Raw genomic sequence first — 140,714 nt, forward strand, 5'->3', positions numbered from 1 at the left:
CCAGAGGGTGCTCGCAGGCTGAGGACACCTCCCTCTCCTCGCCCAGCAGAAGGCGGTCCTCCCCTGACCAGCTCCAGGGGGAAACCGAGGCCCTGCAGGAGGGGCCAGCGCCGAGGGCCTGCAGCAGGCAGTGGGGGAGGCGGGGCCAGCCGCGGGCTCCGAGGGTCTCCGGACTCTCCCTTGGGGCTGCCTCTGGAGGGGTGGGGAGGGAAAGCCGGCTGGGGGAGCGGGAGGGGCTCTGGGAGCCCCCGCCTGTCCTGAGGGGCCCTTTCTCCTGGAGAGAAAGCCCCGCCCGGGCTGGCGCAGCCCCCGACCCGGGGGTCCAGCCGCGACTCTCCTGGCTTGGAGGCGGAGCTGTGGGGACCCAACTGCTCAGCGCCCCCCGGGCCAGGGCCAGGCGCTGACAGGGCCGCGGTGCCACGCCGCGGTTCAAGCCGGCAGGGAGGGGGGCCAGGGTCCCTCTGAGTCCCCCGGCCTGGAGCTGGCTCTGGGCTGGGGGTGCAGTGACGGGGCACGGGCTCTTCTTTCACATCCGCCCGCTCAGCACTGCGACCACCGCCTGCTCTGGCTGCGGGCGGCGGGGAAGTGCCCTGTGCGCGGAGGAGGGGAGCCCCGCGCTCAGCCCTTATCAGACCAGGAGCCTCGGGCCCGGGACCAGCCGTGACCACACCGTGGAGTCGGATGCCAGCGGCGCTGGGGTCGGTGGTGGGGCCGCCCCGCGGGGCCGGCTGGTCCTTTGGGGCCTTTCTCCTCCACGCAGCTTCCCGGGGGGACGTGGGGTTAGTCCAGGGCTGAAGTGTTTGCTGAGGGAGGGAGCGCAAAGCCGGCGTGCAGGGGCTCCGGGTGCGAGCACGTGTTTTTGAAGGGAGGGCCTAGGATCCCAGCTGCTGGGGGAGAAGGGGCAGGCAGAGGGTGCCTGAAGCCCCTGGGAGAAGGCGTCACTCCATAATTTCACATTATATATTCAGTTCATAATAGCACAATCAAACAGTATTTGTTCTTTTGTATCAGGCTTGCTTCACTCAACATAATGTCCTCCAGGTTCATCCATGTTGTCATGTTTCCACATTTCTTCTTATGGTTGCATACTATTCCATTGGGAGAATACACCACAATTGGTTTACCCATTCATCAGTTGATGGATACCTGGGTTGTTTCCAGCTTTTAACAATCGTGAATAATGATGGGTGTGCAGAAGTCTGTTCGTTACACTGCTCTCAGTTCTTCTGGGTATATACCTAGTAATGGTATATCCAGGTCACATGGTAAGTCTATATTCGGCATCCTTAGAAACTGCCCAACTGCCCTCCACAGTGGCTGTACCATTCTACATTCTAACCAACAGTGAATAAGTGTTCCTACCTCCAACACTTACACTTTTCCAACTTTTACTAGTGGCCAGTCTAGCAGGTGTGAAATAATATCTCGTAGTTTTGATTTGCATTTCCCTAATTGCTAGTGATGTTGAACATTTTTCATGTGTTTCTTCACCATTTGTATTTCTTCTTTGGACAATTGTCTTTTGAACTCTTTTGCCCATTTTTTAATCAGGCAGTTTGACTTTTTATTGTTGAGTTGTATGTCCTCTATATATCATGGATATTAAACCCTTATCAGATATGTGATTGCCAAATATTTACCCCCATTGATTCAGCTGCCTTTTCACCCTTTTGACAAAGTCCTATAAGGACAAAGTGTTTAATTTTGAGGAGGTCCCATTTATCAATTTTCTCTTTCATTGCTTGTGATATCGTTATAAGATTAAGAAAATATTACCTACCACAAGATCTTTTTTTTTTTTTAAAGATTTATTTATTTATTTGATTCCCCCCCCTCCCCTGGTTGTCTGTTCTTGGTGTCTATTCGCTGCGTCTTGTTTCTTTGTCCGCTTCTGTTGTCGTCCGCAGCACGGGAAGTGTGGGCGGCGCCATTCCTGGGCAGGCTGCTCTTTCTTTTCACGCTGGGCGGCTTTCCTCACGGGCGCACTCCTTGCGCGTGGGGCTCCTCCACGCGGGGGACACCCTTGCGTGGCAGGACACTCCTTGCGCGCATCAGCACTGCGTGTGGCCAGCTCCACACGGGTCAAGGAGGCCCAGGGTTTGAACTGCGGACCTCCCATGTGGTAGATGGACGCCCTAACCACTGGGCCAAAGTCCGTTTCCCTACCACAAGATCTTAAAGATGTTTCTCAACATTTTCTTCTAAGAGCTTTATAGTTGTCTCTTTTATATTTACGTCCTTGATCCATTTTGTTTTATTTATTTTAACACTTTTTTAATTAAAGTTAATAGATTACAAAGAACACTACAGTAAAAAATATTTTAAAAAACATGAGGTTCCCATATACCCCACTCCCCACCCCCACCCCATCATTTTTGTAAATTATATATTTTTGAAGATATATACATCACACAAAATAAAGTTACATTAAAAAATATAAGAGGTTCCCGTATACCCCCGACTCCTGCACCCCACTCCTCCCACACCAACAACCTCCTCCATCATTGTGGCACACTCATCGCACTTTGCTGAACACATTTTGGAGCACTGCTGCACCACATACATAATAGTTTACGTGTAGTTCACACTCTCCTCCCATACATTCAGAAGGTTATGGCAGGATATATAAAGTTCAGCATCTGATCCTGCAGTATCATTTAGGACAACTCAAAGTCCCCAAAATGCCCCCACATCACTTCCCTTCTTCCCTCTCCCTGCCCTCAGTAACTACCGTGGTCTCATTCTCCACCTCAATGCTACAATTTCTTCTATTACTAGTCACAATAGTTTTATAGTAAAATGTCAGTAAGCCCACTCTAATCCATATTTTATTCCTCCATCCTGTGGACCCTGGGATGGTGATGTCCATTCCACCTCTAGATCAAAAGGGGGCTTAGGTTCCATGAATGATGAATGCAATTCCTCTGGTTGCAGTTGTTGGCACTTTTGATTCCCTGGTGTGGTGTTTACCATCTTCATCTCTCTGTTAGCTGGCCTGGGTAAGTCCAAAGAAACAAAGAGTAGGAGTCCCAACTCTACTGAGGCTCAAGGCCCAGCTGGCACATGGGCAGTCCAGACCCCTAAGCATGCACCATCCCTAGCACCAACCACAGTTTCAGTAAAAGTGACAGAAGAGGCATGTGTAGGAAGGTCACATCTGAGTCCAGCTCTATCACACTCAGGAGCACAAAGTCCAAAGTAGGGCCCTCTGACATGGCACAGAACTCCAAATCAATATGCCATGACCATATACCCTGTGGATCTCCAAAGCCTTCAGGAGAACCAGCACCTAGGGTTGCATCTACTTTGGCTCTCTCTGGGGTCCTGCTGAGGTGTGCATAAGTGTGACCCCTCTGATGACCTCCCAACTCGTTTTTGAAGACTCTTAGCCATATAAACTCATTTGTGTTTGCCAATTCCTCCTTTTATTCAAGGTCAAAAAGTCATTTTGAACACTGGATCATACATTTGGGCTGAGATATTCTGCTGGTCTGAGTTGACCCTTTTATTCAAGGTCTCTTTCTAGTTGCATCAGCAGTTAGTGATTGGTTGTAATCCCTCGGGGCCAGGGAGGCTCATCCCCAGGAGTCATGTCCCATGCTGGGGGGAAGGCAATGCATTTACATGCTGAGTTTGGCTTAGAGAGTGGCCACATTTATGCAGCATCGAGGCTTTCATGAGGTAACTCTTAGGTACCCTGCAGCTCTAAGCCAGTTCATATTTCAGGCACACAGGTTCATAAGCATAGTCATCAGTATAAAGGGCTCATTATTGGACCATCCTTCCTTGTTGGTCTTTGCTGTTACACTTGGGGGATTGTTGCTGTTCCATTGGGGAATGTGACAGAGCTCCCCTGGGTAGGAACTCAGTACTCCCTCTGTTGATGTTTGTAACTGTAACTTCTATAAAAATATCCAACATGTATCAGAACATTTTTATGTCCCCTATATACATGCCCTGGAGAACGCCCCCTCACTCATGTGCCACCCATCAATAACATCCCACACCAGTGTTCCTCCACTGCGATAGTTGAACCTCTCTGCGGTCCAAATTTTCTTCAGCAATGAAACCTAATATATTGCCAAATTCAATTAATAGGAAATTGAAATACAGTGATGGGTTTAAAGCTTAGAAATAGAATACATAATAATTGAGAAATACTAAAGTAAAAATGAATTGGTGTATTAATAAAATGTAAAATATTATAAAACTTTGTTTCAAACATTTTGCCTTTTATCATTGTAATAGGTGTTGCTCTGTATGTACAGTGGCAAGGCACTTTCTTTCATTTCTTCCTCAGTGTCTATATCCTTTCTTTATTTTTCTAATTTTTAGAAAAAGTTTTAGATCACAGTAACTCTCATACACAAGATAGGGAACTCCCATATACCCAACATCAAACCCTTTCCCCAGCAATGATCTTTTTACATGTTCATGTTATATTTGCTGCAGCTGATGTACAGATATTGAAATATAGCTTTCAAACATTATGGTTTACATTATGGTTTACATTTTGGTTTATATTCTTAGACTGTACAAATTTCTAAATTTTTAGCTTCCTTATGTTTTACATTATGGCTTACATTTTAGTTTATAAACTTTTATACACTTTTGGTGTAAGTTAACATGTCCTATCTCCATCATTGTATGATCTTGTGGAGCACTTCCATTGCCCCCTAGTTGCCCTGCTTCCTTCTATTCTATACCTCTCTCCCCCTCCCCTCAGGACCCACAGTGACAATTAATCTTCACTACTTGAGGGACAAGATTTATAGATACTGCAACAATGCTGAGGGCTTGGCATAGTAGACTGCTCTAACTAATTGGGAGCCACCAATTCTCTCAAGAGACACAATTCCCTCTATTTGGGAACATCAGGTCTCCCCAGGATGTGGGTACACTTATACACTCATTGTATGTGTCTCCACCCAATGATATAGCACACTGTTCTTTTGTATGTTCACTTTCAGAGGCCATTTCTTCAAGCTCACCAATGCTTCTTCTGCCTCTTCAAATATGCTGTTATATGATTCCAGTTTTTTAAAAATTTCATTTATTGTGCCTTTCATTCCCATAAGATCTGCTATTTTTCTATGTATGCTTTCAAATTCTTCTTTGTGCTCATCCAATGTCTTCTTAATATCCTTAATCTCTTTTGCCATCTCATTGAATTTATTAAGGAGATTTGTTTGAACATCTATGATTAGTTGTCTCAACTCCTTTATGTCATCTGGAGGCTTAACTTATTCCTTTAACTGTGCAATAGCTTCCTTTTTCTTGGTGTGGATGTAATTTTTTTGTTGATGTCTTTGCACCTGGCTTACTAGAGTAATTATTCTCGATGCAGTTTTTCTCTTTAGTTTAGGGCTTCCTGTCCTTTCTCCCTTGCTGATTGTGCAGTAGAAACCAAGGATGTAGTTGGTGTTATAAGCTGTGGAGGCTCAAGCTGCCCTCATTACTCCAGGGACTGATGAAGCTTCTCCCAATTTTCTCCTTTTCCAGGGGTAGGGATGGAGTCACAGCTGTGTGGAATAATTCAAGTTGTTTAAGCCTATACTCTAGTTGCCCAGAGAGACTGAAGTCCCTTCATGTCCTTTTCTCCCCTACCTGGGGCTGTGGTGGAGCTGCAGCTGTGGGCAGCAATCTAAGCAGTGTGGGTCCAAGACGACTGCAGTTGCCCTGATTGATTTCTGATTATTCAGTCTGTGCCAATCAAATGTACCTGCAGTTTCCTGCATAGGCTGGTGCAGGGCCTGCCAGCCTTCTCCCTGCTAGGGGTGGGGCTGATGCCTAGGCTAGGGCTGTAGGCTGATCTGGGTGAAAGAAACTGGTTCCTACCCTCACTGTGATTTTCTGTCAGCCCAGCTTTCCCTCATGCTGGGGTCGGAGTCAAAATGGCAAGTACCAGCCTCTTTTTGACCTGGACAAGTTCAAACTTTATCTATTCTTAGGGTTATACGTTAGCCAGTCAAATCTGCCAATCAGTAGCTGAAATCAGTGTCCAACCATCTCCTCCTCCCCTGTTTTAGGGAAATGGAGCTTCAAATTCCAGACACAGAATAGCTCCTGGGACAGTTTGTGCTGCCAAAGTAGGATGATCACTGGCCTCTGTGGCTTGACCGGTAATTTCCTGGAGAGGCTGGCACAGGTCCCCCTGGATTCCAGGTGGGGTTTGGTCTTATGCTAGAGCTGCAAACTGATCTAGATGGAAAGAAGCCAGTCCCTACCAGCACTGTGATTTTCATTCTGCCCCACTTCTCCTAATGCCAGGCATGGAGTTAAGATGGTGGCTACTGGCCTCTTTCTGACTTGGACAGATTCAAACTTTAGCTTTCTCAGGATTATACTTTAGCCTGGTGAATTTACTCATAAGTAGCTGAAGTTGTTGAAAAACCGTCTCTTGTTCCCCTGTTTTTGGGAAATGGAGCTTTCAATTCCAGTCCCAGAACAGATCCCAAGGCGGCTTGAGCCTCCAGTAGAGGATGGGCACTGCCCTCCTTGGCATTGAGGTCTCTACTTATGAGTCTTCTCTGCAGATGGGCAGTCTCCTCTTTCCATTCTTTCCAGGATGTTGCAGAATGCTCTTCTGGTCTCCTGGAAGCCCCAGATAGGTGTTTCAGCTAGCTCCACATAGCTCTGGGTGTTTACTAACTCTCCTGTAGCAGAAGCTGTCTCTAGGAGTGCCTTACTCTGCCACCATCTTGCCTATTGATGGATGGGACTCTCTTGGTTACAACTGTAGACTCTCTCATTTCCTTGGCATGGTGGTTATTCATCCTCACCTTCTCGTTAGTTGTCCTGAGTGAGTCCAATAAACTGGAGAGTAAGCGTTGAAACTCCGCTGAGGCTCAGGTCCTAGCTGGTACATGGGCAGCCCAAAGATTCAAATCTCTTGGACATACACCTAAGAACTCTAGCACCAAATATAGATTCAAATAAAATGGGATGGTGGAGGTATGTGTAGAGAAGTCACACCTGAGTCAATCTCTGTCACACTGGGGAGCACAAACTCCAAAATAGGGCTCACTGGCAAGGGACCAAACTTTGGAGCTATCTGCTGTGACAGTAGGCCGGCCCGGGGTGTCTCCGTAGCACTCAGGAGCCCCACTATTTGGGGCAGTATCTACTTTGTCAATCTATGAGCTCCTACTGAGACTTATGTAAGCATTACCTCTGGAATGACTTCCCGACTCACATCGAAGTTTCCTAGTCATATAAACTCATTTGTCTTTACTACCCCCCCCTTTTTTTTTGTTTAAAGAAAACATTTATTTATGGTTTTTATTCAAACACACACAGAACAGGTTTTCATATTTTGAACCTTGAATGCATAGACAGGGATGTCATGCATGGAATAAATGCTTTTCCAGCAGAGCTATTCCCTGATGCATTTAAGTATTAGGATGATTAGGCAGAAAAGAAAAAGACTTACTTGATAGAAATCTGCTCATAAATCTGCTTGAAAAAGGACATGATTTTAACCTTATTCCCCCTTTTATTCAAGGTCTTTTTCCAGTTCCATTGCTTTTGGGTGCTTGGTAGTAATCCTTTGGTGCCAGGGATGCTCATCCTTGGGAGTCATAGCTCATGCTTGGAGGAAAATAAAGCATTTTTATGCTGAGTTTGGCTTACAGAGGCCACATTGTAGCAACAAGGTGACTCACAGGAGGGAACTCTTAGGCACCCTGTAGCACTAGGCTAAGTTGCAATTTAAGAGCAAAGTCTCATAAGCATAATTGTCAGTATCAAGGGTCCATCAGTGGACCATCCTTCTTTACTAGTCATTGCCCTGCACTTCGGGGATCAGTGATGTTCCATTAGAGAATATGGCAGAGCTCCCAGGATGGGAATTCAATATTCTTTGGGTTATTGTGTGAATCTCCACCAACTGTGACAATGCCCCATGAACATTTGAACATATTTATGTACCTTATAGGTTTGCCCAGGTGAACTTCCTTCCGTGTGTCCCCTATCACTGAAGTCCATACCAATGATCCTCCCCTGCCACAGTTGTGACCCTTTTGTGGTCCAAAACTTCTTCAAAAATGAAGCCAAGATCATGAAATACAATTAATAGTGAAATGAAATAATAATGATAGGTTTAAACATAAGAAATAAAATACGTAATAATTTAGAAAAAGTAAAACTAAAATAAAAAATTGGAATATTAAAAAAATAAAGAATATCAAAAATTTTTGATGTTTTTTCATTCATCACTGTAAGATCTGTTGTCCTGTGTGTATAGTGGCATTTTATTCCATTTATTCCCGCAGTGTCTTACATTTTTCATTTTGTCTTAAAAGCAGTTTTATTATTATTACTTTTTCATTAACAAAATTGGAATTTTAATTAGAATTCAATGCAAACTGGTGGAATCTATCAAAATTAGATCATAATGTCAAATTTACCATACTAGAAAAACCAGACAGGATAGAAAAAGAAAATTATAGGTCAATATTACTGAGGAATAAAGACTTGGCATCTTTAAAATATATATTATTATATAGAATCCAGCATTATATGTAAAGAAAAATACACATTATCCAAATTGGGTTTAGTCTGAGAATGCAAGGTTGATTCAATTCTTTTTATCTTTATTATGCTTTTGTGTGTGTATGTGTGTGAGATGATATCTCATTACGGTGTTTTTTTTAAATTTTTAAAATTAAATTGTCTTTCTAAAAAAAGATACATGGATTTCAAAAAATGTTACATTAAAAAATATAACATGTTACCACATACCCAACACCCCACCGCCCCACTCCTCCCACATCAAAACCTCTTTTATCATTGTGGCACATTCATTGCATTTGGTGAATACATTTTGGAACACTGTTGTACCACATGGATTATAGTTTACATTGTAGTTTACACTCTCCCCCAGTCCATTCAATGGGTTATGGCAGGATATATAATGTCCAGCATCTGTCCCTGCAATATCATTCAGGACAACTCCAAGTCCCAAAAATGCCCCCACATCTCATCTCTTCTTCCCTCTCCCTGCCCTCAGCAGGGCCCCTTTTCCAGATCAGTGCTACAGTTTCTTCCATTACTAGTCACAATAGTTCTATAGTAGAATACAGTAAGTTAAATCTAATCCATATTTTATTCCTCCATCCTGTGGATGCTGAGTTGTTGATGTCCACTCCACCTCTATATCAAGAGGGGGCTTAGATCCCACATGGCTGATGGACACAATTCTCCTGCTTGGAGTTATAGGCACTATTGGTTCCCTGGTGTGGTAGTTGACCATCTTCACCTCCCTATTAGCTGACCTGTGCAAGTCCAACAAACCGGAGAATAGGAGCTGCAAATCTGCTGAGGCTCAGGGCCCAGGTGGCACATGGCAGGTCCAGAGATTGAAGCCTCCTGGGTATACACCAACCCCAGCACCAACCACAGGTCCAGTAAAAGTGATAGAAGAGGCATGTGTAGAGAGGTCCCATCTGAATCTGGGTCCAAGTCCATCACACTCAGGAACACAAATTCCAAAGTAGGGCCCACTGACAAAGAGCTGAACTCCAGAGCCAACTGCCATGATTGTAGAGCCTGTGTGTCTCCATAGCCCTCAGGAGCACCAGTGCCTGGGGTTGTATCTACTTTGGCTGTCTCTGGGATCCTGATGAGGCATGAGTAATTTCAACCTCTATGATGACCTCATGACTCTTTTTTGAAGTCTCTTAGCCATATAAATTCATTTGTCTTTACCATTTCCCCCTTTTAATCAAGGTCTTTTCCTAGTTGCATCACCAGTTAGTGACTGGTAGTAATCCCTTAGCACCAGGGAGGCTCATCTCTGGGAGTCATGTCCCATGCTAGGGGGATGGTAATGCATTTACATGCTCAGTTTGACTTAGAGAGTGGCCACATTTGAGCAACATGGAGGCTCTCAGGAGATAACTTCTAGGCACCCTGCAGCTCTAGGCCTCATAGAACTTTCAGGCACACAGGCTCATAAGCATAGTCATCAGTATCAAGGGCTCATCATTGGAGGATCCTTCTTTACTGGTCTTTGCCCTTGCTCTTGAAGAATTGTTGCTATTCCATTGGGGAATGTGACAGAGCTCCTCTGGCTGGGAACTCAGCACTCCCTCAGTTGTCGTTTGTAACTCTAACTACTATGAAAATACCCAAGACATATCCGAACATTTTTATGTACCCTATATACATGCCCTGTAGAACTTCCTCCCAACCATGTGTCCCCCATCAATAATACCCTACACCAGCATGCCTCCCCTGCCATAGTTGAACCCCTCTGAGGTCCAAAACTTCTTCAACAATAAATTCTAATATATTGCCAAATTCAATTAATAGGAAAATGTAATAGTAGTGATAGGTTTAAAGATTAGAAATAGAATACATAATTTAGAAAAACTAAAATTAAGTAAAAATAAATTGGTGTATTAAAAAATGAAAAATACTATAATACTTTGTTTTTGAAGTTTTGCCTTTCATCACTGTGGTGGATATTGCCCTGTATGTACAGTGACAAGGCAATTTTTTTCATTTCTTCCTCAATGTCTACAACCTTTTTTTTTTAAATTTTTAATTTGTCTTAAAGTTTCAGACCACAGTAAAATCACATATACTACTTAGGGGACTCCCATATATCCATATATCTACCATCAAAACCTTTTCTGCCTTCCCCAGCAATGATTTTTTTACATGTTCATGTTATATTTGCTGCAGCTGATGTACAGATATTGAAACATAGCTACCAAACATGGTTCCATTTTGGTTTACATTATGGTTTATATTTTAGACTGTAAAATTTTCAAGAATTTTAGCTACCTTATATTTTACATTGTGGTTTACATTTTAGCCTATAGACTTTTATACATTTTTGTTATCATTTAACATGACCTTTATCCATCATTGCACAATCTTTCAGAACACTTCTGTTGCCCTCCCCAGTTGCCCTGCTTCTATCTATTTTATTCCTCTCTCCCTCTCCCCTCAGAGCCCACAGAGACAACTGGTCTTCACTGCTTGAAGGACCAGATTCACAGATAATTGCAACAATGCTGCGTGCTTGACTTTGGGAGCCACTAATGCTCTCAAGAGACACAATTCCCTCTATTTCAGAACATCAGGCCTCCCCAGGATGTGGGTACACCTTCCCACTCATTGTATGACATAATGGTATAACACACTATGGTATAACACACTATGACAAGATGAGCACTCACACACTCCCTAGAAGCCTGCCCCTGTGAACATCCCGCCCCCCTTAAGAACCTTTAAGCAGGTAATCCTTCCTTATATTATCTTCTAAAGAGTTTTTTCAACATTATGGTGTCAACCACACACACAACAATCTCCCATGTTCAAATGTTCCCCCAGTCCTCCCCCCAATTCCTTGGGCCATCTGACCCACCCTTCCAAACCTAGCCCCCCTCAAGCCTTCACTGCCCCAACCAAAGGTATCCTTAATTCTCCATCTTATCCCTTCCTGTATAAATACTTACCTCTACTTTATCATAGATTTCATCCATGTAGGCATCAGCTCACAACCTTCCTCTCTCCCTCAATTTCCTGTAAGCCTATCATCCAGTCTCTGGCTCTCTGAGACAGTTTGATTTACTTATTTCATATCAGAGAGGTCACATAATATTTTTCCTTCAATGCCCGACTTGCTTCACTCACCATAAGGTCCTCAAGATTCATCCATGTTATCCCATGTATTTGTACTGTATTTCTTCTTATAGCTGAGTAGTATTCCATTGTATGTATATACCACATTTTATTTATCCATTCATCTGTTGATGGGCATTTGGGTTGATTCTAACTTTTGACAATAGTGAATAATGCTGCTATGAACTTTGGTATGCATATATCTGTTTGTGTCCCTGTTTTCAGTTCTTCTGGATATATACCCAGCAATGGGATTGCTGGGTCATATGGCATATCTATAGCTAGTTTTTTTAGAAATCACCTGTTAGAGAAAATACGGCTCTTACTGAGACATGGAGACTGATTGACCATAAGCAAAGAATTTATTTACTGAGAAACTCTCCCAATGGAGGGAATCTGAATAACAGATTTCAATCTCCCCACCAGCATGGTGGGGGTCTGAAGAGAGACTTCAGCCCACTCCTGGAAAGGGGGAACTTGAGTTTATACAGAACTTTCCTAGGCAGAGAAATGATAGTTAGTGGGAGGGGTTTGAGGCTGTCTATGGCTTCTTGGAAAGCTGCCAGAGCAAATGTTTCTTTTGATCTGTAGGGTTTTAAAAGGGTCTGTAAATAGTGAAGGTTTCTGTCTCCATCTCCCTCTGATATGCAGTTAGAGGTAGTAAAGATCTCCCTCTCCCTCTGATGTGCAGATGGTGAAGATCTCTATCTCCCTTTACTCCTGTCCTTACTGGGTTCCTTTGTTTAACCTGTGGGAAAGTGCCACAGGGGGGAGGGGGTTTACCTTTTTCCCAGTGCATATCAGGGGAAACAGGTACAGTTTGTTAATTATTGCAAACTAACATCGCCAAACTATCCTCCAGAATGGCAGGATCCTTCTGCATTCCCGCCAACAGTGAATGAGTGTTGCCCTTCCTCCACATTCTCTCCAGCACTTGTAGTCTTCTTTTTTTTGATAGCTGTCACTCTTATGGGAGTAAGATGGTATCTCGTAGTTTTGATTTGCATTTCCCTGACAGCTAGTGATTTTGAGCATTTTTTCATGTGCATTTTAGCTGTTTGTGTTTCTTCTTTGGGGAAGCATCTGTTCAAATCTCTTGCCCATTTTTTAAATGGGTCTTTTGTCTTTTTATTTTCGAGATACAGGAGTTCCTTTTATATGCAGAATATTAGTCTCCTATCAGATAGATGGTTACCAAATATTTTCTCCCATTGGGTAGGCTGTCTTTTCACTTTCTTGACAAACTCCTTTGAGGTGCAGAAGGCTTTAATTTTGATGAAGTCCCATTTATCTTTTTGTTCTTTTGCTGCTCATGCTTTGGGTGTGAATTTCATGAAGACATTTCCTATTACAAGGTCCTGTAGATGCTTCCCTACATTGCTTTCCAAGGTCTTTATGGTCTTGGCTCTTATATTTAGGTCTTTGATCCATCTTGAGTTTATTTTTGTATAAGGTGTGAGAAGGTAATCCTCTTCCGTTCTTTTACTTATGGATATCCAATTCTCCAGGCACCATTTGTTGAAGAGGCCATTCTCTCCCAGTTGAGTAGGCTTGGTGGCCTTTTGAGTATCAGGTGACTGTACATATGAGGATCTGTATCAGAACTCTAAATTTAGTTCCATTGGTCAGTGTGTCTATCCTTGTGTGAATACCATGCCATTTTTTTATGTTTTATTTTTTTATTTCTCTTCCTTCTCTCCCCTCTCCCTCTCCCCCCCCCCCGTTGTCTGCTCTCTGTGTCCACTCACTATGTGTTCTTCTGTGTCTGCTTGCACCCGTGGCAGCACTGAGAAACTGCATCTCTTTTGTTGTTGTGAGCTACACCCACTCCCTGCAAACTCTTTTAGGAGATCCTATGTATATGATCTTTCACATATTGAATGCTTCCAAGATAAGACTGAGTAGACACTGTAGCACTTATCACAATTTTTTAAAGTGCCAAACTGACTGTAATTGTGGTGAAGAAATGCATTAACATCAGATTTTTTGTTGAGTCTCAAGGAAGAATTCAAAATCACTTCCAGGCTTGATTATCGATGTAGAGATGCCCAGAAGGGAATAGTAAGCCCTTTTTTAGTTTTATTTTCACTTTTTAAAGATCTGATTATATAATTTTCTCAAATTACTTCAGTTTAGCAAAGTCATTTAATTCAAATAACTTCTTCTTAGAAATTATATTTGGTTCTTTACACCTATTTTGAGCTTATATTATTACTTTTACACTGTGGTTCTTTATTTGGATATAGGAATCATGCTTGGTGATCTGGTTGGATGGGTTTCTTAATATCACTTTCATAGGAGTCTGTGACCCAAAACCATTGTTTTTTGATGGAGCCCTAAATTGTATGTTACAATCATAGGAGAGAGTAAATTGTGCTTATATTGACACTCCTCAGTCATCAAAGTCAGGTCTTAGCAAATATAATCTAAAAATCAAAGTATTAAATTAACACCCTAAGGAGGTTTATTGTTTTTAAATGTTTTGTTGCACTTCTAGGGGACAGCATCTAAACTAAGCTAAAGCACAATTTCTCTTATGTGCAAATTTTCTGCATGTAATACCTATCTCCTCTGAACTGGGGTGATTCAATACCAAAGTAATATTAACAGTTATTTGGCAACAAAATACAGAGTTTAATTTTTAAAAATCAGGACTGGATAATATGGACATCAAGAAATAATTGAAAATGATGATTCAGAAATTGCTTTGTCTTTTTTTGAGGAAGCAACTCTTAGAGGGAAGCTGCAGGCAATACAACATAGAGCTAAACACACAAGTTTCAGATAAAGTGTTGCAAATAGTTTATATAAATGAATTTTTAAATGATTATATATATGTATAATGGAACAGAACATAAGCGAACTGATAAATGTTGAATAGAAAGTTGACTTTGTAATTGAATATCTAGCAATGATAAAGATAGTAGAAGTGAGATAGAAAGAAGATAGAAGGGTTAAAGGGCAGGTTAGACACAAAAGAACAGAAATAAGTAACTGCAAAATCCATTCAAAGAAATTCACAGAATTCAGTGCACAGTCATGGAGAGATGGAAGGTATGAATACAGATTATTGAAGTGTAAAACTAAGCTAGCAGATTTGCTATAGGTTGAGTAGAAGTTCAAAAAGGTGGAGATAGCAGGAAGGGGGTCAATACTTAAAGAGAGAATTGTTGAAAACCTGACTTCTTAGATTCAGGAATAATAGAACCTAAGCAAGAACAATTAAAATAAATCAATACCTAGACACATAGTGAAACATCAAAATATCCGAGACAAGAGATTTTAAAATCAGAAGAGGAAAATATTTTATTGCTAAACAATAAAAATTCCATTCAACAATAGAAAGCCTAAGACATTGAAATAATATCTTCAATATGCTAACAAGTAACTCTCACCCTAAAATTTGATACCCAGTTAAACTATCATTCAAAGGTGAGAGTGAAATAAAACAAGATTTAGATAATTATACATATTGTATATGTGCATCAGACCTTTACTGAAATATAACTATCTTAAAGTATATATTTAGGGAAAAGGAGAGTGAACAAATAAAGAAGGAATGAGATTCAAGAAGCAATGCTATCAAACATATTTGGGAGTTTAAAACACTGACCTTATAAATGTCAAATTTGGGAAGTATGTAAGAACTAGGTAGAGATAAAATATTGGACATAAATACCATTTGCATGGGAAAATAGGGATCAGGGCTAAAGAATCTAGAGATCGTCAGTTGCTAGGTAGAATGGTTAAATTAAAGTTTAAATGATTAACTTTAGACTTGCTAAGTTGACTATGTAAATTAAAATATATGGGAAACCATGAAGTGAAATAAAACTTGACTTCCATCTCAATAGAGTGGGAGGAGGGATAAATGAAATTGAAAGAAAGGCAGAAATATTGATCAATCTAGTAGAAGACAGGAAAGGATTAAGCAAAACACAGAAAAAACATAAATGTAAAGAACAAAATAATATGGCCCACATAAAATAAACCTGATAATTTAAACATTAACCTTGCTCCTTACGTCAGATTGCAGTTTGGAGAAAAATCATTAAGTTAGTTGTTCTTTGGAAGAAACACTCCTAGTAAATCTTAAAAGTATGATAAAATTGGGGGAAAAAAGGGGATGGAAAAACACACCAGAATATTAACTCAAAATGCTGGCCTTGGATATATTGATCAAAAGAAATAAACGAAACTAACAGTTCACCAGAATATTAACTCAAAATGCTGGCCTTGGATATATTGATCAAAAGAAGTAAACAAAACTAACAGTTCACCAGAAAGAGACCAATTCTGAATTCGCAGCTGCTCAACCTAAGCTCCAATCTGGCTATATACTTTAGAGAACGACTTGCATTTTGGGCCTAAGAAAGCACCCGTTAGACTCTTCCTCATGTCTTTAGACTGGAAAAAAAAATTAGGAGGAAACTAACAACAAGAGAATGGATAATGAATTTTGAAGCCTGTATATGATGGGGAATTACTCAACAGGCAACTGAATGGACTAGGAACATTTTATTATGTAATTCTGGATAATAAGATCTATCCAACAATATGGGTAAATCTTTAAACTAGAGTAAATAAAAGTTCTTTTGACATATATAACCTACAACATATATATACACACATACACACAATATAAATATATATGCATTTTTGAAATGTATGTTGTTTAGAAATAATATGTAGGTAATAGCAAATGTGCTAATTTTATTTTTCTCTCTAGACATCTGTGTGTACCTTATTCGTCTAAAGCACCTGACAGTACCATCCCAATGATTTAAATGTCCTTTATGGAGTTGTGTCATTATATCATTGTTTACCTGTTCGACAGACTGCTTCATTTAAGAAAACACTTTCTGCTTGGGGAACTGCAGTCACCCCTCGGGCTGAAGAGTGGTTTGCTGGCCTGGCGGGGGAGCGGCCGCGGTAGGCCAAGCCGCTGCCCCCATAATAGGGTGGCTGGTCGAACTCACCGCCACCCCTGAAGGGAGCTCGGCATGGGTGCAGAGTGCCCTCGGGTCTCCCCTTCTCGGCAGCCATGCTTCCGCGGCTGCCCCTCCTCCCAGATGGCACCACACGATGCCTGTGGGGCGGCACCCTTCTTCTTCTTTCTCCCTGTGCAGGTGCAGGGCGGAAAATTCCAGTCTGCCCTTTTCCCCTCCCCCGACAGCAGCAACAGCCAGGCGTGGGCGGGAAACTCCAGTCTGCCCTCCACCCCAGCAACAGCAGCCACCAATCCCTAAACCCTGCCCCTTCCCCCAGCAACAGCGACAGCCAATCCCTAACCACCACCCCTCCCCCCTCCAGTACCGCCCACTGACCTTTAGCCGGCAACCAATCAGAACAGGGTGTGGCTTCGACCAATCAGCCTTCCCCAGCCCCTATAAAACTGTTGCCTCTCCCTCAATAAAGTGGACTTGCCTGTTTACCTTGTCTCTGCGGTAGTTCTTCTGCCGTGCGCCCTCCAGTCCTGAGAGCCCCCGACAAGGGCCTCGCCTCCCTTGTCCCCAGTTCGTCGCCTGCTTCTCCGGGCGACCCCTTCATCACCTGCTTCTCCGGGCGACCCCTTCATCTCCGGCTTCACCGGGCGACCCCGTCAGCCGAACTGCGCAACCCCTTGTGAGACTGATCCCTCGTCTGCTGCCGGACCGACCCCTCGTCCCAAGTGGGACCGACCCCTCATCCAGAGCTGGACTGACCCCTCGTCTGCAGCCAGACCCCACCTCTACCGACCGAGCAAACCGTCGCAGGGAACGCATTTCTGTTGAGTAACAGACTAAATGTTTTCAGAGCCTCCACTCACTACGTGCTTTTCTTCTGCAATGAGCTGATTCTCATGTGTCCTATAATTCCAGGTATGGTTTCTTCATTGTGAGTCAGCCTGTGAAACACGGGACTATTATTCCCACACATTATGTCATCTACGACACCGTTTGCTTGACCCCAGACACAGTGCGGCATTTGACTTACAAGCTGTGCCGCATGTATTATAACTTGCCAGTAAGGATCTTCTGATCCCGGTTTTCCTCCAGATCTGTAAAATGAATGGATCAAACTTGCATGCCTATGTTTTGAATCTGTGATGTGACATATGTGAAAATGTAAATCTAGAGAAAATAGATGTAAATTAAATTCAGAAACAGAAACTTCCTCTTAGTTTTTTTCCTCCTACAGGATGTGATTTGCGTTCCTGCGCCTCTCCACTTCGCTCACAAACTGGCTTACCTCATGGGTCAGAGCATTGACCAACAACCACACAATTCACTGTCAGAATGTCTCTATTACTTTGATCTGCCGAAGATTGAGCTTTGTATGTATCAATTTGTAAATTGAAGCTGGACGTTTGTATTATTCTCCTAGATTCATGTTTCAAATTTGACTCATTCTTGATTGGACATGGGAGAGGCTCAGAGGGATGTATTCTATTTTCAGTAGTATCACTCACTTAAACAAGACTTTGTGCACCATTTTCCATGAAGGAAAACCGACAGTGAGAGTTTTGTCTTACAGGTTAGCTTTCCAATATGTTGCAAAGAGCATATAATTTAAACAGAGATGAATGCTGCCCTCCAAGCAAAGGGTCAAATAGAAAATGGTTGACCATTATTCACATGCAAATGGCAATAATGCACATCTATAAACAAATATATTGGAACACTAGCATACACACAGTTTCCCAAGTACAATGTATATGTGCATTGCATGAAACACTCATTGCTTTGTGAAATATTTATTTTGCTTTGGAAGGACAGGAAATATGAGATGGTGATGGATTTGTGTTAATTAATATGTTCTATTTTTAAATAAGTGAATGATTACTGATATATTATACATGAAATGTTCATGATATTCTCTGCACTGGGGTGGGAGTTGAATATATTTTTGGTATAAAAAGATACCAGTGATTTGAAAGTTGGCAGCTTTGGAACATGGACGCATTTCATCATATTTTTTTTGCAGAGAAGGAAAACTAAGACCTTGACTGGTATCTCTGACTTCATTCTATTGCACATGTGCCAAGTGTGATGATGTTTATTTTGATAGCTGCACCATCATCAGGAGGAAATTTTGGATAATTTGTTTGAATGAAGCCATTTTTCCTCCTGAAAGCAGACACGTTTTTTTCCTCACAGTATAAACCAATCTTAAATAGACTCAGAATTTAATATGCCTGGTATTTGTGAGTGCCCTATTTTCTTATATTCATAGAGTGGTATATTTTGGGGAATGATTTGTTTCAAACATGCCAGAAAGTGTTATGTCTGAAATTGATAGAACTGCTTCAATCATAGGTTAAGTAAATTTGATTTGATATTTGAGCGAGTCTTAGAAGAAATACAATTAAGCAAGAGTTACTTAAACTTTGCCATCCAGTTAAAATTCTAGTGATCAGTACTGCCAACGGCAATAAATCTATTAGAGGAGATTGGCTCATAATGCAAGACAAGCAAAGGCAAAATGCTCTTTTCTGAAGCCATGAATTAGACTTAAGGTAACACATTTCTAGGTATCTACAGAAAAAGAAACAAACTTAAGGTAGTATTTCTGTATGTTTCCTATTATGCAGTATGTGCAAATATAATTTATCCATAACAGTATTCAAATTTGTAAATTTAAGAGATATGGTTGAATAAAATGTTTCAGTTGGATCTCCTTATTTAAAAATTCATGTTGGCCTTCGTATTCTAAATCTACTGTTTGGAGAAAAAAATGTTGCTTTTTCAAACTAAATGGATATATTTTCTGGACTAGTGGGGCATCTAAACCTTTAGCCTATATGCTTTAAAAAAATTAAATGAAGGGAGACAGATATTCAATATTTCTAAGAGAAAACCTATGGTCCCAAAGGCCTAGGTAAAGCTTCTATAATGTATCACCATATATAAGTATCCAATTGCTGGGAGGTATCTAATTAAAGGACTATCAGGAATGCATTTGGCCTAAGTGGAAATATTATATATAATTGAATACATCTCCTGATTCTGCCAAGATTTTATAAATTATCCATTGAAATGATAGCAAGGCTAAGAAGAAAACAGCTTTAATATCTGGCAGGTAGCCCTGATATTTGAGACGAATTTTATATTTCCTTTGAGATGTCTTCTTTGACACATGGGTTTTTTAGAAATGTGTTGTTTAATCCTCAAATATTTTGGGATTTTCTAGTGGTCTTTCTGTTACTGATTTTTACTTTAATTGCACTGTGATCTGAGAGCATACTTTGTCTTATTCTATTCTTTTAAATTTGTTCATGTGTTTTATGGATCAGGGTTTGGGCTATCTTTGTGAGTGTTCACTGGATGATTGAGAAGAATGTGTATCCTGTTTTTTTTGGAGGAAGAATTCCATCAGTGTCAACTAAATCTAGTTGATTGTTGCTGTTCATGTCAAATGTATTCTTCTGGATTTTCTGCCTACTGGATCTGTCTGTAACTGATACAGGGGCACTGAAGTCTCCAGAGAGATTTGTCTTTTCTCCTTGCAGTTCTACACTTTTTGCTTCACACATTTGGTGCTTTATTGTTAGGCACAAATATATTCAGGATTGTTGTGTCTTGAAAAATCTGCCCACCTTTTCATTATGTAATGCCACTCTTTATCCCTGATATTTTCCTTACTGTGAAATCTGCTTTGTCTGAAGTTAACAGAATTATTAAAGCTTTCTATTTGATTAGTGTTTGTGTGGTGCATCTTTTCCCATCCTTTTTACTTTTAATTCATGTTTGTCTTTATATTTAAAATGGGTTTCTTCAGACAACAAAGAGTTGGGTCATCTTTTTATTTTTTTAATCCACGCTGATAGTCTGTTTTTAAATTGCTGTATTTACACCATTCACATTTAAAGCAATTGACATGCTTGGATTAATATATATCATTTTGTAACTATTTTCTATCTGTTTTCCTTGTTCTTTCTTTTACTTCTTTTTTTAAAATTTCTTTTAAAGAAGCTCTAGACTACATTGAAAATATAGATTCCCATATACCCTACCTCCTCCCCCACCACTTTTCTCCATTAACATCTTTTTCTTTCTTTTTATGCCTTCTGTGGTTTTGAGTAAGCATTTTATGATTCCAGTTTCTCTCCTCTCCTAGCATAAGAAATATATTTCTTTTAAAATTATTTTACTAGTTTCTTTAAAGCTTGAAATAGGAATTTTCAAATCCACCTTCAAATAACACTATGTCCTCACAGGTAGTTAAGGTACCTTATAATGTAGTATTAGCAATCCCTCCCACCTGTCACTTAAAATATTGGCTGGAATATGTGTTCTCCCCCACATGGAAGGCTGGGAGGAGCCCAGCCCTGGAGAGGCTCCTGCCAGGCCCTGCTGGAACCGCCAGCTCCCTAATGTGCCCCCAAGACTGTGATGCGACAAGTTCTCAGCTCAGGGATCCCTGCTCTGTTCTCTGTCCCCTCTTGGAGAGCATGGCCTTCCTGACCACGCAGGGCTCCTGCCCGAGGCCAGGGCTGTTATGACTGCTCCTCCCACAGGGAGCTGAGACTCAAACCTCCCCCTGGCCCTGCCTGGCCCTCGTCTGCCCGAGAAGGGCATTAGCCCAGGGACCACGGCTCAGAGCCCAGCCTTGTAGTGGGTGAGTGACCTCGCCCCATCCTGGTTTGATGCTTCCAGGACTGGCTGGGTCACGTCCCTGTAATCATTAAGCCGAGGCGTTGGTGCAGGGCCAGCTCCTTTCCATGCCCTCAGAGCCGGTGCTCAGGCACCGAGTCCCCTGCGAGAAGCGGCAGAGGGAGGCTGATGCCAGCCCTGCCCAGGTCAGGGGACAGGAAATCGCAGGGACCACACAAGGGCGGGGCAAGACCTCGGCCTGCAGGCTGTGCATTCTTTAGGCACCCCGGGGGTGGCCCCCAGGGCCTCTAGATCCCAGCAGAGCGACCCGTGCGGGAACAGGGCGCGGGGATACACGCGCTTGCTGGTACGAGTTCACCCACACACGTAAAATGTGCGTAAAATGGACCCAGTTTCCACACAGAACCTGCAACAGAGCCTGGCAAAGACGCACACAGAATTAAGAGGGCGCATAAACCCTACGAGAAGACCTCGATAACACCCAATTTGGAAATCACACCTGCACATAGCGACTTCGGAATTGTCCCTGCACGCCCAAGACTGCCCGTGGGAGGCGCCCGTCAAGGCCCCTTCGGGGCCCCTGGCTGGCTCTGTGAGGAGGGGCGCACGCCGCCAGCCTCCCTGCTCCTGTCACCTTCCCTTCCCGGTCGGCCTCTGGGAGGCCCTCGGTCTGCTCCCCTGACCCCCTGTCACCGTGGCTCACCCGGTGAGGGACAGGCTCCTCTCTCCTTGTTTCTGGGGTCCGAACGTCTCCACATCCAGAAGGTTCTGAAGGCATTTCCCACACAAGAGGGCCTTTCTCAGGGCTCACTTCTCTCACCCAGAACCCTTCCCGCTTGCTCACAGCCCCCTCAGCTGTCCACCCGGAAGCCAGGGCATGCCATTGGGCAAGGAGATGAATGTAAGCTACGAGCGCCATTTGGGAGCCGTCTGCACCTCACACGGGCCTCCCGACCCCCAGCCCCGCCTGGGCGCCTGGTGCTGAGGCAGGAAGGCCCTGCACCCCAGGCTCAGCCGCATCTGAGACAGCCTCCGGCCCACCCAGGGCAGGGCCCTGCACCCCAGCCTCTCCAGCCTCGTCCCTTCTCGGTTTCCTGATGCCAAGGCCTCCCGTGAGGACAGAGGCAGAGGGTCCCCAACATGTGGAGACAACTCTGGGGGCGCTGACAGCCCCGGGGCCCCCCTCCTAACTGCCCCTCCCCCTGCCTGGGCCCTGACAGCAGCTCTGCTGGAGTCACGTGACCAGTGGGTGGCCAGGAGGGACCCTGACCAGTAAGGGCACCGGGCAGCTGCCTGGGAGCCCCTCAGTCCTCCATGCAGGGGCTGTGGGGGGTGCGGGCAGCACCCAGAGGGCAGGATACTGCAGGAGGAAACGCTGCTGGTTCCCAAGGCTTTCCAGCTGCTGGAGCCCTGGGCCTGGCTGCCCGCCAAGGCACCCCCCCTAGGGCTCCGCCCCCCTTGGCTCCAACCCAGCCCCGGGCCCCGCCCCCTCAGCCCTGTCCTCTGCTCTGGGGCCGCTGCCTCTGCACAGCCTGAGGCAGGTCAGGCCTGTGCTGTCCGCAGCGCAGCTTTGATGTTTCCATGAAAACAGCCCCTTGGACAGAGGCACTGAGGGACACCGCAGGCTGGGGGCATCTGGAAGTGGCCTGTGGAGAGTTGTGCAGGTTTCTTGGGTCTCTGGAAGCTTCCATGTTAGGCAATAGTGATGCGGGCCATTTTCGGGACTTGGAGTTGTCCTGAACAACATGGCAGGGATGGATGCCAGACATTATATATCCTGCCGTAACCCACTGAATGGGTGGGGGAGAGTGTGACTACAACGTAAACCATTACCCATGCGGGGCAGCAGTGCTCCAAAATGTATTCACCCAGTGCGATGAATGTGCCATGACGATTAAAGAGGTTGTTGATGTGGGAGGAGTGGGGCGGGGGAGCATATGGGAAACTCTTACATTTTTTAATGTAACATTTAAAAAAATAATAAAAAACTATATTAATTTTGAAAAAAAAAGATTGCAGCCTTGCGAGCTCCTGAAGCCCCCCTCTCACCATGGGGGCTCCCCCTCCCCAGGCTGGTGTCAAAGTCCAGAGGGTCCTGCCACGCCCTCCCCTGCAGTGGCAGGGCTGCCTGGAACACCTGGCACGTGGCCTGCTGGGGCCTCCAGCCAGCAGGTCACCACACTCAGGGGTGTAGCTCCCTCCTACCCATATGACATCAGGACCCTGTGGCCCCTCCTGCCCCTGGGGTGGAGGTCGTGCAAGCCAGGTCCTGGGAATGAGTGTCTCCAACAGCCGGCAGTGCAATGTCCTGTTCCTCCTCATTAGCATTCTCTTATTTATACAACCAGAAGCTCTTAGTCTTTGTGAAACAAATAAAAAGAAAACAGAAAAAAGAGTTGACAGAGTCAGGCTTCACATCCTGCAGAGAAAGCCAGGAAGCGCGGTGTGGGGAAGCCGCTTGCACAGTTGACCTGGGATCGAGTCTCCAAATGGGGCCTAAACTGACTGCCGAGCCCCTCCCCAGGGCTTTAAGCCCCTCTCCCTCGCTCCTGGCTCTGAGTTGGCCCATTGCTCGGCCTCGCCTTATGCGGCATTTTGTCACAGGAGCAACCTTCTTACCACCAGCTTGGGAGAGGATTTGCTGGCACACAGACAGCCTGGGAGGTGAGTGGGAAATGCTCTCCCCAAGCCCGTCCTGGGAGCTGGCTGGACAGACAGGGGACTCGGCTGCACAGGAGGGCGAGGGGCAGGAGGGAGAGAGGGGGCTCCCTCAAGCAGCAGCAACACCAGACAGGAAGGCTTTGAAGGTCAGTGGTTATTTGTCCCAGGGTAAGCCTGCACACGCAACCTGCATACACAGAAACGGGCCCCTCCAGGAATTTTTTTTAAACATGGGTGATATTATGGTTATTACTTTCAATCAGTATTGATTAAACACCAAAACCTGTTCTTGCCTTACACTCAACTGAAAGTTTCAAGAAGACAGGACTGAGGTGGAGAGTTTAGTTTCCTAACTAGTAAGATCAATAAAGATTGGCTGGGAAGTGGACTTGGCCCAGTGGTTAGGGCAACTGTCTACCACATGGGAGGTCTGCGGTTCAAACCCCGGGCCTCCTTGACTGGTGTGCAGCTGGCCCACGCACAGTGCTGATGCATGCAAGGAGCGCAGTTCCACGCAGGGCTGTCCCCCGCGTAGGGGAGCCCCATGCACAAGGAGTGCACCCGGTAAGGAGAGCCACCCAGGGTGAAAGAAATTGCAGCCTGCTCAGGAATGGTGCCACAAACACGGAGAGCTGACACAGCAAGATGAAGCAACAAAAAGAAACAGGTTCCTGTGCTGCTGACAACAGAAGCAGACAAAGAAGACACAGCAAATAGACAGAGAACAGACAACCAGGGGGGGGGGGGAGGCACCGGGGGAACAAATAAATAAATAAATCTTAAAAAAAAATAAAAATAAAGAATGGCTAACTAGGACATGTCACCAAAGAAGAAAGTGTAGTTAGGGAATGGAAAGCTGGGTTTAATCTGAGCAGAAATGGCAAAAAGTAGTTTGTAAATGTTTGGAAATGAATAGAAATGGTGAGAGCACATAAGAGAATTTGTCATCAGAATTGCTAATATATAGGTATGACAGTGGTTTGCTTTTTTTTTAATAATGAAAATGCTCTAAAATTGATAGAAATGATGAATACCCAATTCTTGATTATACCAATGGATTTTACACTTTAGATAAATTGTAAGGTTTATGAATAAAAAACATAATAGGGTGGGTTGGGGAAAAATACACCAAATGTAAGATATGGACTGTAGTTAGGAGTAATTCTTTGATGATGCTCTGTTATAGTTTGCTATGCTTCACAACAATGCAAGGATTAGTGCTGGGGTGACGTATGGGAGCCCAGTATGATGTGTTGTAAGTGTACAACTTTTACTACATACCTATTATTTATGTATGTTCATGTATAAATAATATATTTCAATAAATTTTTTAAATGAAAAAATAATATAATAGAGGATGCCTGGGCACCCTCAGTCACAGCTGCCCTTGCAGACCCTCCTGAGGGGGTCAGGGACGCCACGCTGGGTTCCGGGGGCCCGGGGGCCTGATGATTTCACAGACACGGAGAGACCGTGGGCTGCACCTGGTGGGAGGACGCTGCTCACTAAAACTCATCCTTCTTGGGTGTGGATTCTCCAGCAGGGACAGATAGACCCAGATGGGGACTCAATTTTCTTCTCTAGTGGAGAGGACACGGTTCAGTGGAATCCTTCTGGGCTTGGGCACAGTTCAGGGCACCTGGACGGAGAAGTCTTGCTTCCAGCTAGTGGCCTTGGGGGCTCCTCACCACCTTCTATGACACGTTCAGAATGTGGGACTCCAAAGTGGGAGACCAGGGACATGGAGAAAGGAGAGGAGAAATTCAAAGGCTTCTCTTTGCATGAAGTTAGGACTGGATTCACATGAAACAGGCTCTTTGGGCTTTTTCATGGAGCAGAGTTTGGTGGATGGATGAAGACGAGGTGCTGTGAGAGGCACAATCCATGTCCATCCCCCACGGGGCCCCAGGATGCGTTATTCTAGCAGGTGGAGCATATATGCATTTCGGAGAGGACAGAAACTCACCATCTAATAAACTCTTTTAATCATCAGCAACAAATGCCAACATCTTTTTGATGTAAAACCAAAACTATGTGTCCATCTCATCAAGTCAACAATCCTGGCCCTTTGATGCTTTAGCGATGAGGCTTTGCAGGCAGGGCTCGTGGAGGGCAGGCAGCCAGAGCCCGGGAGCAGGGATGGGGGTATGCAGTGGGGGGACGGCAGTACTGCGGGCACGCCGCAACAGGGACCCCCTCGCGGCAGGGTGGGGCGCACAGGGTTGGGTTGCAGACCACCGGCATGCATGGGGCTCTCACTGGGGCAAAGGTGAGGCACCTGCCCTGTAGGGCAGAGAAGAGAGAGAAGGTCACAGGAAGGTCATCCGACTTGGGAGCGGAGGCTGCAGTTCCCTTGGCATGGTGGGCTGGGCTCAGGACACCTGCACCCATCAGTGGACCTTTCCCTGGGTGCTGGCCTCCAGCCTCCACTCCACTTGGTGACAAGGTTTGGTTGTCACCTCCTCTGCAGGGGTCCCCCCACCCTCCCCAGGCCTGACCTCTGACCTTGGCCTCTCCCTGTGGCCCGACTCCCTGGGGCCACAGCATTGACTCCCCCTGGGGCCACAGCATTGCCTGGTTTGGGCCCTGGTGAGTGTCTGCTGAAGGAGGATCCCTTCCCAGGGCCCTGGGCCACTGCGGGACGTGAGGCTGGGGGATGCAGGGGGCCCCTGAAGGCAGAGGGTCTGCCCCACCCACTGTGCGAGGAAGCCCGTGCAGACCCTGCGTCTGTCTGCGGCACTCGCCGCCCCGGCGCTGCTGTCCTCCCTGCCCCTCCCTCCCGGGCTTGCCGAGGACCCCCACCCTCCACTCAAGGCCCCCGCAAGCGACCAGATCACATTGGCCCCTCCCTCACTCCAGTGAGGACGGGTTTCCCCGCACCTTCGGGCAGCCCCCTGGGAGAAGGGAGACCCCCGGCCTTCTGGGACCCCTGCTTGCCTCCAGCGGGCAGCACCCCAAGACCCTGGTGTCTGCCTTTAGAGCCCAGCACCCCCGGTGCCCCAGAGGCCAGCCTCAGCAGGACAGGCCCAGCAGGGCCCCGGCGGGTGCTCGCCCACCCCCCTCGGCTCAGGCCCGGGGCCGCGGTCCTCCAGCTCGCCTGTGTACCCGTGTCTGCCTGGCCTTCCACGAGGGCCTGCCTGTGCCCCGCTCCAGACCAGGCGCCTGATGTCAAGACAGCCCTGCTCTCAGGCATGTGGCCCCCCGGCTGCTGGAAAGCGAGCCCAGGGCGCCCAGGTCCTCGAGGGGCCTGCAGAGCTGTGCACATCACCAGGTGAGGCCAAGGGGCCTGGAGACCCCCTCCAGCCTGTGGATGGAGGAAGGGCCAGTGTGCGCACCCGAAGCCATGGAGCTCAGGAAACTTCCACGGCAGCTGGAGGAAGCTAAGACACCACCCAGGACAGCCAAGCAGGGGCCCCAGGAAACGGTCATGTCACAGCCTCCAAGCCACACAGGAATGGCCACTGGAACCACGTGAGGTCCCCGGGCCCTGCTGACTTCATGCGTCTCTCCCCACACCCCAAGCACACACCAGGGCCTGTCCTGTGTGGTGGGGTCACCTCAGGGCCTCATGCACGAGGGACAGTGGAGGACACAGGAGGCAGGTGGAAGCAAGCCCCACGCAGCTGGGGTTGAGGAGGGGCCCGGCACCTCAGGAAGCTCAGGGCTTTCCTCAGCAAGACACGGGGCCTGACCCCCAACCCGGGACACAGTGGGTATTGGATTTGGGGGCCACGAGCTGCCTGGGAGTGCTCGGAGAACCTTCCAGCACGCAGACACGCTGCTGCTGGGTGGACGCCTCCTGGGTCAGAGACCTGCTGTCCCCTGGCTGGGGTCACTCATTGGCCCCATGGTGCCTGTGCTGACCTGCAGCAATCCCACCGTGTCAGGGACCAGGGTAGCCTGCTCAGGGGGCTCAGAATGTGGCCAAATCTTACATTCACTAAGCTCTCCCCATCTCTAAGCTTTTATATACACTCTTCTTCTCTTTGGAATGCCCTTTTTTTTCTCATCTACTCATCTTTTAAAAGATAACCCAAATTTTACCTCCTCCACAAAGTCTCATTTCCATCAAAAATGACTGCGCCTGGGGAACCAGCAAGATGACAGCAGAGTAAGGAGCTCCTAGAGTCGGCTCCTGCTACAGGATAGTTAACAAACACCCAGAGCTCTCTGGAGCTAGCTGAAGATCCTGTTTGGGGGCTCCAGGAGACCAGAAGGGCATCCTGCCACATCCTTGAAGGAGTGGAAGGAGGAGACTGCCCGTCTGCAGAGAAGACTCGTAAGTACAGGCTCCACACCCTGGAGGCCAGTGCCCATCCTCCACTGGAGGCACAAGCCGCCTCGGGAGCTGTTTCGCGGCTGGAATTGAAAGCTCCACTTGCCCAAAATGGGGGAGGAAGAGATGGGTGGGCACCAACTTCAGTTACTGATGGGTAAACTCAGTCAGCTACAGTATGATGCTGAGAACAGCTAAGGTTTGAGCCTGTCCAGGTCAGAAAGAGGCCAGGAGCCACCATCTTAACTCCGCGCCTGGCATGAGGGGAAGCGGGGCGGACTGAGGATCCCAGTGCTGGTGGGAACTGGCTTCTTTCCCTCCAGGTCAGATTGTAGCTCCAGCCTCGGCCCCAGTGCCACCTCCAGCAGGGAGGAAGCTGCAGGGACCTGTGCCAGCCTCTCTGGGAAATTACTGGCCAAACCATGGACACAGGTGATGATCCTATTCTGGTGGTGCAAGCCACCCCAGGAGCTGTTCTGTGACGGGAATTGGAGGCTTCATTTCCCAGAGACAGGGGAGGAGGAGACAGTTGACTGCCGATTTCAGCTACTGATTGGGAGAGTTGGCTGGCTAAGAGATAACCCTGGGAACAGCTGGGGTGAGAACCAGCCCAAGTCAGAAAGAGGCCAGTAGCCACCATTCTGACTCCACCCCCAGCCTGAGGGGAAGCTGGGCTGACAGTTTCTTTCACAAAGATCAGCCTGCAGCCCACCTAGGCTTCAGCCCCACCTCTGGCAGGGAGGAGGCTGAGGAGCCCTGCACCAGCCTAGACAGGCAACAGCAGGGAACTCTGGCTGGCATAGACTGAAAATCAGAAGACTACCAGGGGAACTGCAGTCATCTTAGACCTGCACTGCAGAGATTGCTGCCCACACCTGCAGTTCCATCCTTGCCCCAGGTAGGGGAGAAAGGGATGTGAAGCTCCATCAGTCTCTCTGGGTAACTACAGTCTAGGCCTGCACATGGATTATTCCACACAGCTATGACTCTGTCCCTGTCCCTGGCAAAGGAGAAAGTTGGAAGAAGCTTCATTGGTCCCTGGTGCAATGAGGGCAGCTTGAGCCTCCACAGCTTACAGGACCAATTACATGCTTGGCTCCTACTGCATAACCAGCAAGGGAGAAAGGGCAGGAAGCCCTAAACTAGAGAGAAAAACTGCACCCAGAAAAAATACCCTAGTAAGCTAGATGCAAAGACACCGACAAAAAAATTACAATCCACACCAAGAAACAGGAAGCTATGTCCCAGGTAAAGGAACAAGATAAGCCTCCAGATGACATAAAGGAGTTGAGACAACTAATCATAGATGTTCAAAAAAATCTTAATAAATTCAATGAGATGGCTAAAGAGATTAAGGATATTAAGATGAGTACAAAGAAGAATTTGAAAGCATACATAGAAAATTAGCAGACCTTATGGGAATGAAAGGCGCCATCAATGAAATTTAAAAAAGATTGGAATCATATAATAGCAGATTTGAGGAGGCAAAAGAAAGGATTGGTGAGCTTGAAGAAATGGCCTCTGAAAGTGAACATACAAAAGAGGAGATGAAGAAAAGAATGGAAAAATTGAACAAGGTCTCAGGGAACTAAATGACAGCAAAAGGCATGCAAACATACGTGTCCTGGATGTCCCAGCAGGAGAAGAGAAGGGAAAAGGGGCAGAAGGAATATTTTTTTTTACTTTTTTTGGTCTTTATTTGTTTTTTTAATGTTACATTAAAAAAATATGAGGCCCCCATATACCCCTCACCCCCCTCACCCCACTCCTCCCCCCCCATAACCACAACCCCCTCCGTCATTCATTGCATTTGGTGAATACATCTCTGAGCACCACTGCACCTCATGGTCAATGGTCCACACCATAGCCCACACTCTCCCACAGTCCACCCAGTGGGCCATGGGAGGACATACAATGTCTGGTAACTGTTCCTGCAGCACCACCCAGGACAACTCCAAGTCACAAAAACGCCCCCACATCACATCTCTTCCTTCCACTCCCTACCCCCAGCAGCCACCATGGCCACTTTCTCCACACCAATGCCACATTTTCTTCGATTACTACTAATCACAATAGTTCATGAATAGAATATCAGTAAGTCCACTCTAATTCATACTCTATTCCTCCATCCTCTGGACCTTAGAATGGTTGTGTCCACTCCACATCTATATCAAGAGGGGGCTTAGATTCCACATGGATGCTGGATGCAATCCTCTTGCTTTCAGCTGTAGGCACTCTTGGTTCCCTGGTGTGGTGGCTGACCTTTTTCACCTCCATGTTCACTGAGTGGGGTAAGTCCAATAAACCAGAGTATAGGACTTGCAAGTCTGTTGGGCCTGGCTATCACATGGTCAGTCCAGAGATTCAGAAGGAATATTTAAAGAAGTAATGGTAGAAAATTTCCCAACCCTATTGAAGGACATAGATATCCCTGTCCAAGAAGCACAACAAACTCCCATCTGAAAAAATCCAAATAGACCAACTCCAAGACACATACTCAAAATGGATCAAGAAACTAAAACTAAAAGCAAGAACCATGAAACTTCTGGAAGAAATTATTGGAAAATATCTTCAAGACTGTTGTGGAAAACTGGTTTACCTGTTTGTTACTGTAAATGTTACACCTGTTAAATGTAGCTGTTGTTAGATGTTGCAGTTGTTTCCTGTTTTTGTAAATGATGTTGTAGTTCAGATAGCAAACAACTGCTTGGTAGTTTCCCAATAAATGCAATGGGAAAACCAGGGTTGAGGCTCTCATTCCAGAAGCCGTGAGTCCCCTGGTCTCAGGTTTCTCTCCCCTCTTGTGTCTCTACCTTTACTTCTGTGTTGCCTTCCCTTCAAGCCAACCTATTGTGAGCTGAATGTAGCACAAGACCTGGTGGTAGGTGGTGGATTCTTAAAGGAGATAAGAGAAGAACTGAGTGGACTACTGATGTTTAATGTATGTAGAAGTTTTAATTAGCTTTACTGTAAAATCATGGAAATGTATAGAGTGGATGGTAACACACAGTGAGTAACAGCTAGTTTATAAATGGGGATGTGACTGAAAATGGTAGTCTAGTTTTGTAAATGCCACTGACAGAATGCTTGAGAATAATCTAGGAACTGGGTAGCACAGTAAACCAAGAGGTGGATGAGAACTGCTGTTGATGGTACAGATTCAAGAGTGTCCTTTGTTAGCTAGAACAAATGTATATCACTACTGCAGGGCGATGGGAATGTGGAGAAGCATGGGAAAGGTATGGCTGGAGTGACCTATGGACTGTGGTTAGTAGTAACAATACGATATTCTTGCATCAATGCAAAAGATGTACTGTGTTGATTCTGAGGCAGTATGGAAAATGTGAGCCAAATGTACAGTATGGACATGGCAGTAATCAGATGATATTATTTTATCTGTTGCAAATGACACACCACATTGTGGTGTATTGATGGAGGGGTGCTTTGTTTGGGAATTCTGACATGTGCATGATTGTGTTATAGGTTTACAACTTCTGTCATAAAAAATACATTTAAAAAATAATAATAGGGTGGGTTGGGAGAAAAACACACCAAGTGTAAGATAGTAACTATAATTGGTAGTGAGATTTTGACAGTGTTCTTTCATAGTTTGTAACAAACATCTCATAACAATGCAAGGTGTTGGTGGAGGGTTGATGTATGGGACCCCTGTATGATGTCATGCACGTTTGCTTTGTAAGTTCACAACTCTTACTATACACTTAATTGTTTATGTATGTTCATATATAAATGATATAAAGATAATAATCAGATGGGTTAGGGGAAAAATACTTTGCTTAATAGTAATATTTTGACAATGCTCTTTAATCATTAGTTGAAAAGGTTTAAAAACAATGCAAGTTATTGGTGGTAGGGCGAGATGTTATATATGTTTGTTTGATGTCATATATGCTTGTTTTGTAAGTTCACAACTATTATACATTTATTGTTTATGTATGTTTATGTATGAGTGATGTATTTCAATCAATGAAAAAAATAAAATAAAATGCCTGTGCCTCCTGGGACTTCCCAATCCTACCTGCAATCACAGCACTTCTCTCCCAGCACTGACCCTGAGCCACAAGACCCTCTACTCATCTGGCCTGGGGACTGCGACTCTTGGGCTGGGGAGGGGCCCCTGCCTGGGTCTGGTTGGTGTGTGGCCTTTGTATTTTGCAGCACAAGGGAGTTTTATTATTTTTCCCTGTTTTTCAGATGAGAAAAGTGAGGCTTTGAGAGGTTAAGAAACTAGGCCAAGTTTACACAAGTAGTAACTGGTTAAACAAAGTTCTTCCTATGGTCACCCCTGGAAGTGTTACAGGGACCCCTTCCATCCTTCCACAATTGTCCCCCAAAGAGGTTTTCTGTGCCTTCATACATGCCAGATCCAAACATGCCTCTTGGTGTCAGAGAAATGACCAAAAGTAACATTGCAGGCCCTTGTCCAACCATAAATGCTCATTCATCCATCCATCACACCTCCATCTACCCACCCATCCATCCATTATCCATCCTCCCATCCATCCATCCACCCACTCTTCCACCTTCCCATCCACCCATCAAACCATCCATCCATCCTCCCATTCATCCATCTATCCCTCCATCCACAGAGAGTGCTGCATCTACAGGCCCAGGCATAGGATGATAAGTGCTTCAGAAAGCTGATCCTGTCCACACTGATGCCTGCAGGGCAGGCAGGTGTCCGTCCCCCACCCTCTCTCTGCACCAACACTAAGTATCATCACGAGCACCTTGACCACTGGGTTGATGAGGATCATGTTGATTTCCCACTCTCTCTAGACTCACTGCCTCTCCCTTCACCCAGAGCATGCCACCCTGGGATAACATCCATCGAGTTCTACTTATTTACAGGAACTTTGGGTTTTGTCGCTGTTGGGCATAGAATGGAATATTTATCTTTGTTTCTCACTCCTTTATTTCTGCTCATTTATTCTAGAACACGAGCAACTGATTCTGGGGCTGGTGCTCCCCAAGGGCTGCAGGTCCCTCTGCTTTCCTTCAGGGCATGGTCTATGGGACACTTGCAGTCTCTTTCCCCAATCATGCCCATCCTGGGGCTGCAGGGGCACCCTGGAATGATCTAAACAGGTGCTGATAGAGGGGCAGATGTAAGCGCCTGGACACCTCCACCCAGGAGAGGAGCCCTCTGGGGGCTGCAGGGATCCTGAGTCCATAGCATGGGCATGAGGGGGTGAAGGGATGTGAGGTTGGGAGGGGCAGCTCTCCTTCCTCTCTGGCCATCAGCGATTGCCACGTGAAGCCAACTACCATTACGTCTCCTCAGCTCACTACTGCGCAGCTCAGGACCTTTCCTGAGGGGACCGGTAGAGCTGATAGGGAGCCTCAGCGTCCAGGGCTCTAGGGCTTGGACCCTGTTTCTGGATCTCCTGGGAAAGTGGGAGGGAGGGGAGCCAGGTGCCATCACAGTCCAGAGGCACAAGCAGAGACGTTTCTAAAGATTGCTGGTGGAAGGACACTGTCACGTTAGGATTTCCCCAGCCCTACGTCTGTGCCCCCTTTGGTCCAGCTCCATCACGGGCAGGATGAGAAGAACAAGACTCAGATGCCCGTTGGGCACCCATGCAGTCTCAGACCCACCCCAACACGCTCCAACCAAGGCCCACAAACACAGGCGGATACCCATGGAGAAGGAGTCTGCTGGGACATGGTGTGGAAATCAAGACACCAGTGCCCGCGAGAGCCTTGCACGTACAGCCCAGTCCACTACAGAAACGTGCTTTCCAGGTGTTCCCAGGGTCCACCTGATGGCCAGATGCAGGCCAGCCAGGGGCTCTGCGGGGAGAGGAACTGCCCCCTGCAGCACCCAGCCCTTCGCTGAGGCGGAGCCTCTGTCTCCACACCTGGGAGGTACAGAGGAGGTGGCCAGGCCAGGAGTGAGGGCTGGCCAGGGGTGGGCGGCTGCCTCCCTGCGCCCAGGTGAGGACGCCAGGTGAGTGACCTTCAGGGCCTCGGCCCGTGCCCAGAGTGAGCCTGTGCCCCAGCCCAGAGCAGTTCTGGAGCACCACCGGAGCCACAGACATGGCGGTCAAGGGCTGGGTGCCTCCAGGGCCCCTGCCCCACTTGCACAAAGCGTGACGGGGGAGGCCGCACAGGGTGGACAGCAGTCTGGGTCAGGGGGCCTGCAGCCACGTGGGCACAGCTGCCAGGTGATGTAGGATGACCACACGAGATCCCAAGTGCTGACCCGAGCACAGGCAGTGCAGGGCGAGGAGGGCGCTGGGCTCCAGAGCCAGGCTGCTGGGTCCCTGTCCATCCCCGCCCCGCAGAGGCTGTGTGAGGTGGGGCAAGGCACGAGCCTGTCTGTGCTCCTGCTTCCCGGTCTTTACAACTGCACATAACCACAGCGCCAAGGCTTGAGCTGGAGGAGGGGCTGGAGGGGAGGAATGTAGGGCCCCCTGAGGGCAGCTGCCCAGGAGGTCCACCACGGGCACAGCACCGCCCTGGTTCCAGGTGCACACGCAGCGCTGCCGTTTACCCCCTGTGCTGGGGAGCCCAGGCCAGGGGACCGTGGCTACCTGGAAGGGCCCGTGGGGGCTGCACCCAGAGGCCCCCACGTGGGAGGCCACTTCCTGGGAGGCATAAAGCCAGCCAGCTGACCCCCAGGGCTGCAGGCCCAGGTGGCTCATGGGTCAGCAGTGCTGGAGCCAGCGGTCGGCCCTGCTCTGCAGCCCCTTGCCCTTGACTCTGGCCGTGGCCCTTCAGCCTCCAGCCTGGACAGTCCCCCGCCCATCCAAGACCACAGGGAAGGAGCGTGTGGGCAGCCACGGCCGGCCCCTGGGGCCTGCGTGCTCCTGAGGCCGTTTCCCAGGGCTGGGCCCCTGCCTGTGGGCAGGCGTCACGAGGAAAAGCACTGGGGCGTGGGCCCGCCGCGGGTGCAGCACCGCGCCTGCTCACCATGCACTGGAACGGGGGCCGCACCAGGCGCACTGGGGAGCAGCGCCGACTCAACAGGGCACACAGGAGGTTCAGCTTGCCCTGCAAAGGAGACGTGGCATGAGGATGCGGCACAGCTGAGCGACACGTCCAGAGAGGGTCAGGCACCCCCGCTGAGCCCCAAGAACCCGCATGAGCTCGGGAGCGGAGCCTGGTGGCCTGCGTGCCTGCTGGGATGGTGGTCGCTGTGCTAAGTGTCAGAATCTGGAACAAGACACCCTTTTGGCATGGGGGGTCAGTGGCTCGTTTAGGGGACAAGTTCCCAGGTCGGGTAGGCTACACCAGGAGCCAGGAGAGGTCCCTGAGGGGGCAGTTGGGGGGTGCGGGGAGCTGGGCAGGAGCCCACAGTCTGCAGGGAGGCCTGAGCTGGGGTGGAGGAGGAGGGGGCAGGCAGGGGCCAGGTGGGAGGTCCCGTGCCCAGCTCGGGGGCAGGTTCCTGATATGGGGGTGGGAAGGGCAGAGAACAGTCCAGAAGGAGCCCTGGGCCAGTGGAGGGCAGCACCTGGCTGGCCTGAGCCACAGGGTGGGGCAGGTCTGGGCCAAGCAGGCCAAACAAGTCACTGTGTCAGGACAAGGGCAGGGCTGGCTGTTCCAGTGCTTTCCAGGGCTGCAGAGGAGCACGGAGCAGATGCAAGAGCAGGACGGAGGGGCCCAGCCAGCAGGAGGTTGGGGCTCTTGTCCTCCAGGTGGCCCTTTCACCCCAGGACCCTCGGCTGGGCAGGGCTCTCCCGACCAGGTGGGCAGCAGCATGTCCAGGGAGGGGTGAAGGGCTGAGACTTGGGCTCCCAGGACTCAAGGCCCAGCACTGGTCACTCAAGGATGGGGTCTTGGGGCTCCTCCTCCCTGCAGCCCTGCACCCCGTGTCACCAGCCATGAAGCCAGCAGCTCTTGTCCTCATTCTGCCAAAAAGGCTGCTGCTGGGCTGGGCACAGCTGCGGTGTCTCCAGAGAATTGAGAAGGCGCTAACAGCGGCTGCTCAGCACGTCTCTATTTCTCTGACTCATTCACCCCTCTTTGTGGCTCAGGCTGTTTTTCTCCCTCCACCGCTGGCTGGGGTTTGAAACCTGAGCCACACCTGAGCTGAGGAAACCTGGGTGGCAACCGGTTACCTGCCTGATGTGGGCTGCCTGCCAGCACCCAGCAACCAGGTGGGGCAGGGGCAGCTGGGCTCGGTCGACTTGGAGTGCCTGGGACACTGACCCCCTGGCACCCAGGGAGGAAGCAAAGTGCCCTGGACCCTGGACTCCCCCAGGTGGAGCCTTCCAGCAGGGCCTCTGCACCTGAACCATCGCCCTCTCCCCTGCCCCAGCCCTCCTCACCTCCATTTGCCTCAGATGCCCAGTGTCCGGGCAGTCACAGCAGCGGGTAATCATCATGGGGCATGGCGGGCTGCAGCACACTGTCTGTAGGAAGAGAAAGCGCCTGCTCCAGGGGGGCACAACCAGGGGGGCTGGTGCTGCCACTCAGCCGATGTTTGTGGGGTGAATAAGGAACAATCGAGTGAGGGACCCCGGATTTCATCCACAGCCCGCGCCTCCAGGGAGCATCCTCTGGGGCAAACAAGACGGCATCTGGCTCGTCCCCAAAGTGCTGCAAAGCTTCCCTGTCCCCTCGCTCGTCTGACGCCCCCATTGGCAGAGCCTCGCCTTGAGGCTGTGCCCTGTGTGGGGCTTGGATTGAGGGCCCCAGAAGAGAGGGGTTCACGCCTTAAGCCGTGCTCTCTGGGGGGAGCCGTCTGTAACAGGACGTGCCCAGGACGTCACTATTGGATGGGTGGCCAAAGAGAAGCGGGGGCTCTGTACACTCCAGGAGCCTCATGAAGGAGGAAACGTGACTCGGGAGGAGCCTGAAAGCAGAGGATGGAGGGGACCAATGATGGTGCCGTGTAGCCGAGGCAAGAGGCCAGCCAAGGACCCCGAGGCCTGCAGTGGCTGGCACCGGAACCCTGCAGATCCAGGAGAAAGCTGGACTTCTGGCCTCCAGACCAGAGGCAGTGACCTCCGGGTTCAAGCCACCTGGTGCATGGCATTTGTCAGAGCTGCCCTGGCAAATGAAGACACCACGTGCTGGGCCAGCCAGGGGTCCGCGCATGGGCAGGGGACGCCCCTCAGCCACCGGGCTCCAGCTTTGAAAGCGCGACCACCCCAGGCCCACCTGGCCCCACGGCTGCTGCCCTGAACCCAGCCCTGGGCTCCCCCGGGTGGGCGTCCCTCACAGCTCTGTGCCAGATAAGCTCCCTCGCCCACCCTCAGCCCTGCAGGCCCCAAGGGCTGACCTGGCCAGGCCCCTCTGCCCGCCAGGAGACCGTGATTAAGAAAAGGGCATGGCAGATCCCAGAGCTGGGTCCTTGCAACATGAGGCTCCTTTTCCAGAAGCTTCCCTGAGTCCTGGGCAAGTACCATCCTGCCAGCCGGCAGGGGCTCAAGTGCCCCACTTGTCTCAGGAGGGTCCGTGGCAGACCCCCCACAGGCTGCCCACACTGCCCCTTTGGTGGGAGCCTGGGAAGAGGGACGCCTGGCTTCCCTAGCAGCCTCCACCCCCCCACCCCTCCTGCTCTGCAGGCTCTTGGCACAGGCAATGGAGCTCCTGGGGCGGGAGCGGACCCCTCCATGGGCCTCAGGAGGCTCGGTGCATGGCAGATGAGCTCACAGGAAGTCAGGACGCACTTAGGACTTACCCTACATGGGTCCGGCTCCCTTTTACACTAGAAAGTTAAAAAGACATAGCCAAATAAGATTAATAAGAAAATGAAATAATACTAGTATTTAAAATAACAAGTAAAATAAAAAAAAAAAACTTCAAAAATTGACATAATATAAAAAGTTTTTAGACACTGTGTCTTTCATCACTGTAAGGTCTGTTGTTTTGTATGTACAGTAATAATTTCTCCTGTATATTCCCCCAGGGTCTTATTTTTTCCACTTTATTTTCAAAGAAGGTGTAGGTTACAGAAATGTGGGAAGGGGTCCACCTGGGGCATGCCTCGAAGGCATATGAATATGTTCAAGCGTTCACTGTCTGGATGGTTGAAGACCCACACAGTAAGCAAAAGAATATTGGATTCCCATCCTGGGGAGGGCTGCTGCATTCTCTAACAGCATGGCAAGAATCTCCCAAGTACAAGGGCAGTGCCTAGTGAAGGAGGAGAGACCATGATGCCAGGCCCTCGATATTGATGACCGTACTTACAGACCTGTCCTTGTGAATTTGAAACTTAGCCTAACATTATATATTGCCTAAGAGTTACCTCCTGAATGCTTCCATGTTGCCGAAATGTGGCCTCTCTGAAAGCCAAACTCAGCATATAAACACACTATCGTTTTCCCAGCATGGGACATAATGCCTGTGGATGAGCCCCCCTGGCACCAAGGGATTATTACCAACACCAACCAACAACCAACAACGCATGCAGACAAAGACCTTGACCAAAAGGGAGAAATATTCAATACAAATGAGTTTTTATGGCTAAGAGATTTCAAAGTGAATCAGAAGGTCATTCCAGAGGTTACACTTCTGCGCATCTCAGCAGGCTCAGCAGGATCCCATTGACTGCCATGGTAAACAATGCCTCAAACAGCAGGGCTCCTAAGAGCTAGAGACACCCAAACACCAAAAGCAGCACAGAGCAGCTCAGGAGTTAGGCACCCTATCAGCTGGCCTTACTCTGGAATCTATGCTCCTCAGTGTAACAGACTTAGACTCTTGAATAGTTTCCCTAAACAAGGCTCCTCTGTCCCTTTTATTTGAAATATCATTAGCACTCTACTTATTAAATGTATGTTCCAGAGACTTAAAATCTTTGGTCCATCCATGTGCCAATTGGGTCCTGAATCTCAGCAGAGTTGCAGCACCTATTCTCCAGCTCATTGGACTCATCCAGCACAACTGACAAGGAGATGATGATGGACAACGCCCATCCCAAGGAGCAGAGAGTGTCTGCAACTACAAGCCAGAGAGTAACATCCACCTACCACCTGGGAAACAGGGCCCCTCTCAATCAGAAACTGCATCACCATCGTCAAATCCTCAAGACTGGGGAATGAACACTGGACTAAAGTAGACTTATTACTATTCTATTATAGACATTCTAGCAATGGAAGAACTTCTATCATTGATATAAAGGCAGTGGCCACCAGAGGGTCTGAGGGGAGGGGGAGGGAAGAAGAGGTGTCACATGAGGGGAATTTCAGGACATTCGAGTTGTCCTCCAGGACAGGGCAATGATGGGTACAGGGCATTATGGATTTTGCCATAACCTACGAAACTGTGCAGGACAGAGTGTCAAATGTAATGTAAACTAGAGTCCATGGTTAGTAGCAATGCCTCAATATGTGTTCATCAATTTTAGCACATGTGCCACACTAAGGAAGGTTGTTATTGATGTGGGAAAGTGTGGGAGGGGGAGATGGTGAGGTTTATGGGAATCCCTTATGTATATATTTTTTATGTAGCATTTATGTAATATAAAGCTTCTTTAAAATTAAATATTTTAAAAAAAGACATAACCTGTGCTGGAAGGTGCGGTTTGGGCTCAGCCTCAGCCCCTGGGAGAGGTGGGGACCCTGCTCAGAGCCGCGGGGCACAGACCGATGCCTGCGGGGCTGTGGCCAGCACAGCTGCCTCTGAGCCTCAGTTTCCTCCTTTGTCACAGGGACACCGCCCCTCCCTGGAGGGCTGGGGCAGGCCAGGCAGGCTGAGGCCACCCCAAGCCGAGAGCCCTTTGTGGTATGGTCCCCACAGTCTTTCCCTCGAGCGCTCCCTGGGCAGGGACCCGCCTGCTCCTTCTCTGCCCCCCCTTCTCCTCCTCCTCCCTGCAGCCCTCGGGACGGTCCTCCAGCCCCTCGAAGTCCCCTCCTTCCTAGCCCAGGAGCACTCCTCTCTGTCCTCCTGCTGCCCTGCTGCACACTTGATTCTGGTCACCTCTAGAAAGGCCGTGGGCACTGGAGCAGCCTGGCCCAGCATGCACAGCCTCCCCGTGAGCACCCCATGGTGGGTGGGGCAGGAGGCCAGGGCACCTCTAGGCTCCAGGCGGTGATGGAGCCTGAGCCTTAGTCAGTCTTGGGAGATGCAACCATAGCAGGGGCGCTCACCTGCCTGTTCACGTAGCAGGGCACTCACCTGCCTGCTCAGGCAGCAGGGGCACTCAGGTGCTTGCTCAGGCAGCAGGGCACTCACCTGCCTGCTCACATAGCAGGGCACTCACCTGCCTGCTCACATGGCAGGGGCACTCACCTGCCTGCTCACATAGCAGGGCACTCACCTGCCTGCTCAGGCAGCAGGGGCACTCACCTGCCTGCTCAGGTAGCAGGGCACTCACCTGCCTGCTCAGGTAGCAGGGCACTCACCTGCCTGCTCACATAGCAGGGCACTCACCTGCCTGCTCATGAAGCAGGGGCACTCACCTGCCTGCTCAGGTAGCAGGGCACTCACCTGCCTGCTCACATAGCAGGGGCACTCACCTGCCTGCTCACATAGCAGGGCACTCACCTGCCTGCTCACGAAGCAGGGGCACTCACCTGCCTGCTCACATAGCAGGGGCACTCACCCGACAGCACAGGTAGAAGAAGCAGCACAGCAGCAGGAGGAAGAGCAGGGCAGCTGCGCCAGCCACCACGGGGATCCAGGGGAAGTCGCTGCTGCCGGTGCTGATGAAGCTTTCAACAAGTGGTGGTAAGGGGATCTCCAAGCCACGGGGCTCCGCCTCCTCACCACCGCCCTCGCCCTCGGGGTTCCTCTCCTGGTCAGTGCGCTCATGCTCATCGCTGCTGTCCGCATCACCACTGCGGTACTTCGAAAGCCACTCGAGGGCTCTGGCTGCAAGACGCCTGAAGAGCTTTGTGGGGGGCTTCTCAGGAGGCTTTCCAGGGGCCTGCTCGGGGACCTTTCCAGGGAGGTTTTTTGGGGAGGCCTCCTGGGGCATCTCAGGGGCTTTCTCAGGGGTTTGCTCAATGAGGCGCTGGCTGTTGACCTTGCTTGGGTTCCCAGCCTTGCCCTCGGTGGGTTTGGCAGCAGGATTCTCCCCCTGTGGAAGGGCCACCATCACCATCCAGCCTTGGCTGCCAGAGAACAGGTGTGGCCGAGGGCTGGGCTGGGGCTGGGTGGCCCCCTCCCGGCTCCCGTCCCCTGGCATTCCACCCCCAGCTCCTCCTCTCCTCAGGCGCTCCACCTCGGGGGACCCCAGGGGGGCCAGGAGTCCATTGCCAGATGCCCAGACCACCTCAGCAGTGCCCAGGGCCATGGACACCACGTGTGGCGGTGGCTGCCCCATCCCCCTGCCTGAACCCTGACCTGGAGGGGTGGGCCCTGGGTCCCACACAGCCAGGGGTGCTGCAGGCCTGGACTCTGGTCTTGGTGGACCCCTGCCCTAACCACTCACCCTGGGTGCCAGCTGCCCCCCAGTGTGTCTGCATCAGAGCTGGGCCAATGGGCCCCATGACAGGGGTGTCCCCACCCAGTACTCACGCAGTCCTTTCCACTGAATTTGAGGTTGTTGGTGATGAAGGTTATGCCTTTGTTGAGGCTGATTTCAACGAAGATGGGCCTAAAGCACAGAGGGGGTGGGCCGGTGACAACCAGGTCTCCTCTGTGGCTGAACTTTGGCCCCCAGCTTTCCTGGGTGCAGTGACTTTGCCAGCAAGGCACTGGGGTAGTGGAGAGAATGGGGCGAGCTCTCCTTCCCCAGAGCACGAGGTTGGCCTGGTGCAGAGGCCCCGAGGGACACGGCCGGCCCCAGGAGCCCAGCATCGTCTGTGCACCGTGTGGCCACGTGCCACGTGAGTGGCAGCAATGGGGGGGTTCCCTGGGCTCCTCTGTGTGGGCAGGGCACATGGGCTCAGCTCTGGTGAGTGGCAGGAGCCCTTTGGAACCGGATGGACTGAAGCACATGCCCCAGAAGAAACCATGTTCACCACCTGCACCCAGTCCTGGGGTGTAACCCAGCGTCAGTGGAACTTCTGAGGACATCGTTATGCTGCGGTCAGGGGAATGAGACTGCCCTTAGTGCTGTGACTGAGGGCTTTCAAGGGAAAGCCACTTGGAGGAGAAGACGCTGGAAGTCCTTGGGAACCGGCAGAGAGAGGAGAGCACACGGCCATGTGGTGGGGGAGCCACGGGACCCCAGGATTGCCGGCTGCCAGCACCAGAGCGCTACGCACCCTGGAGGGAGCCAGCTTCCAGCCCCAACACTGGCAGCCAAGAAATCCCTCTTGTCAAGACAACCCATGGCTGCTAGATGTCCCAGCAGTGGGGAAACTAAGGCAGGCTCCCTCCACCTCCTGCCATCCTCAGCAGAGCTGGGCCACACGGATCCCTGCCCACCCCCAGGACCACCCATCAGGGTAGGTACAGAGGGCTCCCCGGGTGCCCTGGCCGAGGGTGTCCTCACCCAGGACCCCTAAACCACTGCCCATCTGGTCTCCTGCCACAAGGGTCCCCAGGTTGGGGCACTTACTTTCCAAGTATCTGAGGTTCTACTCCAGGACAAGTTATGACGTTGTCTCCAGAAGAGCTTGCTGCTTTATCTAAAAGAGAAAACCCACAGCAGAAGGTCAGTGCATGTCCATCCATCCACCACCTCCTGCTGCCCTCGGCCAGACAAGTGGACCCTGGCAGGGGGCCAGCCTCTCCTTCGGCCATCGTCTACTCTGAGAAATTGTGGGATCCCTGGCACTGGGCAGTCGATGGTATTTAAAAGAAACAAGGCAGGCAGAGAGACGTTCTCAAGGCAGGAACGTTCTTGTGACTGGATGGGGAGGCAATCCCATAAAATAGAACCATGAACAAAATAAATGTCAGGGAGTGTGAAGTGCATGACAACAAAAATGGGGAAGGCACAGAGCATGGAATTGAAGGGACATCCTCTCAGAAAGGGTGGCCTGGATCATCTTTTACAGGTACAATTTCTCGTTTGGAGACATTACGATATTTGCAGATGAACTGACGTGATGTCTGGGATTTGCTTCAAATAAGCAGCAGCGGGGATACTGATGTCACCAGCTTGGCATGGGTGGGCCATTACTGACAGCAGGTGATGAGTATTTCAAGTTCATTCTACGATTCTCACAATGATTGTATACTGTTGAACCTTCACTAAAAATCAGGCCTCTCCAAGGAGGCAGTGCTTGCTTTGAGCCCCAACAGGTGAGGAAGCCATCAGGGAGAGGTCTGAGGGAGGAATCTTCCAGGCTGTGGAGGGGCCTGTGCCAAGGTCCTGAGGTCAGAACTACTTGTGCTTGTGCAGGGAGGAAGGGAGTGAGCAGGACGGGCAGCGTGGGCTTTATCCAAGGACAGTGAGTGTGCCAGGGCCTGACAGATCCCAGGGTGGTGTGGACTTGAAGGCAGCAGCACTTTTGGTGGCTGGATGCGGGGGAAGCAAAGAGGCACGAGGGGGCCGTGAGCTTTGGAGGAGAGGACTGAGTGGCTAGGGGCGCCCTTTCCTGCAATGGGGAAGCCTGACATGGGAGGGGATTTTGGATGCTTTGGCTTTCCTTTAGCCTTCGGTTACTGTGGGGTTTGGGACTGGGGCACAGGAGGCTGAGCGCATGCCCACAGCTGTAGGGGCACCTCTCAGTCTGCAGCCTGCACACTCACTGGCCCCTGGACTGGGGTGAAGGGCACTGCAAAGCCGCCCTCTGAGTGGGGCTTGGCCTCACAGTCATCCCCCAGGCTGGAGGAGCAGGACCTTTGCTTTCCAAGGCCCGGGCCCAGCTGCGCCCGGGAAGGAGGGTGAGCAGCGTCATCCACTGTCTCTCTGCAGGATGGAGGCTGGGTCTGCCACCACCTGCAGCCCATGAGGGCTGTGCTCAGAGCTGCTGGGAGTGCTGCCCTCTCCAGCAGAAGGACCCTGGAGGTGGCAGGCCAGCCCCCTCACAGGGGTGGCTCTTGTGGAATGTTTTCATTTCAACTAGGCTAGTTGAGTTCCAGGAAGATGGCATTGGAGTAGGCAGGCAGGGCTCAACTCTCTCACAAAAACAATGGAGAAAGGGCCAAAAGCTGTCCTAGGGACCTGCTTTGGGAGTCAACAGACCAGGACAGTGCTATGCAACTCCCAGGAGGGCAGGGGACAGAGAGATGAAGAACCCAAAACAACAAAACTGAGCTATCAAATGCCCACCATGGCTGGGAAGGGCTCCCCTCCCCCATCCCAAGATATTAAGCTGGGGTAAAAGCCTGGCTCACTGCAGCCCAGTGCGGGGGGAACAGATGTCCTCCTCCCTGCCAGCTGTTTCAAGGGAAAAGGGAAGGGGCATCAGAAGGCTTCTCTTCCATGAATTCAGCCAGCAAAGCCTGCTGTGAATTTCAGCTCTGACTGCACCACACAGGAAAGTAGAGATTGAAAGAAACACTTCCACAGAAAGGTTTTCCAAGAAACACCATGTGCTGGATGGTCTGGAAATTGCATGGACAAAAACTGCTTTAAGGACTCTCTTAACCCCAATTCCTGGGAGAAAATCTGCACACCATTAGTGAATCCCTGGCCCAGTTTTGATAACTTAAGCTGGGTAATTTTAAAGACTCAGAATAAGGTGAACCAAGTATCAAAGAAGAGCTGGGGTGGGGCGGGGGGGGGGAGGCAGCAAACAGGCAACAGAAGAAATTGGCTAATAGAGCAAATTGATTGACATATTCAGATGCCTAGACATGAGCGAAAAATTACAAGCCATATTAGGAAGCAGGAAGAGATGGCCCAGCCAAAGGAACAGACCAAATATCCTGAAGATATACAGGATTTAAGAAAATTAATGAATGATAATCATGCAACACTCCCAAATCACTTCAAAGAATTGAAAGAAAATATGACTACAGGGATAAAGAGTATTAAGAAGTCACTGAGTGAGCATAAAGACCAATTTGAGACTGCAAAGAAAAGTAACAGAGCTTATGGGAATTAAAGACACAATGGATGAAATTAAAAATAGAAAGATGAAGAGGAAGACCCCACATTTGAGGAAGAAAATGAAGAAATTGGAGGAGGTGCAGAAGGTGGACAGGGTAATAGAAAGAGACTTTTTTCTAAGGAACTACAGTGTATGATGTATGGATTTGGGGATGACCAGAATCCTTATACTGAGTCAGTGGATATTCTTGAAGACCTTGTCATAGAGGTCATCACTGAGATGACTCACAAGGCAATGTCAGTTGGAAGACAAGGTCGAGTACAAGTTGAAGATATCATCTTCTTGATTCAAAAGGACCCAAGGAAGTTTGCTAGGGCTAAAGACTTACTATGAATGAAGAATTGAAACAAGCTAGAAAAGCATTTGATCACACAAACTATGGATCTTGATCCTTTTTGTACTTCTTAAAGCTTCCTTATCTTCTGGGTCAAATATATATAGTAACTGCATATTTCCTATAGTAAGGTCCGGATATCTAACCATGAAAATGAAAGCTGGAGAAACATACAGGTTTCAGCCTTTATTTTCCTGTCTTCAATTTTAGAGCTTTTGAGTCTTTAATTGCCTGTCTTTATATTGTCATTGGGTTTTAATGATCATATATAAGTCAAAGTACCTTGCAATTCATGTAATTCCTTCTGACTTTTGACTAGATGATGAAGTAGTACTTATGTGTTAGGTGTCCTTTTTTGTCATTGTAGGCTATATTGTAGCTGTTTTATATGTGACAAGTAAATGGCACCTTTGATCCTGTGATAGCTGAGACATGTTTTTTGTATTTTCTTAAGTTTCTAGACAAAACTCTGATATTACTAATGAAGTGAACTGTTTTGTGTTTCTCTTAAGTAGATGATGATATAGGAAAATACGGTATTTTTAGAGAATGCTTAAGTGTCTTAAGTGGTCATTTGTTTTAATTTTCTTCACATAGCAAGAGTGTTTTGTTTTTTGAGAAACTAAGTTTCATGTAAATGCCTCAGTGTTGGTAGGCTTTTTTTAATTTAAAATCTTTGGGGTTTATACATTCTGTTTGTCAAGCTTTACAACTGAGTTTCCCAAGTCAGTTTAAATCTTCTAAAAAGAAATGCTTTCAGTAGCATGAATGGCATTGCTTAAAAAGCTGATGGCAGGATAAGCATTTGGGGTAGTGTTTTATTAATATATTTGTTAGTACTTGTTCATTGTGGAAATGTGTACTTGCCTAAAAGCATATGTGGCCACAGAAACCACTTGTAGTTCAGGATATACAGATTGTGTGTGTATTTAACTATCTTGTATTAAATTATTATTGCACTTAGCTTAAAATGAGAGTTGAAATTGCATTCAAAGTGATCATTGAATGTAACTATCTGTGAAACTGAATGTTTTGTTTTGTGTGCTGCTTTTTCACATTATCTATAAATCAGTGCTTGGGGAAATTCTACTTTCTTAACCTATTCATACAAGGAATAAAGTATGAAAAATTAGAAAAAAATACATTAGAGGGAGGAGGTGCAAGATGGCAGCAGAGTAGGGTGCTCTGAGAGTTAGCTCATCCTACAAGGCAGTTGGTGATCTCCCAGAACTATGTAAAGCACCTGCTTAGGGTCCCTAGGAGACCAGATGAGCATCCTGCAACATCCTTGAAAGAATGGAAGGAGGAGACCTACCATCTGCAGAGAAGATTCATGAGTAGAGCACTCTACACTATGGAGGCCAGTGTCCATTCTCCACTGGTGGAGAAGCTGTCTCAAGGGCTATTCCATGGCTGGAGTTGGAAGCTCCATTTCCCAAAAATGGGGGAGGAAGAGATAGTTGGTCCCTGAATTCACGTAGTGATTAGTAAACACGGCTGGCTAAAATATAACCCTAAAAACAGTTAAAGTTTGAACCTGTTCAAGTTGGAAAGCACCCAGTAGCTGCCATTTTAACTCTGCAAAAGCAGATCTCAATACATTCAACAAGATAGAAATTATACAATGCACCTTCTCTGATCTTAATGGAATAAAGCTGAAAATCAGCAAGAGGTGGAAAAAGGGTACATTCACAAATATATGGAAATTAAACAACACACTCTTATATAATCAGTGGGCCAAAGAAGAAATTTCAATAGAAATCAATAAATATCTCAAAACAAAAGAAAACAAGAGCACAACATATCAGAACATATGAGAAGCAGTGAAGGCAGTGTTGAAAGGGAAATTGATGGCACTCAATGCTTATACTAAAAAAGAAGAAAGAGCTAAAATCAAGAAGAAAAAAACAACAGCAAATGAATCCCAAAGCAAGTAGAAGTAATGAAATAACAAATATCAGAAGAGAAATAAATGAAATGGAGAACAAAAAGCAATAGAGAAAATTAACAAAACTCATAATTGGTTCTTTGAGAAGATTAACAAAATCAACAAACCCTTAGCTAGACTGACAAGGAAAAAAAGAGTGAAGATGCAAATAAATGAAATAAAAAATGAAAATGGGGACATTACTACTGATCCCACAGAAATAAAAGATATCGTAAGAGGATACTATGAACAACTGTACACCAAAAAACTAGACAATGTAGATGAAATGGAAAAATTCCCAGGAATGTATGAACAACCTACACTGACCCTAGAAGATACAGAAGACCTTGACAAACCAATCACAGGGAAAGAGATTGAAACAGTCATCAAACAACTCCCAAAATGACAAGCCCAGGACCAGATGGTTTCACAGGTGAGTTCTACCAAGCATTCAAAGATGATTAATACAAATCTTACTCAAGCTCTTTCCAAAAAATGGAATAAGAAGGAACGCTACCAAACTCATTCTATGAAGCCAATATCACCCTAATACCAAAGCCAGATGTAGATATTACAAAAATTTTTTTAATTGCAGACCCATTTCCCTAATGAATACGGGTACAGAAATCCTCAACAAAATACTTGCTAATTGATTCCAACAACATATTTAAAAACTTATTCATCATGATAAAGTGGGTTTTATACCAGGGATGCAAGGGTGGTTCAGCACAAGAAAATCAATCAGCATGCTATACCAATAAGCAACCCGCAATGCACAAAAACATCAGTGATGTTTCTATACGCTAATAATGTGCAGTCTGAGGAGGAAGTCAGGAAAAAAATTTCATTTACATTAGTGATTAAAAGAATCAGATATATAAAAATAATTTTAACCAAGGATGTAGAGCTCTTGCATTCAAAAAACTACAATGCATTGTCAAAAGAAATTTTTAAAAAGACCTAAATAAATGGTAGAATATTCCAAGCTCATATATTGGAAGACTAAATATCATTAAGACATCAATTCTACACAATTTGATATACAGTCAATGCAATCCCAATACAAATTTCACCAGCATTTTTTAAACATATGGAAAACACAATTATTGAATTTATTTGGTAGGGTAATGGGGTTCTGATTAGGCAGAAACATCTTGAAAAGGAAAAGCAAAGCTAGAGGACCCTCTCTTCCAGATTTTAAATCACATTACATAGCTACAATGGTTAAAAAAATATATAGCATGGTACTGGCATAAAGACAGACACATATACCAGTGAATCCAAACTGATGGTTTGGAAGTAGACCCTCATGTCTATGGTCAAGTAATTTTTGGCAAGCCTATCCAACCCACCCAGCTGTGGCAGAGCAGTCTATTTAACAAATGGTGCTGGGAGAATTAGATATCCATAGTCAAAAGAAAGAAAAGGAACCCTTATCTCATGCCTTATACAAAAATTAACTCAAAATGGATTAAAGACCTAAATATAAATGCAAGAACCATAAGGCTCCTAAAAGAATATGTAGGAAAACATCTTCAAGACCTGGTGGTAGGTGGTAGATTCTTAAACCTTATACCAAAAGCATGAGCCACAAAAGAAAACATGGATATATGGGACCTCCTCAAACTCAAACACTTCTGTGATGCAAATGACTTCATCCCATGAAATGGGAGAAAATATTTGGAAACCACATATCTGATAAGGGCTTGATTTCCATTCTAAATAAAAGAGAGCATACAACAACAATAAAAAAACAAGCAATCCAACTTAACAATGGGCAAAAGATTTAGATGGACTTTTCTCCAAAGAGGAAATACAAATGGCCAAAAAGCACATGAAAAAGTGTTCCATATCACTAGCTACTAGAGAAATGTAAATCAAAACGACAGTGAGATCTCATCTTACACCACATAAAATCGCCATAATTTAAAAAACAAAACAAAACAAGTGCTGCAGAAGATGTGGAGAAATAGGAACACTCCTTCACTGTTGGTGGGGTTGTAAATGGTGCAGCCTCTGTGGAAGACAGTTTGGCTCTTCCTCGGGAAGTTACATATAGAACCTCCATATGATCCAGTAATTCCTTTACTAGGAATATATCCAGAAGAACTGAAGTCTGTGGCACAAACAGAAGAACACGTGGCACACCGATGTTCATAGCAGCACTATTCACAATTGCCAAAAGATGGAAATAACCCAAGTTTCCAACAGCCAATGAATGGCAAACAAAATGTGGTATATACATATGATGGAATACTATGCTGCATTAAGAAGAAATGAAATTGGGACACCAATGATAATATGGATGAATCTTGAAGACATTATGCTAAGTGAAGTAAGCCAGACACAAATGGACAAATCTTGCATGGTCTCACTAATATGAATGAAATATGAAGAATAAATTCATGGAGTTAAACCCTAGAGGACAGGTTATCAGGAGTTATGAGGAGGTCTGAGAAGGAGTACTGATGCTTAACGTATGTAGAATTTTTAATTAACTTGACCGTTAAAGCATGGAAATGGACAGAGTTGATGGTAACATATTATAGTGAATAACAGCTGGTTTATAAATGGGAATGTGGCTGGAAAGGGTGATCCAGGGATGTAAATGCCAACTGAAAGAAAGCTAGAGCTTAATCTAGGGACTAAATAACACAGTGAACCCAGAGGTGGAAGAGAATTGTGGTTGATGGTACAGATGAAAGAGTGTCCTTCTGTGAGCAAGAACAGATGTACATCACTATTACAGGGTGGTGGAAATGTGGAGAAGCATGGAATAAATACAACTGCTGTGACCTATGGACTGTGGTTAGCAGGAATAATGTAATATTCTTGCATCTATGCCAAAGATTACTATGTTGATCATGAAGGAATATGGAAAAAGTGTGCCAAATGTACACTATGGACCATAGTTGGTGGTAATGGTCTAATGATATTTTCTCATAATCTGTAACAAATGTTTCACTATGGTGTGGTGTGTTGGTGAAGGGTGAAGGGCTGTTGTACAGCAATTTTACACATATGCATGATTGTTTTATAGGTGCACAACTCCTGTAATAAATATATATTAAAAAATAATCATAGGGGGAAGTGGCTGTGGCGCAATAGTTGTGCTCCCATCTACCATATGGGAGGCCCTGGGTTTGCATCCTGGGGCCTCCTTGTGAAGGCAGTCTCGCCTGCATGCTGCAGAGCACTACCCAGCCCGCAAGCAGTGTGGAGAGCTGACTCAGCAAGATGACACAACAAAAAAAAAAGACAAAAACACAGAAGAATGTGCAGCATACGGACACAGAGAGCAGACAGTATGCAAAAGCCATAAGGGGGGGGGGGATAAAAATAAAATAAAATAACAGACAAAAGCAGTTTATCAAATAATAATAATAATAATAATAATAAGGTGGGTTTTGGGGGAAATACACCAAATATAAGATACGGACTATGGTTAGTAGTAATATTTTGATGATACTCTCATAATTTGTAACAAATATTTCAGAAAAATGCAAGATGTGGGGTGGGGTGATATATGGGGTGGGGTGATATATGGGACTCTGTATAATGTCATACATGTTTGTTTTGTAAGTTCACAACTTTTACTACACACTGTTTATGTGTGTTCATGTATGAATGATATACACCAATACAACTGATAAATAAATAATTATAACAATAATAATAAATAATATTTTTAAAAATACATTAGAACTTCCAGAAAGATGGCTGACTAAAAACACACAGGACTCTCTTCTTTCCTTAAAAAATATCTAGACGGCAGACATAAACAGCTTGGGAAAATAATCTTCTAGGGTTTAGGACACCAGGGGATGACTGGACACTTCCCAGAAGAGAAAGGGGCAAGGGAAAATAATTGTGTCTACAAAACTATGCATTAAAAGCCATAGCTGCAAATGCCAGCACCTTCCCCCACAATATAAAAGCTTTTGAATTCTCACGCCTCTGGATTGATGGCTACAAATGGGGCCCTAGGGATCTACCTCCCCAGAAAAAGTGAGAGAGAAGGACACAGCCTAAGGCTGACCCAGCTTTTGACCCACAAATTTGGTCTGCTGTGTCCCATGGGCCCTTCCAAACCAGATGGGGCCACACCATTGTTTGTCTTAAGAGCTAACAAGAGATTAAAGAGATCCAACTCTCTCAATCTCCCTCTCTACTGACCAGGACTGGTTTTTGAGGTCACAAAGGGGAGAGAAATTACTTCCCACCTGGGAAATGAGAGGGGGCAGCCAGCAAAGTTTGGAGAACTGCCCCTGAGAAAGTGTCAATTACAAAGCTATTAGCCTCCAGACAGGAAACTTTGTCACAATGATCCAGTCAATGTTGCAGCAACACACTTCAACTGGACATTGAAAGAGGGTTACCAAAGATCGCCATCTGCTGGGTGACCAAGTATTTGCATGTGAGAAAATTAAAATTAAATAAGAAAGAGAGGCTTTTTCTGGCCTTTGCAATCTCCCTCCACAAAGCCCTAGGAAGCAGGTCTGCTCCCCATTACTGGGTTCATAGCCCAATTTGATCAACTAACCAGGACAATCCCAGAGACTCAGAACAGATTGAACCAAAAATCAAAGAATAGCAGTAACACATAGCCTCTTGCCACTAAAGCCCTATGAAAGAGGAAAAAAATTTAGCATCTGAGTAAACTCACCACCCTAATCAGATGCCTGGATATCAAAAATTACAAGCCATAGTAAGAAAATGTTAGAAATGGCCCAAGAAAAAGAATATATCAAAACTTCAGAAGAGATAGAAGATTTGAGACAATTAATCAATGTGATGAACACAAATTTCCAAAATCAAATTAATGACTTGAAAGACAAGGCATCCAAAGACATAAAGAATATTGAGAAAACACTAATTAGTGGCCGCCAGAGTTTCTGAAGGGACAGAGAGGGAAAATAGGTGCAATACCGGGTATTTTCAGGACATTGTAATTGTTCTGCATGACACTGCAGTGATTGGTATAGGCCATTATATATTTTGTCATAACCTATAAGATTGTGCAGGACAGAGGTTAAAAACTATAATGTAAATATAATCCACGGGTAGTAGCAATGCTTCAGTATGTGTTCTTCAATTGTAACGAATGTACCACACTAATGAAAGATGTTGTTAAGGTGGGAAAATGTGGACGGGGGAGAGGATGGGACATATGGGAATTCCCTATAATTTTTATGTGACATTTATGTAATCCAATGCTTCTTTAAAAATAAAAATAATATTACAATAGAAGATACTGAGCTAACACAAAGAAGAATTTAAAAACCTGAACAGAAATGTAACAGAGCTCATGGGAATGAAAGACACAATAGGTAAGATCAAAACCACATTAGAGGCATACAACAGTAGATTCAAAATGACTGGAGAAAGAATAAGTCATATAGAAGACAGAATGCTAAAACTGAAGAGAAAAAAGAAGAAAGAAAGAATGGAAAAAATAGAGCAGGGGTTTGGAGTTGAATGATAACATGAAATGCAACAACATACGTGTCAAGGGAATTCCAGAAGGAGAAAAGAAGGGAAAAGGGGCTGAAAGAATATTTGAGGATATAATAGCTGAAAATTTCCCAACTCACACAAAAGAAATGAACTTACATGTCCAAGAAGCTCAGTGTATCTCAATCAGAATAAATCTGAATAGACCCACTGCAAGAGTCATACTACTCAGAATGTCAAATGTCAAAGATACAGAGAAAATTCTGAGAGCAGCAAGGGAGAAGCAAATCATCACATACAAGGAACACCCAGTAAGACTTAGTGCAGACTTCTCATCAGAAACCATGGAGGCAAGAAGATAACAGTATGATATGATACAAATAGGATATTGAAAGAGAAAAACTGCCAGCTGAGAATCCTTTATGCAGCAAAATTGTCCCTCAAATATGAAAGCCAGTGTAAAACATTCACAAACAAATAGAAACTAAGATAACTTATTAAAAAAACAAAAAGGATCTACCTTTGCAGAAAATATTAAAGGAAGAGTTACAGCCTGAAAGGAAAAGATAGGAGAGAGAGGTTTGGAAAACAGGATAGAAGAAGGAATACCAGAAAGGATAACCAAAAGAGTAAAAAGACAGATGAAAACAAATCTTTGATACATGAAAAACAAAGAATAAAATGCTATAAGTAAATAATGTATGTACAGTAGCATTATTGAATGTGAATGGATTAAACTCCCCAGTCAAAAGATATAGGCTGACAGAATGGATTTTTAAAAAAGAACCATCCATATATTGCTTACTAGAGTTTCACCTTAGACTGAGGGATACAAACCAGCTGAAAGTGAAAGGTTGGAAAAAGATGCTTCACACAAACAGTAACCAAAAAAAGAGCAGAGGTAGCTATATTGGACAAAACTGACTTGAATTGCAAAAAAAAGTTATAAGAGATAGAGAAGACCATTATATATTAATATAAGGAACAATCCACCAGGAAGAAATAACAGTCATAAATGTCTATGCACCTAGCCAGGGTGCCCCAAAGTACATGAGGCAAACTCTGACAAAACTAAAGGGAGAAATAGACACCTCTACCATAACAGTTGGAGACTTTGGCACACTAGTCATATCATTAGATAGAACAGTTAGAAGATCAACAAGGAAACAGAGAACTTGAACAATACGTGTTAGGCCTAACAGACATATGCAGAATGTTGCACCCAAACTCAGTGGGTTATAATTCTTCCCAAGTGCACGTGGATCTTTCTCCAGGATAGACCACATGGTAGATCACAATACATTTCTCAAAAAATACAAAGAGACTGAAATTATACAAAGCACCTTCTCAGATCATAATGGAATGAAACTTCAAATCAATAATAGACAGGAACTAGGTAAATTCACAAATGTGTGGAAGCTAAGCAACACACTCCTAAATATTCAATGAGACAAAGAAGAAATTGCGGGAAGCAGACATGGCTCAACCAATAAAGTGTCTGGCTACCATATGGGAGTGTCTGGGGTTCGATACCCAGGGCCTCCTGACACATGCGGTGAGCTGGCCCATGCACAGAGCTGCTGCACACAAGGAGTGCCACGCCACGCAGGGCGGCCCTGCATGGGGGTGCCCCATGCACAAGGAGAGCCACCCTGCATGAAAAAAGCACAGCCCACCCAGTAGTGGCACCGCACACAAGGAGAGTTGATGCAGTAAAATGACATAACAAAAAAGAGATGCAGTTTCCAGGTGCCACCGAGGGAGCCAGTGGACACAGAGAGCAGACGGGGGTGAAGAAGGGGAGAGACATAAATAAAATAAATCTTAAAAAGTAAAGAGTCCTTTAAAAAAAAGAAGAAATTGCAAGTGAAGTCAGTAAACATATTGAGACAAAGGAAAATGAGAACACAACTTATCAAAAGTTATGCGATACATTGAAGACAGTCTGGAGAGGGGAAATTTATAGCCCTAAACACCCATATTAAAAAGAAGAAAGAGCAAAAGTCAGAACAGGCTGAACTGGAGAAACTAGAAAAAGAACATCAAACCACTCCCAAAGCAAACAGAAGGAAGGCAATAATAAAGATTAGAGCAGAAATAAATGAAATTGAGAATTAAAAAATAGAGAAAATCAACAAAACGAAAAGCTGGTTCTTTGAGATCAATAAAACTGACAAACCCCTAGCTAGACTAACAAAGAAGAGAGAAGATGCAAATAAACAAAACCAGAAAGGAAAGAGATGCAGCTATGACCCTGCAGAAATAAAAAAGATTATAAGAGAATATAGTATGCGAACAAACTAGACAACCTCGATGAAATGGACAAATTCCTAGAAATCTACAAACAACCTACACTGAAGCTACAAGAAATACAAGAACTTAAATCACATTTGAAGATATTGAATCAGTCATCAAAAAACTCCTAACGAAGAAAAGTCCAGGACTAGATAACTTCACAGGTGAATTCTACCAAGAATTTTGAGAAGAATGAACACCAATCCTGTTTAAATTCTTCCAAAAAATTGAAGAGAAGGGAAAATTACTCAACATATTTTATGAAGCCAGCATCATCCCAATAACAAAACCAGATAAAGACACTGCAAGAAAAGAAAATTACAGACCAATCTCTAATCAATATAGATGCAAAAAGTTCTCAACAAAATACTTGCCAATAGAATCTAATATATCAAAAGACTTAAAGATCATAACCAAGTGGGATTTATTACTAGTATGCAAGGGCGGTTCAACATGAGAAATCAATCAATGTAATACACATTAAGAAATTGAAAGGAAAAAAAACACATGATCATCTCAATTAATGCAGAAAAGGCATTCGACAAAATCCAGTATCCTTTCTGGATTAAAAAAACACTTTGAAAGTTAAGAGTAAAAGGAAAATCCCTCAAAAGGCATATATGAAAAACTCACAGTCAACACGATACTTAACTGGGAAAGTTTGAAAGCTTTCCCTCCAAGATCAAGAATAAGACAAGGATGCCCACTGTCACCATTGTTATTCAACATTGTGCCAGAGTTCTAGCCAAAGCCATTAGACAAGAGAAGTAAAAAAAAAAAAAAAGACATCCAAAAGGGAAAGAGGAAGTAAAACCCTCACTATTTGTGATGACATGATACTATATTTAGAAAATTCTGAAATGTCTATGACAAAGTTACTTGAAACAATAAATGAGTTCAGCAAAGTAGCAGGATATAAGATCAACATGCAAAAATCAATAATGTTTCTGTACACTAATATTAAATAATCCGAAGAGGAAATCAGGGGGGAAATTACATTTACAATAGCAAGAAAAAGATTCTAATACCTAGGAATCAATTTAACCAAAGAAGTACAGGAATTACATGCAGAGAACTACAAAATAATGTTAAAAGAAATCAATGAGGAACTAAACAAATTGGGTTTGATTTCCAGTGCTTCCTAAGGAAGACACCACAGAGAGCTGATGCTGCAACAAGCAGGCACCGCAAGAGCAGATGCAACCGCTGTAACAAGCAGATACTGCAACCGCTGCAACAAGCAGACTGCCACAATCAGCAGACACCGTAATCAGCAGAAGTCTCAACCACCACAATGAGCAGACACCACAGCCAGCAGGGAGTGGATGTGTTTCAGGGCTTTGGACACTTGCTTCCCACATGGGAGGTCCTGGGTTCAGTTCCTGGTGCCTCCTAGAGAAGATGAGCAGACACAGCAAGCACAACGAGCAGACAGACAAGGGAGCCATCTGGGAGCAAGTTAAAAATAAACAAACAAACAAACAAACAAATAAATAAATCTTTATTTTAAAAAATAAGATTATATGCCATGATCAAGTGGGTTTTATCCCAGGTATGCAAGGGTGAGTCAACACAAGAAAATTAGTGTAATAAACCACATTGATAAATTGAAGAAGAAAAATTACACGATCCCTTTGAATGATGCAGAAAAGGCATTTGAAAAAATATAGCACATTTTCTTGATAGAAAATACTCCAAACGATAGGAATAGAAGAAAGCTTTCTCAAAATGGTAAAACACATAAGTGAAAAAACTAGTTAGCATTGTATTCAACGATGAAAGATTGAAAGCTTTCCTGCCGAGATCACTGACAAGACAAGGATGCGCACTGCCATCACTGTTATTCAACATTGTGCTAGAAGTTCTATCTAGAACAATTAGGCTAGATAAAGAAATAAAAGGCACCCAAATAGGAAAGGAAGAAGTAAAACTTTCACTATTTGCTGATGATATGATCCTATTTCCAGAAATTCCTGGAAATTCCACAGCACAGCTCTTAGAACTAAAACACAAGTTCAGCAAAGTGGCAGGACACAAGATTAATACCCAAAAGTCAATAGCGTTTCTATACACTACTGATGTGGAATCTGAGGAGGAAATGAGAAAACAAATTCCATATTTGCAACTGAAAGAATCAAATATTTGGGAATAAACTTAACCAAGGACATAAAGGACCTATATTCAAAAGACTAGAATATTGCTAAAAGAAACCAAAGAAGACTTCAATAAATGTAAGGACATTCTGTGTTCCTGGATTGGAAGACTAAATATCGTTAGGATGTCAATTCTACCCAAACTGATTTACAGATTCAACACTACATTAAAAATCCTGGCACCCTTTTTATCTTCTCAGAAATGGAAAAGCCAATTATCAAATTTATTTGGAGGAGTAAGGGGCCCTCAGTAACCAAAACTGTCTTTAAAAAGAAGAGCAAAATTGGAGGACTCTCACTTCCTGACTTGAAGTATACACTTAGCTACATCACTAAAAACATGGTACTGGCATAAAGACAGACAGATTGACCAATGAATCAAAAACTCAGAAATAGATCCTCATGTCTACAGGCAAGGGGCTTTTGACAAGCACTCAAGTCTTCCCAGCTGAGCCAGAACAGTCTCTTTAATAAATGGTGCTGGAAGAACTGGATATATAAGAAAGAAAGAGGATCTCTATCTCACACCTTATTTTAAAAAATTAAATCAAAATGGATCAAGGACATAAATATAAAAGTGAGAACCATAAAACTCCCAAAATAAAATGTTCTGGAATTTGATAGTGGTGATGGATGCACAACTCTGTGAATGTACTAAAAATCGCTGAATTGTACCTTTTTTAACATTTAACTTTATGGAATGTGAATTATGTCTCAATGAAGCTGTAAGAAAATCTTTGTCAGTAAAGTTAATGATGTCCCATTGTTAAAATTAATAAATAAAGAAAGAAAGACAGAAAAAAGAAAATGTAGGAACGCATCTACAAGATATTGTGATAGGCTGTATTTTCATAAACTTTACACCAAAAGCATGACCAACAAAAGAAAATAAAGATAAATGGGACCTCCTCAAAATTAAACACTTTTGTACCTCAAAGGATTTTGTCCAAAGGGTAAAAAGGCAGCTGACTCAATGGTAGAAAATAGTTGGCAATCACATATCTGATAAAGATTTAATATACATGCTATATAAAGAGATCATATAACTCAGCAATAGAAAGGCAAACTACCCAATGAAAAAATGGACAAAAGACTTGAAAAGACAATTGTCCAAAGAAGAAATAAAAATGGCAAAGAAACATGAAAAAATGTTATACAGCACTAGTGATTAAGGTAATGTAAATCAAAACTACAATGAAATATCATTTCATACCTGTTACACTGGCCGTTATTAAAAAGTCTGAAAATTGGAAGAGTTGGAGAGGATGCAGAGAGATAGGAATGCTTATTCACTGTTGGTGGAGATGTAGAATGGTATAGCCACTGTGGAGGACTGTTTGGCAGTTTCTAAAGAAGTCAAATATAGATTTGCCATGTGACCTGGCAATACCACTACTGGGTGTATACCCAGAAGAACTGAGAGCAGTGACAAGAACAGACGGATGTTCATAGCATTGTTCATGATGGCCAAAAGCTGGAAACAACCCCCGTGTCCATCAACTGATGAATGGATTAACAAATTGTGGTGTGTACACATGATGAAATATTAAGCAGCTTTAAGAAGAAATGAAGTCATGAAGCATGTGACAACATGGAAGAACCTGGAGGACCTTATGATGAGTGAAGTAAACCAGACACAAAAGGACAAATACTGTATGGCTGCACTATTATGAACAAAATGTATTATGTAAACTCATGGAGTTAATAATTTAAATATAGGTCACCAGAAAATAGAATGAGGTTAGAGAATAGAGAGCTGAGGGTTAATTTGTACAGAATTGGTAAAAAGGTTGTTTGTAAATCTTTGGAAATAAATGTCTTTAGCACGTACTATTGTGAAAATAGTACACGCTAAAGACAGAAAATGTGGAACAGGTGAGAACACATCACGGTATTTGTAACTAGCAGAGCTATTATATGGCTATGACAGTGGTTGAAAGGGTATGTTTAAGGTAATGTTTATTACTAGAAAGAAAGCTAAAAAATGTAACATGGGATTGTATAACAGTGAAACCTCATGTAAAATATGAATATGTGTGATACTGCATGCACACTGTAAATGCAAATATACTAGACAAAGAGCAGAACAGCTCTGTGTATGGCAGGTGAAGCATAGATTGAGAGGTGTTGAGTTTGGTTTGTTTGTTGTTTGTTTATTATTATTGTTATTGCTGTTATTGGAATGATGAAAATGCTCCAAAAATGATTGAAGTGATGAATGGCACAACTATGTGATTATAATGAATACCAATGATTATATCCTTTGGAAGGATTTATGCTTTATTAATATGATTCAATAAAATAGAATTGTTTAAAAAAAACTAAGTTTGTTATCAGTTTAGAAATGCTCGCTAATTTTGATGGGACTAGCATCCAGGTGTTATTTCCTGAGTAACTTAATTTTTAAAACACATGGACCAAAAATGAAAGAGAACCCTCAGTTATGGCCCTAACCACTTCATTAATTTTAGGAACTCATAGGTCTCATGAAGAAATATTTGTAGGGGATTACAGTTTCTTTGATTCCAGTTCAGTCTGTTTTTCTTCCATAAATTTTAAGAAAGTAAATTTCACTATGCTGCATTTGAGATTGGAAACAATAGTTACTTGGGTTTTGGATCAGGGTAATATTTTATTCTCTATTCTTTCTTCTACTTCCCTGTGGCCACATCAATCTTATAATTAAGAATCTCTAACAATTGTGATTGTTTTTCTCTTTTCCACCACGGATCAGGGCTCTTCTCAACAAAAGGTTCATTTCCATGGGGACGGGTGTGTTGGCCCATCTCAATTGTCAGAGGAGCCAAGAAACTGGTGATCTGGACATATATGGAAACTCATCTTCAAAGTAGGTGCTGAGGCAATGTGGGAAGGTTGGGATTCCCTGGAAAACAGAGCCCCAGGGAGTGGATGACCACAGCATGTCCAAGGTCAGGGGCAGGAAGTGCAGGGCACTGCAGGTGCTGCCAAGTCACAGCCAAGATGGCTCATGGCCAAGACAGCTGTGTGAGGGGCAAGGCAGGCAGATCAGGAGGGAGGGGCCGCCCAGAACGAGCTCATCACCCGAATTCACAGGCCTTCCCCATGTCGTGAAAACAACATGCGAAAGACAGAACTCGTGGAACAGGGGGCCATACTGGCTATTAAATTTTTCTTCTCATTTCTCAGTTTTCCAAAAGTTTTCCCAGGTGTTTTAATAAGAGGAACATGTGATTGGAAGGAACAAGACAAATTCTTCTCAGCACATCAGAGCTGCTCACGATGTGCCACATGCCATGGCTCTGCCCATGTGGTATGACTGGGGGCCCGGTGCCCAGCACTGACTCAGAGGGGACACCAGGGACCCCCAAGGGGGCACAGGAACCCCCATTCCTCTTGGGAAGGACCCAGAAGCATTTCCAGGGCCGTCAGGTGGGCTCCGCCTGCACCAGGAACTCTCTTCTAGGTGAACTAGAAGGCACCCTCCATGGTTTTGGCTATCAGCACTGGGGAGCTCGGGTCCACCCACGCTGGGGAAGGGCAGGTAAAGGGGAACAGCACTCTCCTGAGTGGAGAGCCAGCACCAAGGTCCTCCCCGTGCTCTGCCCACCTAGAGGAGCAGATGCCCACCAGTGCTGGAGAAGGGAGCAGTGCTGGGTCTACCAGGCGGCCGGGCAAGGCACTGGCCCAGGAAAATGCAACTGTAACAACCGGAGGCAGCGAGGAGCTGGCAGGCAGAGGGTGCTGAGGGCCGCCCAGCAGCCCAGGCTCTGGGGAAGGCCCACCCAGCCCCAGCTCCCCGGGGGCCACCTGCCAGGCCCTCTGCTTCCTAAGGCTGCTCACCCTCGGCCACGTCCTGCCAAGTAATAGGCTGCTTCTTACATTTTCACACAATTATTATGCCCTCAAGGGCACCTCCCCCTCTACTACGAGATCTTGCCACGACCATGGCCCGTGTTATAGGAAAGAAAACAGGCTCAGGAGCCAAGGCCCTGGGGCCTGGGCCTCAGACTCTGGAGCGCAGGCCTGGCCAGGGCTCCTCATCTCAGCTCAGGATGAGCCACCTTCCCTGCAGGGGCCAGTGGCCCAGGCAGGGCGCAGGGCCCAGGCTGGCTGCCCATGCCCCCAGAGCCACCTGTGGCCTCCATCTTGGCCCTGGGGAGGACTCCCTGTGAGGCAGAGCTCAGCCCTGCTCCAGGTGCCTGGGGTCTGTTTCCGGTCAGGGTGGGAGGGGGCCAGGCCCCTCGCCCATCTGACCCTGTGTGGCATGCTACCTCTGACCCTACTGTGTCTACCGAAAGAGGCCAGCAAGGACAGGCAAGGCTAGGCATCTCAGAACCAACACGTGCTGTGGGGTCACTCGGGACTCAGAGGCATCTGGGCAGGTACTTACCTTTGAACTTGGTTCTGCTGAACTTGAATCTGCAAATAATGTCCTTCTTATTCAGGGCATTCGCAAAGCCTCTTCCGTGCACCTTGATATCAGGGCTTTCTGCAAGGACAACGTGGAACAGGCTTGTGAGGACACACTCAGGGCTGTGTTCGCTTGGCTCTTCTTTCAGGGCAGGCTGCCCCAGAATGAACACCCAAGGTGACTCATGCAAGGAAGCAGCTGTGGGGACACCACCTCTGGGGGACACCGCCTCCAAGCAGCCTCTTCTCACCACTGATTCTTAGAAACCCTGACTGTGCCCTGCCAGGCCTCTCCTTAGGGTGAGCTCCACCCCTGAAATCCCCAGGGGCTCCCTAAAGCCATGGGATGCTGGCAGTGGGCAGAGTCACCCCTTGCTTTACAGGTGAGAGCAGAGTTCGGCCCAGGTGCGGAGGGCCTCCCACACTCGCAGACCCGGCACCAAAAGTCAGTCTAGCAGGTCCCCGCTGGCCGCGCTCAGCAGGGGCCCATGGCCGTGGCCGGGGAGAGGGCTCCTGCCCAGTTCCCAGGTGGGCGCGGGGCTCAGGATTCCACATCAGGGAGGAGGCAGCTGCCGGCCGATGAGCAGGCGCCCCTGCCACACTGGGAGGCCCTTCTCCTCCTGCACTGAGCTGGGGCATGCTGGACGTCAGGCTTGGCCATGTCTTTCCTCCACACCTGAGCCGCACTTGTCGGTCTCCCCGTCCTCTGATGCTGTGACTTGCAGGTTTCAAATGGCGGCTCAGTTTTGCGCAGCAGGGATGATGGCTAATTTTTTCTGTGTGACGTCCGTCTCATGTGTTCCTGTGCTCCACCGGCTGGTGCTGTGTCGAGGGGGCTCTAAATATGCTTTTCCTTTCTTCTTGTTTGTAAACATTTTTTTTTGAGAGGGGAAAAATGTACTTGCACACACATACCCACAAGCACCCTCACAGAGCCACTCACAAATGAGCAACTTCCTGCACACTTCAAACACACTCACACACCACACATTCACACACACACAAACACATGCACACACATATAGACACCCAAATATAAACAAAGGCACATACACATGCATATGTGCACACACCACACATCCAAACACACATATTCATGCTCACACGTACATATGCATACATTGCAAATACACACACACTGCATGTACATAGACAGATACATACACAAACATGATTCTCACACATGCCCATGAACACGCAAACACACATGGATATGCGTGCATGCACATACACAACCCAAATACACACATACACATGCATGTACACACATGATGATAGCCACATGCACCAACATATGAAGTCTGAAACACATACACACAAACATGCACGCATACACACATACAGGTTCATGCTCCTCTTATACTCGCATCTGTGCACAAAAGCATGCCTGCCCACACACACAATTGTTCTGGTCCACTAGGCTGCCGAAAGCAATATCCCAGAAATGGGTTGGCTTTTACAGTGGGGATTTATTAGCATACAAGTTCACGGTTCTGAGCCTTGGAAAGGTCCAAATCAAGGCACCATCAAGATGGTACCTTCCTCCTGAAGACCGGCTGCCAGTGACCCTAGCCTCCTCTGTCACACTGCAAGGTCCTTGGTGGCATCTGCTGGTCTCCTCTTCCAGGCTGTGTTGCTTCCAGCTTCTTCATTCCATGGCTTTCTCTCTTTGTGTGGATTTCATTGTCTTATAAGGGACTCCAATAAGAGGATTAAGACCCACCCTGAGCCAGGCCTTAACTGAAGGAACCTCATCAAAAGGCCCTACTTGCTATAGGTCCACACCCACAGGAATGGATCAGCTTTAAGAACATACTTTTCTGGGGTCTACACAGGTTCAGACCATCACACTCCACCCCGTGAACTCCAAAAAGACATGTTCTTGCCATATTGAAATACATTCATTCCATCACAACATCCCAGAAGCCTTAATTCATTTCAGTAACAATATTAAGTAAACTTCTTATCAAAATCAGTTACAGCTGTCATCTGTCCTGGGGCACAATTCCTCTGGCTGTGGACCTGGGGACTCAGAGAACAAGTTACCTGCTTTCAAGAGACACAGAAGGGATAGTCATAGGGCCAACATTCCCACTGCCATAGGGAGAAATTGGAAGGAAAACAGGGGTCACGGGTCCCAAACAATTCCGAAACCCTTCAGGGCAGACCCATGAGATTTCCAGGTCTGAGAGTCGTTATGGAACAACGGTGTGACCTCAGGCCCTAGTACATCAGAAGCCCCACCCTTTCCAGGTGTTTGACAGGATCCCTGCCCACCCCAAACACTGGGGTGAAGGCTCCAGCATCATCAAATGTTGAGGTGACAGCCAGCTCTCAGCCCCACCTTGTCAAGCATCTGGGTGGCAAACAACCTCTCCATCATCCCCAAGGCATCTGAGAAATCTGGGGTGGTGGCACTTTTCCAACAACAAGGCAAAAGGTTGCTGCCTCCAAGCTCCTGGGCGTACTCACACCTTCACATAGCAGGGCTGACCTCCAAGCTCCTGGGCATACTCACACCTTCCACATGGCAGGGCTGACCTCCAGGCTCCCAGGCGCACTCACTCCTTCCATATAGCAGGGCTGACCTACAAGTTCCCAGGTACATTCACACCTTCCACATAGCAGGGCTGACCTCCAAGCTCCTGGGCATACTCACACCTTCCACATGGCAGGGCTGACCTCCAGGCTCCCAGGTGTACTCGCACCTTCCACATGGCAGGGCTGAACTCCAAGCTCGCGTTGTACTCACACCTTCCACATGGCAGGGCTGACCTCCAAGCTCCCAGGTTTACTCACACCGTCCACATGGCAGGGCTGACCTCCAGGCTCCTGGGCATGCTCACACCTTCCATATAGTAGGGCTGACCTTCAAGCTCCCAGGTGTACTCACACCTTCCACATGGCAGGGCTGACCTCCAGGCTCCTGGGCATGCTCACACCTTCCATATAGTAGGGCTGACCTTCAAGCTCCCAGGTGTACTCACACCTTCCACATGGCAGGGCTGACCTCCAAGCTCCCAGGTGTTCTCACACCTTACACATGGCAGGGCTGACCTCCAAGCTCCCGGGCATTCTCACACCTCCACATGGCATGGCTGACCTTCAGGCTCCTGGGTGTACTCACACCTTCCACATGGCAGGGCTGATCTCCAAGCTCTCGGTGTACTCACACCTTCCACATGGCAGGGCTGAGCTCCAAGCTCCTGTGTGTACTCTCACCTCCACATGGCAGGGCTGACCTCCAAGCTCCCGGGCATTCTCACACCTCCACATGGCAGGGATGACCTCCAGGCTCCTGGGTGTACTCACACCTTCTACATGGCCTGGCTGGTCTGCTCTCTTGGCTGAATACTGTCTACAGTCCAGACCTCAGCTGCCATGGTTGTGCCTTTGAAGTCATTTTTCCATCAATCTACCCCATTTCTGTTCCTTATAGATCAAACCGGTAATGGCTCCATTCGTACAGATTTTGCAAAAAACTTGTTGGTTTCACAGGTAGAACACTGGGGTCCAGGCCATAAGACAAAAGATCTTCTGGAGATCCTCCCTGGATGTTTGCATTCCCAGTCCTGATGCACACTGATGACCAGCTCTCTGTTCAGAGATGTTTTCACATGGGGCACTATTCTCTGGAGACTCGCTTTCCAGAAGCTCAGAATTTACCAAGTCATCAATATCTGCTCTCTTTGTGCCCATCAGTTCAGTCCTCACTTATCCCTTTCCTCTCACATTTTACTATGAGCTTCAAGGAGAAGCCAGGCTGCATTTTCTACATTTAGTCTCAAATCTCCTCAGCTACATTTCCAAGCTTGCCATTTCCAAATTCTGTCATCTTCCATATGATATCAGGACTCAACTTTGCCAAATTCTCTGCCACTTTAAAACAAGAATCGCTTTCTTCCAGTTTGCAACGACACACTCATCATCTCTGAGTAAGGCCTCATCGGAAGTTCCTTTAGCATCTGTGTTTCTACCAACAATTTCTTCAAAGTACTCTGGGCCTTTCCTATCAAGCACCACCCAATTCTTCCCACCTCTACTTTTTATCCCATTTAACAGCTTTTTTTTTTTTTTTGTATTTTTTACCGTTATTGAATTATATCACTCATGCATAAACATAGATAAAGAATTAGTGTAAGAAACATAAACCTCATACAGGGCTCTCATACCTCATCCTATCACCAATACCTTACATTGTTGTGGAGCATTTTTTACTCATGATTAAAGAGCATCCTTAAAATACTACTAATAACCAAAGAATCTTATATTTGGTTTATTTTTCCCTAACCCACCCTATTATTATTATTTTTTATGTTTATATCATTTATACATGAACACACATAAATAATATGTGTATAGAAAAGTTGTGAACTTGCAAAGCAAACATGCGTAACATCATACAGGGGTCTCATACATCAACTCACCACCAACATTTTGCATTGTTGTGAGACATCTGTTACAAATTATGAAAGAATATCTTCAAAATCTTACTCCTAACCATAGTCCTTATCTTTTATTTGGTATATTTTCCCCCCAAACCACCCTGCTATTATGTTTTTAATGTATTTTTATGATAGAAGTTACAAACTTACAAAACAATCATGTACATGTACAGAATGCTTATACAACATCCCTCTGTCAACACATCACACCATGGTGGAACATTTGTTACAGATTATGAGATAATATCATTGATCATTACTAGGTCCATAGCATATATTTGGCACACTTTTTCCATACTCAAACAGTATCAACACAGTACATCTTTAATATAGATGCATGAATATTACATCACTGCTGTTAACTACAGCACATAGGTCACTCCAATTGTTTTCCCATGCTTCATCACATTCCCACCAACCTGCAGTAGTGATGTACTTCTGCTCTAGCTCACAAAGAACTCTTGCATCTGTACCATCAACCACAATTCCCACCCACCTCTGGTTTTACTGTGTGATTTAGTCCCTAGGTAATTCTCTAGCTTTCTGTCAATTGGCATTTACATTCCTAGACTACCATTTTCAGCCACATTCCCATTTATAAACCCGCTGTTACTAACTGTAATGTGGTACCTTCAACTCTATACAGTTCCACACTTTTACAGTAAGGTTAATTAAAACTTTTACATACATTAAACATCAGTGGTATACCTCAGTCCTCCTCTTATCTCCTTTAAGACTCCACCACCTACCACCAGGTCTTAAAAATATTTTCCTACATTTTCTTCTAGAAACTTTATGGCTCCTGCTTTTACATTTAGATTTTTGATCCATTTTGAGTTAATTTTTGTAGAAAGTGTGAGATATAGGGGGGTCCTCTTTCCTTCTTTTGACTATGAATATCTAGTTCTCTCAGCACCATTTGTTGAATGGACTGTTCTGCTCAAGTTGGAGGTGTTTGACAGGCTTGTCAAAAATCACTTGACCATAGATGTGAGGGTCTTATTTTTGAACCATCAGTCTGGATCCATCGGTCTATGTGCCTGTCTTTATGTCAGGACCATGCTATTTTACCACTGTAGCTAGGTAATATGAATTAAAGACTGGAAGTGAGAGTCCACCAACTTCACTTTTCCTTTTAAGATGTTTCTGGTTATTAAAGACCCCTTACCCTTCCAAATAAATTGGATAAGTGTGTTTTCCATTTATTTTTTAAATGCTGGTAGAATTTTTATCAGGTTTGCATTGAATCTGTTTATCAGTTTGAGTAGAATTGATATCTTTAATGATATTTAGTTTTCCAATCTGTGAGCATGGAATGTTCTTCCAATTATTTAGGTCTTTTTTTTTTTTTTCTTTTAACAATGAGTTGCAGGTTTCTGAATAAAAATGCTTTACATTGTTGGTTAAGTTTATTTCTAAATATTTGGGTTTTATCTTTTGTATTTTATTTTCACTATTCTTTTTACACTTTTACTTACTTTTACTGATATGTTCTTCATTTGTAGAATCTCTCTTAAGCCTCTCTCTCCTGTCTTTTCAGGCTCCTGCACTCCCTTTAGTATTTCCTGCAAAGCTGATTTCTTGGTTACAAACTCTCTCAGTCTCTGTTTATCTGTGAATGTTCTAAACTTTCCCTCATTTCTGAAAGACAATCTTGCTGGATATAAGATTCTTGGCTGGAAACTTTTCCTCTTGCAGTATCTTAAATATATCATACCACTGTCTTACAGCCTCTGTGGTTTCTAATACGAAATTGGCACTTAGTCTTATTGGGTGTCCTTTACATGTTATGCATTGCTTTTCTCTTGCTATTCTCAGAATTCTTCCTTCAACTTTGGCATTTGACATTCTGATTAGTATGTGCCTCACAGTTGGTCTATTTGGATTTATTCAGTTGGGAGTACATTGTGCTCCTTGGACATGGATATCTATATTCTTCAATAGGGTTGGGAAATTTCCTACCAGTATTTCTTCAAATATTCCTTATGCCCCCTTTCCTTCTCTTCTCCTTCTGGGACACCCATGACATGAATGTTTGCACTTCTCTTGCTGATATTTAGTTCCCCAAGACCATGTTCAATTTTTTCCATTCTTTTCTTCATCTGTTCTTTTGTGTATTTGCTTTCAGAGTTCATTTCTTCAAGCTCACCAATCCTTCCTTCTGCATCTTCAAATCTGCTATTATATAATTCCAGTGTATTTTTAATTTCATTTATTGCACCTTTCATTCCCATAAGATCTGCTATTGTTCTATGTATGCTTTCAAATTCTTCTTTGTGCTCATCCAATGTCTTTTTAATTTCCTTAATCCCCTTAGCCATCTCATTGAATTTATTGAGGTTTGTTTGAACATCTATGATTAGATGTCTTAACTCCTTTATGTAATGTGGAGGCTTGTCTTGTTCCTTTAACTGGGCCATATCTTCCTGTTTCTTGGTGTGGATTGTAATTTTTTGTTGCTGCTTGGCATGTGGCTACTAAATGTATTTATTCTGGGTGCAGTTTCTCTCTTTAGGGCTCTTGCCTTTTCTCCCTTGCTCGTTATTTAGTACAAGCCAAGGATGTCATTGGTGCTGTAAGCTGTGGAGGTTCAAGCTACCCTCATTGCCCCAGGGACTGATGATGCTTCTCCCAGTTTTCTCCTTTGCCAGGGGTAGGGACACAGCTGCAGCCTTGTATAATAATCCAAGTCATACAGGCCTAGACTGCAGTTGCCCAGAGAGACTAATGAAGCTCATGCCCCTTTCTTCCCTGCCTGGGGAGGAGAGGAAGCTGCAGGTGTGGGCAGCAATCTATGCCATGCAGGCCCAAAATGATGACAGATGACCTGGTAGACTTCTGACTATTTGGTCCGTGCCAAACAAATGAACCCATAGTTACCCGGAGAGGCTGGTGTAGGGCCTGCCAGCTTCCTCTCTGCTAGAGGTGGGGCTGAAGCATAGGCTAGGACTGCAGGATGATCTTGGTGAAAGAAGCTGGTCCCTACCTTCACTGTAATTTTCAGTCAACCTGGCTTACCGTCATCCAGGGGGATGGAGTCAAAATGGTGGCTATTGGCCTCTTTCAAACTTGGACTGGCTCAAACTTTAGCAGTTCTTAGGATTATATTTGAACCCACTGAATTTTCTAATTAGTAGTTGAATTTGGTGCCCAAACATGTCTTCCTGGTTTTTGGAAGTGGAACTTCCATTTCTAGACACAGAATAGCTCCTGACGTTGCAGGATATTTGTCTGGTCTCATGGAAGCCCCAAACAGGTGTTTTAGACAGCTCTGGGGGATTACTAACTGCCCTGTAGCACAAACTGACTCCAGGAGCTCCTTATTCTGTTGCCATTTTGCTGGTTGTCCCATCTAACAGCTTTTTAAACATTTTTGGTATTTGCAATAGCAGCTACCCACTTTCTTATTACCAAAATCTGTTCCAGTTTGCTAGGCTGCCAAAAGCAACATACCAGAAATGGGTTGGCTTTTAGAGTGGGGATTTATTTGCTTTCAGATTACAGTTCTGAGGTCTTCTTCCTGAAGACCACCTGCTGATGATCCTGGACTCCAATGTATGTTGCATGGCACATGGTGCATCTGCTGATTTCTCTCTTCTCTTCTGGGTGTCCTTATTTCCAGCATCTTGCTTCTGTTGCTGTCTCTCTCTTCTTCTGAATTTCATTCACTTTAAACAACTCCAGTAATAGGACAGAGAACAACCCTGGGCTATGCCTTAAATGAAGTAACCTTATCAAAAGGGAAAGACCCTACGTACATTAGGTTCACACCCACAAGAATGGAATAGCTTTAAGAACATGCTTTTCTGGGGTCTATACAGCCTCAACCACAACAACAACACATGTACATACACACACACACAAACACATGCCATCACCCACATGCACATATATACACTCATGAAAGGCACACACACACAATTCACACACATACACACATGCATATCCACATACACACATGGATGTACATACACATGCACACACATACCTCTGTCTACACCAGTGACACCTCAGCCCTTACCTCCCATGCAGACATTGGTAGGTTCCAGATATTTAATTTCGATGCAGCTCTTCTCAATTACCTAGAATCCACAGTGGGCAGAAGGGCAGGGTGTGAGTTGTGGGGAGATTCTCGACAAGCCCCTCCTCACTTTCAGCTTCTCACACCCATCGGGCTTCTCACGTCCAGTTTCCACTCACCTGGGAACTGATGCTTGACAGGGAGTTCAGATCAGGGACCCCAAACACATGGTCCTTGGAATGTGCAATTCCTTCCAGCTATGAGGGAGAGGAGGTGGTTGGGATGCACAGCCAGGGCATGGAAGGGGCAGCTGGTTCCACAAATGGGACAGTGCCTGGCCAACACGTCAGGGTCTGGGCAGTGTTTCCCTGGAACTAGATCCTTCATCTGCAGCAGAACTCATGGGGGACGGCCTCCACCCTCAGCTGGGGTGCAACTGAGCCTGCCAACTCCATCCTTTAAAGTGGATGGGGTAGACCCAAGTAATTGGGGGGGGAGGGTTAGGATGGCATCCCTGGGCTACCTGGGGAAACTAGCCTCTGACACCTGCCCCCAATCAGGCTCAAGGGTGGCCCCTGCATTACCTGTTCTCACTTACCTGTTTTTGCTCAAAGTCGTTCGCACCAATGGTGAAAACGATAGCTCCCATCTTCCGAGCCTTTCGAGCCTAAGAGAAAGAAGGTGTTGAGTAGAATTCCCCAGAATCAGTGCAGCATAATGGCTGTAATGATGGATTGGACTCACTTCCTCCGCAGCCAGCCAGTCTGCCCCTTGAGGTATGTTTGCAGCCGTCAGAGCATAGACCACTCTGGTGACCTTCCTACCTGGAGGACAAGCAAAGAGGGGCCAGGTAGGAATGGCACTTGGGGTGCACCAGGGAGCCATGGCAGCAGAACTGCAGGGCTGCCCATGCTGGGACACGGCCCAGTGCCCCACACCAAGTCCTCGCAGGCAAGGCGTGGGCAGCTCACCGGGACGCATGTGCCGGCCACCCTACTCTGCAGGCTTTCAGCAGAGAAGGGCCTGAGCCAGGACCCACCTGGCAGACAGGAGACTGAGCCCAACTCAGGGCCCCTTCTGCCAGGCTACCCCACCCTCCCCCACCAGATGGTATCACCTGTGCCAGGAAGGGAAACCCAGCTCGTGCACCTGACAGGTGCAAGACTCCAGAACAGCAGGGAGACCACAGGCTGACCTGCTGTAATGGGTGGGCTGCAGGTTTAGGGTAAGGGATCCCTGAGCCGGGCTGGCCTGGGGGTTCCTGCCAGTGTCCCGGGCCCCAGGGCCCCTGGCCAAGGCCCTTGAAGGGGGACCATGCGCCCAGCCAAGGGCTCTGCAAACCACAGTGCAGCCCCCTGAGAAGCCTGGAGGGACGTCACTCCTGGTCTGAGGACAGCACCCAATACCATCAGGGAGGGAGGCACAGGGTGGAAGGAAGAAGAGCCGAAAGCCACAGTGCAGCTCAGAGGGCTCAGCAGGCAACAAAGGGTGGCAGTCGATAAGATGTTCCATAAATCAAACCCTATGTCTGCGTGGGGCCCTCGTCTGCTTCCTTATCTTTTCCCAACTGCAGGTCAGAGAGGTAAGTGGCCTCACCTGGATGCACCTGCAGCCTCTCAAATCCAAAGGTGCAGGCAGATACCTTAGTTCTCGTAAAGGCGAGGTGGGTATTATCTTAGCCTCCTCGTACAGAGGAATCTGTAACTGGGAGACCGTAAGGAACTTCCTCCAGCTCAGAGCTAGAACATAGGGGAGGGATCGGGACCCGAACTCGCTGATGCCCAAACCCGGCTTTGCCCTGGGCCCCTGAGAAAACAGAGGGCAGGAGGGGGCTTACCTTGAGAGCTGGATTTTCTCATCATCATATTTGCCTGCAACAAAAGAAGGAAATGTTGGACAAGGGGGTTAAATGAGCAAGGAGCCCTCTAAGAACGTGATACAGAGGCATGAACTCCCCAGGCTCCAGCAGCTGTACCTTCTCTAGTCCTACATTCATGTAGGAAGATGACACCAGATTACGTTCACGCATGAGTCTCCGAAGACCTTGTTGAAGATATTCTCTGAAATGCAACATGGAGAAGGCAGTGGAGGTGGGCGTGGCCCTCCCACCGTCACTCTGCGTGGACGTGCAAGGACGCTGGTGCATCTCACATGCAGACAGGGCTCCGCTGTCCCCATGGGCTCGGCCTGGCTTGCTGGGTGCATCCCTGACCCACAGCACCCAGCACCCAGCCCCAGGGGCCCTGCCTCTGACCGTCCACTCCACAGCGGGGGCATCCCTGCACATGCAGCTGCGAGGCAGCACTCACGAGGGACCAGTGTTTCTGTGGAACTCCTGGGGGACCCCCCGCAGGTGGCCCATGGGAGGCTGAGTTTGGGAAAACTCGTCCTGCTTCTCCACTGCCCACCCCCTCCCCTGTTCAGCAGCCCCCTGGGGGGGAGCTCAGTGTCACTAGATGCTTGTGCCAGTGCTAGAGGAAGCAGCAAATAGGCCTAAGAGGGTTCCTGGGCTGCTGGGGGAGGAAGGCCAAAAGCTGGGAGGAGGGTGGGTTGTGGGCAGAGGGGGGGGCAGTGTGGGTGGCCTCACAGGCCCGCCCAGCTCAGGAGGTGGGGCTGGGACCCCTGGAGGCTGGTGTGCAGGCTCCCCCTCCCTGGGCAAGCCCCTCCTCCTGCAGGTGCCTCTTGCCCTAGGACCCCCCCTCCCTGGTCTCACTCTCCTGACAGCCCAGCTGGGGCCACCCAGTCCCTGTGCTCCGGCCTCTGCCCCCACAGCAGATCCACCAGGACCCTGCACCTGCCACCCACGGCCACACGCTCTCCACACCCCCCAGGGGGTCAGGCTCCCTCTGCTCCCAAGTCCAGGGACCCTTCAGGCCCTACCCCACCCCTCTGCCCACCCCTCCTCAGCTCCGGCAGGGAGCACATGTGGGAGCACCAGTCCCAGGCCGCCCCAGCTCTGCTGCAGGCCATGCGCCCCCAGGGCTGCTGCTTGAGGACTTCGGGCTCCCTGCACGTGTCCTTCCTGCACGGCTCCTGCAGCCTCCTGCCTGGGGGTCCTTCCTGCCCCAGGCCAGCTTCCCCTGGACACCACGGCCCCACCCAGGAGCTTTCCAAGACTTGCTTCCTCCCACCTCCAAACCCACATGACACCCACTCCCCCTCCATGCTCTCACCCCTGCCCAGAGCATCAGCCCTTGCAGCTCCTCCTGGAGTACCATGGGGAGGCCTGGCCCCCCCGGCACCCCCATCGGGTGCTGCCTCCTGCCTCCCCTGCTGCCCTGGCTTCCCTCCAAGGTGCGGGCAGCGTGCTCTGCTCCAACCCCAGGCACCACCCCCAGGCTGACATGTACCCAAGGCTCCTTTGGCTCCCCACTCAGGATGGGACCCCAGCACTGGCATCCCCAAGTGCCTGGACCCTGCGGCCACCAGGCACTTCACCAGCCCCACTTCCAGGCTTTGTGACCCCATTCAGGCCACCGCATGCCCCCACCTGTGCCTGTCCCACGCCTGCGGGACCCTGCCCTTGGGCTCCTCTTTTTGACCCACTCTGGCTTCCCCAGACCCTTTGCTCCAGCACCCTGACTGCCCCCATCGTCCCGCCTGGTTCGGACCCTGCCCCCCCAAATCTAGAGGGGGATGAGCAGGCACAGAGCTGGGCTCACAGCACAGGCAGGGCTGAGACAGGACATGCACGAGTCTCCACCAGCCCCCCTGGGTCCCTGGACTCTTCAGAGACTCTGATGAAGGGACGTGCTGCCAGGGGGTGCTCGGGACAAGGGAGACAGGGGAAGGGGTGAGGAGAGAACACTGGGGGAGACAGTGCCAGGTGCCAGGCGTCCCCGAGGAATCCAGGTCCTGGGTGAGGGCCAGCCTGACACTGGGGCTTGCTCCTCACTGCCCTGTGGGGCCTCTGGGTCCACTGAGGACATCCGGGGGTCTTACTCGTCTGACGTGAGGTCCATGGACACGTAGGCCTGAGAGTCGAACGTGATGAAGGCGATCCGCATTTTCGGGCTGCGAGGAAGCACCCACTCGTGAGAGGCCGCTCACAGCTGGAAGCCGCACGCCCAGGCAGCCAGGCCGGGTCCCCGCCCAGCCGTCCCCTTCCCACCGCGTCTCACGTCTGGGCCCACTCCCCACCAGGCAGTGCCGACAACTTGAGTGAAGGACTTGGAGGCTTCACGCAAGAGCGGGTGCCAGGATGGCATTCTGCCCACCCCTAGAGCCCAACACCCCAGAAGACGCATGTGCACACCTGCGCACAACTGTGCACACCTGCGCACACCTGCACACACCTGCAGTGACATCAAGACCTGCACTCGCATCTCTGAGGCGTCTCCCTTCTACTGTGATATTCTTGCAGCTCTGTCCCTCCTTCCCCTCCCCCATCTCCCCTCCCCCATCGCCCCTCCTCCAACAATTAGCCCTCTCTGGGGAGCTGGTCCCCACCTCCCTGTCCTGGCCATGGATGGATTTTACTGAGCTCCCTCCCCTTGGCACCACCCCTCGGCCACCATAGGGGGCGTCCACTGGCATCTCTCCATCTGTCCTCTGCTCTTGTTCAGAGCCCTGGGCTCGGGGCTCCCACCCAAGGGACGTGCAGGCCCCTGGAGGCTCCAAGGGATGTGTGCTCTGCCTGGCCGGGGCCGAGCTCCCACAGCCCAAGGGGCCCACAGCTCGGAGAAGCCATACTTCTTTAATTCATTCGTGATGTCACCAACAAATTTGTATATGCTCCTCCAGCTTTTCCCCACAAACGTCGACCTGAGGACAAGAGGGCATGGGTCAGGGGGACGAGGTGCCCTGTTGGGCAAGCAGAGTTTCTACCTGTCCCCCAATTCCAGCAGCCTCTCTAACAGGCGCCTCCCTCCCGGACACAGCCTTGGAGAGCAGCAGCCCTCAGGCACCATGGCACATCTGGTGAGCAGGGCAGGGGCGCCCCCAGCCCATTTGCCCAGGTCAGAGGAGCTTCCTGGACCAGGACCTTCCAGTGCTGAAGCTGAGTCAGCCCCAGGCAGATGGAGGTGTGGACACTGGAGGAGCCGGGAGGGCCAGGATGGGGGCGATGGATTGGCTGGCTGAGCCCATCAGGTGCTGACCAGCAGGGAAAGCCCCAGGCCCTCCCACCCACACTTTCAGGTACTTTCTCCCTCTGAGAAAATGGAGAAGCTTCTCCAGGTTGTGTTCAGTGCCTGGAAGAAGAGAGGTGGTTGGAGGAGGCTGAGGCTCAGAGCCCCTTTTGGCCAGGTGAGAAGCTGCTCATATCTATGTATCTCCCCTGGGTTCAAGGTCATTGCACATCCACAGATCTGTTGTGTACAGCTTTGTGGAGCTGGGAATGACTCAGGTTATGGAAGGAAGTGGTAGGTGCCTGGGTTCCTTGCAGCCCTGCAGTCTGAGGGCCTGCAGAGGTAAGTCATGGGGGCAAGGCTGGCCCCAGGCCTCCTTATTCCCTGCTGGCTCTCTCCCTGGATCTGTGACCACTCAAGTCCCCCCTATTGCATGCATCAGAGGGACCAACCCACAGGGAGGCCCTTCCTTTCCCTTCCAGCAATTAATGTAACTTTGGGCAGTTTGGAGCTCTGTATCCCATAAAAAAACATGTTCTGAAACTAAATCCATTACTCTGGGTATGAACCCTTGAGGATAAGGACTTTGATGAGGTTGCCTCAGTAGTATGTGGTCCAGAATGGGTCCTAATCCTGTTACTGAAGACCTTATAGGTAAGGTCACAGAGAAAAAGCCAGAAAGGGAGCAGCTGGAAGGTAAAAGTCAACAGAGCCTAGAAGAGAAGGGGGAGACCAGGAGAGGCTGCCATGTGCATTGCATCATGACATAGGGGCTCAGGACCAAAGACCTAAACAGCCTGCCCTGGGAGACCAGTCTTTGGGAAGAAAGCATCATCTTGGCTTGGACCTCTCTAGCATCAAAACCATGAGCCAATAAATTTTTGTCCTTATTTTTCAATGTTACATTAAAAAATATGAGGTCCCCATTTACCCCCCACCCCCTTACCCCACTCCTCCTACAACAACAACCTCCTCCAACATCATGGGACACTCACTGCACTCGTTGAACACATCTCTGAGCACTGCTGCACCACATGGTCAATGGTCCACATTTAAGTTCATACTCACACCCAGTCCACCCAGTGGGCCATGGGAGGACACACAATGTCCAGTAACTGTCCCTACAGTATCACCCAGGACAGTTCCAAGTCCTGAAAATGCCCCCACATCACATCTCTTCTTCCCACTCCCTACCCCCAGCAGCCACCATGACCACTTTCTCCACCTCAATGCCACATTTACTTCCATCACTAATCACAATTCCAGAATCGAGCATCGGCAAGTCTGCTCTAATCCATACTCCACTCCTCCATCCTGTGGACCCTGGGATGGTTATGTCCACTCCACCTCTGTATCAAGAGGGGGCTTAGCTTCCACTTGGATGATGGATACAGTTCTCCTGTTTGCAGTTGTAGGCACTCTTGGCTCCCTGGTGTGGTGGTTGACCTTCTTCACCTCCCTGTTAGCTGGCTTTGTGTTTAATCCAACCCACTGTATGGTATTTGCTTTAGCAATGAGGAAACTAAAACAATTCTCAATGTCCTGTTTACAGACATTGATATACACGCAAGAGCAACTTTCTCCTGCCCTCCTTCTTTACTGCCTCCTCTAGGCTGTGTCTAAAACGGTCAGCAGGGCAGTGCTCCAGGGTGTATTCACCAAATGCAATGAATGTGCCTTACTGATAAAAGAGGATGTTGATGTGGGAGGAGCGGGGGTGGGGGGTGGGGAGTGGGGAGTGGGGTATATGGGAACTTGCATTTTTTAACGTAAGAGTTGTGTGATCTATTTATCTTTTTTTAAAAAAATTTTAAATAAGTAAAACTGCCAGCAGACAATGAGGAAACTAAGGACAGATGGTTCTAAAGATATCAGGACTATCATTTATGGGGTATTTATATCCCAGGCACTTTTTATGCATGACTTCCAATTCCAGGACAACCTGATGACCGGTGTTACTATCATTTCACAGATGGGATAACTGAGGGTCAGGCAGGTCAAGTCGTTGGCCACACTTTCTGGGGCTAGCATGGATAAGAACCCATCTCCAATCACAAAGCACCTGCTCTGCCCTTTGCAGGAGGTGCAGGCACTCTGGGTCTTCTCTAGCATTGGACAACTTCTGGACTGCAAAGCTCTAGCTTCTGAAAAGGCACCGACAGTACAGACTTTACCCTTCGCAGCCCACAGGAAAAAGTACAAGGCCCCTCCTTTTCCTAGCTAATGCTAACACTTCTCTCTACTCTTCTCTTCTTGCCCTGGCTGAAAAGGGCCTTCCAAAGAATTACAATTACAAGAATATTTATAGGAAGCAAGAGTCATCAACTCACACACACCATCTAGGAAAGTTCCCAGTTTGAGATGATTTTGAAGGAGGGTCTAGACTACAGAAAGAAAGCAAGGGCTTATGGCCAGTAGAATAAGTCACAGGATACCCAAAGACTGGAGAAGGACACAGTGTGGAATAACAAAAAATTCTGGCACAATAAGCCATGATAGTGTTTTTGTGCCCCCCTTTTAGATGAGAACGGACAAAGATGGTCAGACACTCGAGGAACACCTCAGCTCTTAAAATTTGTGACCAAAATATCAGTACCTACAGCAACAACCAGAAAAATTCAGAAGAACCAGTGAGCGGGATAAAATGTAAAAATTCTGCAATTCATAGTCTCAGAGAATTAAGAGAATATCTATGAAAAATTCGGGAAGCTAGTTATATAAGAGGGAAGCTTCTACATAATCAGAAAGCATGGGAAACTAAAAGATCCCTGAAGTAACAAGATAAAAAATAAACATAACAAATCATTAAAAACTAAACACCATAATAAATAGCTCAGCTACAAACAATATATTGTAATGGCAAAGTAAGCAATAAATATTTAGTCTGAAATTATTTAACTCTGTTAGGAAAATGGAAGAGTTCAAGAGATAATATGTAAACTTTAATAAGAAACTGTACTCAGTACAACCATGTTATCAGAATAATGTGCAACATGCTCACAAAAGAAGAGGTTTTGCAAGTGGCTGCTTCTGGAAGGTAGGACTGGAGGTCAGGAGATGGGAGGTTAATTTTCAGTTTTGATGGGGCCATTCCTGCAGGGTATGAAAATGTTGGTCCATGCAAGGAAACCTGACCTAAAATTCAGAGTTATCTTCACAGTGTCTCCGTAAAGAATGTGTCCCTGGGCACTGGACATGTGTGAGTGGAGGTAGATTAGCAGTGCAGTTCTATCCCCAGGTGGAGATTGAGCCTGATGACCTGTGAGGTCACTAACCACTCTCTGAGCTGTGAATCCTGAAACCAGCAGCAAACAAGACAGGGTGGAAAAAATATGTTTCAGCATCAAGCCTGTACCTTCCTCCTGATCTTCCCACTGCCTGAATATACTGAGGTCAGACCAAAAAAGCCACATGGGGCCATTGGCCTGCAAGGGCATCCAGTGAGCCACTAGGTCTCAAGCATCTTGGGGAGAGGCCCCAACATTTGGCTACTAGGACTGTCCGGAGCGGGCTGATGCTTCTTGGGCAGTGAGATGACAACTCCCAGCAGGAAGTGGTGGATGGCAGGAGTGTCAGAGGAAAGGACAGGAGGCTGCAGGTGGGACCAGGCATCCCATCCAGCCTTTACCCTGGAATGCCCTTTATTCCACACCTGCACATCAGCCACAGGTGCCTCCTTGTGGCCTTGTGAGGGGTCCTGAGAAGGTGAAAACAAGAGAACCTGGATGGCCCTCTGAAAGGGAGAGCACAGATTAACTGCTGCCTTGTCTGTCTCTGTTCATCCTTGTGCATCTGCTGCCTTCCTAAGGTCAGTTCCTGGAAACTGACTTAATCCAGCAGTACACCAGGATCTCAAGGATGCTGAGGAAGGGGGTACAAGTCACAGCCAAGGCTGTAGGGAAGCTGTGTGGCAGCCTATTTCATGGGTTGAAAGAATTTTTTGGAAGACTCCAGGCTCACTGCCTCGGGCCGTTGGCTAGATCTCTGCTTTGACACTGGCTCAGGCCTGGTGTGAACTGGGGGATCCAGGCTGCAGCCCCCTGAGGCAAGCTGTGTGAAGCCTCAAAGAAAAGATGGACCAACTGCATGTCACAGGCCAAAGGGAGATGAAGGGACACTCGGAGATGCCCAGGAGAGGAGCAGGACAGGCAGGACCTCTCCCCTTTGGAAGAGAATTTAGGACAGGTTCTAGATCTGTCATCAGCCTATCAGAAGCCACTCCTCAACCATCTACTCCAGGTTGCGGTCACCCCTCAGGCTGAAGTGTGGCCTGGCGGGGGAGCGGCCACGGCAGGCCAAGCCGCTGCCCCCATAATAGGGTGGCTGGTCGGACTCACCGCCACCCCTGAAGGGAGCTCGGCATGGGCGCAGAGTGCCCTCGGGTCTCCCCTTCTCGGCAGCCATGCTTCCACGGCCACCCCTCCTCCCGGATGGCGCCACACGATGCTTGTGGGGCGGCACCCTTCTTCTTCTTTCTCCCTGCACAGGCACAGGGCGGAAAATTCCAGTCTGCCCTTTTCCCCTCCCCCGACAGCAGCAACAGCCAGGCGTGGGTGGAAAAATCCAGTCTGCCCTTTTCCCTTCCCCCGACAGCAGCAACAGCCAGGCGTGGGCGGGAAACTCCAGTCTGCCCTCCACCCCAGCAACAGCAGCCACCAATCCCTAAACCCTGCCCCTTCCCCCAGCAACAGCGACAGCCAATCCCTAACCACCACCCCTCCCCCGTCCAGTACCACCCACTGACCTTTCGCCGGCAACCAATCAGAACAGGGCGTGGCTTCGACCAATCAGCCTTCCCCAGCCCCTATAAAACTGTTGCCTCTCCCTCAATAAAGTGGACTTTCGTGTTTACCTTGTCTCCGCGGTAGTTCTTCTGCCGTGCGCCCTCCAGTCCTGGGAGCCCCCGACAAGGGCCTGGCCTCCCTTGTCCCCAGTTCGTCGCCTGCTTCTCCTGGCGACCCCTTCATCACCGGCTTCGCCGGGCGACCCCGTCAGCCGAACCGTGCAACCCCTTGTGAGACCGATCTCTCGTCTGCTGCCGGACCGACCCCTCGTCCCAAGCGGGACCAACCCCTCCTCCAGAGCTGGATCGACCCCTCGTCCAGAGCTGGACCGACCCCTCGTCCGCAGCCAGACCCCACCTCTACCGACCGAGCAAGCCGCCGCACCAGGTCCAAGAAAGAATTAACCAGCTGAAATCCTTTGGCCTTCCTTCAGTTAAATCCCCCCCCAAATTTGGCTGCAAACCCCAGAGATGAAGAAGCGACAGGACAGTCCAAATCCAAAGCACTCATGGGGAGGCTGCACAGAGAGCTGGTTAAGAAAGAACCAAGGGATTTTACATCCTGACCTTGAGATCCCCAAGCATGGAGAGGGGCAGGCCTGGCTCACATCCCACAGAGCCTGGCCTGGAACCCAGGTCGGGACACCTGGCATGTGCTCTGAGGCTTGTGTGCTGCCAGAAAAGAGCCACGTCATGGGCAGACAAAGGGTGTGGGTGGGTACTGTGGTGCTACAGAGAGCGGAGGGGGGTGGGGGCAGCCCTGGACGTCCCTTCCCACCTCCCTTGCCTGTGGGGCTATCCCCCCACCAGGGGGCTTCGGCGTGGGCCCTGGAATGGCAGAGGCTATCCCAGCTGCAGGGATCTTGGCCAACAGCTGAGGACAGGCACAGCCAACCCAGCAGAGACCCAGGCGAGGCTTTCCTCACTCAACCTGAGCCTTTCCTTTTCTGCGAAAAGAATCAAGAGTGGGCCTGCCTCGTTCTGGTCGAAACCTGGAAGGATAAAGCTGCAACTGAGAAGGAACATTCCTTCCTTCTTCACAGGGTCGAGGCACTGGGCTCGTTCCTCCAGGTGTTGCCATCCAGCCTGATGGAGGCAGGGCTGGAGACTGAGGAGGAATGGCAGTGTGGGGCCCTGGCTCACAGCCCCCAGAGCAGAAAGTCAGGCAGGGACCCTCAGGAACTGCAGCATGCCATCAGCAAATACTGGAGACTGTGGGAAGAGCATGTCCTTGATTGGGCCTTAGTGTGGGACTTTGAAACCTGTGAGCCAATAAAAGGCTGTTCTAAGCTAACTCATTGTGTGCCTCAACAGTGTCGGCAAACCAAGACAGATTTTGGTACTGGGAGTGGGGTGCTGCTTTTAAAATTATCTAAACATATGGAAGTGGCTTTAGAATTGGATAATGGGTGAGGGTTGGAAGAATGTGAAGCACTTGATTAAAAAAAAAAAAAGCCTAGATTACTTTGAAGAGACGAGTGGTAGAAATGTGTATATTAAAAGTAAATTGTATACAATTTCTATTTGGTTTGATCCTAAAGTTTTGGTAAGGAATGGTGGCGATGGTTGCACTGCATTGTGAATGTAATTAGCAACACTGATTCATAGCCCTGAATTACATTATGAATGTGGGTAAAGGGGAAATGTCAGGTTGTAAATATGTTACTAGATTAAATTTTTTAAAGAAAACTTAGGACTGTACAACTCAGGCAGAGAACCAAATTGTAAACTATGGACTACAGTTAATAATACAATTATAAAATGTCCTTTCATGAATTGTAACCAATGTAAAACACTAATGTAAGGTATTAATAATAGGGTGGTATACTTGAATTCTTTTTCTTGCATGATTTTTCTGTAAGCCTACAACTGTTCTAATAAAAAAAGAGAAATTGGCAAACAAATGTTTCTGGTGAGGGTTCAGAAATAACTGAAAGGTGTAGAGAAAGCTTCTTATCAACTTAGAGAATACTTGTATTGCAATGAACATAATGTTTATAGAAATATGGACATCAAAAGTGCTTCTGGTGAGGCCTTAGGAGGAAATGATGAATGTGTTCTTGGAAACTGGAAGAAAAGCAAATCCTTATTATGTAGCAATGAACTTGGTGAAATTGTGTAGCTAAGCTGGATGGAAGACAAAACTTGTAAGTGAGCTCTTGGATGTTTAGCTAGGAAATTTCCAAGGTAAGTGTGGAAAATGCTGCCTGGTATCTCCTTGCTATTTTTAGCAAATTGAGGGAGGGAAAACAAGTCTAAAAGGAACCAGCTATTGATGCTTTGGAAAGTTCTCAGCCAATCAAGACAACATATTCTGATTAGGCACGGAAACAGCTCTATTAGGGCCCTCCCCAAGATTGGAGGAAGGCAGCTCCCAAGAACACGGTCCCTCAGGAGGCTTTGGTTGAACTGAAATTTGCAAAGATGAGGTGTATGACTCATGGATCCAACCAGCCACTTCAGAGGAAGTCAGGCTTGGAAATACATTTATCCAGGAAGGATCTGTGGGAAATCCTTTTGTCTGGTAGCATGGGCACTCTTGAACTGCATGCAAAACTGACAAGAATTTTGAGAATTTTCTGAGTACAGGCACTGCCAGCCTTGGCACAAAGGGTCAGAGATGGGACAAAATCAAGAAAAAATGACTGCAGGGGCAGAGCCATGGGAGCAGAAGTCTGGGCTAACTTCTCGTTTGCACTTCAGTCCTTGCTTCCATCCTTCCTCCTTCATATCCATTCTCTCCACAGATGCCAAAGGCTCTTTTGAAAACACAAGTCTGACCCACCACACTTCTGATGAAGGCCTCCTTTCAGTGACCCCCAAATGCCCTTGAGATGAAGAGCAAACCTTATTCATGGCCCCAGGTCCCTGCCATCTGGCCTGTCCTCTCCTCTTCCTCTTCCTTTCTCCCCTTCCTTCTTTAAGCTCCTAGACCACCTGACATCTGCTTTCTCTGGATCTCTGCACAGGCTTTGCCCTCAGCATGGAGTTCCTTCCCTAGGACTCAGAGGTGCCCCAGTCAAGGAAGTGGGCACACAGTAGGGGCTCACCCACATTTTCCAAGTCCATCCACTGTAAACACCTGGTCCCCAAATCCTGGGTGTCCCTGAATGGGAGTGATAACCAGAGACCCTCCACACAGCTAACAGATTTTTTAAAAAAATTCCCCCCACCCCTTGCAGCTTGTTTGTTGTCTGCTTTCTGTGTCCATTCACTGTGCTTTCTTCTGTGTGTCTGTACATTTATTTATATTTATTGCCCCCCCTTTGTGGCTTGCTTTTTGTCTGCACTCTGTGTCCATTTGCTGCACACTCCTCTATGATTTTACTTGTCTCCCTTTTAGTTGCGTCACCTTGCTGGGTTGGCTCTCCACGGTGTGCAGGCGAGCCTGCCTTCACAAGCCTACCACCATATGGTAGACGGGAGCCCAACTGATTGAGCCACAGCCGTTTCCCTAACAGATTATTTTTGCCTCCAAGACCACATCAGCAGCTCCCAGGGACCCCAGCCATTGGTTTAGGACTGGGTCCTGGAGTTGCACACTCCAGAGTTTCTATTCTGTCTCCAGGTCTTCCTTCTAGAAGTGTCAACAGATCACTTTCAGTCCATGAGTCTCCTCCTCTCATTCTCTACAAAGTAAGGGTAATGCCATTTACCCACAGTGTTGTCAGACACTCAGTCAGGGGCGTTCACTTCCTCCTTACACTTACCCCAGTCCAGGCCACAACTCACCTTCCCCACTCAAACTGTCAAAAATTTCATGGCCTCTGCTTTCAATATGGGTTTGGAATGTGGCCAATTACCGTATTCTCCACCAACCTATATCCTCCCCATCATCTTCTCCAACCCCCACGTGAATGTGCGCCGAGCTCAGAAAAGAGGGCACATTAGTTCCCTGGGGTTAAGAAGTCCACTGTGGTCCTGATAAGACTTCTGCACCCACCTCTGGCCACATGCCACCTTGAGGATATGCAATGTGTATACAAGGGCGATTTCTTTGGCAAGCTCAGCATATACTCCATTTTCATAATCCAGTAGCATCATGGACTGGCAATTGTATAGACTGAGTTTGAGAAAGGGACCGTGTAGAGCATCATCAATCCTAGGGTCTGATCTGGGCCATAGGCAACTTGAGTTGCTCACCCTGTCCCCTGCCCTCCAAGGATACCTAGAGGTACCTGTGCTTCTTCCCCTCTTTTAAGAAGCCAAATGAGAGCTATTAGGAGCAAAATAGTAAAATAGGAAGTATTAAAGAATCTTCCCTACACCTCAAAAAAAATGAGCTAGAAAAAGAGAGTGTAATTAACTAGGGGGTAATCCCAAAACCAGATCAGACATTCAGAACAATGATGGGAGTTCAGGATGTAAGGAAAGACTGCCAAGAATTCAGTTTTTGTAATGAAGACTAGAAACCATGAGACCTGCAGTGCTGGCAGTGGAGGTGGCACAGCTATGGCAACATGTCATAGATTCTAGGAGTAGCTGGCTGTAGTCACTGTGGGCAGAGGAAACATCAGTTTCTAAAAGTCTGGCTGGAGGTCAAGGTCAGTTTGGGAAATCCTGAGACACCAGCACACATGCTAAGTTCAGTCTGGGCCCACTCAGCAGAAGGGGGTTCTGGTAAAGATCCAAGCATCTTTATATTTGGTCGGTATCTGTGATGGTTAGACTAATGTGTCAACTCAGCCAGGTAATCGTACCCAGTTGTTTGGTCAACCAAGCACTGGGCTAACTGTAGTAAAAGGGCATTTATAGGCTTTAGTCACCACTGATTTTACTGCATAGATAGCTGATTACATCTACATCAGTCAGGGAGATTTCTGTCAGCAAGGAGTGACACTTTATCCAATCAGTTGAATTCCTTAAAAGGGGAAGTGATTCAGCACTCAGAGAGAATTTCCCATCTCGTCTTTGGACAGCCAACATCTCCCAGAAACTCATCAAGGACCTTCATTGGATGTTCATCAGAGCCATGCTTTGCAGCCTGCCTGTGGAACCTGGACGTGTGCAACCCCACGGTGACATAAGAGACTCTTATAAAATCGCATACTATTGACAGATATCTATATTGATTTTGTTTCTCTAGAGAACCCTGACTAACACAGTTTCATTTCTCTTTTTGTGTGTATTTTCTGGTGGATGGGTCATGAAGGACCTGCAGAGACACAAGCCTTGATTTTGGCTTTCCTGGCAACAATAGCTTCCAGCTTTCCACTGGCATCTACTTAGAGAATTAAGGGGTGGCAGACATTTTTGGAAGGGGTGAGGGTATGTTTTTTTTCCTTATTATTCTACCCCCTCACTTTTTTGTCTTTTATTTGATCTGGAAGACTGAGGAAGGCAATAGCTAGCCTGCAGAGTGACCACAATACTCGAAACTCAAAATGTCCAATTCTCAACCAAAAATTACAAAAATGCAAGGAGAGAGGAAAGTATGACTCATTTGCAGGAAAAATGAATTCAAAAGAATCTTTTAACAGAGGAATCCCAGTCACTTGGATTACTAATCAAAGATCATAGATCAATTCTCTTAACAGGACAAATGAACTAAAGGAAACCAGGAAAACAATATATTAACAAAATTATTATTTCAATCATGAGACAGGAATTATAAAGAGGAATCAAATAGAAATTCTGGAACTAAAATTATTCTAACATGAGGAAAATTCAATAGCATGGACAGACTGAAACAAGAAGAAAGGATCAGCAAACCAGAAGATAAGACCATTGAAATTATGCAAGTTGAGAAGCAGAAAGAAAAAAGAATGAAAAAGTGAAGAGAGTATAAGGAAATGGTAGGACAATATCAAGTGTACCAATTCATATGTCATAGGAATCCCAGAGGTAGAAGAGAAAAAGTGGAAGAAAGAATTCTAAAAGAGATAATTGCCAAAAATGTCACAAATATGATGAAAGATAGAAATAAACTAATCCAATAAGCTCAATCAACTTCATGATAGATAAATTCAAAGAGATCTACATTAAGACACATTTTAGTGGAAATGGCAAAGCCCAGAGATAAAAAGAGAATCTTGAAAACAGCAGGAACGAAGTGATACATCTTGTAAAAGGGATGCTTAGGAAGATTAACATTTGGTTGTTAATTCAAATATATGGAAGACAGAAGGCAATGGCGTGAAAGATTTGAAGAGTTGAAAGAAAAAAATGATTGTCAAAGGAAAATAATATATCTACAAAAGTTCTCCTCAAATATGAGGGAGAAACTGTGATATTTCCAAATAAACACAAACTGAGGAAGTTCATTACAAATAGACATGCCTTATAAAAATGTTAAAGGAACTCCTTCATATTGAAAGGAAAGAACACTAGACATCAACTCCAAGCTGTTTGAAAAATAAACACCTGTGGTTTAGGTACATATATGGCTAAATGTAAATGTCAATATTACTGCATGTGTCATTTGTAAAACCATCTTTTATTTATTATATGGCTTAAAGTTCAAATGCATAAAGTCAACCATAATGATACATTATAGAGCACACATGTAAGAAGAACCTTTCAATAAATGTAACATAGGGAAGGAGAGAAATAGGAAAAGGTTATGTGTAAACTATTGAAAATAAACTATAATAGATCTATTATGTCAAATGTGATCCATATGTTAATCACAAAAATGTCCAAATTAGCTACACAAATGGAAATGAGAAGTGATTCAAAATGGGTCATGATAAAGGATCACCTTAGCAAAAAATGGTAGATAATAATGGAGCAAAAGAGGGGTAAAAATGGATGAGACATACAAAAAGCAAGTAGCAAAATGCTAGAAGTCTTGCCTTTTAAATAAATACCTTAGTGTAAATGAATTAAACACTCAAATATAAAGGTAGAGATTGGCAGAAAGAATAAAGAAGCATGATCCAACTATATGCACTTACAAGAGACTCATTTTTATTCCAAAGACACAAATAGGTTGAAAGTGAAAAAATGAAAAAGAATGCCCCAAGCAAATTATAACCAAAAGAGAGCTAAGATGGATATCTGATATCTTTCATATCTGAAAAAATATATGGTAAGCAAACACTCTTACAAGAAACAAAGATGGTTATTATATATTGCTAAAAGAGTCAACTAAAATAGAAGATATAACAATTATAAAACATATATGCATGTAACAACAGGGCCCCAAATACATGAAGAAAAAGTAGAAAAAGCTGAAAGGAGAAATAGACAGTTCTATAATAATAGTTTCAACACACCATTTACCATAGTAGATAAAACATTGAGACAGAAAATCAGCATAGAAATAGAAAATTGAAATAGCACCATAAACCACCTAGAACTAAGAGACATATATAGGGCAATTTACCCAACGACACAGAACACATACATCCTTCAAGTGCACATGGATCATTCCATAGGAAGACCATTTGTTAGGGCATAATACTTGTAAATTTTAAAAAATGAAAATCATACAAAGTAACTTCTTGGAGCACAATGGAAGGAAGCTAGAAATCAATAACAGAAGGATCACTGGAAAAATTATAAATATGTGGAAATTAAAGTACAAACTCTTCAAAACCAGTGGGTTGAAGAAGAAATCACAGAGGAAATTAAGAAGAGATCTGATGTGGGGGCATTTTCAGGACTTGGAGTTGTCCTGGGTGGAACTGCAGGGACAGATGCTGGACATTGCATGTCCTGCCATGGCCCACGGGGTGGAGTGGGGGAGAGTGTAAACTACAGTGTAAACCATTATCCATGTGGTGCAGCAGTGCTGCAAAATGTATTCACCAAATGCAATGAATGTGCCACGATGATGAAAGAAGTTGTTGATGTGGGAGGAGTGGGGTGAGGGGAGTAGGGGATATATGGAGACCTCATATTCCTTTAATGTAACATTTTTTTTAATTAAAAAGGAAGAAAAAAAGAGAAAATACTTAGAAAGATTTTTTTAAAGCCAACATACCAAAATTCATGGGATAGAATGAATGCAGTGCTGAAAAGGAAATTTATAGCAATGAATTCCTATATGAAAAAGAAGAGAAAAATCTCAAATCAATAACTTGACTTCACATCCTGATGAACCAGTGAGAGCAAAATAAATTCAGTGTTACCAGAAGGAAGGAAATAATTTCTATATTAGACCACAGATTAATGAAATGGAGAATGGAAAACCATTTGAGACAATCAATGGAAATAAACTTGGGTTTATGATAATTGGACAAAAAGGAATGTATTTTACCTACAGTGTCAAAGAAAAAATATACAAATAACTAAAATCAAAATAAAATAGTGATGTCATTACCGACTTTATAGAAATAAAAAGAATTATAAAAGAGTACTCTAAACAATTTTATACCAACAAATTAGAGGGCCAAGGTCAATTAGAAAAAGTCTTAAAAATACATCAACTACCTAAACTGACTCAAGAAGAAAGAGAAAATCTGTACAAATCTATAACAAATAAAGACACTGAATAAACAGAACCATTCACCAAAGGTCCAGGAATAGATGGTTTCAATAGTTAATTCTACCAATACTTCAAGTACAAAATAACACCAATCCTTCTCTGATCCTTCCAAAGCATTCAAAAAGAAGGAACACTTTATAATTCATTCTATAAGGCCAGCATTACCTGGATACCAAAGGCTAATAAGGAAAGAAAATTACAGAGCAAGTTCCCTTGTGAATACTGATGCCAAAAACTTGAACAAAATGCTAGCAAACTGAATCCAACAGCATGTGACAAAAGATTGTACCCATGACCAAGTGGTATATATCCCAAAATTCAAGACTGGTTCAATATATGAAAATCAATCCATGAATAGAATGAAGGAAACAAAAACACATGATCATCTAAATGGATGCAGAAAACACACTTGGAAAAAAACCAGCACCCTTTCTTGATAAAAACACTTAGAATTCTAGGATTAGAAGGGAACTTTTTCTTTATGATAAAGGTCAATTACTAGAAAATGACCTTAAATAAAAGGGTCAACTCGGACCAGCAGAATATCTCAGTCTACATATAATACCAGGAGTTAAAAATGCTTTTTGACCTGAATAAAAGGGAGAAATGGAAAGGACAAATGAGTTCATATGGCTATGAGTCTCCAAAAAGAGCCAGGAGGTTATCAGAGGGGTTGCCCTTATGCACACCTCAGCAGAGCCCCAGAGACAGATAAAGTAGATACAATCCCAGGTACTGGTTCTTCTGAGGGCTACAGACACCCACAGGTTCTATGGTCATGGCAGATGGAGTTCAGTGCCATGTCAGTTGGCCCTACTTTGGAGTTTGTGTTTCCGTGTGATGGAGCTGGACTCAGATGTGATCTTTGTCCACAAGTCTCTCCTGTTACTTTTACCAGAACTGTAGTTGGTGCTGGGGTTTAATGTATACCCAGGGGAATTGAATCTCTGGACTGACCATGTGATAGCCAGGCCGTGAGCCTCAACAGACTTGCAAATCCTACACTCTGGTTTATTGGACTTACCCCACTCAGCCAACAAGGTGAAGAAGGTCAACCACCACACCAGGGAGCCAAGAGTGCCTACAACTGAAAGCAGGAGAATTGCATCCAGCATGCCTGTGGAATCTAAGCCCCCTCTTGATATAGATGTGGAGTGGAAACAACCATTCTAAGGTCCACAGGATGGAGGGATAGAGTATGGATTAGAGTGGAATTACTGATATTCTATTCATGAACTATTGTGATGAGTAATAGAAGAAAATGTGGCATTGGTGTGGAGAAAGTGGCCATGGTGGCTGCTGGGGGTAGGGAGGGGGAGGAAGAGATGTGATGTAGGGTGTTTTCGGTACTTGGAGTTGTCCTGGGTGGTGCTGCAAGGACAGTTACCGGACATTGTTTGTCCTCCCATGGCCCACTGGGTGGACTGTGGTAGAGTGTGGGCTATGGTGTGGATCATTGACCATGAGGTGCAGTGGTGTTCAGAGATGTATTCACCAAGTGCAATGAATGTCTCATGATGATGGAGGAGGTTGTTGTTATGGGGGAGGAGTGGGGTGAGGGGGTGGGAGTTATATGGGGCCTCATATTTTTTGAATGTAACAAAAAAAATAAAGACAAAAAAGAAAAAAGAAAAACTCGCATCTAACATCTTGCTCAATGATGAAAACTGAAATCTTTCCCCTTAAAATCAGAAACAAGATAAGGATGCCCATTTTAATCATGCTATTCAATATTCAATATTGTACTAGAAGTCCTAGCCAGAACAATTAAGAAGGAAGAAGAAATAAACTGTATCCAAATTGGAATCAAGAAATTGAACTATCTATTTTGCAAATGATGTTGTCTTTTAAATAGAAAAGCCAAGGGAATCCATAAGAAAACTACTAGAATTAACAAATTCAGCAAAGCAACTGGGTACAAGTTTAACACATTAAAGATCAATTATGTTTCTATATACTAACAATGCACAATCTAAACACAAAAATAGGAAAACAATTCCAGTTATGACAGCATATAAATGAATAATATATCTAGGAATAAATTTAAGCAAGGATGTAAAATCTTTTATAGTGAAAATTTCAAAAGAGAATTGAAAGATATTAAAGAAGGCATAAATGTGTGGCATGACAAATCCCATATCCATGGATTGAAAGAGTTAATATTGCCAAAATGTCAATTCTGCCCAATAGAATCTGTAGATCCAACACAATCACTGTCAAATTACAGCAGCCATTTTTGCAGAAATGGAAAAGCTGATCCTCAAATTCACATAGAACTGCAAGGAACCTCAGATAACAAAACAATTTTGAAAGAGAAGAATTAGGTTGAAAGCATACCGTTTTCCAATTTCAAAATACACTACAAAGTTACAGTAATCAAAACAGTGTGGAACTGGCCTAAAGATAATGCATCGTTGGACCATTGGAATAGAATTGAAAGTACAGAAATAAGCCCAAACATATATGGACAATTGATTTTGTACAAAATTGTCAGTAACACACATATGTGAAAGATTAGATTCTAACAAATGACATCATTAAAACCTGGATATCCCCTTGCAAAGGAATGAGGCTCGACTCCTACCTCATATCATATACAAAAATTGACTCAAATTGGATGAAGGTCCTAATTATAATGGCTAAAAATGCAAAGCTCTTTGAAGAAAACAATCTTTATGATATACTATTTGGCTATGGAGTCATAGATATGATGCCAAAGTATGAACAACAAAAGAAACAATATGTAAGTTCCATTTCATAACAATTAAAACTAATTCATTAAGGCAGTATTAAGAAAACTGAAAATATTTTATAAAATGGGAGAATAGTGGCAGATCATAGACTAATAAGGGTTTAATGTCTAAAATATACAGAAATTTTTGCAATGCAACAACAGAAGCATAAAAAACTCAGTCAAACAAAAGGCAAAAGCTTGAACATACCAAAGAAGATGCACAAATGAAAAATAAGCATATGAAAAGAGCCCCTACATCATTAGCCAGTAAGGAAATATAAATGCAAACTAGGTTTATGTGGCCTTGACCAACCCACTTAGCCCCTCCAAGCCTTAGTCGCCTCATCCTAAAAGAGGGGAATCGAACACACTCCCTCAGTTGTCAGGGACTAAAGTGTCTAGTTCGTTGCTTATCATGTAGTAAGTGCTCAGTTAATGTGATTTCACACACCCCTGGTGCCAGAGCTCCTCCTCCAACCCTGGCTGGGCTGTGCCCCCACTGGGCCAAACAGCAGAGCCTGGGAGAGCAGTAGGATGGCTGCCCAGCAGCGGGGGGCCCTCTGGCCTCACTGCCCTTTCCAAAAAGACTAAACTAGAGAGGCTGTCATCCCCTCCAGATCCAGCCGTCCTCCAACCCTGATCCACTCTCCAAGGGGATGTCAACCAGGCGAGACTGTCCAGGGTGTGTCAGAAGTCCCCCCACTGGGCAGAGGAAAGGATTCTCTTCCAAGATCTGCTGCCATCACTTGACCCTGGGTCCCTCACTCACCCCTAGGGCCTCACCCCTCCCACCCAGACTTGGATGGACACCCCCCTTTGCTCCTGTCCATTCCAGGGCTGTTTGGAGGATGAAAGAAGACAACCACGGTGAAACCATAAAGTGCTCCAGCAGAATTACCATTGGCTGCACTTCCATTACTCTTCAATGAATGCAAAGTTCACTGCCAACCCAACAGGAGGAGCTGAAGGTAGAAGCAAGACAATCTCTCCAAGGCTGACCCTGCACCTCCCTTTCCTTCTTTGGAAGGACAACCTCACAGGGGCCAGGAGGCACCTGAGCCACTGCCCAGGGGCCAAGGCCACAAGCAGACCCGCCAGCTGCTCCTGAAAGTGACTGTGAAGAAGGAAGCAAAGCCACCAGAAGAAGCAAAGCAAAGGATTTTCCAAGCACCAGCGACACTTAAAATACCCAAAGAAAGCCACGAACCTGCTTCTTTGGGACCCTGTAGAGCCAGAAGTCTTATAGACTAAAGATCAGCCCACTTGGAGGCCACTTAAAAGAAGGGACAGAAGCTTCAGAAACATTGTGGTGGCTTATGTTCCCTTCCTTATAAAGAACTAAAAGAAAACAGAGTTAGACAGCCAAGAGATTTCAAATGGAGTCAGGAGGCCACGCGGGAGGTGACTCTTAGGCAGGTCTCAGGTGTCACAAACCACTCGAGTCTGCAAAGCCTCAGGCACAGGCTCCTCAAAACCTCAGGGGCATCCCCACACCAAAAAGCAAAGCGCAATGAAAGGACTCAGCTAACTCCTAACATAACCCCAACCATCCTCCAACCACAGTCAACTTTTGTGCTCGTCTTTTTCTTTGAAATCTCTTGCTTGGAAATGCCACAACACAACACTACTTGGGGTGCTCCCTGAATCTCTGCTCCCCGAATTGCCATTGAGGCCAAATGAACGTCTTGGTTGCCTTGCATCTTAGTCTATTTCTCAGTAGAAACCTCCAACGGAAAAGTATCTGGACACAAAAGCCTGGAGCATCCTTCTGCCTCGGGAAACGAGGCATTCCCAGTGCCACCTCTCTTGCGACTGACCCCTGGGCCTCCCGCAGCGCCCACAAAACAGGGGCTCCCCAGGCCCTGGACCCAGGCAGAACCTCCCTGTGGAGCCTGGACCTGCTCCAACAACCCTCCCCGCCCCCCACCCCCACCCCCAGTGCACCAGGCGCCCCCAGCAACTTACTTGTCCAGGACGAAATAGAGATCCAAGGAGGGCTGGCAGGTTCCCAAATCCCCTGAATTCTGGAGCCACGCGCCCCTCCCGCTCCGAACGTGATGGGGTCTGCCCCCCACGCTCAACACCTGCAGCTGCAGGAGCAGCAGCAGCAGCCATAAGGGCGCTGGCCCGGGCGCCCAGGGAGCGCGGCTCCCCATCTTTCTGGTCTCTCTGGAAGCCTGGAGTCAGGCCCAGCAAGTCCACCAAAGTCTCTTCCAAGCGCTACCTCCGCCTCTGCGCGTGCTCAGCGGCCGCCGGCCCGAGGCTCTAGCCTAGACACGCACGACCTCGCCACGCACCCACGGAGCGCGCCAAGCAAGACAGCGACTGGCTCTGGGCACCAGCCGCAACTGCCTGCTCGCCCCCTTCCGCCGCCCCGGGGCCAGGTTATTATGACGGCCATGAGGCTGACGTGGCCACTTTGTGACCTGCAGCACTGCGGGGCTGCTCACAACAGCAAGGGGGAGTCACAGGATCTGTGCGGGGTGGGAAGGGCTAAACGAGGCGCCCCTTTCCCCCAGACCCTCACAGGGGGCCTCTAGGACCCTCAAAATCGCTGCGTTTTTCCTTAATAGCATGTTACCAGAAGGGTCTGGGTGCTGGCGGATGAGGACCCGGCACTCCCTCGCCCCCCACCTGCTCTCCCCACCCCGGTCTGGGAGCAGAGCCTGGAGGCAGAGGCTGGGCTCAGGCATCTCTCTGGTCCTGTTACTGTCAATTCTGCGGGGGCCGCAAGTGGAACCCAGAGGGTGCTCGCAGGCTGAGGACGCCTCCCTCTCCTCACCCAGCAGGAGGCGGTCCTCCCCTGACCAGCTCCAGGGGGAAACCGAGGCCCTGCAGGAGGGGCCAGCGCCGAGGGCATGCAGCAGGCAGTGAGGGAGGCGGGGCCAGCCACGGGCTCCGAGGGTCTCCAGACTCTCCCTTGGGGCTGCCTCTGGAGGGGTGGGGAGGGAAAGCCGGCTGGGGGAGCGGGAGGGGCTCTGGGAGCCCCCGCCTGTCCTGAGGGGCCCTTTCTCCTGGAGAGAAAGCCCCGCCCGGGCTGGTGCAACCCGCGCCCCAGGGTCCAGCTGCGACTCTCCTGGCTTGGAGGCGGAGCTGTGGGGACCCAACTGCTCAGCGCCCCCGGGCCAGGGCCAGGCGCTGACAGGGCTGCGGGGCCACGCCGCGGTTCAAGCCGGCAGGGAGGGGGGCCGGGGTCCCTCTGAGTCCCCCGGCCTGGAGCTGGCTCTGGGCTGGGGGTGCAGTGACGGGGCACGGGCTCTTCTTTCACATCCGCCCGCTCAGCACTGAGACCACCGCCTGCTCTGGCTGCGGGCGGCGGGGAAGTGCCCTGTGCGCGGAGGAGGGGAGCCCCGCGCTCAGCCCTTATCAGACCAGGAGCCTCGGGCCCGGGACCAGCCGTGCCCACACCGTGGCGTCGGATGCCAGCGGCGCTGGGCTTCTTGAAGTCGGTGGTGGGGCCGCCCCGCGGGGCCGGCTGGTCCTTTGGGGCCTTTCTCCTCCACGCAGCTTCCCGGGGGGACGTGGGGTTCGTCCAGGGCTGAAGTGTTTGCTGAGGGAGGGAGCGCAAAGCCGGCTTGCAGGGGCTCCGGGTGCGAGCACGTGTTGTTGAAGGGAGGGCCTAGGATCCCAGCTGCTGGGGGAGAAGGGGCAGGCAGAGGGTGCCTGGAGCCCCTGGGAGAAGGCGTCACTCCATAATTTTACATTATATATTCAGTTCATAATAGCACAATCAAACAGTATTTGTTCTTTTGTATCTGGCTTGCTTCACCCAACATAACGTCCTCCAGGTTAATCCATGTTGTCATGCTTCCACATTTCTTCTTATGGTTGCATACTATTCCATTGGGAGAATACACCACAATTGGTTTACCCATTCATCAGTTGATGGATACCTGGGTTGTTTCCAGCTTTTAACAATCGTGAATAATGATGGGTGTGCAGAAGTCTGTTCGTTACACTGCTCTCAGTTCTTCTGGCTATATACCTAGTAATGGTATATCCAGGTCACATGGTAAGTAGTCTATATTCGACATCCTTAGAAAATGCCCAACTGTCCTCCACAGTGGCTGTACCATTCTACATTCTAACCAACAGTGAATAAGTGTTCCTACCTCCAACACTTACACTTTTCCAACTTTTACTAGTGGCCAGTCTAGCAGGTGTGAAATAATATCTCGTAGTATTGATTTGCATTTCCCTAATTGCTAGTGATGTTGAACATTTTTCATGTGTTTCTTCACCATTTGTATTTCTTCTTTGGACAATTGTCTTTTGAACTCTTTTGCCCATTTTTTAATCAGGCAGTCTGACTTTTTATTGTTGAGTTGTATGACCTCTATATATCATGGATATTAAACCCTTATCAGATATGTGATTGCCAAATATTTACCCCCATTGATTCAGCTGCCTTTTCACCCTTTTGACAAAGTCCTATAAGGACAAAGTGTTTAATTTTGAGGAGGTCCCATTTATCAATTTTCTCTTTCATTGTTTGTGCTATCGGTATAAGATTAAGAAAATATTACCTACCACAAGATCTTTTTTTTTTTTAAAAGATTTATTTATTTATTTGATTCCCCCCCTCCCCTGGTTGTCTGTTCTTGGTGTCTATTCGCTGCGTCTTGTTTCTTTGTCCGCTTCTGTTGTCGTCCGCAGCACGGGAAGTGTGGGCGGCGCCATTCCTGGGCAGGCTGCTCTTTCTTTTCACGCTGGGCGGCTTTCCTCACGGGCGCACTCCTTGCCCGTGAGGCTCCCCCACACGGGGGACACCCTTGCGTGGCAGGGCACTCCTTGCTCGCATCAGCACTGCGCGTGGCCAGCTCCACACGGGTCAAGGAGGCCCGGGGTTTGAACCGCGGACCTCCCATGTGGTAGACTGACGCCCTAACCACTGGGCCAAAGTCCGTTTCCCTACCACAAGATCTTAAAGATGTTTCTCAACATTTTCTTCTAGGAGCTTTATAGTTGTCTCTTTTATATTTAGGTCCTTGATCCATTTTGTTTTATTTATTTTTACACTTTTTAAATTAAAGTTAATAGATTACAAAGAACACTACATTAAAAAATATTTTAAAAAACATGAGGTTCCCATATACCCCACTCCCCACCCCCACCCCATCATTTTTGTAAATTATATATTTTTGAAGATATATACATCACACAAAATAAAGTTACATTAAAAAATATAAGAGGTTCCCGTATACCCCCGACTCCTGCACCCCACTCCTCCCACACCAACAACCTCCTCCATCATTGTGGCACACTCATCGCACTTCGTTGAACACATTTTGGAGCACTGCTACACCACATACATAATAGTTTACGTGTAGTTCACACTCTCCTCCCATACATTCAGAAGGTTATGGCAGGATATATAAAGCCCAGCATCTGACCCTGCAGTATCATTTAGGACAACTCAAAGTCCCCAAAATGCCCCCACATCACATCCCTTCTTCCCTCTCCCTGCCCTCAGCAACTGCCGTGGTCTCATTCTCCACCTCAATGCTACAATTTCTTCTATTACTAGTCACAATAGTTTTATAGTAAAATGTCAGTAAGCCCACTCTAATCCATATTTTATTCCTCCATCCTGTGGACCCTGGGATGGTGATGTCCATTCCACCTCTAGATCAAAAGGGGGCTTAGGTTCCATGAATGATGAATGCAATTCCTCTGGTTGCAGTTGTTGGCACTTTTGATTCCCTGGTGTGGTGTTTACCATCTTCATCTCTCTGTTAGCTGGCCTGGGTAAGTCCAAAGAAACAAAGAGTAGGAGTCCCAACTCTACTGAGGCTCAAGGCCCAGCTGGCACATGGGCAGTCCAGACCCCTAAGCATGCACCATCCCTAGCACCAACCACAGTTTCAGTAAAAGTGACAGAAGAGGCATGTGTAGGAAGGTTACATCTGAGTCCAGCTCTATCACACTCAGGAGCACAAAGTCCAAAGTAGGGCCCTCTGACATGGCACAGAACTCCAAATCAATCTGCCATGACCATATACCCTGTGGATCTCCATAGCCTTCAGGAGAACCAGCACCTAGGGTTGCATCTACTTTGGCTCTCTCTGGGGTCCTGCTGAGGTGTGCATAAGTGTGACCCCTCTGATGACCTCCCAACTCGTTTTTGAAGACTCTTAGCCATATAAACTCATTTGTGTTTGCCAATTCCTCCTTTTATTCAAGGTCAAAAAGTCATTTTTAACACTGGATCATACATTTGGGCTGAGATATTCTGCTGGTCTGAGTTGACCCTTTTATTCAAGGTCTCTTTCTAGTTGCATCAGCAGTTAGTGATTGGTTGTAATCCCTCGGGGCCAGGGAGGCTCATCCCCAGGAGTCATGTCCCATGCTGGGGGGAAGGCAATGCATTTACATGCTGAGTTTGGCTTAGAGAGTGGCCACATTTATGCAGCATCAAGGCTTTCATGAGGTAACTCTTAGGTACCCTGCAGCTCTAAGCCAGTTCATATTTCAGGCACACAGGTTCATAAGCATAGTCATCAGTATAAAGGGCTCATTATTGGACCATCCTTCCTTGTTGGTCTTTGCTGTTACACTTGGGGGATTGTTGCTGTTCCATTGGGGAATGTGACAGAGCTCCCCTGGGTAGGAACTCAGTACTCCCTCTGTTGATGTTTGTAACTGTAACTTCTATAAAAATATCCAACATGTATCAGAACATTTTTATGTCCCCTATATACATGCCCTGGAGAACTCCCCCTCACTCATGTGCCCCCAATCAATAACATCCCACAGCAGTGTTCCTCCACTGCGATAGTTGAACCTCTCTGCGGTCCAAATTTTCTTCAGCAATGAAACCTAATATATTGCCAAATTCAATTAATAGGAAATTGAAATACAGTGATGGGTTTAAAGCTTAGAAATAGAATACATAATAATTTAGAAATACTAAAGTAAAAATGAATTGGTGTATTAATAAATGTAAAATATTATAAAACTTTGTTTCAAACATTTTGCCTTTTATCATTGTAATAGGTGTTGCTCTGTATGTACAGTGGCAAGGCACTTTCTTTCATTTCTTCCTCAGTGTCTATATCCTTTCTTTATTTTTCTAATTTTTAGAAAAAGTTTTAGATCACAGTAACTCTCATACACAAGATAGGGAACTCCCATATACCCAACATCAAACCCTTTTCCCCTTTCCCCAGCAATGATCTTTTTACATGTTCATGTTATATTTGCTGCAGCTGATGTACAGATATTGAAATATAGCTTTCAAACATTATGGTTTACATTATGGTTTACATTTTGGTTTATATTCTTAGACTGTACAAATTTCTAAATTTTTAGCTTCCTTATGTTTTACATTATGGCTTACATTTTAGTTTATAAACTTTTATACACTTTTGGTGTAAGTTAACATGTCCTATCTCCATCATTGTATGATCTTGTGGAGCACTTCCATTGCCCCCTAGTTGCCCTGCTTCCGTCTATTCTATACCTCTCTCCCCCTCCCCTCAGGGCCCACAGTGACAATTAATCTTCACTACTTGAGGGACCAGATTTATAAATACTGCAACAATGCTGAGGGCTTGGCATAGTAGACTGCCCTAACTAATTGGGAGCCACCAATTCTCTCAAGAGACACAATTCCCTCTATTTGGGAACATCAGGTCTCCCCAGGATGTGGGTACACTTATACACTCATTGTATGGGTCTCCACCCAATGATATAGCACACTGTTCTTTTGTATGTTCACTTTCAGAGGCCATTTCTTCAAGCTCACCAATGCTTTCTTCTGCCTCTTCAAATATGCTGTTATATGATTCCAGTTTTTTTAAAATTTCATTTATTGTGCCTTTCATTCCCATAAGATCTGCTATTTTTCTATGTATGCTTTCAAATTCTTCTTTGTGCTCATCCAATGTCTTCTTAATATCCTTAATCTCTTTTGCCATCTCATTGAATTTATTAAGGAGATTTGTTTGAACATCTATGATTAGTTGTCTCAACTCCTTTATGTCATCTGGAGGCTTAACTTATTCCTTTAACTGTGCAATAGCTTCCTTTTTCTTGGTGTGGATGTAATTTTTTTGTTGATGTCTTTGCACCTGGCTTACTAGAGTAATTATTCTCGATGCAGTTTTTCTCTTTAGTTTAGGGCTTCTTGTCCTTTCTCCCTTGCTGATTGTGCAGTAGAAACCAAGGATGTAGTTGGTGTTATAAGCTGTGGGGGCTCAAGCTGCCCTCATTACCCCAGGGACTGATGAAGCTTCTCCCAATTTTCTCCTTTTCCAGGGGTAGGGATGGGGTCACAGCTGTGTGGAATAATTCAAGTTGTTTAGGCCTATACTCTAGTTGCCCAGAGAGACTGATGTCCTTCTTGTCCTTTTCTCCCCTGCCTGGGGTGGTGATGAAGCTGCAGCTGTGGGCAGCAATCTAAGCAGTGTGGGTCCAAGATGACTGCAGTTGCCCTGATAGATTTCTGATTATTCAGTCTGTGCCAATCAAATGTACCTGCAGTTTCCTGCATAGGCTGGTGCAGGGCCTGCCAGCCTTCTCCCTGCTAGGGGTGGGGCTGATGCCTAGGCTAGGGCTGTAGGCTGATCTGGGTGAAAGAAACTGGTTCCTACCCTCACTGTGATTTTCTGTCAGCCCAGCTTTCCCTCATGCTGGGGTCGGAGTCAAAATGGCAAGTACCAGCCTCTTTTTGACCTGGACAAGTTCAAACTTTATCTATTCTTAGGGTTATACTTTAGCCAGTCAAATCTGCCAATCAGTAGCTGAAATCAGTGTCCAACCATCTCCTCCTCCCCTGTTTTAGGGAAATGGAGCTTCAAATTCCAGCCACAGAATAGCTCCTGGGACAGTTTGTGCTGCCAAAGTAGGATGATCACTGGCCTCTGTGGCTTGACCGGTAATTTCCTGGAGAGGCTGGCACAGGTCCCCCTGGATTCCAGGTGGGGTTTGGTCTTATGCTAGAGCGGCAAACTGATCTAGATGGAAAGAAGCCAGTCCCTACCAGCACTGTGATTTTCATTCTGCCCCACTTCTCCTAATGCCAGGCATGGAGTTAAGATGGTGGCTACTGGCCTCTTTCTGACTTGGACAGATTCAAACTTTAGCTTTCTCAGGATTATACTTTAGCCTAGTGAATTTACTCATAAGTAGCTGAAGTTGTTGAAAAACCGTCTCTTGTTCCCCTGTTTTTGGGAAATGGAGCTTTCAATTCCAGTCCCAGAACAGATCCCAAGGCGGCTTGAGCCTCCAGTAGAGGATGGGCACTGCCCTCCTTGGCATTGAGGTCTCTACTTATGAGTCTTCTCTGCAGATGGGCAGTCTCCTCTTTCCATTCTTTCCAGGATGTTGCAGAATGCTCTTCTGGTCTCCTGGAAGCCCCAGATAGGTGTTTCAGCTAGCTCCAGATAGCTCTGGGTGTTTACTAACTCTCCTGTAGCAGAAGCTGACTCTAGGAGTGCCTTACTCTGCCACCATCTTGCCTATTGATGGATGGGACTCTCTTGGTTACAACTGTAGACTCTCTCATTTCCTTGGCATGGTGGTTATTCATCCTCACCTTCTCGTTAGTTGTCCTGAGTGAGTCCAATAAACTGGAGAGTAAGCGTTGAAACTCCGCTGAGGCTCAGGTCCTAGCTGGTACATGGGCAGCCCAAAGATTCAAATCTCTTGGACATACATCTAAGAACTCTAGCACCAAATATAGATTCAAATAAAATGGGATGGTGGAGGTATGTGTAGAGAGTCACACCTGAGTCAAACTCTGTCACACTGGGGAGCACAAACTCCAAAATAGGGCTCACTGGCAAGGGACCAAACTCTGGAGCTATCTGCTGTGACAGTAGGCCGGCCCTGGGTGTCTCCATAGCACTCAGGAGCCCCACTATTTGGGGTAGTATCTACTTTGTCAATCTATGAGCTCCTACTGAGACTTATGTAAGCATTACCTCTGGAATGACTTCCCGACTCACATCGAAGTTTCCTAGTCATATAAACTCATTTGTCTTTACTCCCCCCCCCCTTTTTTTTTTTGTTTAAAGACAACATTTATTTATGGTTTTTATTCAAACACACACAGAACAGGTTTTCATATTTTGAACCTTGAGTGCATAGACAGGGATGTCATGCATGGAATAAATGCTTTTCCAGCAGAGCTATTCCCTGATGCGTTTAAGTATTAGGATGATTAGGCAGAAAAGAAAAAGACTTACTTGATAGAAATCTGCTCATAAATCTGCTTGAAAAAGGACATGATTTTAACCTTATTCCCCCTTTTATTCAAGGTCTTTTTCCAGTTCCATTGCTTTTGGGTGCTTGGTAGTAATCCCTTGGTGCCAGGGATGCTCATCCTTGGGAGTCATAGCTCATGCTTGGAGGAAAATAAAGCATTTTTATGCTGAGTTTGACTTAGAGAGGCCACATTGTAGCAACAAGGTGGCTCACAGGAGGGAACTCTTAGGCACCCTGTAGCACTAGGCTAAGTTGCAATTTAAGAGCAAAGTCTCATAAGCATAATTGTCAGTATCAAGGGTCCATCAATGGACCATCCTTCTTTACTAGTCATTGCCCTGCACTTCGGGGATCAGTGATGTTCCATTAGAGAATATGGCAGAGCTCCCAGGATGGGAATTCAATATTCTTTGGGTTATTGTGTGAATCTCCACCAACTGTGACAATGCCCCATGAACATTTGAACATATTTATGTACCTTATAGGTTTGCCCAGGTGAACTTCCTTCCATGTGTCCCCTATCACTGAAGCCCATACCAATGATCCTCCCCTGCCACAGTTGTGACCCTTTTGTGGTCCAAAACTTCTTCAAAAATGAAGCCAAGATCATGAAATACAATTAATAGTGAAATGAAATAATAATGATAGGTTTAAACATAAGAAATAAAATACGTAATAATTTAGAAAAAGTAAAACTAAAATAAAAAATTGGAATATTAAAAAAATAAAGAATATTAAAAATTTTTGATGTTTTTTCATTCATCACTGTAAGATCTGTTGTCCTGTGTGTATAGTGGCATTTTATTCCATTTATTCCCCCAGTGTCTTACATTTTTCATTTTGTCTTAAAAGCAGTTTTATTATTATTACTTTTTTCATTAACAAAATTGGAATTTTAATTAGAATTCAAAGCAAACTGTGGGAGTCTATCAAAATTAGATCATAATGTCAAATTTACCATACTAGAAAAACCAGACAGGATAGAAAAAGAAAATTATAGGTCAATATTACTGAGGAATAAAGACTTGGCATCTTTAAAATATATATTATTATATAGAATCCAGCATTATATGTAAAGGAAAATACACATTATCCAAATTGGGTTTATCTGAGGATGCAAGGTTGATTCAATTCTTTTTATCTTTATTATGCTTTTGTGTGTGTATGTGTGTGAGATGATATCTCATTACGGTGTTTTTTTTTAAAATTTTTAAAATTAAATTGTCTTTTTAAAAAAAGATACATGGATTTCAAAAAACGTTACATTAAAAATATAACATGTTACCACATACCCAACACCCCACCGCCCCACTCCTCCCACATCAAAACCTCTTTTATCATTGTGGCACATTCATTGCATTTGGTGAATACATTTTGGAACACTGTTGCACCACATGGATTATAGTTCACATTGTAGTTTACACTCTCCCCCAGTCCATTCAATGGGTTATGGCAGGATATATAATGTCCAGCATCTGTCCCTGCAATATCATTCAGGACAACTCCAAGTCCCAAAAATGCCCCCACATCTCATCTCTTCTTCCCTCTCCCTGCCCTCAGCAGGGCCCCTTTTCCAGATCAGTGCTACAGTTTCTTCCATTACTAGTCACAATAGTTCTATAGTAGAATACAGTAAGTTAAATCTAATCCATATTTTATTCCTCCATCCTGTGGATGCTGAGTTGTTGATGTCCACTCCACCTCTATATCAGGAGGGGGCTTAGATCCCACATGGCTGATGGACACAATTCTCCTGCTTGGAGTTATAGGCACTCTTGGTTCCCTGGTGTGGTAGCTGACCATCTTCACCTCCCTATTAGCTGACCTGTGCAAGTCCAACAAACCGGAGAATAGGAGCTGCAACTCTGCTGAGGCTCAGGGCCCAGGTGGCACATGGCAGGTCCAGAGATTGAAATCTCCTGGGTATACACCAACCCCAGCACCAACCACAGGTCCAGTAAAAGTGATAGAAGAGGCATGTGTAGAGAGGTCCCATCTGAATCTGGGTCCAAGTCCATCACACTCAGGAACACAAATTCCAAAGTAGGGCCCACTGACAAAGAGCTGAACTCCAGAGCCAACTGCCATGATTGTAGAGCCTGTGTGTCTCCATAGCCCTCAGGAGCACCAGTGCCTGGGGTTGTATCTACTTTGGCTGTCTCTGGGATCCTGATGAGGCATGATTAATTTAAACCTCTATGATGGCCTCATGACTCTTTTTTGAAGTCTCTTAGCCATATAAATTCATTTGTCTTTACCATTTCCCCCTTTTAATCAAAGTCTTTTCCTAGTTGCATCACCAGTTAGTGATTGGTAGTAATCCCTTAGCACCAGGGAGGCTCATCTCTGGGAGTCATGTCCCATGCTGGGGGGATGGTAATGCATTTACATGCTCAGTTTGACTTAGAGAGTGGCCACATTTGAGCAACATGGAGGCTCTCAGGAGATAACTTCTAGGCACCCTGCAGCTCTAGGCCTCATAGAACTTTCAGGCACACAGGCTCATAAGCATAGTCATCAGTATCAAGGGCTCATCATTGGAGGATCCTTCTTTACTGGTCTTTGCCCTTGCTCTTGAAGAATTGTTGCTATTCCATTGGGGAATGTGACAGAGCTCCTCTGGCTGGGAACTCAGCACTCCCTCAGTTGTCGTTTGTAACTCTAACTACTATGAAAATACCCAAGACATATCCGAACATTTTTATGTACCCTATATACATGCCCTCTAGAACTTCCTCCCAACCATGTGTTCCCCATCAATAATACCCTACACCAGCATGCCTCCCCTGCCATAGTTGAACCCCTCTGAGGTCCAAAACTTCTTCAACAATAAATTCTAATATATTGCCAAATTCAATTAATAGGAAAATGTAATAGTAGTGATAGGTTTAAAGATTAGAAATAGAATACATAATTTAGAAAAACTAAAATTAAGTAAAAATAAATTGGTGTATTAAAAAATGAAAAATACTATAATACTTTGTTTTTGAAGTTTTGCTTTTCATCACTGTGGTGGATATTGCCCTTTATGTACAGTGACAAGGCAATTTTTTTCATTTCTTCCTCAATGTCTACAACCTTTTTTTTTTAAATTTTTAATTTGTCTTAAAGTTTCAGACCACAGTAAAATCACATATACTACTTAGGGGACTCCCATATATCCATATATCTACCATCAAAACCTTTTCTGCCTTCCCCAGCAATGATCTTTTTACATGTTCATGTTATATTTGCTGCAGCTGATGTACAGATATTGAAACATAGCTACCAAACATGGTTCCATTTTGGTTTACATTATGGTTTATATTTTAGACTGTAAAATTTTCAAGAATTTTAGCTACCTTATATTTTACATTGTGGTTTACATTTTAGCCTATAGACTTTTATACATTTTTGTTATAATTTAACATGACCTTTATCCATCATTGCACAATCTTTCAGAACACTTCCGTTGCCCTCCCCAGTTGCCCTGCTTCTATCTATTTTATTCCTCTCTCCCTCTCCCCTCAGAGCCCACAGAGACAACTGGTCTTCACTGCTTGAAGGACCAGATTCACAGATAATTGCAACAATGCTGTGGACTTGACTTTGGGAGCCACTAATGCTCTCAAGAGACACAATTCCCTCTATTTCAGAACATCAGGCCTCCCCAGGATGTGGGTACACCTTCCCACTCATTGTATGACATAATGGTATAACACACTATGGTATAACACACTATGACAAGATGAGCACTCACACACTCCCTAGAAGCCTGCCCCTGTGCACATCCCGCCCCCCTTAAGAACCTTTAAGCAGGTAATCCTTCCTTATATTATCTTCTAAAGAGTTTTTTCAACATTATGGTGTCAACCACACACACAACAATCTCCCATGTTCAAATGTTTCCCCAGTCCTCCCCCCAATTCCTTGGGCCATCTGACCCACCCTTCCAAACCTAGCCCCCCTCAAGCCTTCACTGCCCCAACCAAAGGTATCCTTAATTCTCCATCTTATCCCTTCCTGTATAAATACTTACCTCTACTTTATCATAGATTTCATCCATGTAGGCATCAGCTCACAACCTTCCTCTCTCCCTCAATTTCCTGTAAGCCTATCATCCAGTCTCTGGCTCTCTGAGACAGTTTGATTTACTTATTTCATATCAGAGAGGTCATGTAATATTTTTCCTTCAATGCCCGACTTGCTTCACTCAACATAAGGTCCTCAAGATTCATCCATGTTATCCCATGTATTTGTACTGTATTTCTTCTTATAGCTGAGTAGTATTCCATTGTATGTATATACCACATTTTATTTATCCATTCATCTGTTGATGGGCATTTGGGTTGATTCTAACTTTTGACAATAGTGAATAATGCTGCTATGAACTTTGGTATGCATATATCTGTTTGTGTCCCTGTTTTCAGTTCTTCTGGATATATACCCAGCAATGGGATTGCTGGGTCATATGGCATATCTATAGCTAGTTTTTTTAGAAATCACCTGTTGGAGAAAATACGGCTCTTACTGAGACATGGAGACTGATTGACCATAAGCAAAGAATTTATTTACTGAGAAACTCTCCCAATGGAGGGAATCTGAATAACAGATTTCAATCTCCCCACCAGCATGGTGGGGGTCTGAAGAGAGACTTCAGCCCACTCCTGGAAAGGGGGAACTTGAGTTTATACAGAACTTTCCTAGGCAGAGAAATGATAGTTAGTGGGAGGGGGGTTGAGGCTGTCTATGGCTTCTTGGAAAGCTGCCAGAGCAAATGTTTCTTTTGATCTGTAGGGTTTTAAAAGGGTCTGTAAATAGTGAAGGTTTCTGTCTCCATCTCCCTCTGATATGCAGTTAGAGGTAGTAAAGATCTCCCTCTCCCTCTGATGTGCAGATGGTGAAGATCTCTATCTCCCTTTACTCCTGTCCTTACTGGGTTCCTTTGTTTAACCTGTGGGAAAGTGCCACAGGGGGGAGGGGGTTTACCTTTTTCCCAGTGCATATCAGGGGAAACAGGTACAGCTTGTTAATTATTGCAAACTAACATCGCCAAACTATCCTGCAGAATGGCAGGATCCTTCTGCATTCCCGCCAACAGTGAATGAGTGTTGCCATTCCTCCACATCCTCTCCAGCACTTGTAGTCTTCTTTTTTTTGATAGCTGTCACTCTTATGGGAGTAAGATGGTATCTCGCAGTTTTGATTTGCATTTCCCTGATAGCTAGTGATTTTGAGCATTTTTTCATGTGCATTTTAGCTGTTTGTGTTTCTTCTTTGGCGAAGCATCTGTTCAAATCTCTTGCTCATTTTTAAATGGGTCTTTTGTCTTTTTATTTTCGAGATACAGGAGTTCCTTTTATATGCAGAATATTAGTCTCCTATCAGATAGATGGTTACCAAATATTTTCTCCCATTGGGTAGGCTGTCTTTTCACTTTCTTGACAAACTCCTTTGAGGTGCAGAAGGCTTTAATTTTGATGAAGTCCCATTTATCTTTTTGTTCTTTTGCTGCTCATGCTTTGGGTGTGAATTTCATGAAGACATTTCCTATTACAAGGTCCTGTAGATGCTTCCCTACATTGCTTTCCAAGGTCTTTATGGTCTTAGCTCTTATATTTAGGTCTTTGATCCATCTTGAGTTTATTTTTGTATAAGGTGTGAGAAGGTAATCCTCTTCCATTCTTTTACTTATATCCAATTCTCCAGGCACCATTTGTTGAAGAGGCCATTCTCTCCCAGTTGAGTAGGCTTGGTGGCCTTTTGAGTATCAGGTGACTGTACATATGAGGATCTGTATCAGAACTCTAAATTTAGTTCCATTGATCAGTGTGTCTATCCTTGTGTGAATACCATGCCATTTTTTTATGTTTTATTTTTTTATTTCTCTTCCTTCTCTCCCCTCCCCCTCTCCCCCCCCCCGTTGTCTGCTCTCTGTGTCCACTCACTATGTGTTCTTCTGTGTCCGCTTGCACCTGTGGCAGCACTGAGAAACTGCATCTCTTTTGTTGTTGTTGTGTTATCTTGCTGCATCGGCTCTCCATGTGTGCAGTGCCACTCCTGGGCAGGTTGCACTTTTTTCAACATGGGGCAGCTCTCCTTGCAGGGTGCACCACTTGAGTGGCATGGCACTCCTTGCACATGGCAGCTCTGCATGGGGGCCAGCTCACCACACAGGTCAGGAGGCCCTGGGTATTGAACCCTAGACCTTCCCATATGGTAGGTGAATGCTCTATCAGTTGAGCCACGTCCGCTTCCCTACCATGCCATTTTCACTATTGTAGCTTTGTAGTATGTTTTGAAGTCAGGTAATGTGAGTCCTCCAATTTCATTTTTCTTTTTTAATATATCTTTGGTTATTTGGGGCCTCTTTCCTTTCCAAATAAATTTCATAGGTAGGTTTTCTAGTTCATTAAAAATTGTTGTGTTGATTTTTATTGGGATTGCATTGAATCTGTACTTCAATTTTGGTAGGATAGATATCTTAATGATAGTCTTCTTATCCATGAACAGGGAATATTCTTCCATTTATTTAAATCTTCTTTGATTTCCTAGAAGAGTGTTGGTTTTCTGTGTATAAATCTTTTACATTTTTAGTTAAATTTAATCCTGGGTATTTGATTTTTTGTATTCACTATTGTAAATGGTATTTGTTTCTTGATTTCCTCCTCAGATTGCTCTTTATTGGTGTACAGAAATGCTACTGGTTTTTGTACATTGTTCTTATAACCTGCAACTTTACTGAACTCATTTATAAGTTCTAGAAGCTTTGTTGTAGATTTCTCAAGGCTTTCTATGTATAGGATCATGTCATCTGCAAATAGTGAAATTTTGACTTCTTCCTTTCCAACTTGGATGCCTTTTATATCTGGTTCTTGACTCAGTGCTCGAGCAAGTACTTCTAACACAATAGTAAATAGAAGGGGTGATAGTGGGCATCTTTGTCTTGTCCCTGATCTTAGAAAGAAAGATTTTAGGATTTCACCATTGTAAATGATGTTACAAAAGTCATTTTAGGTCACAGTAAAGTCACATACAGTACACAGGGGACTCCCATAGGCCCAACATCTTCCCCCTTTTCCCCCTTCCTGTATCAATAACCTTTTTATATATGGATGGTACATTTGTTACAACTGATGCATAAATATTTATACATAGCCACTAACCATGGTCAATGGTTTACATTATGGTCTACACTCTAGACCACACATGTTTATAAATTTTTTAATGAAATTCAACATGGCCTGTATCCATCATTGCAAGATCAAGCAGAACACTTCCATTGCCCCCTAAATACCCCCTCTTCCATATACTCTATTCCTCCCTCCTCCTCCTGTCAAGACCCCCAGTGACTGCCACGCTTCACTCCTTGAAGGACAAGATTCATAGTTACTTGCAACAACACTGAGGGCTTGACACACTGGCCCACATAGGAACCACCCATGCTCTCTGAGACACCCACCCCTCTATTTGAGAATATATTGGTCTTCCCCAGGATGTGAGTCCAACTCCTTCCCTCTCATTATGTGGGTCTCCACCCACTAATACAACACACTATAACAAAATGATCACTTGCACATTCTTTAGAAGACTGCCCCAGATGCACCCTGTCCCAAATGCCCCCTCATCCAACACCGTAAGACAATAAACCTTCCTTGTCATATTGCCAAAAAAACTTTCTCAACATTGTAGTTTCAACCACATACCAGCCAATCTCCAGAGTTCACCTGCTCCCTCCCCAACCCTCTCCCAGTTCTACAGAATGTCCAACCCACCCTTCCTCCTCACCCTCCTGTCAAACTTACATCACCCAACCCAATAGTGTCACTACACCCCTGTCATATTCCTTCATTGCACAACTACTCATTTCCACCTTATCATAGATTTCGCCCATATGGGCATTGGCTCACAACTTCCTTCTCCCTTTCTATTTCCTGTAAATCTATTGTCCAGACTCTAGCTCTCTGATTCTGCTTGATTTGCGTAATTCCTATCAGTGACGTCATGTAATATTTGTCCTTCAATGCCTGGGTTGCTTCACTCAGCATAAGGTTGTCCAAATTCATCCTTGTTATCCTGTGTGTTGCTATTGTATTCCTTCTTAAAGCTGAGTAATATTCCATTGTATGTATGTACCACATTTTATTTATCCAGTCATCTGTTGTTGGGCATTTGGGTTGATTCTAACTTTTGGCAGTAATGAATAATGCCACTATGAACATTGTTGTGCATATATCTGTTCATGTCCTTGCTTTAAATTTTTCTGGGTATATACCCAGTATTGGAATTGCTGTTGGGCATATATCTGTTCATGTCCTTGCTTTAAATTTTTCTGGGTATATACCCAGTATTGGAATTGCTGGATCACATGGCAGATCCATAGTTAGTTTTTTGAGGAATCACCAAACTGGCCTCCACAATGGCTGGACCCATTCTACATTCCCACGAGCAATGGATGAAGGTTCTCAGTTCTCCCCATTCTCTCCAATACTTGTAGTCCTTTGTTTTTTCAATGGCTGCCTATCTAATGGGTTTAAGATGAAGTCTCATTATAGTTTTTTTTAATTATTTATTTATTATTTTTTTAAATTACATTAAAAAAAATATGAGGTCCCATTCAACCCCATTATAGTTTTGATTTGCATTTCCCTAATAGCTAGTGATGTTGAGCATCTTTTCATGTGGTTTTTATCCATTGTATTTCTTCTTTGGAAAAGTATCTGTTCAAATCACGTGCCCATTTTTTTAATGGGCTGTTTTTCTTTTTCTTTTTGAGATATAGGATTTCTTTATATATGCTGGATATTGGGCTCCTATCAAATAGATGGTTACCAAATACTTTCTTCCATTGAGTAGGCTGTCTTTTCACTTTCTTTTTTTTTTTTTTCATTTGCTGAGCTACTTTATTATTATTTTTTTAATTTATTTTTTTATTATTGACTCTGTAAAATATTACATTAAAAAAAATATATGAGGACCCATTCAACCCCACCACCCCCATCCCACCACTCCCCCCCCCCCCCCCCAGCAACACTCATTCCCATCATCATGACACATCCATTGCATTTGGTAAGTACATCTCTGGGCACCTCTGCACCTCATGGTCAATGGTACACATCATGGCCCATACTCTCCCCCATTCCATCCCGTGGGCCCTGTGAGGATTTACAATGTCCAGTGATTGCCCCTGAAGCACCATCCAGGGCAGATCCAAGTCCCAAAGATGCCTCCACATCTCGTCTCTTCCTGCCATTCCCCATACCCATTAACCACCATGTCCACTTTTCCCACTCCAATGCCACCTTTTCTCTGTGGACATTGGATTGGTTGTGTCCATTGCACCTCTATGTCAAGAGGAGGCTCAGATTCCACATGGATACTGGATGCAATCCTCTCGCTTTCAGTTGTAGGTACTCTAGGCTCCATGGTGTGGTGGTTGTCCTTCTTCAACTCCATCTTAGCTGAGCGAGATGAGTCCAATAAATCAGATTGTAGGTGCTGGAGTCTGTTGAGGCTCAGGGCCTGGCTATCACATTGTAAGTCCAGAGATTCAGATCCCCTAAATATATCTTAAACCCCAACACCAACTACAACTCCAGCACAGTAGCATGAAAGTCTTATGAAGAGAGATCCCATCTGAGTCCAGATTCATCACGCCTAAACACCAGCTCCAAAGAAGGGCCATCTGACATGGCAGTTAACCCCATCTGCCATGACCATAACACCCATGGATCTCTTTAGCCCGCAAAGGAACCAATACCTAGGGGTTGTATCTACTTTATCTGTCTCTTAGACTCTGCTCAGTTGTGCATAAGGGCAATCCTTCTGACAGCCTCCAGACTCTTTTTTTTAGAGACTCGTAGCCATATAAACTCATTTCTCCTTTCCATTTCCCCCTTGCATTAGGTCAAACAGCATTTTAAAGTCATGTTATTTTATGTAGACAGGGATATTCTGCTGATCCACATTGAATCTTCCTTTCCAGGTCATTTTCCAGTTGCATCATCAGTTGGTAGTTGATAGTGATCCCTTGGTGCCAGGGAGGCTCATCCCTGGGTGTCATGTCCCACGCTGGGGGGAAGGCATTGCATTTACATGCTGAGTTTGGCTTCGAGACTGGCCACATTTGAGTAACATGAAGGCTGTCAGGAGGAAATTCCCAGGCATGATGCTGCTCTAGGCCTTGTTCTTATTTCAGGCATATCAGCTCACAAGCATAGTCATTAGCATCAGGGGCTCACTGTTGGACCCTCATTCCTTCCCAGTCCTTGCTGCAGCATCTGGGAGACTGTCGCTGCTCCCCTAGGGACCACGACAGAGCACCACCGGCCAGGATCCCAGTACCCCCCCCAGCTGTAGTTTTTAATTGTTGCCACTATGAGTATATCCAAGCATTACCATGCACCCTGGACATATGTCCTGTATAGCTCCCTGTCAGCCATATATCACCTGTCAATAGTATCCTATACCAGTATTCCTCCATTGCCATTGTTGAACCACTCTGTGATCCAGAACTTCCTGAATATTGAAGCCCAATATAAAGTCAGGATCCCTTACTAGCTAAATGGCATACAGCGATGGGTTTAAAGGTTAGATATAGAATACGTGTTGACTTGGAAAAAATTCTACATCCTATCTTTTTCTTTTTTTTTTCTCCCTAATTATTGAACTTCTCTTAACAAGAGCCCTAGACCACAGCAATTCATATATATAATATACAGCACTCCCACACATCCATCACAAAACCTTTTCCCTTCCACAGCGATACTCTTACATCCTATTCACATCATATTTACTTAAATTGATGTACAGAGTCTAAGACAATTGTTTTCAAACAAGGTGTCATCTGTGCTTACATTGTGGTGCATACATTAGGATACACAGTTTTCTAATTTTTTAGTTATCCTATGTTTTACATTATGGTTTACATTATCAGTCTGTTGTCTCCTATATGTTATGGTGTAATATTACATGTTTTATATCCATCCTTGTGTACTCTTGCGAAACTCCTCTCTTACCCCCCATTTACCTTGGTTCCACACATTTAACATCCATTTTCCCATCCATCTTGGTGCCCACGGTGACAGCCAACCTCCATTTTCCGAGGAGCCACGTCCAGAGATAGTTGGAATAGTGTTCACAGCCTAACTTGCTCAACTGCCCCAATGCCTTGGGAGCCACCCTTTCTCTCTAGAGATACAGTTTCCTCTATTTGATGGCATTAGTCCTCCCCAGGATGTGGGTCCACCCCCACTCTCACTACTTGGGTCTCTACCCAATGGTACCACCCACTCTGGCAAAATGAGCATTCAGACATTCCCCAGGAGCCTGTCCCGCATTGGACCATCCCCTCCGAGCATTCTAAACAGGTAACCCTCTTAATTATATTTCGGTATGATTTTCTCGGCATTTTACTCTCCACCAACACCTGACAGTCTCCTATGTTGGTATGCTACCCCTCCCTCCCCCCACTTTTGGGCAATATTACCCATCCGCCCATCCCAGCCACCCTCAAACCCGCAAAGCCCCTCCCAAAGGCAACCCCTTGCCCCCATTTTATCTCTTCTTTGTGTTCATACTTACCACCAGCTCGTCAGAAATTCCACCCCTGCAGATGTCGGCTCACTTCCTTCCTCCACCCCCGATTTCCTGTAAGCCTATCGTTCAGTCTCTTGCTCTCTGAGGCAGCTTGCTTATTTCATATCATTGAGGTCATGTAGTATTTGTCCTTCAATGCCTGGGTTGCTTCACTCAACATAAGGTTCTCAAGATTCATCCATGTTATCACGTGTGTTTGTAGTGAATTTGTTCTTATAGCCGAGTAGTATTCCATTGTGTGTATATACTACATTTTATTGATCCACTCATCTGTTCATGGGCATTTGGGTTGATTCCAACTTTTGGCAATAGTGAACAATGCTGCTATGAACATTGGTGTACATATATCAGTTTGTGTCCTTGTTTTCAGTTCTGCTGGGTATATACTCAGCAGTGGTATTGCTGGGTCATATGGCAAATCTATGGCTAGTTTTTTGAGAAACTGCCATACTGTCCTCCAGAGTGGTTGGACCCTTCTGCATTCCCACCAGCAGTGGATGAGTGTTCCCCTTTCTTCACATCCTCTCCAGCATTTGTATTCTTCTGTTTTTTTCATAGCTGCCAATCTTATGGGTGTAAGATGGTATCTCATTGTAGTTTTGATTTGCATTTCCCTGATAGCTAGGGATTTGGAGCATTTTTTCATGTGCTTTTTAGCCATTTGTATTTCTTCTTTGGAGAAGTGTCTGTTTAAATCTTTTTCCCATTTTTTAAATGGGTTTTTTATCTTTTTATTTTCAAGATATAGGAGTTCTTTATATATGCAAGTTATAAGTTTCTTATCAGATATATGGTTGCCAAATATTTTCTACCACTGTGTGGGCTCCCTTTTTACTTTCTTGACAAACTCCTTTGAGGTGCAGAAGGCTTTAATTTTGAGGTAGTCCCATTTATCTATTTTGCTGCTTGTGCTTTTGGTGTGATATTCATGAAGCCATTTCCTATTACAAGGTCCTGTAGATGTTTCCCTACACTGCTTTCTAAGGTTTTTATGGTCTTGGCTCTTATATTTAGGTCTTTGATCCATCTTGAGTTGATCTTTGTATAAGGTGTGAGATGGTAATCCTGTTTCATTCTTCTACATATGGCTATCCAGTTCTCCAGACACCATTTGCTGAATAGGCTACTCTCTCCCAGTTGAGAAGGTTTGGTGGTTTTATCGAATATTATGTGGTTATATATGTGAAGTTCTATATCAGCACTTTCAATTCGATTCCATTGTTCTGTGTGTCTGTCCTTATGCCAATACCACGCTGTTTTCACCACTGTAGCTTTGTAGTATGTTTTGAAGTCAGGTAGTGTGATTCCTCCAATTTCATTTACTTTTTCAGTATGTCTTTGGCTATTCGGGGTCTCTTTCCTTTCCAAATAAATTTCATAGTTAGTTTTTCTAGTTCCTTAAAGAAGGCTGTGTTGATTTTTATTGGGATTGCATTGAATGTGTAGATCAGTTTTGGTAGGATAGACATCTTGATAATATTCAGTCTTCCTATCCATGAACAAGGAATATTCTTCCATTTATTTAGGTCTTCTTTGATTTCCTTGAACAGTCTTGTATAGTTCTCAGTGTATAAGTTTTTTACCTCTTTAGTTAAATTTATTCCTAAGTATTTGATTTTTTTACTTACTATTGTGAATGGTATTTGTTTCTTGATTTCCTCCTGATCTTGCTCATTATTGATGTACAGAAATGCTACTGATTTTTGCACATTGATCTTATAACCTGTGACTTTACTAAACTCATTTATGAGTTCTAGAAGCTTTGTTGTTGATCTCTCAGGGTTTTCTATGTATAGGATCATGTCATCTGCAAATAATGAAATTTTGACTTCTTCCTTTCCAATTTGAATGCCTTTTATATCTGGTTCTTGCCTCAGTGCTCGAGCAAGTACTTCTAAGACAATGTTAAATAGGAGCGGAGACAATGGGCATCCTTGTCTTGTTCCTGAGTTTAGAGGGAAGGATTTTAGGATTTCTCCATTGTAAACAATGTTGGCTGTAGGTTTTTCATATATACTCTTTATCATGTTCAAAAAATTTCCTTGTATTCCGATCTTTTGAAGTGTTTTTATCAAGAAAGGGTGCTGTATTTTGTCAAATGCTTTTTCTGCATCTATAGATATAATCATGTGATTTTTTTCCTTCAGTCTGTTTATATGGTGTATTACATTGATTGATTTTCTTATGTTGAACCATCCTTGCATACCTGGAATAAATCCCACTTGGTTGTGATGTATAATTCATTTAATGTGTTGTTGAATACCTTTTCACTTTCTTGATAAACTCCTTTGAGGTGCAAAAGTTTTTAATTTTGAGGAGGTCCCATTTATCTATGTTTTCTTTTGCTGCTCATGGTTTGGGTGTGAAGTTTGTGAAACCATTTCCTATTACAAGGTCTTGTAGATGCTTCCCTATGTTATCTTCCAAGGTCTTTATGGTCTTGGCTTTTATATTTAGATCTTTGATCCATCTTGAGTTGAGTTTTTATAGGGTGTCGGATGGTGTTCCTCTTTCATTCTTTTGGATATGGATATCTAGTTCTTCAAGCACTATTTGTTGAAGAGGGCATGCACTCCCAGTTGAGTGGGCATGGTGGACTTGTTATATATCAGATGACTGTATATGCAAGGATCTATATCAGAACTCTCAATTTGTTTCCATTGGTTGGTATATCTATCCTTGTGCCATTACCATGCAGCTTTGACCACTGTAGCTTTGTAGTATTTTTTAAAGTCAGCTAGTGTGATTCCTCCAATTTCATTTTTCTTTTTCAATATTTCTTTGGCTTTTTGGGACTTCTTGCCCTTCCAAATAAATTTCATAGGTTTTCCAATTTGGTAAAAAATGCTGTGTTAATTTTTATTGGGATTGCATTAAATCTGTAGATCAGTTTGGGTAGGATAGTCATCTTAATGATGTTTAGTCTTCCCATCCATGAACAGGGAATATTCTTCCATTTATTTAAGTCTTCTGTGATTTCCTTTAACAGTGTTGTATAATGTTCTGTGTATAAGTCATTTACATCTTTAGTTAAATTTACTCCTAGGTATTTGATTCTTTTACTTGCTATTGTAATTGGGATTTATTTCTTGACTTCCTCAGATTGCTCATTATTGGTGTTCAGAAAAGCTACTGATTTTTTGCATTGATCTTATGATCTGTGAATTTACTGAACTCATTTATAAGCTCCAGAAGCTTTGTCATAGATTTCTCAGGGCTTTCTATGTATATAGGTTCATGTCATCTGCAAAGAGTGAAATTTTGACTTCTTCCTTTCCAATTTGGATGCCTTTTATATCTTTTTCTTGCCTAAGTGCTCAAGCAAGTACTTCTAATGTTAAATAGGAATGGTGAGAGTGGGCATCCTTGTCTTGTTCCTGATCTTAGAGGGAAACATTTTAGGATTTCGCCATTGTAAATGATGTTAGCTGTGGGTTTTTCATATATATATTTTTTATCATGTTCAGAAAGTTTCCTTGTATTCCTGTCTTTTGCATTGTTTTTATCAGGAAAGGGTGCTGTATTTTGTCAAATGCTGTTTCTGAATCTATAGATATGATCATGTGATTTTTTTCTTTCAATCTGTTTATGTGGTGTATTACATTGATTGATTTTCTTATGTTGAACCATCGTTGCATACCAGGAATGAAACCCACTTAGTGATAGTGCATAATTTGTTGGATGTATTGTTGAATATGATTAGCAAGTATTTTGTTGAGTATTTTTGCGTCTATGTTCATTAGAGCAATTGGCCTATAATTTTCCTTTCTTGTGGTGTCTTTGTTTGGCTTTGGTATTAGGGTAATGTTGGCATCGTAGAATAAGTTAGGCAATGTTTATTCTACTTCTATTTTTTGGAAGATTTTAAGCAGGATTAGTGTCCTTTCCAGAATGTTTGGTAGAATTCACCTGTGAAGTCATCTAGTTTTGGACTCTTCTTAGTTCAATCTTGTTACTTCTGATTGGTCTGTTGAGTTCACCAATTTCTTCCTTTGTTAAGGTAGGCTGCTTTTGTGTTTTTAGGAGTTTGCCCATTACCTCCAAATTATCCTTCTTGTTGGCATATAATTTTTCAAAGTAACTTCTTATGATATTCTTTATTTATGTGGGGTTGATGTAATATCTCTTTCCTCTTTCTTATTTTGTGTATTTGCATCTTTTCTCTTTTTTTTCTTTGTTAGTCTAACTAAGGCTTTGTCAATTTCATTGATCTTCTTAAAGAATCAGGTTTTTGGTTTTGTTTGTCTAGTGCTTTATTTTCAACTTCATTTAGTTCTGCTCTAATCTTTGTTATTTCATCCTTTCTACTTCCTTTAGGTTTACTTTCTTGTTCTTTTTCTGATTCCTCTATGTGTCCAGTTAGGTCTTCGATTTTAACTCCTTCTTTTGATGTATGCATTTATGGCTATGAATTGCCCTCTCAGTACAGCTTTTGCTGCATCACAGAGGTTTTGATATGTTGTGTTGTCATTTTCATTTGTTTCAAGGTAGTTACTGATTTCTTTTGAAATTTCCTCCTTGACCCACTGTCTATTAGTGTGTAGTTTAACTTCCTTATCTTTGTGCCAAATCTGGTTCCTCGCCCTTACTGATTTCCAGCTTCATTCCTTTGTGGTCAGAGAAGTTGCTTTGTATGATTTCAGTCTTTCTGAGTTCATTGAGAATTTTTCTCTGGCCTAGCGTGTGGTATATCTTGGAGAATGATCCATGTGCACTCAAGAAGAATGTATATCCCACTGTATTTGACTGTAGTGTTCTGTATATGTTTATTTAGTCCAGATTCTCTAATGTGTTGTTCAGAGTCTTTGCTTCTTTATTGATTCTGGTAAGAAATTCTGTCTAGTGGTGTTAATGCTGTATTAAAGTCTCCCACTATAATTTTAGAGGTATCTATTTCTCCAGTTAGTTTTTACAGTGTTTGCCACATGTATTTGGAGTCACCCTGGTTAGGTGCAGAAATGCTTATGATTTTTCTTTCTTCTTGAAAGATTACCCCTTTTACTAATATATAGTGCCTGTCTTTGTCTCTTTCAATAGTTTTGCATTTAAAGTCTACTTTGTCTGATATTAGTATAGCTACTCCTGCCCTTTTTTAATTGTTGTTTGCTTGTAAAATTGTTTTGCAGCCAACCTCTTTCAGACTCCTTGAATTCCTGGGTCTAAGATGGGTTTCTAGTAGACAGCATATAGATGGGTCATATTTCCTTATCCGTTCTGCCATTCTTTGTCACTTGACGGGTGAGTTTAATCCATTAACATTCAGTGTTATTACTTTCAAGGAATTACTTATATAAGCTATATTTTCTTTGGATTTATGTACATCATGTGTTATTTTTATTTCTCTTTTTTTTTAATTTATTTTTTCTTACACTGTCATCAAACTCTCTCTCTCCTGTTTTATCCTTTCATTCTGCAGTACTCCCTTTATTATTTCTTGAAGGACAGGTTTTTTATTGGCATACTTCCTTGCTTTCTGTTTTTCTGTGAATATTGTGAATTCTCCATTATTTTTGAATGCCAGCTTTGTTGGATAAACTTGGCTATAGGTTTTTTCTTTTAGCAGCTTAACTATGGCATACTACTGCCTTCTTGCCTCCATAGTTTCCGATGACAGACCAGCACTTAATTCTATTGAGCTTCCCTTGTATGTGATGGTTCTCTTTTAAACTCTTGCTGCTTTCAGTATTCTCTCTTTGTCTTTTGTCTTGGACAATTTGACAAGTACATGTCTTACAGTAGGCCTGTTGGGAATTATACTGTTTGTGGTACACTCCACTTACTGGACATGTACATCCATCTCTCTCATTAAGGTTGGTAAGTTTTCAGCTCTTATATCATCCTATACTCCTTCTGCTCCCTTTCACTTCTCTTCTCCCTCTGGGATGCCTATAATGCATATATTTGAGTGTTTTGTGTTGTTCAGATTCTTAAGTCCCCACTAGATTTTTGCTCTCTTTTTATCTATCATTTCTACTCTCTGTTTGATTTCAGCTGTACTGTCTTCCACATCATTAATTCTTTCCTCTGCCTGTCTGTTCAAATCTGCTGGTATATGCTTCCAGTATATTTTTGATTTCTTGGATTGTGCATTTTATCACCATCATATCCATTATCTTTTTATATATGTTTACAATTTCTTCAGTATGTTCTCCCAGCATCTTCTTAATATCCTTAATCTCTTCCTTTGCTTAATTAAATTGGTTCAAGATATTTGTTTGGACAGCTCTGATTAGTTGTTCCATGTTCTGTATCTCCTCCTGGTTTTTAGTTTGTTCATTGGACTGGGCCATGCCTTCCTGTTTCTTAGCATGACTTATAATTTTTGTTGGTTTTTAGGCATCTCTTTATCTTGATGGGTTTATTCAGTTGATTAGTTTCTCTCTCTACTTGGGTTTTATTTAATTGCTGTTTTTGTGTGTGTGGTAAGTTTTCTCTTTGACACTTAGTTCTTCCTATTCTGTTTCCTTACTGTTGTCTGTGTTCCCTTGATAGAGAAAGATTAGGGCCAGAGAAAAGGAAAGAGGTAAGAAGAGAAAAAGGATAACAAAAATAATAATAGTAAAAGATAGAAGAGGAACCATATAAGGCCTAGGAAAATGAATAATTAACTCATGTAAGAAGTACAGAGGAATTAGAATAAAGAAGAGGGGTACAATGAAATGAAAAACTGAATAGAGAAAAATATCTAGAATGAATTAAAAGGCCTGAATGGTAAGAAGAGACAGAAAGAGAAAAAATGCAATAAGAAAAAAAAAGTTAAAAATGAAAGAAAACAGAGAATAGAGGAGATAGAAATAAAAATAAGAAAAATTGAAGACTAAACATAGAGAGGCAGAATTTAAGAACCAAAACAGAAAGCAGAATATTGAACATAAGGAAGGAAGAGAAATAGCATAAATAGACAAAATCTGTATACAAAAAAAGGGGGGAAACAAAGGATGGGGAAACATAGCAAACAAGAAACAAGACAGCAGTATCTAATTTTTAAAAAATGGTGAGGAAGGGGAGGAAAAGGGGGAAAAAAAGAACAAAAAAATAAGCAATCAAACAAAAATTTAGGAGAAACAGCCTTCTCACTTAAGCCCCTGAAGAGCTTCTCAGGTTACTAGTGTTTGTCAATCAGTTACCCTGCAGCCTGCCCTCTGTAAATTTTGAATCGGGTTTTAGCAAGTAAAATAAGTAAAATTTTAAAAAGGAACCTTTTTTGAAGAAAAATAAGAGACCCAAGAGAAGCTAATACAATACTGTTTATGTGTTTCCTGTTCTAAAGTATCAGCTGTGTGTTTGATCACCTGGTAGATCACTACTCTAAGGAGAGGTGGGAATCAAGCCAGGGCCCTTGTATATTCAAATTGGAGACTCCTCCACTGAGCTAAACTTTCTACTTTGGTCTGTTAGCTAGAGAGCTATCCAGTCACTTTCCCCAGGATAGGCTTGACTCCCTGCAGTTGGGGTATTACTACTTATAGGAGCCTGTCTGTCCCCTGTCCCCCCTTTCTACTCTTACTGCTTATTCTCCAGGGCAGCAGGACATGACAGCCTGTGTGACTGGATCTCCCCTCACCTCTCCTGGTCAGGTTGAGTTCCCTCCTGAAATTCAAATGGGACCCTGTTATGTGAACTCACCATGGAGAAATGACTCTCAACCTTCTTCCAGACCTCCCCCTCCACCCGGGGGACCCTAATAGGCTCTTGGAAGGTTATTAAATGCTTCCTACTGCCTGCCTCCCTTAGGAGAGTTGGAATTTTAATAGTTTTCAGCACCACACCAGTCAGTTGCCTGACTCCACCATCTCTCAGCCCAAGTTCCTCTCTCCCAGGTCAGCTTGGTAAATCAGGCTGCTTGAGCAAATTTGCCCTCTTCTCTTCCTGGGGCCACCTAGGTATGCTCCCTAAAGTTCAAAGGGGGACCAGGTAACCAAGCCCACAGAAAGGAAACCCCTCTCCACCCTTTGCCAGAACCCTATTAATCCTGGAGAACGTTCCCTCCTGCTCAGTGACTATTGGGAGTCAGGGAGTTAGCTGTGGTTTTTTGCCTTGAGGGCCTAGCTGCCCACCGTTTCCAGTCACTGGGGCGAGAAACTGATGGTTTTCCTTTGGGTTTTTTATCTCTTTGCCCTGTTCCTTGCAGATCCATGCCCTGATGCCTCCTGCTCTGTGTGTTCCCAAAACAGCTCTCTCGGCCAGGATCTTGTTCCTTCCTAGCCTTTTTTGCGAGAGAGGTGGTGAGTGCGCACTTAAACCAATGCCATCTTGCCTCAGTCTCCAGAACACTGTCTTCATTGCAGAAAGAGCTTAACAATGCATGTCCACTTTCATGTTTGACACTGGATCTGATATTTTACTCTTTCTTCAATCAGCATTTGTGGAGTCCTCCAGTCTCTACCATCCTCCACAGTTTTGGAAAATGCATTGAATAACTCAGGCACTATACATAGTTTTAAACTTGTGAGTTAAAGAAGAAATCAAGAGGAATATCAAGTATTTAGAATTGAATACATATAAAAATATTTTACATGAAAACTTGTGGTTTGCTGATTGTACAGTGCTTTGCAAATCTAATTTAGAAGTCTTATATTTACAATAGTATCAATTATATAGTATTAGAATAAATTAAAAAGATGTGATTTGCCTTTGAGAATGTTAGAAATGATTTTGATTGATAGCAAGGCATACTATAATGAAGATATCAGATATCCCCAACTTAATATTCATAATGAATTTAATTTCATTGAATATCTGTTTTTGCATGGTAGGTAGATTTGACCAACTGATTCAAAAATTTACTTGGGAAAGCAGAAGGTCAAGAATAGCCAAGAGAGATTTGGAAAAGAAGGAGGGAGCAGGTGTAGCTCAGTTTTGAGTGCCTGCCTTCACATATATTAATACAAGGTCCCGGGTTCAATCCCTAGTACCTCCTGAAAAAAAAAAAAAAAAAAGAAAGGAAAAGAAGCAAAAAGCATGTGTACAGTATATATGATGGAGGGGTGACTTGCACTGCAAATTAGTAAGATCGTAAGATATTATAAGGTTGTACATTAAGAAAATGTGGTAATGGTGTAGAAATTGGCACTTAAGACCAGTGCATAGGTGTGGAGAGTCTTGGCAAAGACCCATGGGCACTTTATATATGACAAGTGACATTGCAAATCATTGGAGATGGAATGGTCAGCTCGATGAATTGTGCTGGAGCAATTTATCCAAATAGGAAAAATAAAACTTCAATACTACCTGTGAGTAAATGTCAATCAAGCCTGTCCTTCTCAATAAGAAAATGGTCTTTTGTTAGCCTGCTACCATCATGTTTCTCTGGAAACCTGATAAAAGTAGAATCTCCACTGTGTCACCTGGCAGCACCACTGCACAGGGTAAATTCAGTGCTGACTGGTGAACTGCATCTGGACTGGAGGGACTGTGACTTGTGGAAAGTACAGATGGAATCTGCTCTAAATGTGGACGTTTCTCACTGTGATCCCCAGAAGTTAGGTCTGTGGGCTCTATTACACTGGTTCCCATGGACCTGGGGCTCTTGTGGACCCACCCATGTGCTCTCACTGCCTCACACCTGCCTGACCCTAGACTGTTTTGAGACCCCCTGCTTAGGCTGTCCTGCAAGCATGCTGAGGTTCCTCTCCATTGTCCTTCCATGAAGCTAATGGAGTGAGTGAGCAGCTCACAGCTCACTTTTGGTGGTTGAGCAGAATGGGCAGGTTCACTGAGGTTCATTCCATGGAGACTAAATCGTCAGAGGAAAAACCAAAATGTTTAAAAAGTAGTATATGTAGAATTGATATTTTTCTTATTCATTGTAGGGAATGGCTTTTTAAATCTATGTTTTATATATAATTCAAAATGGCACTGTATTTTAGAAATCCATTAGAACTTAATACATTCCAAAATGATCAAGTTATTGCTAAAACACAAGTTGACTGATATTTATTGTAAGGAGACTCATAGTCATGTTAGCGTAAAAACATGCTTTGGCTCATTCAGCCAAACTAATTGCTTAATAGGAATGCAAGGTAGTTGTTTACATGTGTACATGTACATGCTTATTGGTAAAAATGATTGTGCTCAGGCCCCTATTCTGGAATCACATATCTAATTGTGTCTGTAAGAGTCATTTCAAGGCTAGAGCATCTCATGGAATAGAATTAAGAACCACACCCACACCCACACTAAATAGCACTAAATAGCAAGAAAGGAAAAAATAAATGCATTCAAAATTATAAACAGACACTACCAAGAAGATGAAAAGAAAGGGCATAGTCGTGGAGGGCGGGGGACCGGAGCCCAGCTGAGCCCAGCCGAGCCCAGCCAAGCCTGGCGGTGGGGTTTCTGTTCTTTGTTTTTTGGTTTTTGGTGTTTTTTTTTATTTTTTATTTTATTTTATTTTTGTTGTTGTTGTTGTTGTTTTTAATCCTCTCTTTCCTGTCCCCAATATTCTTCTTATACTATTTTATCTTAACAATACAATAGGTCCTACAGGAAATACCTCACATTTGCTGGGTTTCCTCACCCTCCACTGCCTCATTTCTCTGTGAATAGATTGAGCCTATCTACACTATCCCCTTTCCCCTACAACATGATATCCTCCACCATCTGCTATCTCTCCTATATTCCATCTCCCTTTCTTTGATCCACAAAGTGTCTAACTCTTAATTTCTAATACCTTTGTTTAGTTTTCCATCTGGTATTCGTCCCTGAAACTATTCCCTTTCTTTTCTCTTTCCCTCTCTCACGAAAACAATAGCCTCTTAGTACGTACCACATTCCTCCCATATTCAGTCTTCTACCTCATTATAGGTACTTTCCTACTACTATAACTCTACACTATTTACATGATCTAACCTCCATCCTCCCAGAACTCATATTGTTGCTTTGTTAACATATATCACCAATACTACTTCACACTTTTTCCTCCCTTACACAATTGCCTTTCCCCAGCACTAATACTTTCCTTTAAAGTGAGCTTAACTAGCAATAAGAAATTGGAATAAGAAGAACAAAGTGACAAAGAGAAGATATAACACTTACGCAAAAACAACAGCTAATTAATCTCCAAGACTAGACAAAGAAGCTAAGGAAGTGATTAAACCCATCAAGAAAAAATGTTGACAAGACAGCAACAAAAATCTACAAACCAAACCAGTAATCAGGAAAACATGGCTGAATCCAATCAGGAAGGGGGGCAGGACTTCACACAAGCAAGGAAAGATCTCAGAACATTTATCACTGACAAATTTGATGAAGTAAAGAAAGAGGTTAACAGCATGAAGACAACACTTGGAGGGGAAATTGCAGACATGCACAAAAAAATAACAGATATGATGGAAATGAACACCACAATTCAAGAAATCAAAAATACACTTGCAGCAAATATCAACAGACTAGAAGAGGCAGAGCAGAGAATTAGTGATGTGGAAGACAGTGCATTGGAAATCAAACAGATAGTAGAAGTGGTCAATAAAAACGTAGAAAAAATCCAGATAGGACTTAGGGACCTGAATGATAACACAAAATGCTCAAACATACGTATTATAGGCATTCCAGAAGGAGAAGAGAAGGGAAAGGGGTCAGAAGAAGTGTTGCAGGAAATAATGACTGAAAACTGCCCAAATCTACTGAAAGAGACAGATGTACATATCCAAGAAGCACAGCGCACTCCACTGGTCATAAACCCCAACAGGCCCACCCCAAGACATATACTTGTCAAATTATCCAATGCTCAAGACAAAGAAAAAATTCTAAAAGCAGCAAGAGAAACGAAAACCATCACATACAAGGGAAACTCCATAAGATTAAGTGCTGATTTCTCATCTGAAACGATGGAGGCAAGAAGGCAGTGGTATGATATAGTCAAGGTACTAAAGGAAAAAAATTTCCAACCAAGAATACTCTATCCAGCTAAACTAGCATTCAAAAATGATGGAGAGTTCAAAATATTCACAGATAAACAGAAACGGAAAGAGTATATCAACAAGAAACCTCCCCTTCAAGAAATTCTTAAGGGAATTCTGCAGGAAGAAAGGAAAAAACAGGACAGTCAGAGATGGAGGAGAGTGTAAAAGCAACAAGAAAGACAAAAATAGAAGGGGAAAATAAAATAATACAAACAAAATATAACAAACACAAATCCAACCAAAATATGGCTACCATAAATAACTCTCTAAACGTAATAACACTGAATGTCAATGGATTAAACTCACCTATCAAAAGATTCATACTGGGACACTGGATAAGGAAATACGACCCATCCATATGCTGCCTACAAGAGACACATCTTAGACCCAGAGACTCATGGAGGTTGAAAGTGAATGGCTGGAAAACAATCATACAAGCAAACAACAACCAAAAAAAGGCAGGAGTAGCTATATTAATATCAGGCAAAATAGACTTTAAATGCGAAACAATTGTGAGAGACAAAGAAGGATACTATATTTTAGTGAAAGGGACAATTTGTCAAGAAGATCGAACAATCATAAATATTTATGCTCCTAACAAGGGCGCCTCTAAATATGTGAGGCAAACGCTGGAAAAACTAAGTGAAAGAATAGATGCATCTACAATTATAGTGGGGGATTTTAATACACCACTATCAACTCTGGACAGAACATCTCAGAAGAGAATCACTAAAGAAACAAAACATTTGAACAGTATATTAGAAGAGCTGGATCTAATAGACATATATTGATCATTACACCCAAACACAGCAGGATATACATTTTTCTCAAGCGCACATGGAACATTCTCCAAGATTGACCATATGCTAGGCCACAAAGAAAGGCTTAATGAATTCAGAAAGATCGAAATCATACAAAACAATATCTCTGACCACAGTGGAGTGAAGCTGGAAATTTGCAAGGGACAGAGACCCAGACTCCACACGACAATTTGGAAATTAAACAGCACACTCTTAGAAAAACAGTGGGTCAAAGAGAAAATCTCAAAAGAAATCAATGACTACCTTGAAACAAATGATAATGATAACACAACATACCAAAATTTATGGGATGCAGCAAAAGCGGTACTGAGAGGGAAATTTATAGACATAAATTCATATATCAAAAAAGAAGAAAGAGCAAAAATTGGAGAACTAACTGCACTTCTGACGGAATTAGAAAAACAACAACAAAGTAACCCAACAGGAAGAAGAAGGAAGGAAATAACAAAGATAAGAGCAGAACTAAATGAAATAGAAAATAAGAGAGCACTTGAAAAAATAAACAAGACCAAGAGCTGGTTTTTTGAGAAGATCAACAAAATTGACAAACCTTTAGCGAGACTAACAAAGAAAAAAAGAGAAAAGATGCAAATACACAAAATAAGAAATGAGAAAGGTGATATCACCACTGACCCCACAGAAATAAAGACTATCATAAGAGGATACTTTGCAAAACTATATTCCAACAAAAATGACAATTGAGAGGAAATGGACGAATTCCTAGAAACTCATAAGCAGCCCATAGTGACGAAAGAAGAAATTGATGATCTTAACAAACCAATCACAAGCAAAGAGATAGAATCAGTCATTAAAAATCTCCCAACTAAGAAGAGTCCAGGGCCAGATGGCTTCACAGGTGAATTCTACAAAACATTCTGGAAAGAACTAACACCAATCCTGTTGAAACTATTCCAAAAAATCGAAACAGAAGGAACACTGCCTAATTCCTTCTATGATGCCAACATTACCCTAGTACCAAAGCCAAACAAAGACACCACAAGAAAGGAAAATTACAGACCAATTTCTCTAATGAACCTAGACGCAAAAATACTTAACAAAATACTTGCTAATCGTATTCAACAACACATTAAACAAATTATACACCATGACCAAGTGGGATTTATTCCAGGTATGCAAGGATGGTTCAACATAAGAAAATCAATCAATGTAATACACCATATAAACAGATTGAGAGAAAAAAAACACAATTATATCTATAGATGCAGAAAAGGCATTTGAGAAAATACAGCACCCCTTCCTGATAAAAACACTCCAAAAGATCGGAATACAAGGAAACTTTTTGAACATGATAAAGAGTATATATGAAAAACCGAAAGCCAACATTGTTTACAATGGTGAAATCCTGAAATCCTTCCCTCTAAACTCAGGAACAAGACAAGGATGCCCATTGTCTCCGCTCCTATTTAACTTTGTCTTGGAAGTACTTGCTCGAGCACTGAGACAAGAACCAGATATAAAAGGCATTCAAATTGGAAGGGAAGAAGTCAAAATTTCATTATTTGCAGATGACATGATCCTATATATAGAAAACCCTGAGAGATCTACAACAAAGCTCCTAGAACTCATAAATGAGTTTAGCAAAGTCGCAGGTTATAAGATCAATGCGCAAAAATCAGTAGCATTTCTGTACACCAATAATGAGCAAGATCAGGAGGAAATCAAGAAACAAATACCATTCACAATAGTAAATAAAAAAATCAAATACCTAGGAATAAATTTAACTAAAGAAGTAAAGAACTTATACACCGAGAACTATACAAGATTGTTCAAGGAAATCAAAGAAGACCTAAATAAATGGAAGACTATTCCTTGTTCATGGATAGGAAGACTGAACATTATTAAGATGTCTATCCTACCAAAACTGATATACACATTCAATGCAATCCCAATAAAAATCAACACAGCCTTCTTTAAGGAACTAGAAAAACTAACTATGAAATTTATTTGGAAAGGAAAGAGACCCCGAATAGCCAAAGACATACTTAAAAAGAAAAACGAAATAGGAGGAATCACACTTCCTGACTTCAAAACATACTACAAAGCTACAGTAGTGAAAACAGCATGGTACTGGCATAAGGAGAGACACACAGACCAATGGAATCGAATTGAAAGTTCAGATATAGAACCTCATGTATATAGCCATATAATATTCGATAAAGCCACCAAACCCTCTCAACTGGGAGAGAATGGCCTATTCAACAAATGGTGCCTGGAGAACTGGATAGCCATATGTAGAAGAATGAAAGAGGATTACCATCTCACACCTTATACAAAGATCAACTCAAGATGGATCAAAGACCTAAATATAAGAGCCAAGACCATAAAGACCTTAGAAAGCAGTGTAGGGAAACATCTACAGGACCTTGTAATAGGAAATGGCTTCATGAATATCACACCAAAAACACGAGCAGCAAAAGAACAAATAGATAAATGGGACTACCTCAAAATTAAAGCCTTCTGCACCTCAAAGGAGTTTGTCAAGAAAGTAAAAAGGGAACCCACACAATGGGAGAAAATATTTGGCAACCATATATCTGATAAGAGACTTATAACTTGCATATATAAAGAACTCATATATCTTGAAAACAAAAAGATAAACAACCCAATTAAAAAATGGGAAAAAGACTTAAACAGACACTTTTCCAAAGAAGAAATACAAATGGCTAAAAAGCACATGAAAAAATGCTCCAAATCCCTAGCTATCAGGGAAATGAAAATCAAAACTACAATGAGATACCATCTTACTCCCATAAGATTGGCAGCCATGAAAAAAACAGTAGAATACAAATGCTGGAGAGGATGTGAAGAAAGGGGAACACTCATCCATTGCTGGAGGGAATGCAGAAGGATCCAACCATTCTGGAGGACAGTTTGGCGGTTTCTCAAAAAATTATCCATAGATTTGCCATATGACCCAGCAATACCACTGCTTGGTATATACCCATCAGATCTGAAAACAAGGACACAAACCGATATATGTACACCAATGTTCATAGCAGCATTGTTCACTATCGCCAAAAGTTGGAATCAATCCAAATGTCCATCAACAGATGAGTGGATCAATAAAATGTGGTATATACACACAATGGAATACTACTCAGCTATAAGAACCAATACACTACATCGCACGTGATAACATGGATGAAACTTGAGAATCTTATGTTGAGTGACGCAACCCAGGCATTGAAGGACAAATACTATATGACCTCAATGATATGAAATAAGTTAACTGCCTCAGAGAGCTAGAGTCTGGAAAAGTGGCTTACAGGAAATCAGGGGGTGGAGGAAGGATGTGAGTTAATGTCTGCAGGGGTGGAATATGTGATGAGCTGGCGGTAAGTATGAGCACAAAGAAGGGACAAAATGGGGGCAAGGGGTTACCTTTGGGTGGGGTTTTCTGAGTTTGAGGGGGGCTGGGGATGGGAAGAGGGGTAATATTGTCCAAGAAATAGGTGGGAGGGAGGGGCAACATACGAATATGGGAGAGTGTCAGAAGTTCGTTGAGAACTAAATGTTGAGTAAAACGTATCAAAGTAAAAGTAGGAGGGTTACCTGGTTAGGACGCTCAGGGGGTATGGTCTGATGCGTGACGGACTCCGGAGGGAATAGCTGAAGGCTCATTTTGCCAAGGTGGGTTCTACCATTGGGTGGGGTGGACCCATATCCTGGGGAAGACTAATGCCGTCGAATAGAGAGAACTGTATCTCTCGTGAGAAAGGACGGCTCCCAGGGCATTAGATTGGCAGGCGTTGTGGGCCCTAAGGGGAGGGGAAAATGGATGTGGAATGGATGGAACAAAGGTAAATAAGGGGGCAAAAGAGGAGTTATGTGAGAGTACACGAGGATGAATATAAAACAGCTAATATTACACCAAAAACATATAGGGGACGACAGACTAATAATGAAAACCATAAGACAAAACATAGGATAACTAAAAATTTCGAAAACTGTACAGCCTAAAATATGGACCACATAGTAAGCACAAATGTCACCTTGTTTGAAAACTATAGTTTTGGAATCTGTACATCAGTTTCAGGAAATATGATATGAATAAGTTAAAAGATTATTGCTGTGCAAGGGAAAAGGTTTTATGGTGGATCTGGGGAAATACTGTATAGTGTATATATGAATTTCGGTGATCTAAGACTCTTCTGAAGCTGACATTATGTTGGGATTCACTTTACGGGAAGTTTTGGATCACAGAGTGGTTCAACAATGGCAGCGGAGGAATACTGATATGGGATGTTATCGACAGGATATATATGGTTGACAGGGAGTTATACAGGGCATATGCCCAGGGTATATGGTAATGTCTATATATACTCATAGTGGAAACAGAAACAACAGCTGGGGGGGTACTGGCCTCCTGGCCGGGGGGTCACTGTTGTGGGCCCTGGGAGAGCAGCAGCAATCCTCCAGGTGCAATGGCAAGAACCAGGAAGGAAGGAGGGCCCAACAGTGGGCTCGTGATACTAATGGTTTCACTTTTGAGCCTATACACCTGCAATAAGAACAAGGCTTAGAGTAGCATTGTGCCTGGGGGTTTCCTCCTGACAGCCTTCATGTTACTCAAATGTGGCCACTCTCACAGCCAAACTCAGCATGTAGATGCGATGCATTCCCCCCAGCATGGGACACGACACCGGGGGATGAGCCTCCCTGGCACCGAGGGATCACTACCACATACCAGCTGAAGAAGCAACTAGAAAATGACCTTGAATTAAAGATTCAATGCGAAACAGCAGAATATACCTGTCTACATATAATAACATGACTTCGGGAAGCTGTTTGACCTAATGTAAGGGGGAAATGGAAAGGAGAAATGAGATTATAAGGCTGTGAGTCTCTAAAAAAGAGTCTGGAGGTTGTCAGAAGGAATACCCCTATGTACAACTGAACAGAGTCTAAGAGACAGATAAGGTAGATACAACCCCAGGTATTGGTTCTTTTGAGGGATAAAGAGACCCACGGGTTCTATGGTCATGGCAGAAGGGGTTCACTGCCATGACAGATAGCCCTTCTTTGGAGCTGGTGTTTCTGCGTGATGGAATTGGACTCAGAGGGATCTCTTTTCACAAGACTTGCATGCTACTTTATTGGAATTGTAGTTGGTGCTGGGTTTAAGATATATGTAGGGGATTTGAATCTCTGGACTGATAATATGACACCCAGGCCCAGAGCCTCAACAGACTTCAGCTCCTACACTTTGATTTATTGGACTTTCTCCACTCAGCTAACATGGAGTTGAAGAAGGTCAACCACCACAACATGGAGCCTAGAGTGTCTACAACTGGAAGCGGGAGGAGTGCATCCAGTACCCATATGGAATCTCAGCCCTCACTTGACATAGATGTGCAATGGACACAACCAATCCAATGTCCACAGAGAAAATGTGGAATGGGTGTGGGAACGGTAGCCATGGTGGCTGCTGGGTGTGGGGAACGGGAGGAAGAGATGAGATGTGGAGGCGTTTTTGGGACGTGGAGTTGTCCTGGATAGTGCTTCACGGACAATTACGGGACATTATAGGTCCCCCCAGGGCCCACTGGATGGAACGTGAGAGAGTCTGGGCTATGATGTGGACCATTGACTATGGGGTGCAGTGATGCTCAGAGATGAACTTACCAGGTGCAATGGATGTGTCATGATGATGGGAGAGATTGTTGCTGTGGGGGGAGTGGGGGGCGGGGGTGGTGGGGTTGAATGGGACCTCATATTTTTCATAATGTAATTTTTAAAAAAAATAATAAATAATTTAAAAAAAAAAAAGAAAGGGCATAGATTATGGCTGGAGCAGGAATGGGAGCAATAGAGTGACATGAGCTGAGGATGGAGAATTAGGTAGGGCCAGCTAATTTAAGGCCATGGGCCTTTGAACCTGTCATTCCTTTTGCTCCTTGCTGAGCTTCTTTTCATATATTAGGCACATGGCAGTTATGTATCAGTAGGCTCTATTTGTTAATAGTTATCGCCAGTGGCAATGATTTATTTGTTTGCCAGTTTATTATCTGTCTCCTCATGAGAATATATACACTCGTAAGGGTAGAGCACATCTGTCATGTTCACTGGGTATCCCAAACACTTAGAATAATATCTGCACATAGGAGGTCCACAGAAAATATTTTTTGAATGAATGAGTAGATGATGCAGAATCGAGGGCTAAAATACTGACTACTGAATCTTTATTTTAATGTGATTTTTTTCTGCCATCTAATGTAATTCAGTTTCATTCCCCATTGGACCAAGTACTGTAGAGGATGCTATAAATGCATCGAAGTGGACTAAAAGTCTTCCTCAGGCAGAGCAAAATCTCATGGGGGAGAACTACATAATATTATTGGATTAGATGGAATAAATACTAAAATAAAGATAAATATAGTGCTGGAAGTTTTATATTCACAGTAAACTAAAATAATAAGCATTTGTTATAAGAATCTCAACCAGGCTACAGTGGAGCAAAGACAAGGAGTTGTGAAAAGATCTTAGTGGTGAGAAATTTTATGTAATAGGAGTTGTAGGGAATGGGTGAGTTGGAATGCTAGGAAACCTGAAGAGAAGTAGAGCCAAAAATAGAAACTAGGCCAGAGTGGAAATGAATTCTATATGTGATGCCAAGGAGTATGCATTTGATTCAGTCCCATAGAATGAAAATGAAACAGAGATGGAGACTTCCTGTTTTACTTTCTCATCTACCTACCTACATCTATCTATCTATCTATCTATCTATCTATCTATCTATCTATCTATCTATCTATCTATCTATCTATAATCTACCTACCTACCTACCTATCTGTCTACCTACCATCTATGTATCATCTCTTTGTCTAGAAGGTGGATTGCTGGTAAGGTGGAAGATATGTTGGAGTGGTAAGAAGTGAAAAACAATTACTACACAGATGTTCACAATAAATTAGTAGGTAGATGTTTACAGTAATCTAAAAGAAAAGATGAAAAGGAGAAAAGAGTTAGAAACTTGAATTTACCCATAGAAGCAAAAGAAAAAGCCATGTATTTTGCTATGGGTAAAACATAAAGTACATGTAGGAAATTAGTAGAGGTCACGGTGAGCAGGCAGGCAAAGGCCAAGTAGTCAATGGTCTACACTTATATGCCTAGCAAGAATCCATGGTTTATCTTGAAGTCGGTGGGCGGCTATAATTAGATTTGCATTGTAGGAAGAATTTTTTCCTAGACAGTGGAGACTAGACCCAAGAAGGCAATTTAGGAGACTTTTGCTAAGTGGAATTGCAAACCAAAGTTCAACCAGTGCCAAGCAGATAGCCTAAGTGAGTAAGTTGAGTAGTGAGACATTGGAAAGGAAACAGAGAAAGTGAGTATACACTAGTATTTGAAATATCTGTTAGAGCTAAAGCAGTAGCTAGATGGAGATGGAAAGTTGAAAGGGGTTTCTATTTTTAAGGTGAGAGAATTGAGAATTATGATATGTAAAAACTTGTAGATAGGTAGAGATTATATATATGTGTGTGTTTGTGTATATAGATAGATGAAAAATAAATTATGGAAAAAAGTCTCAGAGAAAGCAGAAGGAAATAGGGTTGAGAATGTGGAAGAATTAATTCTGAATGGGGGAAAGTAAGGTGTTATGAAGAATGCTGATGCATCTAAGTATACAAAGAGAATGAGTTGCTGGCTTGCACTTCTAAGAAGAGGCTACACTTTCACAAGACAAAGAATTAAGGTAGGGGCTAAAAGAGGGTGGTAGTCGGGAATTAGCTGCAGTGAAGGAAGGGTAGAGGAAACTGGCTAGGGACAGTAGCAAATATCTTCCAAATGGTTCTGCTGGGTTTAGAAACCCCAGTGAGCCCAGGACTTCTCTCCCACAGCTTTGGTAAATTAGGGGAGAAGAATATGTGGATGGACCCAAGGAGGCTTGCTTGCAAGCCATGTGGAAGTGTAAAATAATGGAGCTTGTAATCAGACAGTGGGATTTGGGAATTAGCTCAGAAGTGGTCCATTTCTACCTGATGGTATGGAGAGTGGCTGAACTAAAATGGAGATGAATGTCAACTGAATAATTAGATTATCAGAGATCCTTTTTAAAATTTATGTGTTATTTGACACCATGGATAACTATATAAATTTCTTTTCTAATGAGAGTAAGCCTACCGTGTGGCAGGCCAGTGGACGCTTTGCAAGAGCAAGTTGGCGCGGTAAGGATGAAGAGGACGCAGGGTCATCATGGAAAACATCCTTTGGACTTGTAGGTATGAGTTCATCATTTTTAGCAAATTTCTGAGGAGAACGTATTTCAGAGCGAGGGCACAAAGACATTTCTAATACAGATGAAGGAAAAAGTGAGAAGAAAGTTTTTAAAATGGGGGAGAACATAGTTTTCTAGGATTTTCTTTCTAAATTGAAGAAAATGTCCTCACACCCCCATTTACTAGGGCAAATTTTTACTCCTTCAAGTATTTAATCATATCAAACATGCCAATTTAATACAATGAACTACTGATGTTTTCTTAAACTAGGGATTATAGATTTGCATAAATTTGAGTAATCTGACCTTCCTCATTAACTTAGTTTTGATTTGTTGCATGGTTTTTACTGTTAATCTAAAATAGTAACTTTTTTTGGATTACAAATAACCATATGTTAATGTGGAAAAAAAGAAAATTTGAACATGTTTAATAAAATAAATCATAACACTGAAGAATATTTCAAAAAAGTTTATATGTATGTATACACATTGGTATATAAGATAAACATAATAACTATAAATAGGAATATATATGTGTGCCTATATATGATATATATATATATATGTATCTATAATTTTTGTGTGTGAGGTTGGAGAATCACAAATGTACCTCAAAACTTTGGATCCTAGAGGATCTAAAAGATCACCCATGTAACTTCCCATCAAGTGCTGGTGTCATTTACACTAATAAAAACTGTATTATATTATGCAATTCTTAAAATACAGGTGTCATACAGAAATAGTTAGCCAGAAAATATATTTCAAAACTCGAGGTATAATTTACATATGGTGAAGTGCACCCTTTTAGCATACAGTTCAATAAGGTTTATCAAAGGTATACAGTCTTATATTTGCCACCACAGTCACCATCTAGTACATTTCCATCATCTCCGACACATCTCTTGTGTTCCTTTGTAGTCAGTCCCTAACCCCACCTCCAGCAGCCACTGATCTGTTTTCATTCCCTTTACTTTTGTCTTTCCCAAAGTTACTTGAGTCTTCAACCTGGCTAAACTCATTTACTTCAAGTAATTTTTCTGTAGCTTCTTTGGGATTTTAAATGTAAATGTTCATGCTGTCTATAAATTGAAAGTTTTATTTCTTCCTGTCCAATATGTATGCCTTTTATTCCTTTTTTTCCCCTGCCTTATTGCACTGCTTTGGACTCCCATTATGCTAGTGAATAGGAGTGGAGAGAGAGGACATCCACGCCTTATTTTTGTCTTAGGGGAAAGCATTCAGCTTTTCATCACCTAAGTATTGTGTTTGCTGTAGTTTTCTCAGAGATGTCTTCTATCATGGTGAGGAAGCTCTATTCCTAGCTTGCTGAAAGTTTCATCATGCATTGATAAATGAATTTTGCAAATGTTTCCTCTGTATCTATTGAAATGGTCATATGGTTTTCTTCTTTAGTGTGTTGATATCCTGAGTTATATTGATTTTTGAATGTTTTTTGTTAAGATTTATTTATTTATTTAATTCCCCCCCCCCCTGCTTGTCTGTTCTCTGTGTCTATTTGCTGCGTCTTGTTTCTTTGTCCGCTTCTGTTGACGTCAGCAGCACAGGAAGTGTGGGCGGAGCCATTCCTGGGCAGGCTGCACTTTGTTTTCATGATGGGCGGCTTTCCTCATGGGTGCACTCCTTGCGCGTGGGACTCCCCCACGCGGGGGACACCCCTGCGTGGCACGGCACTCCTTGCGCGCATCAGCACTGGGCATGGGCCAGCTCCACACGGGTCAAGGAGGCCCGGGGCTTGAATCGCGGGCCTCCCATATGGTAGACGGACACCCTAACCACTGGGCCAAAGTCCATTTCCCTGATTTTTGAATGTTGAACCGACTTTTCATTCCCTGTTTACGTTTCAGGATATGGTTTATTGATAATCTTTTGAGGGTTTCTATATTTCAATTCCTGTGGCTTATTGGTCTTCATTTTTTTTTTAAGGTGATGTCTTTGTGTGGCTTTGGTAAGAGCAATGTTGCCTTCATAAAATGAATTATGATGTGCTTATTTCTCTACTATTTTCAGAAGAATTTGTGGAGAATTGGGTCTTTCTTAAAAATTTGGTTGAATTTATTAGGCAGTCGGCTCAATGTTCTGTCTGTTGAAAAATTTATAAACTATAATGTTTCATTTAAACATAGGTTTATTCATTCTGTATATATATGTATGCATACATACTTTTAAAAAAGTGAACTCTGGTAGTTAGTGTTTTTCTAGGAATTTGTCCATTTCATCTAAGTTGTAGAATTTTGGGGCATAAGATTGTTCATAATATTCCCCTAATTTCTTTTTTATGTCTGTAGAATGTGTAGTGATCCCTCTTCTTTAATTCTTGATATTAATATTGTTGTCTTCTCTTTTCTTTCTGAATCCATCTTGTTAGAAGTTCATCAAAATATTGATGCTTTTCAAGAATCAGGTTTTATATCCTTGATTTTGTTCCCTTTTTTATTTCAGTAACTTTTGTTACTATCTTTATTATTTCCTTTAATATGCTTTCTTTGTTATTTCCTACTTTTATTACTTTCTGCTTGCTTTTGCTCTTCCTTTTCTAGTTTTTCAAGATGAAATCTTAGATCATTGATTTAAGATCTTCTTTTCTAATTAAATATTTAGTGCTATAATTTTCCTCTAAGCCCTCTAATAGAAGCTATAAATGCCCTCTGAACATTGCTTTAGCTGCATAGAGAAATTTTGATATTTGCATTCAATTTAAAATATTTTCTAAATTTCCTTGTGACTTCCTCTATGATACTTGGGTCATTTAGAAGTTTGTTCCTTAATTTTCAAATATTTGCATATTTTCCTCATATCTTTTCCTTATTCATGTCTAGTTTAATTCTGTTGTGGTTAGAACATACTTCACATGCTTTTAATTCTTCTTACTTTGTTGAAGTTTGTTTTATGGTCTGGAATATGGTCCGTCTTAGTGAATGCACCATTGGCACTTGAAACAAATGTGTCTTCTTCTGTAATTGGGTGCTATGTTCTCTGTCAGGCCAGGTGAATTCACAGAATTGTTCATGTCTTCTACATCCTTATGAGGTTCTATGTAATTCTTTCAATCAGCAAGAGAAGAGTGTTGAGGTTCCAGCTACAATTTTGGATTGGTCTATTTCTTCTTTGCATTCTGTCACTTTTTGTTTCATATATTTTAAGTTTGTTCATTCCTGGAGGGTCTGGGCCTTTAACAGTCCTCCCTAAATTGGGTTGTTTTTGTTTCCCATCTGTTCTACTTTAATCACCCAAGAAGCACCCTTGAGTGTCACTTGCATTCCAGTCACACTTGTCCTTCATACTCCCCATTGTGCAGCAGCACCCTAATTTCCCCTTGATAATTAGAATCACTTACATCAGGCAGCACAGAAATCCCCTTCATTGCCTGTCAGTTTAGTAGCATGAGGAGCCCAAAATGGCCTGGTGATATTCTCAACTTCCAGTTCAGTGTTGTCTCCTCTGATGGAAGCATTCTTCATTCTTCTTAGTTCTGCTTTGATTTCTTTCAACAGTGCTTATTTGTTTTGTAGTTTAAAAATGTAGTTCTTCAGAATGAATGATATAAGATATGAATGGATATGAAAGAAGTAGAAGGTTTGTGAAAGCTTCTTTAAGGTAGTGTCTTTTGTCCTATGATAAGATGGCCGGTGTTCATAAAATCAGGATGGAAAAATGTAGGACAAGAATTAAATGCATATGGAAAGTTGTAGATGGGTTAGCAGAAGGGAATTTTGCTTATTGCTAACTGTAATTCAATAAGCTTATTTAAAGGTGAAATTTGTCTTGAATTAATTAGTCTATGTGGTTATGGATGGTTATGGGAAGTTTGTAAAAGCATTTTCCAAACTAAAAGATTACAATGTAAAGGACTGATTTCAGGAAATCATTATTAAGTAGAAATCTAAGAGTTGATATTGATAGCAAAAATTAACTTTATAGCAAAAAACCTATCCTCAGTCTGTTTTAATATATGCTAAGATTTGTTTCCTAAGTGATGTACTGATGCAAAACTAAAATTTGACTTTCTCTCTCTGTTAAAGTAACACAGTTTTCTTAAATGTCTGGTCTGTTTTGAGTGGATGGATATAAAACTCCTTTTGAGACTATCAGTGTATATATAACAAAGAATCAGTGCCTTATCAGAATGTCTTCATCGTATCCTTATTGGTTTTAAAATAGAGAGCCACTACTATTTTAGAAGTGGTCTTTTCTTACTATTTGATTAACTTATTTGTTACTGTGATAAGTAGAGGCCTGTTCGAATATAATGTTCTAAAACCCTTAAGGACTTCTTTAATTGCAAATTGTTATAGAAGAATTTGTTTTTCGCCTTGTAAAAAGTGAGGTGCTAAAATATAAACACGTAATAATGTGTAAAAACCCATACTACATTTACCGCTCTGAAGTTTAGGGAATCTCCCACATTGTTAAAAGTAATATATTCTTTTTTTTTAAATATTTATTTTATTGAATTATATCATTCATACATGAACACACATAAACAATAAGTATATAGTAAAGATTGTGAACTTAAAAATAAACATACATAACATCACACAGGGTTCTCATATATCACCCCTCTACCAACTCCTTGCATTGGTGTGAAATGTTTGTTACAGACTATGCAAGAGCATTGTCAAAATATTACTACCAACTATATTCCTTATCTTACATTTGATGTATTTTTCCCCCAACCCATACTATTTTTCAAATGTACTTTTGTTACAGATATTGTGAACTTGCAAAACAATCATACAAATGTATAGATTTCCCATACAACTCCAAAACTTGGTGGAACATTTGTTACAGATTATGAGATAATATCAGACTATTACCACCAATCATGGTCCATAGCATACATTTGGCACACTTTTTCCATACACCTCCGTTATCAACACAGTATAGCTTGGCATTAATGCAAGAATATTATAGTATTGCTGTTAACCAGAGTCTATAGGTCACACCAATTGTAGTTTTCCCATGTTTCTCCATATTCCCATCACCCTGCAATGGTGATGTACATCTTCTCTTGCTCACAGAAAAAGTAATATATTCTTATGGTGGGGATATTAATGTTCCAAAAAATTGGTAATATATTAAGTTGGTGGTAGCGAGAATATGATCTTGATTCCATAGGGCATCTTAAGTTTTCATAAATTTACAAAAATAAATTTCTTCCAGCACTTCTGAAGTTTCTTTGTGGTAAACAGTATCTTTCTAAAAGAGAAAACATGAAGAAGGAATTAAATGTGTAATTTCCTTGTATATTTGGGGAATATATAAAAAAATTCTTAAAGAATTTCAAAGTTCACGCTGTCTGTTCTATCCTAATACTGATCTGTATGATATGATTTTTGGTTATACTTTTAGTTATTCTTAGAAAAATGTGATGCTGTGAGAACAACCAAAATCTCTTATCAGCTACACTCTTTTGCTATGATGCTTCTCGAATAGATCATGCAGTCACCCCATCATAAACAAAAAGACCTTAATGGAAAAAGCAAGGCAAAAGTTTGTTATGTTTTTCCTATTGATTAACATAATCTTGGTAAAAGAGTAAAAAGCAAGGTGAAACAAAACATCTACTATAAGTTGTAGTTTATGAAATCTAGAAATAGCTCAATTTAAGGATATTAAGGCCTAGATTGTAAGCTTTTATAGCAGTCACATTTATTCTTGAGCTCTGGTCTATGATTGGTATTTCTAAATCCGGAGATGTTTTGTTCTTTATGTATAACCTAATAGCTCCCCCAATTTTTTTAGCACCCATATGACATCAGGAACCCAGAGTTAAAGTTCACCAGCTCTAGAAGTGATAAAGAAGTAGCCCCATGGGTACATATACAAAAAGCACAGCATAGAAGAGCTGCCACAGGGTGGGCCTGGCTGAGGTATTAGGCATCCCTATCAATATCATACAAGTTCATATCATACAAGATTGTGAGGCCTGTTCATGTCAGCCACAAACAGTGCCTTACAGCAGGGGACATAGGGACATAGCCAGAAAGCCACACACTAAGAGGATGTTGTTGGGCTCTCTTGTACATTTAAACCAGGTCCCAGTGCCATGTACGGTGTCTCTCCATTTGAGTTATTGGCTAGATTGGTCACTAAGACCCCCAAAACAATAAAGGTATCTGCCACATTTGGTCATGCTCTGAAGTAGGTGGAAATATGTTGCTGCCTCAGGCTTCTGTGGCTCTGCCAGCCAGTGATGGCTTGATATCGCTAGACTTACAATGGGTACTTGTCTCCAGGTTGGCTCTGTTCATCATGCCACAGGGTGCTGTGTACCAGGCCAGTGGATCTCCAGACCAACAGTGCCGCACTGTGCTGGCTGTGTAAAGGATACACCCAGTGGAGCAATAATTGCCAGAGTAAATGGGTAGAACCTAAACAAATACAATTGGCATTATGGCCTGCTTCCATGGAGGGACAACATGTATAGTATTGCAAACCTGGAGCTTAGATCTATTAACTGCCACTCAGAGAAAAGCTTGTGCATTGATTAGTATTAAGTGCTGTACCTGGTGAATATGATAATAATAATATCTCCAATACTGGATCATATGCAAAATGATATTGAACATGTTAAAAATCTCAGAAAACTTGATTCATTTCCTGAGTGGTTGATGAACTTGCCTATGAGATGGAGAGTGGCTGTTTCAAGAACTGCCTTCGTTCTGCTTGCCGTGTGCTTGTCTTGCTGCTGTCTATGTTGTCTTTGTGGGTTTATGTCAAGAGCATCCTCTAAAATAATATGGATATTTTCTTCACCCATGCTCAGCAGGAAGTAACTACCGAAGATGGACCTTTGCCCATTCCCCTCAAATGGGGAATGCTTACAAATATTTCTTCTTAAGAATAAGAAGAGTATAATCACAAG

General features: G+C 44.2%; 1 protein-coding gene and 1 long non-coding RNA gene across 2 annotated transcripts; both read right to left on the minus strand.

The window, feature by feature from the left end:
* Window positions 1-36,487: 36,487 nt before the first annotated feature.
* LOC139439121 (uncharacterized) lies at window positions 36,488-40,868 on the minus strand. The gene is made up of 3 exons (XR_011648955.1): window positions 40,688-40,868; window positions 37,820-37,846; window positions 36,488-36,545 (listed from the first exon to the last, which is right to left on the minus strand). It is a non-coding gene; the product is annotated as an uncharacterized lncRNA (long non-coding RNA).
* A 30-nt stretch (window positions 40,869-40,898) lies between these two features.
* LOC131278919 (anthrax toxin receptor-like) lies at window positions 40,899-93,232 on the minus strand. The gene is made up of 14 exons (XM_071215568.1): window positions 93,042-93,232; window positions 74,752-74,823; window positions 74,002-74,073; window positions 72,035-72,119; window positions 71,897-71,930; window positions 70,804-70,883; window positions 70,658-70,726; window positions 70,239-70,316; window positions 70,060-70,120; window positions 61,574-61,672; window positions 42,593-42,662; window positions 41,605-41,683; window positions 40,958-41,164; window positions 40,899-40,907 (listed from the first exon to the last, which is right to left on the minus strand). Exons 1-14 carry the CDS (start codon window positions 93,230-93,232, stop codon window positions 40,899-40,901), a joined length of 1,206 nt encoding a protein of 401 aa, XP_071071669.1.
* Window positions 93,233-140,714: the final 47,482 nt, after the last annotated feature.

This window comes from Dasypus novemcinctus, chromosome 6 (genome assembly GCF_030445035.2).
Source record: "Dasypus novemcinctus isolate mDasNov1 chromosome 6, mDasNov1.1.hap2, whole genome shotgun sequence".
Classification (NCBI taxonomy): domain Eukaryota; kingdom Metazoa; phylum Chordata; class Mammalia; order Cingulata; family Dasypodidae; genus Dasypus; species Dasypus novemcinctus.

Excerpts from the sequence above, each read along its gene's own strand:
- LOC131278919 (XM_071215568.1), bottom strand. The coding sequence starts at position 93,232 with ATGGGGAGCCGCGCTCCCTGGGCGCCCGGGCCAGCGCCCTTATGGCTG. Across the intron at positions 74,074-74,751 it reads ATCACGAATGAATTAAAGAA|CCCGAAAATGCGGATCGCCT; the intron begins GTATGGCTTCTC and ends GCTTCCTCGCAG. Across the intron at positions 72,120-74,001 it reads ATGGACCTCACGTCAGACGA|AGAATATCTTCAACAAGGTC; the intron begins GTAAGACCCCCG and ends GTTGCATTTCAG.